The sequence below is a fragment of the Falco cherrug genome, chromosome 4 (assembly GCF_023634085.1).
Source record: "Falco cherrug isolate bFalChe1 chromosome 4, bFalChe1.pri, whole genome shotgun sequence".
Classification (NCBI taxonomy): domain Eukaryota; kingdom Metazoa; phylum Chordata; class Aves; order Falconiformes; family Falconidae; genus Falco; species Falco cherrug.
In genome coordinates, this window is record NC_073700.1 from 108,836,112 (window position 1) to 108,980,290 (window position 144,179).

General features: G+C 43.2%; 1 protein-coding gene across 1 annotated transcript; it reads right to left on the reverse strand.

Annotated features, from left to right (window-relative positions):
- Positions 1-18,320: 18,320 nt before the first annotated feature.
- Positions 18,321-118,825, reverse strand: CREB5 (cAMP responsive element binding protein 5). Its single transcript, XM_027814715.2, has 7 exons — positions 118,782-118,825; positions 89,897-90,023; positions 87,629-87,739; positions 30,153-30,476; positions 24,998-25,225; positions 23,901-24,009; positions 18,321-22,713 (listed from the first exon to the last, which is right to left on the reverse strand). The coding sequence occupies exons 1-7, from the start codon at positions 118,790-118,792 to the stop codon at positions 22,550-22,552; spliced, it is 1,074 nt and encodes a 357-aa protein (XP_027670516.1). The 5' UTR covers positions 118,793-118,825; the 3' UTR covers positions 18,321-22,549.
- Positions 118,826-144,179: the final 25,354 nt, after the last annotated feature.

Genomic DNA, 144,179 nt, shown 5'->3' on the forward strand with positions numbered 1-144,179 from the left:
TACTTCCCTGGCTTTGCTCTGGATTTCCCACATGCAGTTAACTCCTGGTGGATCTTCATCTTGTCAGTAAGATAGAAAGAGAAGTCCAATAAACACGATGGCATCATTTCTATGCATCTCTTGCTCACGTAAATCTACGCTAGAGTCACTACAACATAAACATACTCCGTCCAGCCTACTTGCTATCTACTTCTTCATAGAGATGCTATTTCCTCTCCTAGTTTACATCGACTTGTATTCTCTCCAACAACCACCAGTTTAACACCTGCCCTGCCAGCAGCTTCTATTCCTCTGTCTTCCTATGTCTCAACGTTCTTTCACAAGCAATTTAGTACATTCATCTTCTCAGAGTGCACATTAATGTCATCAAATACATCCCAGCTCAGTTACACCCTTTGCTTTGGTCAATCTGCTGTTCATCCATACTTTCAAAGGCTTAGGCTCTTGCAGCCTTTAAAGAAGCACCTGTTGGTCACTTAATCATCAGTGTTACATACTATACAGTACTGGGGAAAAAAACATCAGAGCAGGTGAATATTATCTGATGTTGTATAAGACTACCTGCCTGCATTAAAAGATGCAGTCTTTGAATTTGTGACAAATTACTGAGAATAACATTGCTATAGTAATTACTTTTTAATGTGGTATTACAAAAGACACCCCAGCCTACACCAGAACTTACTTCGTGGTGAGAGACAGAGTAGGATATTATAATAAGCCAGAAGAAGTGCATGCTCTCTTGTGTTTCTAGAATCACAAGAGAATTGAATCTAGAATCAGAAGAATTTCAAACCTATGCAGGAATAAATGACAATAGTTCATAGTAATTCCAGTGCCAAAGCAATGGTGACCAGTGTCATTTTAGACACCCTGCCTGCCCTTCACCTGCCTTTCCAGACGTTGCAGATGTGCTATGTCACATTTGCCAGCCTTAAGCAAGTGTCTTGGAACCATAGGACATCGACAGCTACTTTGCATCTATTGCATTAAGTGCCTGTGCTTTGGCACTTGAATTGTTCTGTATGTGCCCTGAGTCCCAGTTAAATGCCTTGGCCATGAACATGTTTTTTCTTAAGAAGATGAAAATTTTCCTATCATTACAACTACCATGGAATTTAATTCTTCATTTCAAAAGGTATTGCAATAGAAGTAAATTCTCCTGAGTGTTTCTCAATGACAATTAAAGACATAACAGGAACATGAAAATTGCATGTCTGCAAGACAAATTGAAAACTTTCTCTCCTCCCATCCCTTCAAAAGAAAACATGGAGTTAAACATGAAAGTTCTCAACAATCCCTGTTCTGTAAGATTGCAAACATCTTAAATGATTTATTATCACACCAGGTATTTTCTTTACCACACTTGGCTTTGAAACAGTCCTTTAAATACAAACATACCCTCTATTACTTGCATGGTGTAATACTGTAAGCACCAGGGTGCAGCAATGGTGGGTGGGCTCCTTTCGTTGCTGAACACAGGAATTCTCTAATGTTGTACCAGCACACATGGACGATCCGTGTGGGATGGTCCCATTCTCCCACTCCTCTGCTGCCTCCCTTTCCCTTCAGTTAATCCAGTAAAGTCTCATGAGCGCTGGAAGGTGGAAGATGAAGTCATGCAAATCAACACACCTTAAATCACTGGGCAACAAAGGAACCCTGTTAATCTCCCCAGACTTTTCCGCCCAGGAATGAAATCCCATGTGAGGTGTACGAAATGCTTCTGCTTATAACAGAAGTGCCGATTCCTCTTTTTGGGCCAAACACTACTCCTAGGTGCACACATGAGGCCCAGCTGAGGGAAACAGAAGACAAATGGAGCATCCACTAGCAAAATTTGACCCAGATACCAGGGAAATTTCTAGTCCTGATAATTGACTGCAATGGTGACACGGAAGTTGTTACTTATATCAAAGAGTGATGTCCCCCACCTCGGTAATTTTGCTGTGAAGATCTCCCCTATGGCACAGGCAGAGACCTCTCCTGTATTTCGCCTTATTCCCACCTCAAGCAACCTAAGCTGACGTGGCTGACGTGCAACAATTTTTCCCCAAAAAATATCTGTATGAACATGTCTGACTGTGTTGATGTACTCTCGACAAAATGGGATGAGCCACACATTTTTCTTGCTGAACCGTATGAGAAGCTGGGAGAGATGCGAAAAGCCAGATTCTCTGCTGCACTGAGACATTTCGTACTGTTAGAACAATGGGGCCAGAAAAAGATGGATCTTCCCACCGGGCGATTTATTCCATTGTTGGGAAATCTTTAGCCCCAGTGACTTCTGCAGCTGGTGGCAGGCAGAACTCTGGAGATGACAGGCACAGTGTTGCTGTTCCCTGCCCTTGCGAGCTCTTGATAAACAGATGGTTTAGCTTAGAGCAGCCGCAAGGCTTTTTTTTATTTTTTTTTTTTTCAACTGCTCACGATCTGCTTTAGATAAAACTAGAGCTAGGAAGCAACAGCCAGCTCCATTGTCATCCTTCTACCTTACAGCTGCAACTGGCAGCCGTAGGGTACTGCTAAAAATGCTGAGGGACTTGCTGCTTCTCCCCATCAGACACAGGGGACTGCCCCGTGCCTGCTGCCATCCCTGCAGACAGCTTCCTACAGGGGTGCTCCCTCCCTGCTGACGTAAAAATGAACTCTGCTCCTAAAAAATCCTAATTGCACGTGGCGCTTCAGAGTCTTGGGGGCAGAGAAACACCCTGGGTGCTTGTCTGCAATGGTCAGTGTGTGGGGAAGCAGAGCGGGTGTCTCCAAACCCACCAGACTACATGCTCAGTCCGTGCTGCCCCGGAGCAGTGGGACCGTGGCTTCGTGCCTCGTGTGTGGATGGGGGGGCAGTGCACACTTCTCCCTCGATGGTGGGGCGAGAGTCCTCTCCTTTATCCAGCCCCTTCCTTTCATGAAACTGGTTGGAGCTTTCTGGCTGCTGCCCATCTGACCTTTTGAAATTGTCCGACGGTTTCAGAAGTTACCAGGAGGGAGATAAAGATGTATGCTCACTCCCCTGCATACAGCACATGTGCATTGTTTCCTTAGGCAACTAGATCTAACATAAAACCAAGAAATGTAGCTATTTTTTTTGTCATGTTCTTAATGCTGGATTTAAATTAGTGTGATACCATTAATGCCACTCATTCACAGAGATAAGACAATCCCAATGGTTTACTGCTTTTTGGCACCCCTGTAACCAATTACACCAGGGAAAGGTGGGTTTAAACTGCTATCAGTTGAAAATAGAAGCATTTTAAAATCACTTTGTGGGGTATGTATCATTTCAGAAGGTTCTGAGTAACCATGAATCAAGCTTCAAACCTCTTACCACATGTTAGGAGACCATCTAAATCTTCCCATCCTCTCAGTGCAGAATAGCTTTCACTCGAAGAGACACTATTAATGGCAAAATGGATTTAAAAAAAAAAAAAAAAAAAAAAGAAGGGAAAAGGAATAATAATAAAAACCCCTTCAATCACTCGACTTACAGATGCAACTAATTGATTTGAGGGTTGGCAGGGGAGTGCCATGGCAGCTAGTTTGATGTAGTAATTAATGCAATCATCCTCCTTTGTTATTACTTTAATAAGGTAAACACCCTGTTAAAATAAACTGAAACAGTTGTCTCTGGCCAAGAGTTTGCAGTTGTGGTGAGCAGTGTAATAACCCCACAATGTAAAACTTGGACAGGAAAGAATGAATTACATTAATCCCTGAAGGTTCTTACTGCAGACTTTTGAAGTTTTAACTTTAAAGTTAGAGTGGAAAAGGAGATCTGAAACTTGGAGGCTATTCACCCTGTGGCTCCTGAGAGAAGGCAGCATGTGTCTGCTCCAGTACCCTGAATTCTGCTCATACAGCTGGAGGTAAGCTCGGTTTCTGCAAACACTCGTGCTTGTACTTATCTACACTAACACAAACAGTCCCATGGTACTAAAAGTTAGGCACAGGCATAAAAATCAGCACTTGCACAGGTAGTTTTTGTACTGCACTGGAGTACCAGTAAGAAGAAGGAAGGTTTCAGTTTTGCTTTTAACCTAATGACTGTTTTTTCAGAAGTGGTTTCCAGCAAAACCCACTTGATTCAAAGGGCTGCTTTATTTGGTTGGGTTGTCTGCTTCAGACGTTCATTCTGCCCATTGGCATGAAGAAGGATAGCTGCACCACGTTGTTAAGGATCCCTTCAATAAAAGGGAGTTGCTGGAACAACCAGCAAAATGGGGAAAACCAATTTACCAGTGAATAATAAAAATATTTTTCTCCCTATTTACTTACAATGTTTTAACCGTAAGATGTGTGCAACTCAGAATTTTATTCAGATACTTGAGATTTCTCTTAGTTTCTAAACGTCTTGTCTCAGTGGCTTTACCTAAAATACATGAGCACTCCTTTGGACTGAAATCTTTGCACTGGAAACTTTCAATTATTTTTATGCAAAGCCTATGTGGCTTCTTTGAGAAGTCCCATGTGACCAAAATATTTGGATTTCTTCTCAGTTCCTCTCTTCCCATTGACGCTTCAAGCATCAATAACCTAAATGATAATTTGCCAGATTCCCATAAGGTATGGGTCCAAAGATGAATGATATCATTGGAAATGCATGAGTAACTTCTGTGATGAATAACGTATTTTTCAGGATGGTGAGTGCAGAGTATGTTGTATTAGGGTAGATTTACGGTGTGAACAGGTAATAAGGGGTTATGGCCTCCTTATTCATGTCAGCCAGCATAACGAGCTCAGGGCGTCATGGGCAACATAGTCTCAGTTTGTGGAATTTTTGCTTTATTATTTATTGCCAATTAACATAAATTTCTGATTACTGGTTAGGGTACTGAGAAAAACAAAATGCCAACATTTAAACACTGAAGTAAACAGCTTTCCTCTTCTTTCTCAATGCTCAGCTTGGGTCAAACCCCTCTCCTAGCCCTGCCTCATCGCAGCTTCTCTGATTTCCCATGCAGGTTACACTTGGTCTGTCCCAACGCCTTTGCTGAGGCAGCTGGTGTCTGCCTGCCATGCCGGCTGTATTCGTTTCTTTTGGTTTATGCCTACTTTTTGCTGGTTTCACTCTGCTGCTTTAACTTGGGTTACCCTTGGCTGTAGTCCCCCAGGGTTATCCCTGCCCCAGTGTGGGTCCCTCGGAGGTGTCCCTGCCATAGGCAGGGAGCGCCTCCAGCCAACAGCCCCTCTCTCTCCAGCTGCCTCCTCCACAGCATCTCCAGCCCCACGTCTCCAAGAGCATCACTTGCCCCTGAAGCCTGCTACTTGCTTTCTTAAATACGTCTGAGCCAGGGTACCACGTGCTCCTCAGATGGGCAGAAGTTCTGGCAAGTAATGGGGTGTTTTCACGTGTTCCTGAGATGGCTGTGCTTGGCACTTGACTCCTCATAACCTCTTCCATACTGGTCATCCCCGGCTATCAACTCTCTGCTGTTTATGCCCAATGCAGAGTCCCTCTGCAGGCTGTGCTGTCCCCTCTACAGGGCCCTCCATGCCGCTCACTTAATTTTTTTCAGGATCAGCATTTTAACGCGAAAACCTTCAGAAAGCTGAAGACTGTCCTCGCTGTCCAGAAGAGAGGCGTTACTCACAGCTCATGGCTGCGTATGCTCTTCAACGAAGCATCTTCTTGTCAAATTTTCAATTTGTCATTTCTACAGCAGTTGAAGTTGATAACAGAAGTAGCACAATCCACAGAGAAAGCAGCTGATACATGTACAAAAATATATATCGAAGATATACGTACAAGAAGAGTAAGGACGCTGCTTATGATGACAACTCTTAATTCCCTTCTTTTCATTCTTTGGCTGGAATTCTTCATTCACATTCCTACAGCTGCATCTTCGTTGCTGGCTTCTGGCTGAAAAATAAAGTAGATGGTGAGTGCAGGTGTGTAGTAAGGGACCTGAGAGGACAGTGAAAACTGTCAGCTCTGAAATAGGAAAGAGAGAAGGCCACCAGCGCAGTCCCCTTCCCTTCTCTTTGGGTGGCATGGCAGGAAGAGCGAGCTGCCAGCCTGCAGGACCCGTGGTGTTTTTCAGTGCCCTCCCCCAGATGGAAGGGTGCCCCTGAGAAAGGATGGCGGCGCCGGGAACCAGAGCAGCGTGTCCCCGTCGCTGCTGGCCCGGGGTACCGCGGCATTGCCACCAGACGGGTGTTGCACCCACTTTTCCATGTGTCAGACCTAGTAGTGGCCGTGCGGCCGCGGTGGCTGTGGGCAGGAGGTGACCCCAGACCTTGGGTGGCAGCTCTGGCTTGGCGGGGGTCGGCGAGTTGATGGTTCATCGGCCCAGCTCACGGGGGCAGTTTGCCCTGTGGCCACCTGTGTTAGGGCAGGAGGGAAACACAGCACCGCCGCTTCGTGGCGGGCACCGGCACCGGGAGCGGGCACCGGCACCCGGCTGCCCCGCACGTGGGTGCTGCACCGCCGAGCCGCAGGCACAGCCGGGCCCGGGGCCGAGCGGCGGCGGCCGCCTGAGCTTCCCGGGCGCGCCACAGGGGGGCACGGCCGCACTGGGAACCACCGGGCCGGGCCCAGCAAACCCAGCCGTGCCGTGCCGAGCCGGGCCGAGCCGGGCCCAGCAAACCCAGCCGTGCCGTGCCGAGCCGGGCCGAGCCGGGCCCAGCAAACCCAGCCGTGCCGTGCCGAGCCGGGCCGAGCCGGGCCCAGCAAACCCAGCCGTGCCGTGCCGAGCCGGGCCGAGCCGGGCCCAGCAAACCCAACCGTGCCGTGCCGAGCCGGGCCGAGCCGGGCCCAGCAAACCCAGCCGTGCCGTGCCGAGCCGGGCCGAGCTGGGCCCAGCAAACCCAGCCGTGCCGTGCCGGGCCGAGCCGGGCCCAGCAAACCCAGCCGTGCCGTGCCGAGCCGGGCCGAGCCGGGCCCAGCAAACCCAGCCGTGCCGTGCCGAGCCGGGCCGAGCCGGGCCCAGCAAACCCAGCCGTGCCGTGCCGAGCCGGGCCGAGCCGGGCCCAGCAAACCCAGCCGTGCCGTGCCGAGCCGGGCCGAGCCGGGCCCAGCAAACCCAGCCGTGCCGTGCCGAGCCGGGCCGAGCCAGGCCCAGCAAACCCAGCCGTGCCATGCCGAGCCAGGCCGAGCAAACCCAGCCCTGCTGTGCCGAGCTGGGCCCAGCAAACACAGCTGTGCCATGCCACGCCAAGCCGAGCAAACCCAGCCGTGCCGTGCCAAGCTGAGCCGGGCCCAGCAAACCCAGCCGTGCCATGCCAAGCTGAGCCGGGCCCAGCAAACCCAGCTGTGCCGTGCCGAGCCGAGCCAAGCAAACCCAGCTGTGCCGGGCCAGGCCGAGCAAACCCAGCCGTGCCGAGCCGTGCCGTGCCAAGCCAAGCAAACCCAGCCATGCTGTGCTGAGCCAGGCCGAGCAAACCCAGCCATGCCATGCCGAGTTGGGCCCAGCAAACGCAGCCATGCCGTGCTGTGCCGTGCCTAGCCGAGCCTCACCACAACGACACCCCGTCGTGCCCAGCGACGCCCGCCCCGCCGTGCCGCAGCTGCTGCGGCCCATCCCAGTTAGCGCGGGTTTGGCCCCGTGTCCGCCGGCGAGTCCCGGTGTGCCCGGCCCGGCCCGGGGAGATGCCCCGTCTGTGCGGGCCGCGGTGCCGGTGCTGCCTAGCCGAGCAAAGGCACCTGCCGGAGGCCTGGCAATCCCCGGGGCCTCCCCCGGTCTGTCCTTGGCCACCTGCCCGTTGGGCCGGGGCGGGAGTGGGGCTTGTGCCTGCCGGGGCTGGCGGCAGGTGGGGGCCTGGCACTGCCCGCCCTCAGCGCCAGCAGATTTGGGGCAGGGGCGGGGGGCTGTGCTGTGTCCCTGGGGGAGCTGGAAGTGGGGGGGAAGGCAGAGAAGTGCCCCCTCCCCGCCCTGCCACCCCGAAGGTGCATGAATGCGGGGGAGACTGTCCCCAGCCGCTGCCCCGCAGGAGTGGGGATCTGGCCTGTGCCACAGAGCTGCGGCTGATGGCCGGGGGGGGGGGGCAGGGGGGTCTGGTAACCGTTACCGTAAGGCTGCTCCTGTGCGTGGGCCCTGACCCTCTCCACACACAGAGTCTGGCCGGTTGCAGGAGGAGCTGTGGCTTTTTCACCCCCCGGGAAGCACCAGCAGAAGCGAACACGCAGGTGTCGGGCCGCCGTGGGGTTTCCCGCACCCACCGTGCTGTGCCCACCGCGGCCCCTCGCACACGCGTCGCCCGACGCCTCGGCCAGCCCTGGCTGTGCAGGGGGAAGCAAGGTCTGCCCCCCACCCTGCTGCCCCAAAGGTGGGCGAACACGGGGAAGACCTGCCGTGCAGACCTTGCTCGGCTGCCCAAGGCAAGTGCAGAGGCATCTTCTTCCCCCTCAAAACCTCCTGCGCTTACTCTACTCGTCGGCCACGGTTGTGCGTGTGTGGATGTGCCTACAGGTGTAACCCACGGCAGATGTCGGTGGGATGGTCCCTCCGAACGTGCATGCGTTTGCGGGACGAGGGGTTTGCACGTTCCCCGTTCCCCTCCCGTTATTCCAGGTGAAGTTGAGGCAGAAGGGGGCCCTTCCAAAACCAGGGGATTTTATAGCAGAGTGAATGGGAGTCAGAGAGCAAACATACCTCTGAGGAGCGAACGTGGAGAGGACCTTGTGCCAACTATAATAATCAGTGTGACTAATAGGGAACACCGAGAACTGTTCCATTACATCATGAGACATTACATCGTGCTTGAAAAAACAGTCTTTGATGGCATGCGAAGGATTGGCAAGTGCATTTCAGGGAATCCTCCTTTATTTCTTCAAGGATTTCAACCCGTGTTCACCATGTTGTGCATAATTTAACTTTCTCAGCGGTTAGATTGAACATGTTGGTATGGGTTTTACGTATTCATCATTTAAATTTGGGTGAACAGAAGGCGTATGAATTATTTTAAAAGTTACTCATTTATAGTTCCTCGGAGGAATTAGAAACTGGGACTTTACGGTAATTTCACCATGTATTTCTAGACCTCGCCCAACGTGCTATGGTTTTGCAAAAAGCCAGATAGTAGCAAAACTTCGTTTGCATTTAGTCTCATAGAGCGTACAGAGTAATACTTCTATGTAAAGTATTGTGATATTGAGTCTCATATTTTTTGTAATTTTAATATCACAAGTGTCAATCAGGAAGGAGATTGTTGCCTTTATTACAACTAATATAGTAGAGCAAAACAAAGAACTTTTTAGAAAATGAATATGCTCTGGGGAAATTCAATAAATCTTTGTTAGAAGAAAAAAGGTCTTACATATAAATATATAAAGGCTTGCTGTGTATTGTGCAAAAGTTGCTTACTGCTAAAGGAGTAATGCATTGTAAATCAACAGTGGGTCCCATAGCACATTATGGCATATTTTATTGGGTTTTTACCTTAAGGTAAGGTCTTTTATTAAGAGTATATAAGAGCACATGCTGCTGAATACCTTGTTTTTCACAGTGCTCTATACATAATGGTTTTTTTTTTTTAATTTGCTTCATTAAACATTCCTGTAATTAATGCATTTAATGGGAATCCAGCAGTAACAAATATAAAATTTACTGTGGTTTAAAAAAAAAACCCACTTTGGTTACTAGATTTTCCATTAGCAAATGGCAATGACCAAATTCCTCAAAATATTTCTGCATTCACCCTAGAAATCTCCTGGTAAAACAGGTGATGTTTCTAACTGTGTAATAGGAAAGAAATGCCACATAAATAATCCTTGTGAAGGACTCGGTATAAAAGTGGAGGGAGGGAGGGAGCATCAAAAAGTGTCTTTAAAATAATCCCCCAAACCCCCTGTTTCGGGCTTGATAAGAAGACGTCTGTATTAGCACTGGAGCTTGCCGGGTGAGTTATTAGGTGTTGAAAGACACCGTCTAGGAAGTCTGACCCATCAGAATTTGAATGCAAAAGGCAAGTGACAACTGAATACATGAAAAGCCTTAGACCCCAGTCCCAAAGCCCTCTTTCCCCGCCTGAAAAGCCCGTTTATCTTCGGATGAATAAGAGTTACAGAATTGGAACCTAAGGAAAAAATCGGTGGTATCCGTGGCCAAGGGAATGTCTCCCTCCCACCCGTTTGATTAGAACCATGTGCAAGTTTGGCTAATGAGACTGCAGGGCTTTCCCCTCGCCTCTGTGGATGATTGTGGCATTTTATTTGAATGCTGATATGGTTTCCCATTCCTGTTCTTTGCAAGCTTTTGGTCTGGGCAAATAAAAAAAGAGATGTCAGAACCAGGGAATCTTTTTACAGTGTATAAAAATCTTCCCATCTAATCCAAGAGGAAATCGTAATGTGGAGAACATCGGTGTTTTAATGGCCTCCTAATGAGGACGAGCTTGGCCAGAGCTTTGAAGAAGACAAATGGAAAGCAAACCAGCTCATTTCTCCTGGAGGGCAAGGATTATGAGAGGGCTGCATGGATGTGCCTTCAGCAGGTAAAGCTTCGCCTGCCTGAGGTCTCCTGGCAGGGCCCTGATGTACGGGCTGTTGGCAAGAGCAGGAAGGGGGTAGGCGAGTGGGGGGTGTGCTCACATTTTCTGGTTTCTCTGTCAGTCTATTCCTCTCTGTGTGCTGCTGGGAAAAAACAAATACAATTATATTTACCTAAACCCCTGGGTAATTAAGGCACTGAATTAAAGCCTGAGGAGCACTTGAAACTCTCTGATGAAAGAGCCTGTACACAGACAGCACGCTTGCAAACTTACATGTCTGAGGTTCTCCCTAAGGTACGGGGGATACACAGCAAACACTCTGTACAGCCCCAGATAGGTGATCACATCTAATTTAAAAGCCCTCATTACTCCCTCCTGACAGGCTTGGATGTTTGCCTGCCTAGTTCCAAAGCCAGCGTCTATCCATTTAAAATTAATATTTTTCATTCCTGTCTCCGCCGTGTGCATTTCAAAGCCGTCCTTGGCTTCCCCTCCCAGCTGCTGGCTCCGGTTAGCCCAGCAGCGGCTGATGGAGCTCCGCTCCGCGGCACTGATGGGATCCTACTGTGCTCATACCACGTTAGAAGCAGAGCTTTCCTGGAAAAGGGGCTGCCTTGCTCCCGAGGTCTTCTGGGGCTTCAGCAAGCCAAGGGGGCTTCATTTCCAATCGGGAAAAATGGGCTTTTCTCATCCCCTCCCAGAAATGAGCCGTGAGTGCCAGGGCCTCGTGGCTCCTCCTGTGGCACTGTCCCTCAGCAGGGCTCAGCCATGCGCTCCCTGCGCTCGGTAGGGGCTTGCAAGGGAAGGAGAAACGTTTTTGTGAGGCATCAAAATGGTACCTGGTTTTGCTGCTGCAAAAATAATTTTGTAGAATTCTCCTCAACGGACAACACGGCACAACAGGGCAGAGGAGATTGTCCTTGTGAAGATACACTTGAAGGTTGTCTTAAGCGATTGAAAATGTGGGTTCTGCTCTGGTAAGCAACTGTAAAAAGAAGTGAAAACCAAACAAACAACATTGTTTTAATCAGCAGCTTGGGTTTCCTTCTATCTGCCGAGTGAGGCCTGCCGACTCTTTAAGGGCAGAGAGCAGGTCATGTTTTAAAGCTGCTTTTGGCTTCATGGGCTTTGGAGGGGAAGGACAACTCTGGGTGGAGCCTTGCTGGTGGGTCAGCACCAGAAGTACAACCAGGTGGGTAAACCTCATGGGGGCAACGGGGCAGCACCACCACCACTGACGGCACAGGCTGTGGATACCATCTCCTGCAAGTTTCCATCTGGTGCCCTGGGCACAGCCTGGAGATACAGCATCATCCCGCAGCAGCTCACAGACGTCTTGGCCATCTTCACCCCACCGACTTCCCTGTGCTCTGCTTGCTCCCTGCCCACCCAGGGCTCTGCACACAGTGAGCTGCATGGTTTGCTACACTGGCAATGCCATAAATACCTTTCTGCTGCGTTTTTGCCTGGTTTTATTCAGTCAGATTGGCTTTCGCCTGAATGACAGGACCTTGGTGTAGCTCAGCTCTTGCAGTGCCGGAGCCAAGCGGGGTCAGTCCAGTGGGACTCCAGCAAACCTCGCTGCCAGCACGGCCAGGATGTTGCCAGTCAGTGTGGGGCTGTGGGTGGCCCTGCAGGCTTTCCACCTCATCCCACGGGAGTACTAGCACAAAGAGGCAGCAGGAACACCTTCACAGAGGGCTGATTGTCCCTCAGCTATTTTAGGGGATGAGCTTAATGTTGCAGCGCAGCTCCTAAAGGCAAGCCACCACTGCAGCAGGACAAAAGCAAAGCCACCGCTCCCTCATCCTCCCAGTTCAGCTTGTGAAAACTGCCTGGCTTTAACCTCAGTTCTGACAATTTGGCTTCTAGATCAAAGTGCAGGGAATAGCTACAGAAAAACACCAACAACAAAAACCTCAAGCCAGAACAATGGTCGGTGTTGTGATACCAAACACAATTCTGCGTAACTGGAATCTGCAGCCATGTCCCACTGTGGATGGTTCCTTTTTCTCATCCATGGCTATATGTTGTCTTTGCAGCACAGCTTCTTGAAGCTAAGAAAAACTTTTGCTAAGCTGGAATTGGCTCAGCCGCCTTAGAACACAGAATGAAAACGATTAGTGAAACAAAAGAGAAAGTGTGAGGAGGATATAGAGTCCTTCCATACAAAGCCTCCTGTCTTCCTGTGAGATCCATTATAATCCAGAGGGCCCCAAATTTAAACTAATCCATTTCTGCCTTTATTTATTTTTTCTCAACTCAATTTCCTACATGAACTGGCCGGTTATGTCAAGTATTTTTCTTTCTTTTGGCATGACTTGCCGTCAGCTGGATGTAATGCCCTGTGAAAACACCTGCTGACCTGCTGTATATACACATACATGCAGACACATCTCTACCATCCACATCTATACATCTATATCGTCTATATGTACCTATATAATCTGTCTGCCTACCTATACCATCTACTTATATCTATATAATCTGTGCCTGCCAATCGATCTATCTCATCTGTAAATGTATAGAATTTGCTTTTAGTGTAGGGCACACAGGTTGAAAATTCCTTAAGCCTCTGCAAAATACATCTTCAGGCTCCCCTCTCTTTTGGGAAAGGCAGCTGCCCCATTGCTTCTAGTTCAGGCTGCTCCGGCTTGCTTTGCCGGCAAGTCCTGGGGGAATGGGCTGATCAGGTTCACTAATGGTGGGGCTCTCGTGGTATTTGCTTACCTAACACAATCAGAACACGTCTTAAATATTTTATCAGCTTTGCAGGGTCATTCTCATACCGTGGCGTGGTGTTGCACTGAAGAATAGAGCAGGCTGGAGGAGAAATGGTGCTCAAGAGTGCTGTAGAAAGAGAGTTTTAAGTAAATGGCCAGCACTAATGCCCTGCTTAGAGCTGCTAAAGCAAATGCCCCCTTTGCAGCAGAGCAGACTGGAGGCAAAAAAGAGGTTAGGGCAGGTGCAATAACACAGCAAACCAAAGAATTGAGCAAATGGCCCAACCCCCTTAGTTGCTGGCTCTGATCTGAAGGGTGGTGGTAGTCCTTGTTTAACTTCGATCCCTCTTTCTGACCCTTGAGTAATTTTTTTGCTTCCTTTAGACTAATCCTCAGGAAGTTTTGTGTTTAATCTTGTGCTTATTCCCTGTGGGCCAACCTCATGAATGAATGTGAGTAAAACCTTTCTCTAAAGAAAGTGGGTGCAAGAGGGTAGGTCTGGGGGGTAGCCCCAAGAGCTGGAGTCTCCTGTAGCGGGGCCTCAGCAACCAGTAGCTATTGCAGAGGGAAAAACTGGTTTTCCCTCTAAACTGGCCCATTGTCTGCCTCCAGCTGGGCAGCACTGAGTGCAGGGTGAGCCCGGAGAGCCGAGGTCGGTCTGCGCTGCGTGCCTTTGCTTGGGCCGTGGGTGGCAGGGCTGCTGGGGTGGGGAGCGTAACCAGCCCCCCCATTTCTGAGACTGCCCCCATGTGCTGGGGGGGGATTCCCCAGCAGACGGTCAGGCTCGCTTTCGTTCTTCTATGCAGAGAGCCAGTGTGATGTTGGAAAGCTTTGCGTTCTTGCGTGTTCAACGTTCCCTCTGTCCCAGTATATTCTATGAATCACCCCAAGACTAACAAGAAACCACTCATGTCCGCGTGCTTCTCCATCCTCCTGCTGAAAGGTTTCCTTAGCCCCACCCCGCTTCCAGTTTCTCCGCTCTTGCCCCCGTTTACATCTGGGCCTCTTTGGGTTCACCCCCCTCCCCTAGCCCCGCACCCCTTTTTGGGGGGAGGTGTCTGCTTTCTCTAGATTGCTGTGGCTGATCTGTTATGCTGCCTGCTTTGTGCCAACGCCTTTAGGTACAGACGGTGCCCTCTGTGCTGGCTCATCGTCCCTGCCCAAACCCTGCTGCGCTGCCGTTAGCTCTGGGTGCCCTTACAGCAAGTTTAGCCGAGGCTGCAACCTGGGTTCGGGAGAAAGCTGGGGGCAGACTGGGAGGCACAGTAGGTCCAGCCAAAGTACGAGGGGCTGGTGTGGCAGGGGGAAGGAGTCTTTGCACCACTGCTTCAACTGTGGTAAGCTGGGGCAAGCCTCTCACTGGTGTGGAGCGTCCTCAGCTCAGTCTAGTTCTGCCTCCATCCCTGCAAAGGAGAAGGGAAAGAGCGTGTGCTCACACTGATTAATTTTTTCTCTGCTAATAACTTTGTTATGATGTCCAGAGCAGCCCAGAGAGAGCAATAGTAACAGTGGACTGCTTGGAAGGGGAACAAATACTGCAGGAATGGTTTGGGAAACCATGAATCAGCTGCAAAGGGCAGTATTACCTCAGCCTGAGTACATTTTGCTTAGCTCATGCTGTCAGGTGTAAATATAACTGTGTGGACAATAAAATAGTCCTGTGATATGTCTTCATGAGAAGCATCTATTTTTACAGATATGATGATCTTTTTTCAGTATTTGGCCCCAGAGCAAAGGCCCTGCTGTATAAATACAGGATAAGCTGTGGCACAACCACCCTGCTTTAAAGGTGATGCAGGAGAATGTGGCCTCAGAAATGGCCCCAGCTAATGCCATGCCTTGATGTTTGGAGAAAAGAGGGAGCCATGTGCGCCCACTGCCCCATCTTCCAGCTTTTACAAAGGGAGAATAGGAACAGGGGCACGGTTCTGCCTTTTTCCTACCCATTTTAGGAGGGTGACTGCTCTCAGCCAGATTTAGCCTTTGGAAAACCAGGGGCGGAGCAGCAGAACCTGTGCCCGTGCCAGGGCCTCCAAGGGAGCAGCACGGTCATGCTGTGTGGGGCCAGTGTCCTGCAGTGTGACACCAGGACCTCTCAGCCCTCAGCCCCCCCCCCCCCAGGTCAGGCCATCGCACTGGGACTGCCGGCAAGGTCACCAGGTTGCATTGATCTAAAGCGGCTTTCCCACTGGGGAGATGGGTTCGTCCTGACTAACTTTAGATCACGGTTTACGCATTATTGTGCCAAGGTCTGTATTGGACCAATTCATAGTGAGAAGTGAGGTTGGCAAGATAACAGGGGCATCACAATTAGAGCTAATTAGCCCAGCAGGAAATCCATTTCCAGGCAGCTTTTGGCAAGAGGCAAGGTTGGCGGGATAACAAGCATAGAGTGTATTTTGATATAAGCACACTCCAGCTGCAAGAAGAAGTAAAATAACAGCTTGTCTCATCCTTATGTGGAGGCCTCACGTCAGGGTCCACCACCTAAGTATTTTTGTTTGAGGCTTTGCAGCCTCCCTGCTTGGAAAAGGTTCACAGAGCTTGTTCTTGCAAAGCCACCTGGGCTGCTGGAGGGACATGGCGGGCTGCAGGGTCTGCACGGCCCCTTGCTCCTGCTGCCAGGCAGGAGGATGCCCAGCACTGTGGTCCCCCTCTGACTTCGGGGGAGATGAGGGACTGCAGCTCAAAACAGAAATCACTGAAGAGTAGCTCGGTTTAATTGCAGGAGTCATCTGTATCGTAACATCTCTGGGGTATAGACACAGCCAAACTACTGTTACTATTTGTATTTGAGTGCTTTATTATATTGGAATTGCGGTGATATTATTAACATTTGTACAAATGCACAAAATTCTTGTCTCTTCTAGCTAGAAAGAGATGTAAAAATCTGACCTAGTTGAACAGTCTCAATGAACTCATTGTCCATTTGTAACAATAATGGGTTCACAATGCAAAAAAAAAAAAAAAGCTTAACATAAAATTAAACATATTAAATGCTGCAGCAAGTATTTACACTTATGTACCAAAAAAAAAAAAAAAAATTTCTCCCTCCATTAAGGAAGGTGGTTGCTTTACAGAATAAAACAAACAGACAAACAAACACAAAACCTTTGCATACAATACAAACAACCTCAAGCCCAAAACTTACTGTGACAGCACCTTTTTTTTTAATATAATATACATATATATTTATATATAAACTTCCATAGTTTAGGCTTACTCCAAGCAGTGCTAAAAGTTCCTTAAAACCAGGACAATGGCAATAGTTCGAAGAAGCGACGTTCACCGATGAGTGCTACCCAGTGCTTGAATGGAGCTGTTAGAGAGGGGGGCGCAGAGCTCACAGCCACGGGCTGGGAAACACTTGGGTCCCTGCGATAAAGTCCTTGGCAAACCTCTCAGTGGCAATTCTTCTTGTTCAGAAGAGTGAAAATACCTTTTGTGCAAAATAGTTTGTCATCTGGAAGCATGGTAAAGGTTGTCTCTGACCGGGACCTCTGCAATCTCAGCTTTGAGGGGTGGGGGAATAAAATTCTCTGGAATGTCCTAAATTCCAGCAAGGAAAACATTTCCCTTGAAATGGCCTACCAGCCCTCCCACCTCCCTCACGTCCTGACACTGCTGCAGTTTCTGCAAAGCCAGAAGGAGCTTTCAGGCTTCATTCAGAGGGCTGCTGCACAGATTTTTAGCCAAGAAAGAGATTTGGGTCTGAGTCTCACGGCATCAGATGGCAAGTTCTTACTACGGGCTTCAGGAACAGTTCTACCAGGTGAAACTCAACATCACCAACACTTAATGTGCATAAATACAGAACTGGAGAGCCTGAATCCCAGGTATTACACATTGGTCTAAATATAGCAAGTTGCAGTTATTGATTCCAGTCCAAGGAGAGCCTGGGAAAGGATCAGATTTCCACTTAGAATAAATCTTGTCGGTGAGTGTGTGTGAATGCTGACATATTTTGGCCTCATACAGTTTAGGATTTACTATAAAGTCATTTTGAAGGCTATGGAAAACCAATAATGGTAAGCAATTTAGCTCTTAAATGTAAAGCCACTGATAAAAGTGAGGTAACTGTAAGCTCTGGGAAAAAAAATGGAGTTGTAAACGGATGTAAACAGTCTCATCTGTCTTTGCAGTAAGATTATTTCAAATGTTGAAAAATAGATTTTTTTCTTTTGGTGTTCAGATCACTTGAGATTTTATTGCTTTTGTTTGTACTTAGAAGTTTTTCAGTTTTTTGTCTCTTTTCTTAATTATTTTTTTTTAAAAGGTGCTGTCCCTAGTCAAGTTATAAGGCAACATATTTTATTGATTCAGAACTCTAATACATAGTATGGCCACTGTTATCACCGCAGCTTCACAGCTACCGTGAGTTGGACAACAGTCAAAGTGCATGGCAATGCACAACAGAGCCAGTCTCCTGACTTCACGATATACAGGACACTTTGGTTCTTGGGATGAGAGATTATAAATGTAGCTTAGATGCTGCCTCACACACTTTGCATAATAAAACATTTATATGCTGTCATGAAGAGGGTGTAAAGTCTAAGTCACACTGCAGGTTGGCTGTTCTCAGCTTCTCCGTTGGGCAGGTGTGAGAGACAAGTTGTAGATATGCCACCAGTGAAAGCATATAAATGTATCTGGTGCAAACGTTTTACAAGAGTTATTTATAAATGATTCAACAAGGGAGACCAAGAAAGAGAGTGAGAGCTAAAGTGCAATTTTAAAATAATATAAATAATTGAAACGTAGAAATAAGATACTGATTAGTTGTAACCGGTTTTGTTTTATAGGCACAGTTTAGTTTTTATGTCTACAGATCAATCTTTTTCTCCTCTTCCCCCTCCAGTCATTTTCTCTGATGTATAATGGAGTTTCAATGGTCTAAATCTAAGGAACACTGCTCAGTAAGAGGACAGAAGAGGCAATGATAAGGCAGTATAGTGCAACTCACTATGAGATATTAGAAAAGAAACAAGGATGGGGTTAGATCTTCTGTGGTGATGTATAAAATCAGCCTTAAAAAAAAGGAGAGAAAAAAAAAAGACAGGCTTTCCAGTTATATGTTGACCCATGCTTTATAAAATGAGAGCACATTTTCCAATACAAAGGAAATAACTGAAGGTTTATAATTTGTTTTGTTGTTACCAAAAAAAAAAAAAAAAAGAAGAAAGAAAAAAAAAAAGAAAAAAGCAGATGCTGCTTTAAGGAAAACATTTAATTCTAGGAATTTCTGTACAACTGACCTCAGCAAGCTTTTCCATCTTAGATGGATGGCTTCTGCTTGAGACCCTGAAAGATTAAGATGCACACACACCTAGAGTAGTTTATTGCAAAACTAATATTGTAACTTAAAAAAAACAAACAAACAGATTCTGTACAAGAATACTGTTCAAATGGAATGTGTTAAAATAACATTTATTAATAAATACTTTATAAAATTCTATGTGAATACTAAATTAATAGATTCCTGTTTTAAAATTGCTTTGGTCCTCATGAATTTTCATAAATTCACTCTATACGCTTTTTTTTTAAAAAAGGTATTAGCTGCTAAAAAGCACATTTTGCCTAAACTAAAAGACTAGTTTTCAACACTAAATATTGTTGCTTAAAAAAATATGAATCCTCAAAAGTTGGGCATTTAACAACAGTTATAGCTGGCTTGTTAGTTAACAGGACAGAGTCAGTTAACACACTAAATCCACACGCACTGAGGCACTGAACCATTGACTTTCCACTATTCAGAAGATGGGCAGCAGACATTTAGCTTCGTAGCAGGAATTAACTCCCAACAGCGTGAAATTCTCCATAAATCATCATCATCATCGTCATCGTCGTCTTTATAAAACACACCATGATAGCACACAAACTACTTGTCTCCCACAGGCAGCGTTATGAATATGGCTTGCATAAATTGCCTCGGGCAAGGGGGGCTGGGGGCGAGCGCACCGCATCACAGCATCATTTCTTTTGGATCAAAGTATTGCAGTTGTCTGTGGCTGAGATTTCCAATGTGCTTCTGATGTTGCGCAATGAGAGATGCTGTCCACCGAAACACCTCCTTCGAGCAAGGTACCGGCTGAGGCTCGCGGCCCCGCTGGTGCCCGGCAGAGCGGGCAAGGGAAGGGTCCGAGTCACCCGCTGGCAGCGGGATGGGGCACGGAGCCCGATGAGCCCGACGGGCTGGCTTGGCAGCGCAGGAGGCAAGTGGAGCATCTCCAGCAGTAGCTCATGGAAAAGCAGGATTTCTCCTCAATGGAAGGAGCCCGGGAAGTGCATTTCGAGTGACATGCTTAGGAAGAGGCCACAGCCACTGACCGCTCAACAGGGGGACAGCCTGGGGACAGAGGGGCAGGGGCTGCTCCCACAGCCCTTGCTCAGGCAGCCTCCGGTGCCTGGCCAGACCGGCAGCTTGAGGAAAGGCTGCAGGATCACTCCCCTGGAAAACAAGAGCGTTTTAATGTGGAAGTGAATCTGATGAATAGTATAAGGTGCCTGGTACAGTTGGTCCTTTTACCGATGATATAGCCGATATAAATATGCTGCGTGTTGTCTTGGCCTGTGAACCTGCGACAGAGTTACAAGAAGCAATAGCAAATAGCTTTTCATCCTTTACTTATTTCCACATCACTAGCAAGGATTATACCTAAAGGCCAACAGTATAGAGAGGAGACATTTCATTGTAATTACACATTTAGGCCAACATGTGTGGTTGGCTTGCCTAGTTAGCATTAAAAAAAGAAATAATTGAGCTATATATAATACACATCAGTCAAACTGTCAAGCTGCTGAATTTAACAAAACTTAGGCAAGGTTTTTGCATTTTTCCTTTTTTTTTTTTTTTTTTTCTTTTTAATGTAGAAGCTTTCAGTTTAACAGCTAAATATTTTAATTGAGGAGACTGAATAAAATGAAGCTAAACCGTAATTCTAGTGCAGTGTAGTTCAACTGGGTATTCTAATATTACCAACAGCTTTGATTTTTATTTTGTAATGTATTTAAGTGCTACCTATATAGAGGGAAAGTTTTTTAAATAAACCTGCGATGGCATTTTCTTTTTCATAGTGAATGATGAAATTCAGACACAGGGGAAATGCTTATTTGTTTTGTTTTTTTTTACATAGTGGATACTCAGCTGGAACATTTTGCTTGACTGCATATTTGAAAAGAGTTCCCTTGGGAGCCGTGATGAAGCAAAACCATTTAGCTATTACAACTGGAGGTTTAAAAAAAATTATAGATTCAGTATTTAAAACACTTTAAAAGTATATGTTTGTCTAAAATATAATAGAAAATCCTTTACATTTGTATTTTTTCATGGTTTTTTTTTTGGTTCTTAGACTATATAATCAAGTCAAGATTTACACTGTACATTAAAAATCTTCTTCTTCTGAATGTATTTGCATAAATGGAAAGCACGATGTTAAAGAAAAGAATACTGATAAAAAGTTAGTTACCAAGATAAGAACTAATTTGGAAATGCATGATTCTCAGAACTTTGCTTTCCTTTCCAGGCAGGCCCTACGCCTCACGCTTCAGTTGTTTCACTCTCCTTCCTGCACGGAGAAGAGCCACCCTTTTAAAATCCACGACTCCTTTAAAAACCAAAGACAGCGTCTTTGAGGAGGAGAACTTTGCTTCAGAACAAAGCATGTCCAGGGCTAGAGGATTTGCTGGGAATAATGTGAATTAGCTTTTGCTATTAGGGATGCAGCTCAAAATGTTTGAACATTTATCACCGGCTTGGAGCCCGCTTCCTGGGTAAGCAGTGGGAGGTTTTTGCCGCTGACAGATTTGAGAGCAAAATCAGGTCCCAATATACAGCAAGGCAGCATAATTAACTGGCATCATCTCTGTCTGATTTTCCCATCAATCACTGGTACCACTCGGGGATGCAAATCAGTCCCGCTGAGGGGCAGGCCCAGAGTCCAAACAAAAACCTTAATTGTGGCATAAGGCTCTTTTCCAGACCCTCTTTGCAGGACTGAATTTTATCCGGAGTGCAGTGGGATTTGCCATTCTTGCAGTGCTTTTTAATGGCTGCATGCCTTCTAAAAATTATTTAGCGTCCTAATGAGACAACTCCTCGCCTGCGGTAAACAGGCGTTAAGTGCCATTAAAGTCAGTGAAGCTACGCTGCTGTCTGCCAGCTTGGGATCGGTCTGTGGATGCTTAAAGGAACGCCAGCAGAGAGCAGGTCTTTCCCTGGGAATTAAAAATGGCATTTCTTCAACTGGTCAGAACCGTTTTGCTGATTTATTCCTCATTTATAGCCTGTGAAACCTGAAGCTGTTAGCTTTCGCTGCTAGAACAATGCAACCGGGTTAGGGAACAGAACTTTTCCAAATTATTATATAGTACATGGATTTTTCTATGTTAATGACCAGCAGTGCAAAAGAATTGCTGTGATTCTCAGATGTACCTCACCACAGAAGCTTACAGGGCTGCTAGCACCAACACAGCTGGCTCGCAATCCTGCTTCACCTGGGGCTGCACTGCTTTCACCTTTTGCTGTTTATTAAAAACACTAAATCAGGAGCATTTCTACTTTTTAAAAGCCAAATGCTTGGCACAGCGCAGCCGCGGGTGAAGAGCTAGTGAAAGTAGCAGCCGTGCTGACAGTTTTCAGGTGGGCTTGAAGTTTTTGCTTGTTCATCACCGTTCTTTGACAAAGAGAGGGAAGTCAGAAAGCCTTGGAATGAAAAAAAGCAGGAAAAAAAGGCGGGGGGTGAAAAGGGTTTGGGAAGGGAAGAGGAAGGTGTAAGAATAACTGGAGGAGAAAAAGGCCAGGGCAGGGGAGAGAGGAGAAGAGGAAGGGCTAGATAAAAGAGTACGTTATTTGGGCTTGATTTTGTCCTGACGGCCACATCCCATAAAACCACTTTGAAAGAGGTTCTGAATGCAAGATGGGTCTGCTGAGAGCACAACGCTCGCTTGTTTTTATTATGCTGTCAGCAGATGCCCTCTCTCTATATTTGTAGCCTAATTACTCCTAGTTAACTACGTACGACTCTCTAATACTTTTCATGCCTCACATCGGCTAACGGCTGCGATTTAACACAACTCTGTATTTCTGAGGCTTCAGGCTAGATTGGTGAGAAGGAAACATGACTATGTACAGGAACAGTTAGGTTTATAAACAAGTAACTGGTACCAAAAAAACTGGAGAAAGCACCAAAGCATTTCTCAAGCTGATAGCATATTAATTGCATAACTCCCTTTTATGTAACTAAGTATAAAAGACTTTTTAATAACTATAAAAATGAAAGCCAGAGTCTTTCAAGAACTGAGGAATCTTCCAGGCTTGAGTTACGGTTGCAAATGTCCTTAGCACAGAGGACACTTTGATACGCTACCACACTCCCCTAGCAGTTTCTGATCAACCACTTTTAAAGGATGGGGTTGATATCTGTTCTGTGGCTGGCGAGCTGGGTGAGAGTGGAGCTTCCCACGACGTCACTGACAGAGGAGGAGGTCGTGATGGTGTTGTGCTGGATGACTTGCTGCTGGGAGCAAGCTGGGACCGGGCTCGCGGGAGGACTGCTCTCGGGACCTGGGAAGGGGGTGAGGGCACAGAGACAACACATGTTCATTTTTCCATCTGAGTAACAAGCCCAGGCTGGATGATGCCCCTGGAAAAGGGATATACTACTATGGCAGCAATACTAACGACCTGAGGCATGCACAAGTCCCAGGATTTCAAAATACACAGTTATCCAACACTGCCTGACTTTTCTGATCTTTTGCAGTTTGGGGTTTGTGGTTTTTTTAAGCCAGCTTCTCTGATATCAACCTGACTTCAGGAGTTGGGACCTTGAAAAAAGTCCAAGATCCTAATGCTTATGAGACCAATATTGGGATAAAACATCCGATATCTTAAGGTCTATAAAATCAGTTGGCATGCTTAAACACTTTATTTGCTCCAGCAGGAATCAAAATTAGAGTGCAGTGCACTGCAGCACAGAAAATCTAATTCAAGCAAAACCTGATAGGCATGTAATTCAATTATGTATTTTTTTCTTTGAGTACTGTTAAAGAGCCAGATGCATAGTGATGCAGAGGAGACAGAAATGGCTCTATTTTAAGAGAATGCCGCAATCTAGCAAATATTAACCCTGAGGCTCTTCTGAGCCATCGTAGAGCCAAGCAAAGAATTCATCCCTAAATTACCACAGTCATAAAATGCATCAACTAGACAGAATCAATTCAATGTCTCCATCAGATGAGAAGTTTTTGAAAAAAAAAAAATAAATATCAAAGATAAGAGTTAAAAAAGAGTTAACAAACCTTGAAAACCTGCGCCACTCCTGGTCTGTGCGACTGTCACAGCACAGTACCATTTTTGCTGGAGGGGGACTGTAATGTTTTCCTTTTTAACTTTCCTTTTGAGAGTTATTTTAAGGTTCTGGCAGCACTGCACCCGGGAGGACTCTTGCAGGTTTGGAGCTGTGAGTTCAAGCAGGATCCTCCACAGGGGAGCGAGCGTCCATCCGTGTGCATCTCCTTGCCGAAGGGAGGGGGTGGGGAAGGCTAGCTCTGCTGTGTGGGATGCAAACCAGGGCTGTTCTGGTTTTGAGTGGGGCTGGATAAATAAGGGCAGAAGACTGGATGGCTCGGATGATGTTTGAGAAGTCAGGTTCAAGTGATAATACGACCAGCAAGGGGTTCTGGAGGGAAGAACTGGAAACTTTGCTATCCTGTGAGGAGTATGGAGACAGTGCAAACATACCAGCTACTTACTTAGATATCCTTGTGATTCTTTCTGCATAGCTGTTATCGGACAGTCTTTATGTGTTAACAATAACTGTTTCAGCTGTGCTACCTCATTTTTCAGCATGGAAACCTCATTCTGGAAAAGAAAGAGAGGGTTTGGTTTGCCCCAAAGCTTAAACCAGGCTCTTCTGCAAAGCTTAAACCTAAGAACACACAAACTGCTCCACAGCTTCGGAAGGACTGAGCAAAAATGGCACTCGGAGCTTGTCTGCTGGGTTTATGTTAAACATTTGTCCGTAACATTATTTTATAACTTCTTCTGAAGGCAATTTGTCTTCCAGATTTAGTGACATAAACAGACAACTGAACTAACCTCACAGCACCAGAGATACTTGAGGCAATGTTTTAACCCACTCGGGAAATAACACTGGCTCTGTGCATCGGGACAGGGAGGGCAGACCCGTGCGGGCAAACGGCACCCCGCCACCTGCTTTTATACTGTTGAAATACTGTTGTATTGTTGTAACAGTACTGTTGTGCTACAGCCGGTGCCTGTGTGCTGCCAAGAGCAGAAAGACCATTTCTGTCATGGCACTCCCCTAAAACACAGAGGCGTGAGCAGCACACCTCTGGATGGGGCAGAAGTACCGTGCCCACCCTAAGAAGGGCAGCACAGTAACAAAGGCTTTTGTTATCATATTCAGGGTATTTTCATCTATCCATTTCATTTTCCTTATTGGGAGATTGAGCTATTTATGCTCCTATCTTGTTGGCTTTGAATGAGGGTTTAGCTACATGCCCTGCTTTGAAGAAGTCCTTTACAGCCAAGTTAATGGCACTTCCAAAAAAAATCCCCACAAAAAGCAGCGACAAGAAAAGAAAATAAATACAAATCCATCTAGCGAAGGCTTCTAAATCCCAAGACAGCTTTTTCCTGGCTTATCCCACTAAAATGTAATTATTCCTTTAATTGAAGCACACACATCTTGATTAATCAACTTTGATTATGCCCCACGCTCCCACAGGGGCAGCCCCAAGGGTGGTGAGGTCCTGCCGGCACCGCCAGCCCCTCCGAGCACAAAGAGCCCCTCTGTGCCCTCGGGGGTGCAGACAGTGGCTCGTACCTGAAGTTGCATGTTTGTCTGGGTGAGCTCTTCTGCTTTCTTTTCCAGTGACATCACCCAGACCTTCCTCTTCTGTCTGCAGCGCGTGGCGGCGGCTCGGTTCCTTTCCAGAAATTTCCGCCTCCTCTCATCCGGGTCTTCATCCACCACCCTCCTCCGGCGACCTCCGGTCGGCTGTGGCGGCTGTATCGTCTGCGTGGGCTGCATCTGCTGCGCTGCTGGCGAAACCTGGAGGGGAGGAAGAGGTTTGGCAGGGGGTGGTGAGGGGGGAAAGTCACGGAGGGGGATGCTGAAATGGGAAGGGAAGTCTCGTACGCTCGTCCTGCTCCCTGACGAGGTCTGCACCAGGCCCAAGTCTGGCTGCGCCAGATGCCACTGAAATTAGCTGCTGGCACATCCTTGCCATGGTCAAAGGGGAGATTTTTTTTTTTAAATAATCCTCTGAATATTAGTAGGGAAAATATTTTTCCCCTTACAGTAAGTTATTAAAAACATTCACTTAGGTACTTTCTTTGCCACCACCTATTTCAAACCTGAAATGTCAAGTTTCTCTCGGCAACTGTTCTAATCAAAGCAAGGACTGTAGTGGCCTTACTTCTGTCTCTCTCTCTTTTTTTTTCTCCAATGACCTCCAAAATTTTAGGACATTTCTGTTTCACAGGCTCCCCCACCCCCGTCTCACGCTCCACCACCTCTGCAGACAGGCGCTGCCGCGCTCCGGGCGCTTGGCGGGGGAGCCACGGGCAGGGACCACGCAAGGCCAGCAAACCTCGGGGGGCAAAAGAAAGGATTTAGTTACCTGAACTTGAACCTGCATTTTGGTATCCCTGCACTGCGTGGAGAAGGGGTATTCCCCTTAGCAGACATTTCCATTTAACCCAACATGGTTATTACGGTCTGTTTTATTCAGCAGCCTGGCTTTGACAGTAGAGACATGCCACATCCAGCCTGGCTGCTACAAAACTATGGAAAAATATGTATTTATGCTTTCCAGGTGCAGGAGAGTGTTGATCCTGCTCCTGAGAGTACCTGGCCCATGCCGTAACAGAAAAGGCGCGTGGTGGGGGCAGCCCCACATAGCCCATGCTCCAGCTGCTGGGCAGATGAAACAAACGCCCCCGTCCCTGTCAGGAACCAGCATCAGACTTAACGACCAGCTACCTGGGAATAGCCAGCTTTTGGACTGCTTTCCTGCCTCTCCGTGGTGCCTAGTTCAGGGGCTCTGGACTGTGCTGGGGGCTCAGGAACTCGAGCCAGGGGTCCCATTGCTTGCGCACAGCCCAGCGGGAACCACTGCCAGGGCTCACATTGCTGCTGCTGCTCCGACACTGTCTGGAACAGTCTGGAAACCTGAATTGTCGACTCAAAATTAACCCTCTTGTTCTGGCAAAGGCCCAAACCTCCAAGGTGCTTCCTTTTGACTCCAGGGAGTGGACATACTCAGCGCTTTGTCAGACTGAGCCCTGGATTTCAATTGCGGCAATTAACATGTGTTTGCCTAACACCTCTGTCTGTCTCAATTAAAATGATACTATCATCTTGCGAGGTCGCTTTTCTGTCTAGTCTCGCCACAAACTCTGAAGAAGAGTTTGCTCCCTCCCCCAGCTGACTTGTGTCAATTAAAGTGGCAATTTTATGTGTAATTATTCTGTGCATCTGATAACGCTTTTTGCATAAAGCTGAATTTATTCCCAGCTTTATGTTGCACAGTCAGGGAATATCTCTCCCAGGAGCAGAAGAATGTTTTAAAAAAAAAACCTTCCAAAAATAAATAAGCCACCCTGCACTTTCCTGACTGATTTGTTAAATTTCAGCTTGTATGAACTCCGTATGTTTGCTGGTAAAATTCTCCAACCCCCTGTCCACACCGGGGCTTGAAGTCCCAGGGCTACGGCAGCTGCAGTGGCTGCAGCCACCAGCGCAGCACAGGACCACCAGCCAGCATCACACAGGACCACCAGCCGTGGCCCCCGTTCTTGCCAGCATCCCTGGGCTGCTGCTGGGACATCACTGCCAAGGGATGCCAGCTGCTTGCCCTCCACTGGGGCTTGGCACGCCACCTATTTAGCAGTACGTCTGAGCACAGAGGCCTCAGAGATCCCTTTTAACTCAACATCTCATCAAAGGTTTTTCATGTTCTCACATACACCACCTTTCCAGACTTCAGAGATCTGTTATTTATGTTTCTGGACACCAAAAGCTTTCCTTATCTCATTTCTCTCCTGTTTCATTCAGCTTTAAAAATTCTTGTTTCTTAACTCTCCCAGTGGGGTCTGTGACATAGGCAGAAAAAGGTAACTATACAATTCTTTTTTTTTTTTTTTTTCTCCTTATATGTTCATTTTCTCCTGAATAACTAGCCAAGCCATTTTGTTTTCAGAATGTACCCGTCAGTCTTTGGGCACTCAGAGAGCATTTTCAGAACAACAAAATCTCTGGCAGATATTAATTATAAAGGTTGCCATTACATCACTAATCATGTCACGTGGCATAATTAACTGACTCTTACTAGATTGCTCTTAACCCTGAAATCTGTTAGGCTATATCTTAGTAACTGTCTAAGCATCATTCTCTCGCAGGATTTCTCTGCCCTGCCTAGGGATGTAAGAAAGAAAATGAATATATATTAACATTGAAGTTAGTATTTTTTTTTAGAGGATGCTAATCATAATGAAGACAAATGCAGGACAGCTAAGAGAATGAAACAACATCCAAACCCCTACTTTGCTTAAGCTATCACTCTGTCAAGTTTGATAAGAAAAAACCTTGATGGGACCAACACAAGAAAGATAGCATCATTGTTGTAGTAGTTGAGGCGACACAGCTACAACTTGGTAAAATATCTCTCTTTTCTCAGAAAGGTGCCCATCAGAAGGTGATTTCTACTTTTAGGTTTGATCCAGTATTTCTCTCTGTTCTTTGCAGCTTACCGCAAAACTAATACCCATTCACTCGTTCTACAAAAGCATAATTCATTGGGCTCCTGTGTATCAAAATGGTAGCTGAAAAGCATGAAATTAGTTCTGACATTACAGGAGGGTGTGGTGTAGAATAACAATGGTGTCGGCATGGGAGCGCACAGTTTACAGCAGCATGGACCATGCTGTCATTTGGCAGGTGGTTTGGAAAGGAAAAATCTGGCTCAGAAGAATGAGGAGGTTAATAATTAGTAAAACACACCATAAAATTAATGTCTGCCGGAGCAATCTGACCCCTAAAGATGCTATTACCATGGGGACTACAGATAAGCTTACAAATAACATGTGGTTATTAGTCAGCAAAGCCTTCTTTTCTCCCCACTAAGGCACCTGTTGAGGAATCACTGTTGCCTTCACGCCGTGGGAGCCGCTGCACAGCAAGAGCTCTGCTGCCTAGGGAAGCTGCTCGCCCTAGGATTCCTACTCCATCACCCTCCATTCCCGTCCTCTTGGTGACACTTACACCTACGGACAAGGTGAAGACCTCCTTGATCCCTGATGGGGCCTGTTGCTTCCAGCGACATGTGCATGGCAAAGCTCAGCTGACTCCACAGGCTCAGCTCCGGAGACGGTGCAGTGCTGGGCACAGGGTGAATCTGACGTAGCTTTGTGGCTGCCGGTCAGCGCACCTGGCGCCTGCATCTCTTCTTGCCTGCCTGGGAGTCTTTTGAGGTGCTTAGCTATCAGGGAATGCAGAGCACAAGAGGTCTAGGCTGTCCTAAGTGGAATGGGTGTAAGAAAGACACAGACCTGCTTGAGCGGGTCGAGAGGAGGGCCACAGGCTCACCGATCTTATCCTTCAAACTGGGACGTTTGTTTTCTCTGGTAACTGTTCCCTTCTCACCCGTTAGAAGTGGTAATACGGAGGCTTTGCAGCAGTGCTCCATACGTGGTGTCTGACTCCCTCGCCTGCACTAACATGTTCGTCCTCCCAAGCCCTCGGTGCGGTACCAGTACTATTACCCTTGGTTTTAACAGCCTCAGAGAGGTTGAGTGACTTCTTCCATCTCATCCATGGAGTCCTCAGTCTGCTAAGCACAACTTTACTCCTACTCTCTCATGGATCTCCAAGACAGCCATCAGGTTGCTTTTGGTTTCTCTGTTATGAGATAATGTGTTTTTATTGCAGTTTTTAAACAACTACAAGGAAAATAACTCATTAACAGATGGGAAAATAATTGAATTCACAAAGTAAAAACTGAACTAAACTTAGGAAAGCTCTGGACATCTTCTCACAGGGGAGTCTGCTGCTCTCTTATTTAGGCTGTTTCTCTAAAGCTGACAATTCATTTTACATTAGCAAATGCTTTAGGGAAATCCCATGTGCTTGCAGCCTCCGCAATAATAAAGCTAGATGTTAGTAAATAGTTAATGTTGTGGGACACTGGGATGTCAGCCAAATCCTCTCATTTTCTTTAATGTTTTCTAAGAGCTTGTCTGAAAGGTATTTGCAAGCAACACAATACTTCACAGATTGAACTTCTTATGGCTGGCACTCCTTTTTGTCCTCATTCTATGCACTGCCCACTTGTCTTCCTTAAATTTGCTCCCCAGACATGACATGTTACAGTCACTGCCCTCAGAGCTTTATTTTTCTTGTGTGATCCTGATGCAGAAGCCTATCATCTTAAGACATTAATAGAATTCCTCTTAAAAATTACTCTGCTCAGTTCTTTAGTTCAAGAAACATTTAGTGCGGATACACACTCACACACCCCACACCCCCCCAACACCCCACACCCCCAGTGCCATTTTACTTCCCTAAAGATTCTGCTATGTATTTCTGCAGGTAGAACACACACAGCTCTTTAAATCTTGGCCTCAAAATTCAGGTTCAAGCACATTAAGCAACCTATATAACATGCTAATCTCCATAATAAACCTCATCCATAAAAGGGTATGTGGCAATTTGCAGAGCTCAGAGCACTGAAAAACCTTGGAACTCCTTATAAAGTAAGATATTACAAGTGTCTAGCAAATTAAGCAGCAAAACAAGTTGTTGCTTCACTCTGTTTTCTGAATAAACTTTGCGCTTCCCCACCACTGGTAGCAGACATTTATGAGTAGCCTGAGGGGCTTGTATCTAACAAGGCGTGTGTGAAGAAACAATACAGGGATCAGGCTTTTGCTTCACGTAACAGCAAAACTCAGCAATGCAGCGTGGCATGAAGGTCTACCTGTGCTTGTCCGCCTGAGTGCAGCGGGGGGTGCGGCGAGGTCTGGTGATGTGCCGGGTGTGCGTGAAGGTGCGAGTGAGAGTGGTGGTGGGGATGGTTCTGCTGGTGATGAGGCTGAGGATGAGGATGGTGCGCCGGATGCTGGTGCTGATGTGGGTACGAGTGATGAGGGGGCAGTGTCTGGTGCTGATGAGGATGTGAGTGCATATGATGGTGTGGCGTCTGGTCCTGCCGCGAGCTCATCATTTCCATCATGTGGCCCATGGTGTTCATATTCCCGTTCGACATGGCGGCAGGATGATGGGTCAGCGCTGCCTTCAGTCTCTGGAACAGAACAAGGCAGAAAATTCAACATTCATACACGATGACCTGAGCAATCAGAATAAGATTTCTGCTGTTGTAGAAACGGTGCCTTGTCTTGTGTATTTAGTTTTTTTTCTTGCTGTTCCCTTGATAAAAGGCATCTTATTTCAGGTTGAGAAAGAACACATTCTTGGGCTTTCATCTAGTTTTCCACTGTAAATATGTAAAGATATAAACATCTGAACTGAAGTTTAACAGTTACACATTTCCTACTGTGCTCTGAGGAAAAACAACTGGCTCTCATCCTTTTCTACTTGGCCAGCGCAGTAGCATTAGCTTCGTGAAGCTTGTACTCTTGCAACTTTTAAAAATGAAAGTCTGATTAAAATAAAGGTAAAACAAAGTTCCCCTCTTGTTTTTACTACACGTATTATTAAAAAGACTCATTGGTAAATAAATTGCATTGATGTGTTTTTCAAATTCTGGCTCAAATATATCCTCCAGTTGTGCTAGCACCCAACCTGTTCTTTCATCAGGAAGACAGGAAAATAATGAGGGCGGCCTCAATCTGATCCCTTTTCCTTGCTGAAAGGTTCAAATGTCTGATGGTGTTATCATATGCTAATCCCTCTCTCTGTTTTGTACTCTTCATGTTTTCTTCTGTCACTGGGCTGGGCCCTGGAGTCTTGACCAGGGCAAAACTCTCCTTAATGTCAATGGGATTTGTTGACTTTCACCTGACCACCACCGAAGGGAAATGGGAAGAGCGGCCAAATTTTGGACCGCAGGATAGAGCACTTGTGTACTAAGGCTATAGCTGAAATAACACAGGAAAAAAGGTTCTCTGTCGGCACAGGTACAGGGTCATCCCAAACCCGTGGGCTGCTCTGGCATACAGGCACCTCACTGGTGTCACCCTGCCCTTGGAGTACTGGGTGAAATCACCAGCGTCCTAGGAGAGTGTGCCAAAGAGCCTGACGGACGTCAGCTAGGAGAAGGGCTCCTTCCAAACCCATAGAAACCTCCTTCATATCCACGGTTCTGCCTCTGGCTCAACGTAGAACATTCTTTACAGGCAGCCACCCAAGACCTCTTTACCTCTACATTTCTGAAGCAGTAGGCGTAAGCTTCGTTTACTCTCACTAATGCAAGTAGTTAGTCAGGAGAAAATAGACAAAAATGGAAGGAAGGAGGTCCACGGTATTACTTCATACCAGACTGGTATGATCTGAGTAACCCACCAACTGGCTCATAATTCATTATCCAGCCAGGGTTTATAACGAATAACAGAGAGCTCATGAGTAAGAGTTGCCGCCTATAGGACAGACAGCAAGAAACAGCAATGGTACGAGGAGCAGAGATGTGCCTTTCCCCATAGCAATATCTGAGTCACAGATGACAATCAAAAGATCCTACGAGCCAGCGTGGCTGAAATCTGCCAGTGAAGGAGCAATGACCGGTTTGAACTGCATTTTTGGTTTTGTCTTTAAAGCAAAGAAAGTGACTGCCACGACACTCAGAACCTATAGATGGGAATTTCAATCTACTTTATATTGAAATAACATCTGTCTGTGCAACTCCATTGCAAGGCCACAGATAAAGGCTCCTATGCCCAAAGCTGCTACCCTTTCGTGTTCGTGCACCTGGGAGTGAGGAAGAAAGAAATTCTTTCTTAAGGAGGGAAAAAAAAAAAAAAAGAGGGAATAAAAAAAAAAAGGAGAGAAAAAAAGCAGGTTGTGGAAGGCATAAAGAAGTAACAACATCAATTCAAAGTGTCATCTTCAAATTTTTGTATCCTACAGGTTTCTGCAGGCTTCATGGAGGTCACTCCACTGAGGTATTCTAATTATCTATTAATCCAGATTTAGTGGCTTATTTCACTAACAATCAATTGGTCGAACAAGACAAAAAAAAAAAAAAAAGAAGATACATTTGCAAAACATGTCAGTGCCTCAGTTTGCTTGAAGGAAAACGAGACTGGTGACTTTTAAGAAGTTTCCTTAAGAAAGCCTACTGAACCATACCAGCATTACGACATGTCGCAACCTGACCATCTTCTCAAAAAGAGATGGAGGCAACTATGGCAGTGAAGTTAAATACCTCCTTCCCTATCTCTACAGTCAAAACCGAGCTCAATCAAATATAAATTGCAGTAACACATCCTGGCTATAAAATGGAGGATTTGAACAGCTGTTGTTCTTAACTTTCCAAATTCAAATGGTACCCTGATTACTGCAAGAAGATCTTCACAATGCTCAGGATAACTGGTGTTACCCAGGAGGGTATTACGAGAATCATGGAAAACAGCACATGAATAAGTCAAGTCATTCTGCACACCATTCTTCTTCAAAACTCACTGAGACCTTTTTCATGGGGCTAAGCAACCATGCAGATCTAAGCCAAAGCACCGACAAAAGCTGTTGTAACTTTGTTTTCTGAATCAAAATGCAAAATAACCAAGCTCTCATTAGCCAGCAGTTTTACGTGACAAATGCATAACAAAATCTATAAATGCCAAATTTGTTAAAGACCTCTGAAACTGAACTACAGCATGTCTTATTCTAAACTGCAGACTTTCAAAGCCACAAAAAAAAAAAAAAAAAAAAGAGAAGGAAAAACTTAATCTGCGAATAAACATTTTTTTCGGCTGTAAAAACTGTGGCTTATTAGTGTGGCACGACTTCAAGGAGAATAAATTATTTTGTTTTCTTTCCATAGCCCCTTCTACCACATCCATTTATTTGAGATAGCAAATCAAGAGAGACAGTGAGAGGTCTGACATGCAGCTGGTTTCAGTCAATAGGGGTCATTTCCATTTGGTCTGTGTATTTTACAAGCTCCTTGTTCACTGTTCCCAATGGGAGGGTGGGCCAGCTGCCCTGGATCCCAGTGCTGGTAAGAAACCAGCTCTCTACCTCATCCTGTCCCAGCGCAGCATCAGCCATCGCCCAGCCCTCACCTCCCTTTAACTTCATGCTTAGATCAGCTCCGCAGCAAGAGTCCTGCCTGCACACGCACCCTGAGCAACATTTATCTTCCATTAACCAGGCGCTGCTGCCCATCAGAAACATTTGGGGAACGATAAACATTTTTTTGTTGTTTGGCCTTCTGCGAGATCAATTGTTTTAGCTGTTTTACTTAGACCACAGGGAGGGAAAATCACCAGCACTTGGTGAACTCTTTGCATTGAGTATGTGTAGAGTTGGAAGGGCAGGCTGCATTTTTGTTATTGTTCTTTTTATGTGTGCTAATTGCAAACAGCTGTTTTAGTTTAGTGTCAAATAAAATGTGACGGCATCAAAACTGAGCAAATTGGACAGACTACATTAGCAAACCTCCTCTAGAATGAAACAGTAACTCGGGACCCAAACCTGCGGCCAGTCAGTTTTCCAGTGCCTTCACTAGAGCCTGCAGGTACCTGGCAGTTCGAAAACTGGGGCTGAAACAGAGGACTCACTACGCAGATCTGCTCTCACCAAAATCCAGGATTTCTGCTAACCTCAGTGGTAACATCTTTTAGGGCACAATCCCTCTTCTCTCCCTTTCGGACTGCAATTTTCCAAAAAAACCTCAGCAACCTCCAGCGAAGAGGAAATGCAGGCACTCACCTGGCTTTTGGCCCTTATTCATTATTTTTATCATTTCATAAAAGTAACACTGTGACCAACATTGGTTACAGATGATTTCCACTCAGTTATGCTACTTCCATTAACGGCTGTCAGTGACACGGACAACGTGATAAATCTTTCACAGGGAACAGCACACTTCGCCTCTGATCAAGTGAATAAAGAAAACTCCATTTTGATCCTACAGGAAGCTAGAAGCACATAAACTCTCACCTTTGATGCTTAGGAGGAAATAGAAACAGTGAAAATTAGTGCTCCACAGGTATTAGTGTTGTTCCCTGTACTATGGTGATGCCCCTGACGCATTTACTCCGAAGTTATCCCATCGAATGTCATACGAAGATAAAACCTGAAAGAACTTATTGTATCTGGAATACTCGGTGGTTGGTTTTTTTAAAACAGTTTTCACAGTGCTTCCTCCATCTAAAGCCTAACATCATGGTAGACTGAACTGCTGGATGTTTCCTTTTATCAACATAGATCATAATTTATTTGCTGAACGTCTTTGGGAAACCCTAAGTCTACCAAAAATGGGCTACAAGCCTTTGAGATCACGAATAAAAACCACCAGCTTCCCCAGCACTTCTGCAGTTGAGGATCTTGCTGCTTTTTAATCTTTGTCGTATCATTACATGTATTTCATGGTTGCCTGGGTTTTTACCCCACCTTCCTTTGTCCAAAATTGCTAGTGAAAAACAGACAGCATTTTTTTTCCAATTTCTCAGAAGAAGAAGGAAAAAAAAAAGATAAATAAACCTGTAAATTTGGACACAACTAAAAACTCAAATAATTTTGGGGCTTTCATATGTATATAAATATGTAAAATATTTATAGCATGTTCTATTTACAGTATAGCAGATCATAAAAATTATATTATATGCCATATTCTGTATATAACTATGAACGACAACTTTCTCCCATTTATTACTCAGTGGAGAAAGAACAAATATCTCCTTCAATTTTACAGATGTTATTACCTGAGTGGCCTGTGTTTGCATCAAACAATAAGCTATTATATCATCCAGCTGAATTTTAGGTTGGGACAGACATGGAATGCTGGTTTTGAACAGGATTGAATTGTTCTGAATAAGTATGCATTGCTGCACTCAGAAAAAATCTCTCTCCCACTTCTGGTCTGCATGCCCAAATCCCACGAAATTACAGAAGAGACAAGACCAGCTGTAGTATCAGCTTAACGTCTGGTATATTCTCATCAGGAGGTTATATCAGACCCCTGTAGGCAGATGGAATATGATCTCAAAGATATTTTCTTGTGCTAGTGACTGTGATTCTAGTCCCTGTTATGCAGGGTTGTAACAAGTTCCCCACAGGGGACAGAAGAGACTACAGAGGGGTGGGAAATCAGAAAAAAATACAGACATCAAGCATCCCCACGCACCTGCAAATCAGGTAGCGACCTCAGGGTAAAAATCTTGATTAGCCAAACTTCATGGCAAGCGTAACGTTGACTTCAGTGGCAATAACACTGTTTTCTCAACCAATGGTCAAGTTTTCTTTTTTACTCATGCTCCTCTAAGCATCATACCCAAGATGAATAAATGGAGTTAAGCCAGTGGCAGCTAAAGCTGCAAACAGAACTTTACCCTGCGCGTTCCAGAGCATCACACTGAATTTTATCCTTTCCTCCAACTATGACTGCGATGAGAGAACTTAAGCATAAATGTCACTCAGGTCTTTTATAGTTGGCTGCTTACAAGCATTTCACAGTGTAAATAACAGAAACCACTCTTTGCAAATGTTCCACTCACATTCATAAAAGCAAATTGGAAGTGATTCATCTCCACCCAATAAGTGAACTGCAGATACTTATGAGCACATTTCAGAGACTGGTGATTAGAAAGTCCCTGATGCTACATTAAATGCTTGCTCCTACATTTCTTGTGCAATAAAATACAGTCCTGCGTATTGACTGAAGGAGGAGTGAGAGGTGTGTGAAGGACATGAAATCGAGAACCAAAGTGACGCATTACACTAATGTAAAGAGAAAAGGGGGATGCATTTAATTCACAGCTTGCCAGTAAACAGCGCCAAGCTGCTAATCTTCTAATTATTCTCAGGCTGTTTGGCAAATCTGAATTATACTTTTCCCTTCCTTTGTGCTTTCTTCCCTACTTAGCTGGATTTTGTAACAACACGAACAATGGATCGTCATCCAGCCTTCAGTGCAGCTTAGCCTCTAATAAAAACAACAAATTTGCTCCCTTGTCCTTCCAAATGCAAACTGAATTAAACTTCAGCAGAAAGCAGCAAGAATCAACTGCAAACAATCAAAGCAGCAATAAAACTAATAGACACCATGCTGCTCAAGGACGGGTCAGCTGCAAGAGCTGTGTTGGTGTCCCTGAACTCGGAGCACGGAGGAGCTCTGAGCAGCCACGTTGCCCGGTGACATCAGTCCCAGTGACACCTATCCAGATGACTGCCAGTTTTAAGTAATGCAATGCAGGCTGCAGCCAGGGTGGCCCAAGGGTACTCCGCCAGAACTGCCGTCTTCTGGTGACAGCATTTCATTGAGAACAGCCACGGCTCCAGGGATAGCAGAAAACACAAGGGAGTTTGCATCCCATCTCCACCCATCAATTTCCTTCTCTTCATCTTAGAGCACCTTGCAAAGGAGATAAGCATCGTTATGCTTGTGCAACGCAACACCTTTTTAAGGATTAGAAATAGAAAAATACGAGATTCTCCATTCCTATTCTACATGCGTTTTTAAAGAGCAAGTAAATTATAATCAAGACAGAAAATATCCTGAAAGTACGGTTTGTGCTTCTCACTATATATTATTTCTTGCGTGAATCATTTCTCAATGCAGTGTTAAACAACTGGATTTGATTTGCACAGGAGTCAGGAAATATAAAGTTCAAAAAAATCAAACCCCTAATTCCCACCAAGTCTAAGTCAATCCCTCCATATGTATCCATGACAAGGGATATTTAATTCTGTAATCACACAACAGACAGCAACGTGATTTATTACTGGCAAATGGTGTCATATAATTTCAACATACAATACCAAAGGAAGGATCCAAAAAATACAACCAGCTTCTGCCTGATTTCCCCTCTGTGCGCCAGAGCGCAAAAGGAAAGCTGCTACTTAGCTGCTACCTACCCCTGGAGAGGCAGGTTTCTGACAGCAAAACGCCTGACATATTGGGGATTAATTGCCTGTGCCTGCAATCAGTGGGCAGGCACACAACTAATCGTCATCCTAATTCTCCAAATAGACAGTCTTTTGCTTAGTTACTCTGCCAGATTCACCTGTGGGATATCCTCATGCATGCTAGGTTGTCACCTGTGGAAAACACAGGAAAAGGAGGTGGCAATAAAATCACTCAGTGTTAATAGCAAGGCAGCAGGAAAACTTGGGTTTGAGGGGACCTGAGTCTGCACTGCTCATCTTCCAGATCTGTTCTCTAATGCCCATATTACAGCTCATTCCCAAGTCGAGAGACCATGGACTCTTTCTTCACACTGGACATAAAACACTTTGGCAAATCCTCTGGCAAAGGGGCTGGAGCTCAGTCCCACAAGTAAAGGCTGTAATTAGGCTTCTTAAGTCATGTTCCCATCTTCTAGTACAAAGCAAGTGGGCAGTGCTTGTGCAATGCTTGCATTGCTATGTGTATATCTCACCTGAGCACACAATGAACATTTTTGGAGGTATTAAATGAGAAAAGTGGGAATTGGTTTCAGAGGAAGTTTGGGAAATTTCCTATACAAGGCAGATACGGAGCAAATCCTCAAATCAGAGCACTCTAACACTGGAAGGAACACTGTGGGTTTGGGTACTCAAGATCAGGTGGGATTAGCACCACAAAAATCCCCCTGCAGAACACTGGTCTGAAGTCTCAAGACCCCTTCAGGAGTGACTTCAGTTTCCTGCCAAAGGATGCAAGTTGCCTGCTTTCCTTTTCCTTCTTATAAGCATAATATACAAACCAAGGACATGAGAAAGGCAGGTTCAAAGTGCTTCTCCATCAGAAGATTTCTGAACTTTCATCACCCACCTCTCACTAAGGCTGATTATGATGAAGTCATCCATATTCAAAGAAAAATGCCATACAAGTATATAAAACTTGGGTGGTGTTTCTTTTTCTTTTTTTTTTCCCTTCACTGCTGTGATTTTTGAATACTCGTTTTTCCTGGATTAAACCCAGCACATTTAAAGGGCTACTACCAAGCCAGAAACGTGATACGTGTGCACTTACAAGTGCTTTGATTTCATCCCAGATGTGCAGTGCTCAAGGGTGTCCACATACACACACATGCATGGTGCACACGCGCGCACACACACACACACACTGACTGCGTAGAGGATACAATCTGACCCGTAGATTTTATTTCAAGATTATACCAACCAGCCTCTGAAATGTAAAACCGAAGCCCTGACCACTTACAGCCATTAGGGATCCCAGGGTTCTTTGTGAAAGAGTATTGATGTTCATTAGCCTGTTGGCTGGACGGCAGAATCCAGTGCAGGTAATTAGATGTTGTCTCATTACCACGTCGCTTCAGGTGAAGTTATTTTTCCCCTTAGTCTCTAAAGTTAAGTGATTTGTGAAAGATTTTTGAAGCATTCATGAATTTTTATTTTTTTTTTCTGAAGACATTTCTAGATTTTGACATACAGTTCAGGATCATATAAAATGAGAATGTTTTTAGGGATTTATTTACATTTTCTAAAAGCAGAATTCCAGAACCTGACACAAAAAAAGGTAAATAACATTTTAATTCAGCAGACAGATTTTGATTATCTGCTGATGAAAACCTAGTGACTAGTGATATTTTAAATACATGCACTCAGGTATGGCATGAATTATATAGACAGAAACTGTAAAATGTATGAACAGGTTCATTTACTGTTATAAAATAAATATAATCTATGCTGAGAGTTATCTGCATGGATATCATGAATATGCAGCATTCAACAGATGAGTGTTGGTATGTTCTGTCCGTTTACACCCGCATGCAAGGTCTCCTATGCCCTCCCACCTTCCCCACACTCACCCCCTGACTTCATCCCTCAGGCTGCTGACCTCCACTGTACCCCTTTTGTTCTTCACCTGCAATGCCACCCCCCCTCATTCATACACAGCTCAAGTTGCTGCCCTGTTTTTCACCACTCGCGTCTATCAGCTGCTTTTAAACAGCAGTATCTTGGGTCAGACGCATTAAATTTCAAAGCCACTTGAGGCTCCATGAACAGCAACATCTCAACCCTCTACCAGATCCCAGCTAGCTACTCTACCAGTGCCACGAGCTACCATGTGAAATGATAAAAAGTAGCAAACTCCCAACTATTCTTTTTTATTGGCGATTTACACTAATAGGCTTTACTTTGCATTTGAAGGGGCTGGGCGTGCATCCCCACACACTTCCCATGGCTCATCTGACAAGCAATAACCTACTAAAATGCAATGTATCAGCTGCTCGCTCTGTCGCACGTGGTATGCTTACTCTTTGGCAATACTGCTTTTCAGAGCAACGTGTCAGAGCAAACCAAAAAAACCCAGCATTCCCCACGGAAGGGAAGGATGCTGCCTGCTTGGTAAGCCATTAACTCATCCTGCCATTTCTGGACAGCTGGATTTGGCTTTCCTATGGCACGTACCACAGGACGCAGAACAAATTTGGACAGGTCAGGGACCTGGGCTAGACCCACAGTTGTGGTGGCTGTCACTTGAGCAGGATTTCCTTGCCAGCACCAAGTGACAGGTACAAAGTATCCTGCCTTGGTTGGCTGTGCACTCGTCCCTGTCCCTCCTGCCCAAGGGAAAGAGGGCAGAAATAACCACTTGCAGGCAAACCTTTGGCTGAGGTGCCCTGCCTGGGGACAGGCAGGCAGAGGGTCCCTACAGCACCCTGCACCCTGAGGGAGGCAGAACAGGTTGTGTGGCAGGTGAGCATCCCCCATGGGGACAGGGTGATGCTAGACCCAGACACCTTCCCACAGATCAGAAGCAGCTGCCAGGATCACAGGAACAGACAATTTCTGCAAACCGGTTCTCTCTCCATGCTCACTGTCCTTCACAGCACGGATGAGCCTTCCAAAATGCACATCGGGGATTTGTCTGCTCCTGACATTGCTCTACCTTCCTTTTTTTAATATTTCTTGTGTACTTTTACTGAGTGTGAGAGAAAGGCATAAATACCATCTTGTTTTGGTGCTTAACACATCTTCCTGTCTCCTCTCCCAGCCTTGCCGACAGCATTATCCATCTTCCTGACACCACCATTGTCTGATTCATTTGACATATGCACCAGAAAAAAATGTCATGTTCTGAACAAGAACATAACACTGTGATCTCATTCCCATCTCAGACTCCTCAGTGACTCCGCAGCACCTCCCGTTTCTTGCTGCTTTAGAAAGAGAGGGACTTTTCCAGCTTACTTGCTAGGAAGCTTATAGAGGAGATGCGGTAAGAGAAACCAGGTCAGCAAAGGCACACAAGCACTTACACGAGTACGTTGGAGGTCATGCTAATGCCATAGAAACATCAGCTATTTAGCTCCTACCCAGAGCAGCAAAATCTTTCTCATCGCCTGTTACTTAGGGCTGTTGAGGGACTCTACACAGATACGTGTTATTTCCAAAAGGGAACAGCACTTTGAGAGGTGATGGCAGGGACATTTTGACTGTATTATGGAAATCACTGAGCTCTTGCGGTCGTTTTCCTCTCTTCTGAAACAAAAAAGCCTCAGGCACTACCCACCTATTCAGGACTGCCTTAGATGAAGTTCCCCCTTTCAGCTGGCACATCAGCAAGTCAATGTAAGGCTTCCTGATGCCTTGTCTCATAGAATCATAGAACCACAGAACAGTATGGGTCAGAAGGGACCTTTAAAGGTCATCTAGTCCAACCCCCTGTAATAAGAAGGGCCATCTTCAACTAGATCAGGTTGCTCAGAGCCCCAGAGTCCAACCTGACCTTGAATGTTTCCAGGGATGGGGCATCTACCACATCTTGGGGCAAGCTGTTCCACTGTTTCACCACCCTTGTAAAAAATTTCTTCCTTATATCTAGTCTAAATCTACTCTCTTTTAGTTTAAAACCATTACCGCTTGTCCTATTGCAACAGGTCCTGCTTAAGAGTTTGTCCCTGTCTTTCTTGTAAACCATCTTGAAGTATTGTAAAGCTGCAATAAGGCCTCCCTGGAGCCTTCTCTTCTCCAGGCTAAACAATCCCAACTCTCTCAGCCTTTCCTCATAGGAGAGGTGCTCCATCCCTCTGATTGTCTTTGTGACTGCCCTCCTGACTCGCTCCAACAGGTCCATGTCTTTCCTGTGCTGAGGGCTTCAGAACTGGACACAGAACTCCAGGTGGAGTGCCACCAGCGCAGAGTAGAGGGGCAGAACCACCTCCCTCAACCTGCTGGCCATGCTTCTTTTGAAGCTTTTCATCCACTTGTACCCGCAAGTAAGTCCTTCTCGGCAGGGCTGCTCTCAACCCCTTCATCCCCCAGCCTGTGTTGATACTGGGGGCTGCTCCAACCCAGGTGCAGGACCTTGCGCTTGGCCTTGTTGAACCTCATGAGGTTCACACGGGCCCACTTCTTGAGCTTGTCCAGGTCCCTCTGGATGGCATCATCTCCCCTAGGGCATCAACTACACTGCTCAGCTTGGTGTCATCTGCAAACTTGCTGAGGTTGCATTCAATCCCACTGTCTATGCTACTGATAAAGATATTAAACAGTGACTCCTCCTGTTCGGTTGCACCCCTTGTTGGACCTTGTGTGCGGCTTCTGCCTCAGCACGGGCAGTCTCACCCCAAACACATGCCCAGCGCTCCCAAAGCCTCCAACCCTCTTTCCCAGCGAGCAGCGGGAACGTCAGCATCCCACCACCACCTACAGCCTTGGTAACCCATTAGCGGCCTGGCCAAATGAGCTACTCTCTCACAGCTCCTTCTCTTTGGAGATCTGCCGAAGGAGAAAAGACAAGGGGTGAGGAGGGTGGAGGCAAACCAAATCAGGAGCTTGGGTAGACAGGGGAAGGGGAAAGAGGGGAGAAGTGTTGGAGAGGAAAGGTTGAGGCAGCTAATTTTTTCATATTTTCCCTGCGGTTAAAGCTTTGACAGATAATTTATCACACATTTTGATGGTGCTCCAGCTGGCAGGGAAAAGAGCTATCTGTTTATTAATTCAATTAGCCTGCTTATTTATCAGCGGAGGGCGAGAAGGTGCAGTCACAGGCCAAACTGTGCCAGTCTCAGCCCGCCCACTGCTGGGCTGGGAGGGTGACCAGGAGTGGGAACATCCTGCCCCAGCCGCCCTGGCCAGTGCACTCATCACCACGTTATCTAAGGCCTTCTGAGATAAGAAAAGAAAAAAATAAAATACAAAATTTAACAGCATACATCGTACACACCCGTGAATGTGGAAGGCAGGCTTACAACCAGAGCCACACGGCTCTGCTGACACTAGTTCAGTGCCCTGAAAGTATTTATGTTTGACATTCTGCCCAGAACTGATTTTTTTACTTCATTAAAATGGATGAATACACTTTGAATTTCCAGTTCAATGGGGATAGTGTTCAAACCAACACATCAATAGAGCACCAAGCTGCTGGAGGGAGTAGGAGAGGGCCAGAAGGGTGCTGCCCAGGTACCCGCCAACATCTGTCATCTTTAAAAAGGGGACGTTTGTGAGAGAGGACGAAAACAGAGGAAAGAAAGGCTGGCCTTGGAACATCAGAGAAATGCCCTGACCTAGGAAAGCATTTCAGAGACTGGGAAGAGTGGTGAGACGTACCACTTTTCTGCCTATCTAGGACTACCAGGTTTCTTTCCCATTTGTTAAGAAGTCCAAGACTTCTGACTGTTGAAGCTTCAACTTCAGAAAATGTGCAAAATGCTGCCTTGAGCTACCTGAGCTGAGGCGTCTCTAAAACCACAAAATATGTGGAAAATCCATGATGCTGGAGTGCAGTTTCCCAACAGGCAAGCAACCTTCTCAGCCTTACAACCTGAAGACCATCACTTCTACCCGATTTCAACGCAATGATAAACGGTGTTTATTTTTCTCTCGCTGCTTCTATAAACTCTCCAGCTCCCTTGTCTATCACACATAAACCACAGTTACAATATAGATACTGGCTTCCAGTTTAGCCCTTGAAATACATTGTGGCTTCCCATTCATACAAGTCAGTCCTGCGGATGCTTTGACTTAAAAATGAGCCTGCTGACAAGGGTAGAGGGGTCTCCTTGAGATAAGACTAGGACGCACATGTTCTCAAACGCTGCTGCTGTTACTCTTCTCATTTTGTTCCTCCACCAAGAGATGCTTAAAGAAAATTTGCATTTTTAAGCATTTTTTTTCCTAAAGTTTCTTCAGAGGCATTCTTTCACTTTCTGAAATCTTGAAGGATGTTTCAAGGCAGGACACTATCAGACTAGGATGGCAGCAAATGTTTCCACTGCAGATGAGCTCACAGGAGCCTTTGACAAAAGGTTTGCTAGAAATACACCCCCTCTGCCCCCCAGCTCCATGGCCAAGTTTGCCTTTCAGCCTGTCCTGGCTGATGATTAGTTTAATATTCTGAACCAAGATCCTGCTTGACAGATGATTCCACTACCACCGATAGTTTAGGCCACATATCAACATTTTATAAATTCTTAATTTTCTCACTGCAGCCATATTGAACAGTTTTGTGCAAATGAGGCTTATAATTACCCAGATAAATCAGTCCAATGCAGTATTTCTTAGGATCTTTCTCAATTTTCTCCCTGGAGGATGGGATCCCATCTGCTTCGCTACATTCAGGCTAATTGAAGGGCACTGACTTCTCCAAATGGATTCATTAATTACTCTAGCCAGATTCTCTGTGGGGTTCTTCGTTCAATGGATGACACTTGGGCTGTACTATACCATCCACCCATGTTTAGCAATGTTGCTCTGATTTTCAGCTATGAGCTAAAACATTTGCAGATGCGTTGGCAGGAATGGTTCTGGCCTTAACTGTTCAGCGTTACAAAACAAATGTAATTCCGCCTCTTTGCTTCTAATTTAATATGTATTCAGAATCTATAAATATTGTAACCATGACTGTTTCAATATGTTTTACTCCTTGCCATCATAAATATAAGCAACCGCCCCAAAGAAGAAACCGTAAGTTTACAGGTATTGCATTGCCAAAAGCAGAAAGAGAAACAAGCATTCACTGTCACATTGCAGAAAATCTGGTATGTGTGGAAGCATAAAGTGAAATTAAATTATTAAACTTAAATGCAAAGCTGTCCTATATAATTCTGGGCCTGCGCTGATTTTATTTAGTGCAGCAGCAGCCTGGGCTTTCAATAAATTCACATGTAATCATATTGCTCACTGAAATGCCAGGCAGACACCAAAGAAAAATAAAGACCCTTCTAGCACAGACCTAGCCTAGGTGAGGAAGGTGGTGGTGGCAATCTTCAGGTCAGAGCAGGCAGAAGGGAACCTGCCAGCAGTCGCAGAGTCTGGCTCTGCTGGAAGGTTTATCAGCTTTCCCCAATAGCAGGCATAATTTCATGCTCCTTCAAATATTTTATGGGGGTTTTTTTTGGTTAATTCAGGTCTGTGAGGCAACTGGTCTGGGAATCGGTGACACCATCTGCTCTGAGCGAACAACAAGCCTTCCCGCTTTCCAGGAATCCCACAGCATTTTGCAAACAGCAGACCCAACTGTGGAAGTCGCCTAGCCTCTTTGCATGGGTCCACGTTGCTGCACCGCGCACAGCTTTAAAGGTGAACGTGACACCACTCCATGTGGTGGGACACCCACTTTACAGATCAGTGAACTAAAAATCTGAGATTGCCCCGATATCATAGAAACTCTTAGTGGGGGGGCCAGAAACACAGCCCAGGCGCCGACTTGCTTACAGACGGAACCAGTCCTGCTCCCTTTGAACTTGCCTGCCGATGGTATTGCAAGTCCCCAGGATGCAGTAAGTGTCTAGCCTCTTGTGCCTTATTAGAGGCAATAACTCTACTTGAGTTACGAACAGACAATAAACCCCCCTGTATATATATATTTTAGCTTTAATTATGTGGTTGCTTTGGGCAGTTAATGCCACGCAAACAAAAGTCTAATGATACAACTCATCTAACAAATCCGTGAACGTACAATTCTTCTCATGTAACGCACCACAGACCTAAACAAATTTCTCAGGTGAGTAGATCATGTACATTGGGATGTACATAGGGCCATGGGGTGTATGTAGGGATGTACTTTCCCCTCTGCAATTCAAGAAAGAATTTCTCTTCTCCGCTATCCTTTCCTTCTTAGCTCAGCAATTGCGCTTCCTCAAAGTTCTTACAAAGGTGGACTTGCAAAGGAGCTTCTCTTTTGGGACAGAAAAGATGTCTCTCACATTCACGTTCGTTTCCCTCTGATTGCCAGCTTATCTCTTCTAAACGACGTACCCCTGCTCTCTCAGCAGCTAGTAAGTTCACTCCTTCACTGGCCAGTATAGCAAGCTATGCACCTTCTGTATCTTTTGCTTCTTATTTGTTTTTCTCTCTAGAGCCAGTGCGGGCAGACGAAGCGTGGCAGGCAGGCAGGCAGGCAGCCCCCCTCCCCTGCCCTCCCCTCCCCTCTCAGCTGGCTGGTGGCTGGCCCGGCGGCTGCAGGGAAGCTATGCTGATATATGTCAGCTGAGAGCCTGGACCTCTCCACCCAAGTCCATGCCAGCGCTGCCGGTTAGCACCGCATCTGGTTGTGTTTGAGCTCTCAGAAGCCAGCCAGAGACATTTTTGTTTAGGTTAATACATTTTATCACCTTTATGACGGTGAAAATCTATAGCTCCTGTGCTCCAGTTCTTAAGGGGGGTGTCCAGGACCTATGAATCACAGGGAACATTTTGCAGTGAGAAGGACACTCTGTGTTTTGCAATGCAAGAAATCAGTCTAGACATTACCAACTTTTAAAAAACAATGTTGAAAGCAGCCCGCTAGAACTTTTCAGAATTTTTTTTTTTAAATTCAAAAACAGCTCCACATGCTCAAACGAACTTGATCATGAGCCAAAGACAGTAAGCTGGTCTCAGCCCTAACTGCAGCAGTGCTACACCTTTTTATTCAGGAGCTGAGGCATATGACATATTATATACACCAGTGAATTGCAAAGCAGTTAATTTTCTGTGCAGCTGATCGGAGTGATCGATTGGGCTCACTCCTGACAACAGCCTCACCTTCTCCCTCTCACCTCCTCCCTCCCCGCCCCAGAAATGACTTACACCACAACTTCCATCAAGTCACAGGTGCAATTTTAGCAAAGAGCTTCACAGGACAGCAAGCAGGACTTCGTGTTCCCTCTGTATTTAAGTACCACAGCCAGTTTCGCCCTGCACAGCTCTGAACCAGACCGTAAGATTATTTCCTATCTCTAGCCCGTTTCTGTTGCAGTTCCTTGAAGAGCTGCGTTACTGTTTTATTTCACATTATATTTGAGGTGGAGGGGAAAATATAATGGGACTCCATAGCAGCTAAAACTGCCTGCAAGTTGTTCAAAATTCTCCCTAATTCTTTCCTGTCAATTTTATCGGCATCTTTCTCCCATTATAGTAGCACTCTGAAATATTTTAGTAAGATTCAGAGAAAACCTCACTCATTTAACATCTTTATTATTTTAAAGGAATTTTTTAATTCCACCAATCCTCAAAGTCTGTACTTCCAAAAGGCTATTCTTCCCACTGTTTTCTGACTGAAACCCATGGAGGCACAGATGACTGTGTCTTTTTGACCTTAAAATCACCGTATTTTGAGTAAGGAGTAATGTTATCAAAAGCAACATGCATCTGACAAGATCTGCCCACAAAAGGAATAATAATGATTTATTTTAGAAGTGTTTCTTAAACTGGTACATGCTTGGGTGGACCACATTATACCTACTTAAGCTAGGCATACAGTAGTTTCAACTAGAATTAGACAAATCTCAGTAGCTACTTCCAGAGAGTATTATTATTCTTTGCCATGTTGATTGAAAAATGAAACTCATCTTTGTCCATATTCTAGACGTACTGTGGTTTATTTTCCTTTGGTCTTTTCCTCCTTTTGATTCTGGAGGTTTAAATACACTTTGAAGTAACAGTATCTTTGCCCATGATGTCAAACTACGCAGCTAATGTCACAGTCTATCTGCAGTGTAGCATCTCACATGAATCCTACTTTCTTCAAAATTTGTTTCTCTCACACTGTGGCAAAGTAGGATAAATTAAATATACCACAGCAGACGTATTGGAAGAATTCACTTCACGTATGCAGTTGTTGCCCTGGGACAGCTGAGTAAACAGCTTGCAAAAGTCTGTTTGAAGACTGCCAGCTAGTTACACCCATAATTTCATCTCTATTAACAAAAACAACTCAAACTGCTGCAATGCCCCGAGTTGATTACCGAGCATCTAAATTATAGAGTGTTGCTTGAGTAACCCTCTGCAGCAGCAGGGGCTGTGTTTTGATGCCCATTCAATACTTCCCACCTTGCTGATTAGTGGAGTATCCATCAAAACCAGCAAATACATAGGAAAAGATACACAGAGGTTTTGGCAATATTATCCCATGACTGACAGAAAAATAGTTGTGTAATACTGTTAAACTCAGTGAGTCAGAACAACAAGTTTTATAAATATGTCCTTCTGAACTGGACATAGAACAATCTAGGGAACGAGAGAGTGATCGGGGGGTGGGGGATGGGGGTGGGGTGGGGAACCCACATTAACTGTTTTTGCAAATAATGCTAAAAAAAAAAAATCATGTTCAAATAGCTGGTGTTTCTGATGAAGTGCTCAGCAGCAGATCATCAACATGGCTACCTGCACAGGCTTACTGAACTTCAAAGTGATGTGTTGACAAAACCCAGAAGACTGCTTGGGCTGTGACACCATAACTGGAATGGAAAACAACAGCTTGCTGGCGACCCTCTTACTGGAAATCTGAGAGTCCCTCACTGAGACTACCCAAGAGAGTTATTCCACACTAACATAAGGGTCAAAATATGGCCAGAAATCAGTATCAGCAGCTCTGCTTGGTGACTGAAATGCACAAAGCCCAGAAAGCAATGACCAAAGCCTTCACCAGTACAGAAGTGATCTCCATTATACATGCCATTCTGCCACCAGAAATAACCTGGAGTGGGGTTAAATACAAAAGAAATACCTTGGAATTACCAAAGAGCGGCTTGACTAACTTTCCAAATTAAAGTGATGTCTTTGCAGGCTTTTTATACTTCAGATTACTTTCTATTATTCCTTCTAATCCTCATTAATCAAGCCAAGCTAAAAAGCTTGTATGAGGACACCACGGATTCACATCATACTTCAAACTTAGATCTGTTGATGCTACTTGATGAAAAAAGGCATCACTAACACAACATCATGCTAAATTATAAAATCAGAAATTCAGGCCAAGGGAACCCAAATTGTTGTTTGTGGAAACAATTTGATGGCTATCACGCAATGCAGCAAAACATACATGCACTGCAATGCTTTTAGGCATGGTACGACATTTAAGGACATGTCGCACTACAATACACTGACATTCACTACTGTGAATGTATCAAGTCCTTTGCAACAAATAAAAAAAATTGGGGAACTGCAATTATCAAGTGAGCCGCGTGTTGGGAATCCCCAATGTCAGTGTTAGTTAACACAGCTACACCATAAGTAATCTACACTTCAGCAAAATCTGAACGACCATCAGTCTCAATATTTGTAGCAACTTCCAGTTCTTTTTGATGAATCGCCCTTGTAAAAATACATATTTTTCATCATACTGGTTTGATTAAGTTTTTAACTGCAAAAAGCCTGGCAAGACGAATGAAGACTTCAGACAAAGATTTAAAAATTATGCATTCAAAGAAACATGCTCCCTCCTGTTCAAATTTGTCTTTCCACATTGTCTTAACATATTAAGAAATCTTAACACATTAAACAGAAATTGTGCAATAATTTTAAAGATTAATGACAAGAGTGGGAGAAGACAATGACTTTTCTTTGAGAAATTATCTGGAGGCACTTTGCCTCCAGTCTCCAATTAAAAAGAAACCACAGAACACCTTTTATCTTCCCCTATTTCAATTTCTTCCTCAAAATACTGTGCTAAAGCAGTATCCCGGACCAAAAAACAGGAATGAACTAGATAACATGAGCAATCTGGGTAATAGGCTTTACGTAGTCCACAGAATTCAAGCACGATTGTGCTTATTTCACAAAAGCTATGTCTGCGTTCATTACACTCTGAATTGTACAGGCTATACACGAGAGGTGTGGCAAACTACAGAATTATGTACTCCTCCGTGGGTATCATTCCCACCAAAACCAACTTTTTCAGCTAGCTTTTGGTTCTCCAGTACAGATGTCCCATGCAAGCCCAAGCTCAGCCCAACGTGCCGGCAAGCATCCCAGGAATCCAACCGTTCGTACTAATGGAGTGACACAGAGTTTATACACCTTTTGCAGGGCACATTGCTCTGATGCCGTTTTGCATTAGTGTTGGAAGGACAGTGGGATAGAATATTAGATTGCAAATGATTGCAGCACTTAGGACAGCAAAGGAGAATGGGTGATTTGCTGTCGGTGGTTGCACATAGAGATTACAGAGGTGAACCGCTGCATTTGTGACTGACAGTAGCTGAACTGAGCCTCTCCATCTTTCCCTTCACGCTTTTACTGACTGGACTCAAGACAGTACGGCTGTGCACACCCCCACATGTGTGTGCCTTATTCGTGGTACCCCCTCTGACCTGCCTGCCTGTGAAACCCTCCTGCGCATCCCTGTTCAGCCCCTGGCAGGTCCCTGGGCAGGGCTCCCGCCATCTCAGCATCTCACTCTGCAGCCGCTGCAAAGCAGTTCAAGGTCACTAGGTGGACAGCAGGCTGCAAGCACAGTGTGTTATTGCTACCATGGCAGTTCAAGTGGAAATATCTGCGAGGTCCTTCACAAGCCCAAAATTTCCATAAGGTTCACTTCCAAGCGAGTATAGAGTATACGGATGGAGTATGAAAACAACGGGGGCGCTTGGTAACGTTTATAGTTGTGAAGGCAGCAGCTGAGTGAGAGCTCAAAGAGTTGGCACAGGATCTCCTCCTCCTCCAGCCTAGCAAGGAAAAGACATTACAGGAATGGGGGTGGGAGGAGAAGGCGGCAATCCACCACTACAGAGGAGCTCAGTGCTTGAGGAGTTACAAACAGGCCGCCCATCAAGGGTGGACTCTGCAGTTGGACACAGTGACTGCAGCGAGGGAAATGATTAACTGAGTTACAAAATAAGGAAAATAAGGCACCAAAAAGCTGTGACCCACCCACTCAAACTCATATGTGAAACTATAAATCAACCACTAACCGCCCAGCAAATTGGCAGCTGGCACTATAACGTTAAATGCAGTGCCAGCTGAAGGCTTCCTTATATGTTTTGGGTTAACTTTATTTTTTAAGGTCTTTGCCACAAAATAAAAGCCTTAAAGATATATGTGCGTGCCGCTGAATTTAGGAGAGAAGAATAAGGATAAAGAAACTCTTCAGAGAGCAGCACTGCTGCCGACCGTCTATCGGCTCCCGCTGCTCCCTTCGGTAGAACCCCTGTGAAGAAACTGAACAAATTGGGCTCAGCATCGCTGACAATCTGTCATTTCAACAGGCAGCACTTTCTGCCATGCTGTAACAAATGTTTCATGCTGGCAAATTCACTTTTTTACCACCTCTAGTGTCTCGCTAGGACTGGCGGCAGACAACTTCACCAAACCTCAAAGCCAGCCTTTTATAACATCTTCACAGCGTCTTCTATTGTAACAGCAGTTAAACAAAAAACCAACGCAAACCCCCAAACAAAACCAGCAAACCTTTTAAGTTCTCTCTTTTCCAGTGCCATTGGTGAACCTTAATGAGATTCATGGTCCAAAAGGCGAGTTTTGTTCTAAATTTCCTACTGAATATACTGGCAAAACAACAGCTGTTGTACAGTGCTAAGGCTGTCTCCTACCCACCCCCTGCCCTGGCACTGCTCCCTTGGATGTGTTGATTCATACGTAGGAAAAGGGGAAAGCACTGGACCCACTGGCTGTGGAGCGTAGGAAGGAGGTGCGTCTGCCAGCACATCTCTAGACTTTGATCACTCCTACTTATTTGCCTCTGTCTCCCTGCTGCACTCATTTTGCCTACAGTCATCCCACCTTGGCAAGGACGTTTGCAAAAGCTCATAAGCCAAGCAGAGTCAAGCCTAGTTAGTATAGAGATGGGAAACCTCCAAGGAAAACCTAGCTACCGCAGGAAGATATCCAGCTGGCATGCTGCTTTCTGTTTTAGCAAGAAACAGTCGCCTAGCATTGCGTGGTGGGTGAATGGGTAGGAATTTGGTGGTGGAAAGCACTTTTTCCTTTCTTCCTTCAAACCAAAGCCTGGGTCGCTTATAATCACTGAAGAACCTTAAGAATTTACCTCAAACAGTCACATGAAAAGAGATATCCAGGTGAAAATCTAACCTGATTCATCTACCTCCTTAAAATTATGCCTGCAAATCTAAAACACATGTCCCCCTTTCTCATTTTAAGGTATGGAATGGATTTGATTCTCTAAGAAGCTACAACATTTCACCTCAAAGGGGTTTAGCATAAAAAGTCATTCAAGCTTGCTAAAGGTTTTGGCATGAAATACAACACATCTAACTATCTTTGCATCTTGTGTAGTCATTTGGACCCATATAAAATGCAACACCCCACCATCTGAGCAATGAAGATCGCATTTTACGTAAGTGTGAAAAGTCAATGCCTGTAGAGTGAGACCCAGTATGTCCTGGAGCAGCCTTACTCAACTGGTGGTCTACCAGACATCAGAAGGTGGTCCCTCTAATGCGCAGAAAAACATACATTCCTGTGCAGCTGGGACGTCAGTGTCTATAGGCACAGCTCTAGCTGGGAGTCAGTGCTGGATTCATGTTAGTGTCTAACTAACATGCTTGTAATTAGAGAAGCAAATTTATAATTTTAGAAAATAATACCAGTTTACAAGTGCTGCATATCTCATCTACCATACCACTGCCCACCACTGCCTTCCCTGCCCCAACAGGTAAGCAACGGTGGGATGCAACATTTTATCTACGGAGTTTGCTCTTAACAGTGAGATGCCCTTCCAGTTTAAAAATGTGAAGAATCACTGCTCTACAGAAACATTCGGGGGATGCTTTAGTAAAGGTTTGTGGTCCTGGTTCATCTTGCCAATATAAGCGCCTCCCATTTTATGGGACTTGCACCTCTGGGTTTCTGCTCTACCACCCACAGTCACTGTAATTTCCTATTACTTCAGCATCCACCCACAGGTTCTCCAAACAATATATGGGGCTCTTCAGGCACTATGACAATACTGATACATAATAATTACATTATTATACATTTGCATACCCACCTTCCTTCTCCAGCAACCCCTGAGCTGAGGCAGCAACAGATTTGAGCTTTACCAAGAGAGCTGCACTGTGACCAGCTGAGGATGCTACTTTGGTCCTGGTGGCGCACAGCGGGCACGTGTACAGAAAAGCCCAGCACCGTTATCACGGCATACATTTTCATTTCCATCAAAATGGGAAACATTTCCCCTTCAGCAGAGCGTGACTCAGAAGCCTGCTTCTTGGTAGAAAGGAGTCCTTCATTTTGTTTTTGTCTAATCAAAACCATGAAACAGCCACATTTCACCCAATTTGCTCAACATCATGTGAAAGTGTTTGCAACTGTAAGCAAAACATTAAAAATATCATGAAGATTAGCAAGGGGAAGATGGGAACCGCCTGGCAGGATGGTGGCTGACAGCTGATGTTTATTAGGACTGGATGGAGCAGCAAGTTAACAAAACCTGCCACTTCAAAACAACCAAAACCAAACATGTCCCGAGGATCAGAATCCAAACCGGGAAGGGGAGGGGGTGACAGAGCAGGCAGCCCCTCCCTGCAACAGCTCTGACAGCTTTTGCTTTGGGATATAGCAAATTTTAGCACACAATGTACCAGAGCCTCATTATTGAAAACATCACAGCTTGCTGAGCGTGCTAGTATATATGAAGTTTATAGTAACTCCATATTCCTGAAGAGTTCTCAAAGAATTTGACTACAGGGCTTGAATTGCAGACCTATTGTCAATAAAATACTTACAGGATATGCCAAGGCACCTAAGACAACCCAGTCCCCTTCAGCCTAATACAGAGAAATGCTAAGCCTGGGAATTACAACGATATTATCACTGTTGCTGTGTAGTAACAGAGGAAAATACTGACTTTCAGTGATCTCAGATTGTTAAAAATCTGTGAGTAATTAAAATTAATGTGGAAATTTCTGCTAGACCGCTGAAGAAATAAAGAAGCTAACACTGCTGACTCTGATGATAAGTTAAAGATTTGCTGAGGACATCAGACTATGAGAAAAAGAAAAAAATTGAAGATACAGCCTTTTTTTTTTCCAGTGGCACATGCATAGTCTGTCATGGGCTGGCACACTCTCATATGCAATATCATCTTTCAGACATGACAATTTTTACTTATCTTTTAAAAAGAATTATAGCTAGAATCTCAGTTGGGGGAAAAACACTGATCACAGCATGCAGAAATGAACAGTAACAGAACTTTTACTGAGTGCTATTGCAAGGTTGTTTTAAAAAAATTTTTACTGGCAAATGTTCATTATAGCAAAATATTCCCTTTTGTAGAAACTAAGAATAAAATTAGAGGTAATATGTTAATCTAATCACTCCACATGAACCAGAACCACCACCAAAAAAAAAAAAAATCTAGCATTTCTTGGTAAGATTTACCCTCGCAAAAATTATTTGATCCAATTTTTAGATTTGGGCTAATTCATTTGGTAACAGTGATCTGTTTCTACTTCCATCCAATCAAGGAAAAAAAATTCCCAGTAGGGCAAGGGTTGAACCATTTTACTTTTAAGTTTATTTTTCCTTGTTGTATTTAACGTTCTAACCAGACGTCCTACAAAATAAACTACAACAAGCTTGTCTGGACATTTAATAAGGGCCAGATTCAGCAAACACCAGCTAGTAAATTTAGCATTTAATGGGCACAATTTTCTGGCCCTATTTTGTAAAAAGAAAGACACATATTCAGGGAAGGATATTACATGCAGAGATGTCTCAGAGAGATACAGCTAAACTGTACATCAGTTTGCATTTATATGGTTTAATTCTTGGATGTGATATCTTTATTGTGTAAAGACTTGTGCCATTTCACATAACTTACCAACTATTTTTTAATATTTCCAAATAGATAGTTCAGCAGTAGACTTATTTCAGTACAGCATTTTCAAACCCTGATAGAGTTCACCTGGAGCCTTTTTGATTTTTGGCAACAGAGGTCAAAGCAGGACAGGAGATGGTAAAGACCCAAAGTACCCGTTTCCCTTCTGAATGTCATTATTTTTGTACTTTGTAATACTTAAAACAATCAGAACGCTATGAGGATACACAACTTTGTTATTAGTAATATTAATCTATCTCCATTGGTCAAAAGAGCCGAGCTAAAGAAGTTAAAAAGAACCTAGCTCATATTAAGAGATGAGTTTCCAGTATTTTTGTTTCAGGCTGTGTGGAACAACAGCTTTACAACTGGCCATGAAAGCACCCAGCTAATGTGGCGCTGAGGACCTGATCCCACTCCCAGTAAAGTCAGTGGAAAGAGTTCAGCAGCGCTTGGACCAAGCCTGTTACACAAGGTGAGTGAGTAATAAGAATAATACACAGAATGATTCACATTTAATAGGACTATTGTCAAAATACAATGCAAGCAGGAGTGTCAAATCCCTTGAATGTCTGTCAGTGCACGTCTTTTCACCCGATTGTCTGTCTTTATTTCTTACTGCAAACTAGATGGCAAAGTAAGAGCAAGAAGCTGGCTCAAACCACTGCTGACCACCAACAAATGCCCAAACACACAGAGTTAAGGGTGATGCTCCTTTCTTAGCCCAAGCTGGGTTTTGCAGACTTTGGGGTAAGGGGAATGTAGGGGTGTTGAACAAAGCTAGGACACAAGATCAGACTTAGGTCTTGTGGTCAGATGCTCTGGTCAATATTTCGCACATATGCTACCCCCACTGCCCCTGGCGCAGCCTGGCCCTCTTGGGCAAACCTTTAGTCTAGTGTTGGGAACACGAAGGCAGTGATAAAGCTTGCTCAAACCAGGGAACACTGCAGAACTGGACTGGGGAGCTAGTACTTTCTCATCTCTCCTGCTAGAAAATGTGTTTGTTTGTGTGAGTCTACATTGCCCCAATCAAAATTAGTGCCCTTATGTGCCACAGCATCTGGGCAAATGGTAGCAAAGCACAGCTCAGCTAGAAATGAGATCCCAGGCAAGAAGGGAAACCGCATAAAATAAAACTGGTGTATGAATCAACCTGTTTACCCACTTGCTTTACTAGGATCAGAGTTATAAAAGAGATGGTAAGGAGCTTAAAAGGGACTTTCTGAATTCCTTTGGGTAGGAAAAAAAGTAGGAAAAGAGAGATTTTCATCACTTACATTTGAAGGAGAAAAGAGAAATTAAAAAGGAAGCACATAATCAAGTGCATTGCAATGAATATTTAACAAAGACATTCAGGGAATGACCACGCACACTGCAATTTATTATATTGTTTTGATTTTTAAAATGCAATTTTGACAATGGAATTGCTTTGACTGTCTCTAGTGATAGCAACTACTTATAACCATTGCTTGTATTACAGCAAGAGTCCTTCTAACATCTGAAAACAATAAACAGAATGCTGAAAGGCAACCTATGCTTTCAGCTTTTTGATTTACCAGCCCCAAACAGCACTCCAATGAGTAATACTGAAATAGCCCAAACCTGACATTATCTCATGTTGTTGCCATTGTTTAAATGAATAGTATATGCTGAATTTTCTACAAGAGAATATGAACAGTAACAGACTGTATAAAGTATTTATCTACGATAGAAAAGGTAAAAGCCACATGATACACAAATGGGTAATGGTGATTTATATAATGCTCACTGAGTGTAAATGACCCCACTAAATCTCATTATCCTAAGTATAGATATAAATTCCTAGGTGACAACTGAAATGTGGAAATAGCAAGAGCATTATAGATCTCCACTCTCCAATTACTCTAGGTAAAATATGAAAGATATTTTTATTAAATGACAAAAGCATCAGAGAAAATAGCAAGTAATATGGTAGGTAAAGACTTTATAATCTACTGCCTTGAACTTCTTTTCATATTAACAGGAAGTGAAATTTGGGTCTGAACTCCATATAATAAACTTGACTTTGTTCCCACTGACATCAGCTCCAATTTTGCTTCCAACCTTCACAGGAATGGACTAAGTGAAATAACACATGAAACAGATTACCCTAACTATGTATTTACCAGTCTTTTTTTAACACGGCCTTTCTGAGGTGCTGAGAAATAACAGAGTTACTGCTACGGCGCTTAACAGTGACAGTGACTCTTAAGGATGCATATTCTCCTACATACATGTGCATGCATAGACAAAAAAAACAGGTAAAAATTTTCACATAAATGTACAGCATTCACTCTGTCTAAACTCAGAGACAGATGAAACACCTAGAAATAAAAATGAATGTGTAATCAACACAATACCCCAAAAGCACACTCCAGCAGGAATCATCACCTGCACAGGCAACTTCCACATTAACAGCCAGGTTGCACAGATGTAAAATGTACAAGTTTGGCCTATTTTATTCAGCAGCAGTCCCATAAAAACAGGATTTATCTCACTCCACTTCCACAACAAGAAAATTTGCCTAACCCTGTCTCTTAAGCATCCTTTATAGCCTGTGGAAGGGACAGGCACTTCCAGAGAGTGATTAATCCCACCTAATTCCTGAATTTCTTCCATCCCATCATGCTTGGGACATCTGCATTTGAAATGCAGCAAATCAGAAGGTGTGCCCAGCTCTAGAGCAGAGAGGACTAAGGAGGAGGACCTGGCAGCTACTTTGGTCGGTTATAATTTGCCTACATTTGCAAACACACAAATTTGTACAGCCCTTCTGCATTGCTGTCTAGCCTGATTCATTTTGTCTGCTCTTGTAAGTATCAAAACTTCGCCTGCAGATGACAAATTAAAAGAAAAGGGAAACATGACCCTTTTTATACAAAGATAGTTACAGGCATGTTTTTTGTATTTCTTTCACATAAATCAGAGGAACAACATCACCGGGTTTCAGTCTGTATCAAGCCCGATACGCATCAGCCTTGCCTCTCCTCTCCTCCCCCTCAAAGTAAAGCAAGCAGTGATATTTTCATCTCGGTTCATATCACAAATATGATCTGAATTTTATGTATGGTAGAACAAATCCAGAAGAACTGCAGCAAGGCTGCAAGCACGTAAACCCAGGATGAAACCAAATTTTGTCTCCACGGATGCAAGCAGGGTGTAATCAACTCCTATAGACCTGAGAAGTTCAAATACAAGACGCTGCTGTCTCGCAGATGCACTCGGCAACCTCAACCTATATGCCATGTGCCACTGAGTTAATCTGTCAAGATCAGGATAAATACCCATGAGATGGTTGCTTTCAATTAAAGTGCTCAACAAGCTCTACCAGGTAGTTTTGAAGCAGACACAAGAGTAATTCTTAAATTGAATTCCCTTCCTGGGTTAATTGCATTCTCCTGGATTAGCCTGGGGCTATCTGTATCTACACCATACAAAGTTTGTGAAATAAACATCCAAACTCTCCAGCTATCATTCGGGTTTTTATATAAACAAAGCCCTCTTCATTTATTCACACAGATTGTTTTGGTTGAAGAAGTCAAACCAATAATCTGCAGAGGTTTATTCAGCTCTAGCCATTACTATCAATTTGCAAAGAAGTTTGGGGATGGGAAAGGGGGATTGGGTATGTAAACAGATACCAGGGCTCTTCTCTCAGTTCCAAAGGAAATTTGGGATTGCAAAGCAGAGCAGAGGTCCAGCCCCTGGCAGGGGCATGGTAGGGACCTGCTGCTCGGGTGAGGGACGGCTCAAGCCGAGCAGCTTCACCTTGATTTCACCAACCTGCACCTCCGTGGCTCTGCAGAGGTACGAGGCGGTGCTGGCTGCCTGCGAGCTGGCTGTGAGTCAGGGCACAGCCGTCTGTCAGGCGCTGAGGAGCCCGCCATGCTCCAGCCAGGGCTTGCAGTCAGCTCTCAGAATATGATTTCAGGGACCTGCCAACTGGAGCCAGAAGCCAAGTCCCGTTTGCCTGACGCCCCATTACTTGCAGACTTTTGCCTCCCTCATTTAATTCTCCCTCAAATCCTCCCGGGGGGGTCTTAGGTATGAACAACCCTGCGTGAGCAGATCTGAAGGGGAGGGCCATGACAGATTTATCCCTTGTCAAGTCTTTTAGCGGCTCGCTCCCCAAAAGCGTACTGACCTTGGCACGGTCCCCATCATGACCACACAGCAGCAGATAAAGGAGACATTCACTGCTTCGTGACCCATCCAAGTACCCCCAAAACCACCAGCGGGGTCCCAAGGACAGGAACACCCCTCTCTACCTCCACACTGCCCCACCACTGCCCTCAAACCAGTGCCCAGCACCAACCTCACAGAGGTCCCATGCTCCAGCAAGGGGAAGGGGCAGACACGGGGCTGCCGAACCTCCCACCATGTGTGCACCCCCCAGAAGGAGAGTTAGCGATCAGGGAAAGGCAAGGGATGACCACAGTCTCTGTTTTTAATAAGGCAGAACTCTTGCTTTAAGAGGAAATCGTTTTATGGACCATCTAGGCCTGGTCTTGAAACCTTGGCAGCACAGCATTATAGACCAACTTTCCTAACTTAAACCTTTTGCCAACAACAGAGATGTTTCCATGAAACAAAAGGAAAAAACACACCTCATGCATAGTTTAAAGACACTTGTAAAGGGAATGTTTTTGGCTTCTCTCCCAGTTTACTCAATATGTGAGCTCTACCACTTGATCAGAAAGAAAAAAATAAGGGAAAAAAGGGCAATGTATTGTAGCTACATTCTTGCTTTTGCCTTTTGGGGCTGTAAGAAAGAACAATTAATAATTGTTCCAAATAACTGTTGTCAAAATGCTTTCCTTTTTTTGGCAATGTAGACATTAATTAATTACATCTGTGTGATTCGCGGGGGATCTCTCACTTGCCTGTAATACCTCTGTACTTGAACTAGCATTGTTAGAAAGACATCAGCCCCCGTATTCCTGTGCTGGTATTGTATACGTATTCAGTAGCTTTTCAAATTGACTTAAGCTCCCTTGCGCTGGTAATATTATTTACAGAATACCTTATAAGGGGACAGTTTGCACTGATGTATGCAGAACTGTATGAAGTTAAGAGACCCAGAGACCTCTGGTTGAAAACCAAATTAAACTGCTGGTGACATCTGCATAATATTGCCCATTTCCCACCTTGTCTAAGCTCTCCTCTGGAAAAACCTGATGCAGGCTAAACCCAAGAGTCATGAAGAACTCCCAAGTCCCACTCTCAGTCTCCTCACTGAAAAGCACTAACGCAGTGTCCTTTAGGGGCAGGGGCCCGCACAGAGATACCACTAAAAAGGAAGCTGGAATGAAATGGTTTGTAAATGGCAGTGAACACCATATACACCGTATCTAGATTATTTCCGCACAGGGCAAACCATCCCATGTCTCAGGGATGAATTAACCTCTGGAAGTGATTACAGCTTACGGGAGGAGTTTAGTCCAGGCTGAACGAGACAGCTAATGCTGGGTGACAAGAGGCACACCATTCATAGCTCAGCTGGCTTCAACCCTTAGACCTGGCAGTGACAAATTCCATGTCCCAGTACCCCAAATTACACAGTCTGGAGGCCCGTGCCATTTCAAGCAGACATACGTGCTGTAAAATCTAACCTGATGTTAGCCTGCACGATATGACCTGATGTGCTGCTGTGCCTTAGCATACTGCCGGCTGACATGCTTTCATGCTTCACACGGCCAAAACAATACAGTAGCTTTTATGAACAAATTTAACGCCAATTCACGACAAGGAATGCTGGAAGTATTACCCACACTTTGTTGAATCCCTTGGGAAAATACCTGAACTGTTTTAGCAATGAACAGCTCACCATAATGCAAAATGATATCAAAGACAAGGAAAGGTTGCATAGGAAATCACCAGTGAAATAAACTTCTCCTGAGAAGGTGTGTTTGTTGTTTAAAACACATTTTCCACAAATAAAATCAAAACAAACACAGAAGTTCTGCGTGGGAGGGGAGGAAAAGGGAGGGGGAACATATCTGGAATTTATGCATTGAAGCCCATCAAATCATGGATGAGGAATCAGAGCTGACATCATGGCATAAGCAACAGTCTGGGACCCATTTGCATGTGGTTAGGAACTAAATTCTCCTCTGCTGCTGATGTCATTTGACAAACTTGCATTAGAGATGTAGATTGGCAGGATTTCCTTTTTTTCCACATAATAAACACCCATGGCATACCACAGGCCTACGGGAACCTGGGCATGTCAGGAACACTGCGAAGATGCGAGGTATTGGAGAGGAAAACAATGCCTGCTCCGGGGCTGCACACGCCGGGGCAGGGAGCGATGACACCCACTGCCATCTTCTGCATCCACTCCTTCAGCCTGCGGTCCGCAACACCAAACAGCGCAGCATTAATCGTGTCAACGTATTTCATAAGCAAATACTGTAGTTAGTACGCCAAAGAAACAAACAAGGTGATTCCTCTTTCACCCCTCCAGGCAAAATAGCTCAAGCCGCATGAATGCGTACAGTGTGTAAACCAATTAGGCAGTCGTGCAAAAGCAGTGGTATCCAAACAACCCGTGCATGACACAGGAGCAACCAATGCCGATTTACGGTCACATCTGCTTTCCTAAGCAATTAAATGAAACAGTCTCTTAAGTAAAAATTCAGCTAAAAGTAGAATTGAAGTTCACTGTGTTTCTTGTTTATTTATAGCTTTCTTTTATACATAGGTACACAGTGTCTATATTCATTTTTTTCTAATATATACTAGAATTATATGCTGAATGCTCTAAACCATCCTGACTTTCGGTTCCAGTGTACTGTGACAAGGAAAAGCTATGTAATTAATCATGCTAATTCAAATGAGAACTACTTTTTGGGTGAACTAGTGTTTTTACAATTGCCTCCAGATTTTGTGCTTTTCATTAATACTATTAGTGTTATGGAATTACTTACTCCGCATTTTAGATATGCTTTTCTGTGAGTCAACTAACAAAACTAATTAGTAGCTGTGAAAGAACATATTGATAGAATAAAAATGCATAAAATAGATCTGAGAATTCTCAGACTGAACCCTATATACCATGGGGTTTTGCTTAGTACTCCAGGCCCTTTTTCCTAATATAAATAAACTTATGTAAAATTGAAGGTTTTTAAACTTGCTTTTAAGGGACCATACACTTCCTGAATGAACCATTTTTAAATTACACATTAACACATGTAATCAATCTTTACTATGCAGCCAGGAATTCAGCATATGGTGGGGGGTTATGTTTTTATTTTTTTAAAGGAGGCACTTGGCACTTGTAGATGAAAATGTACAATTAGCAACAATAACCTAGACTAAGACAAAAAAGCAAATTTTACAGTATCCTGCAATGACAACACCACTGTAAGAGTTAAATAATTCAACAGCAGCAGCTGTACCCAGTGAGGCCCAGGCAGAATTTGGATTAACAGCTTCACAAAAGCAGAGCAAAGGTGAGGAACATTTTTCGAGTTTGTTTTTACTGTTTTAAAGATTATGGGGCAGAACTGCACCTGGAGTGAGCGGACAAAAGCGTGCTGAAGTCAACTGAACAGTGGTAACTTACATTTGCCTTGGGAATATAAACCCACGTATGGGTTGCAAGAGCAGCTGAAGTGTATCGTGCGCGACGTTTCCGAGCGCTCCCCCCGTCTGTAACGCTCGTACACGGCTCTTCCCAGGCCACGGGCTGCTCGACCTCGTCTGTAACAGGGCTCTGAGCTGCAGCAGGCAAAGCTGCGGGGCATACAGGCTGAACAAGGTGTGAGCTCTCCAGGTACCCCCAAGATGAGCCGGCAATGAGGAGTTCACGGGGATTTATTTACAGCTCATCCTGATCACCTGGAGGTGGGCTAGGTGACAGAGACCCGCACGTGAGGGCCATGTAACCCACCTGCTCTGCTCTGTGAGCAGGCAGACTCGCCAGCTCCCACGTGCCTCAGGTTATGCATCAACCAGGCACCACCAAAAGACACTGGATTCTTCAGCAACAGCCTAGTACCTTCTCCCACCACGGGATCACTGCGTTTGGAGCATGCAATCGCCCAGGTCTGCACCCACATGCCTGCTCTTGTCATAGACCAGCATAACATAACCTCATGCAACAGATTTCCAGGGACTTGAGAGGTTTGTGTAAATACAAAAGCGAATAAAAAAGGGGAAGCTGAAGGACGCAAGTACACGTATTTAAATTAAGATTTCTAAAAGCTTCCAGAGATGCATGTAAAAATCCTAAAGAGCTTTATTTTTTGGAAGCTGCTATCACACAGGTAGAAACAGAGAGATGGTGTAGGAACATCAATGACCAAGACATAATCCTACTCCAAATTACATTCGCTGACCCTGTATAAGCCTAAGGGTGATTACACCAAGGACAGGCAGGCACCTTAGCTGGGACTGTTTGGTAAATGAAAATAATGTGAATTGCCCTAACAGAGGCTGATCCCAGTAACAACAGTTTATCCATCTCAACTGCATCTTTGTAAATTTAGTTCTATATTCCTAATCCATTAGTTTCCTCAAAGTTTAATTACTTCAAGCATAAAAAATAAAAATAAAAAAAATCAGTGCAAAAAGGAGAAAGAGAACCTTCTTAAAAGTGAAATCAAAGCTGCAGGAACAGCACTCAAAGCTGAATATCCCTGTTTATTTACAGAGCGGGTACAACACAAACAACAGCAGTTTGAGCCCTCCCTGGCTACCTTGCCAGCTTGCTTTAACGCCGACTTAGAAGGACCACCCAGGCGAGGGTATCACGGGCTCAGTGCCCATGCAGATTTTGGCCCCGCTTCTGAAGCTGCCAGCAAAGATGCCAATTAGGGCCAGCAGTGATTTGGACACCTGTCTGCTCCGATCCCGAATGAGACCACCAACTAATGCTTTACATGTGGGTTCCAAAGCAGCTATCGCTTTCCAGCTCAGCTTCTGTGGGCTGGATTTGAACTACTGACCTGGAAGCAAAAGGCTCATTTATGCTCTGGCTGCAAGAGCCTGAATTCCTCCCGCTCCACTCTCTGACTCCCAGCCTTTCCACAGTCAGACAAAACCAGGACACAGACATTTGGGAAAGAAGCAGCGGCCACCAGAAAATACAATTAAAGCATAACAAGACCGGGCTTTACAAATGCATGTTAAGACAAAGGGAGGTTTTGGCGGGAGTGAGGATGATGGGGGAGGAGGCGAGGAGACGCTGACAGGTGGCCAAGGGCAGGAGGAGGAGGAAGGAGAGGGAGGGGAAGCAGAGCACCCGCTCCTTCCGGCAGCCCTGCAAGTTTCCTTTTGCTTCTGTCCCATGTTTCCTTTCCTAGAATAGAGTCAGATGCAAGTTACACCAAAGGACAGAATTGGAAAGAAGCACAAGCATTTACTCTTTTGTGTTACATTTACTGTGTTCTCCCAATAAAAGCAACTTGTGCTGCACGTCCAGCTTCCAGAGACTGAATGTGGCTGTTTGAAGTGCTACCCGGATACTTGCTTTTTGCCCACATCCCTCTGGACACACTTGTCCTTTGGCAGGGTCTTTATACAATTACACTTTTTTTCTGCTCTAGTTTCTGCTTCATTTATTCCCTTACTTCTGTGTAATTTTTCATCCCACCATCACTCTCTCACCCCATCTGGTATCTCTCCCTCCTTCTCTCCTTGCGCTGCCACAATCCCAAACTCACAGCTGGGGCAGAGAGGCCATGGAGAAGTGCAGATGTTAGTGTGGCCAGACCAGGGCAAGCCAGCAGCAGCTCTCAGCCTCCCATTTGCAGGTCCAATGTTTATCAGTAACTCAGACGCTGTGGGGGCAGGAAAATCAGAAATTGTTTTGGTGTTTAGGGATGCGTGCAGCAGAGATAAAAGAGCCTCTGAGCTCCTGTTTCTACAGGGAGGACACACACATGCTGTCCTGCCTGGCACCCCAGGGTGAACAAGGTCTTTGCTCAAAAGGTAACTCAGAAATGGCTAGTTTTCCCAGAGGAAAGGCTCTTCAAACTTCTGCATCTGCCTTATGAGCTCCTACCTGGTCTTCCTGTACTGTGCAAAGATGAGGGTAAGCCAAATGAGCCACAAAGTCCTTCTAAAACTTCCAACTTTAATCTGATAACACTTGTATCTCAACCCACTGCCTGTGAGGTGAGGAAAAAAAAGAAAAAAAAAAAGCCAAAAGGGGTGAATAAACCCTGATGTTGGCTTGATCAGAAGACTTCTGCAGCAGAAATGTAGTGCTGAGTGTCCTGCTTCCCGAAACACCCGATGGCATACTGGTCTGACCTCAGGGTTATCAGCAGCTGCCTCGGCTGCCTAAGGGCAAGAGTTTGATAGGTGAGACAGAAACCGGCTACTCAGGTAAGTCTGGGGCAAGACGAGTGGTGGGTTCAGTGTGACACGACGTGGCAAAGGCAATCATGAGCAAGAAGGTGTTTGTATTTTGGACCAGTTTGTTGGGAACGCATGGAACCGCACTGGGAAGCCCAAGCAGCAAGAGGCTGTGTGGGATGAAAACAGAGCCCCTTTGGCTCCTGCACTGGGTGGTGAGGCTGGGATGGACAGTCTTGTTTGAAATAGCAGCTGCTCCAAGTCTACCCAGGTTTGTGAGCTTGGAGAGCTTTGTGGAAAAAGGGCAAGAAGCGCTTGCTCGCTAGGCAGGTTTTTCCAAGTTCTCAGAGCTCTAATTATGATGGTGGGTGAGCAGAGGAGATTTGCCAGTGTACCCTTGGCATCCTGTTTATATGGCCTTTAAAGTTAATACAAGGAATAGGTAAAATATGAACCGACATACAGATTTAGCAAGTCTCGCACTCCTTCAAATGCTGCCTTGCTATGTCACCCTTCCACTGCCCAGCTCTCAGACACGCACACCAGCACGTGCCATCCTGTATATTTGTAAGAGTTCCCACTAGGTACAAAGGTGATGCCAATCGGAAGCCATCAGTCTTCATAAGGTTGAGTCATTTCTTTTTAAAAGAATGAGGGGGGAAAAAAGCTCTTTGATGGGCCAAACGCTGCTCCCCTGATGCTGGCATAAATCCTGAACATCAGTGAGTATTACAAAGGGACTGCTCAGGATTTACGCCACATAAGTCAGAGCAGAATGAGGCCTGATAACTGTTTATTTTTTTTTAAGATGAAGGCTTTAAAATAAACCATATGGATTTTCACTTATATTAGATGTGTAAAGAGGTCTCTGAAGAGCAGTTTGTAAAAGCAGAGGAAACCGTATACTGTGCATCAGACCGTATAGTAGAGCCAGGAATGTATCTAGAGCCCTGCGAGGGACGTTCAGCTCCGCAGGCAGTGCCCACTGTGACTCCGGCTCGGGCAAAAGCACTGTACTCCTTTAAGCACAAGCTGGTGCACCGTGTAGCAGAGAGGCTGTAGATTCAGCTGTGTTCTTACCTCACTTTCCCTGCTGCAGTGACCTCATCCTGTTACAATGCTGCTATTCATCAAGATGGGGTGGAAGACTGCATACAAAAGTTTCATTTAGGCACATAAACATGAATATTTAGCCTTTTTGATTAGAAATGAAAGCCAAATACTTCTACTTTTTGCAATCTGCGAGGGACTTTTTCATTTTTTAGTAATCTTGATTTTACAGGACAGCACTGAAGAACAACGTAATGAAAGACATGTAATAATTTCTCTAATAACCATGTCAATATCTTTGTCCTCAGTGATCCCACAGCAGCTTCTTTTGCTTAAAAATATTAGTGAGAGAGGGAAGGAGAGCACATGCAAGGATGCACCAAGAGAAGACTGAAACAAGAAGAAAACAACCCTGAGTCTGATTCTCAGCAAATGTAAACTGATGTTGCTGAAGTCAACACAGCTCTATAGATACTAGACCAGTTAGAAACTCTAACCCCAAACTGCTAGTAATATATCTGCTATTTCACTAAGTGGTTACTATGTCTCTCCCTGACTCGTACAGTTTTTAACCATGCACAACTATAGTGATGAACACTAAAGAATATTCCACTGTTGAACTTTCTGAAGCTTGGAGTGTGAATTCTTACTCATAGGACTTGAAATTTGTCACCAGGCTGGGGAGCCTTGGCTACCCCCAGTCCTGTGGTGCCACCAGAGAGACATCCAGAGAACCCCATGTAATTAGCTCCAGAGAACCTCACGTAATTAGCTCTTAACCTAAGTGCTCCATTAACTCTGTTAGGAGCTTTGACTCCTGCTTTAGACAGGTGTCTCAAATTGAGCTATGTAAATAAATCCCAGATAGTTTCCACAGCTAGACTTGACACTCCACCAATTTCAAATGAAGAAGATAAGCAATTAAATCATTTTGCACCCTGTTTCCTCTGCTCAGCAGTTCCCAGCCTCAGCTACCTCCCTGCCATGTCAACATCCCAGTGTTGATCCTGAAGAAATCCATGGGGTATAGTAATTTTTGTTGACTACATCTCATGTACTTGGGCAATCACTACTACAGAGCTCAGGTGGTCTTACTGAATTCTGCTACCCATGTTTTTTGCTGTATCTCTTTATGTGAGGATTTCTATCACATGTTGCTCTATATAAGCAATTACACAACACAGCTGATGGGAAATTGCAGCAAAATAGGTCTATTTACAGAAATTGTGAGCCTTTTCACTGCTCCAGAGTAAGAGCACTCCAGTTTTACATGGGTGTCCAGTAGTACTTTAAAGTCTAAGTTCAAAGAAACAGATCACAATTTACACACATGGTGCATCCACCATGACAGCTACTCATGTGTCTAATCATAACCATGTTACAAGTAAAAGGAACCATTTGATCTGGCTTGGGTAGTCCTAGGGGTTGTTCCCATCACTGATAGATAACTTTCTTTGGCCCTCTTCAAGTGAGCCCTGATGCCTTTCTGTGTTCACCTCGCCTTGTTGCACCGTACACATCTTGGCAAATTCCTGTCCTCCTTCAAAGGCCACATCTCTGCCAGCTGCTGAGATTGCACTCAAGTTTAGTCCCTCCCCTTCGAAAGTTTCCTTGTTTTACATCCTCCTTTGATGGTCTTTTACCTTCATCCTCCCCAGCTTCTTAATAAAAACAGAAGAGTGACTGAGTTGAATTTCTGTCCTGTGAGCAGTTTGGGAAGGGACAGAACTGTCCGCCACAGCTGAGGAACTGAGGTCTGTCAACACTTTAGGCGTTGCTGGCCAATACCGGCTAGGGAACCAGCAAAATATTTTGCCACTTCTCCCTGCTCTCCATCCATGGTAACCTTTTAATCCCTTCCTAACCACAGTCTTGCATCTCTGGACAGCCCCATCGACATCTGGGATCTACCCCATCCTTTGCAGCCAAATCCAAATCTGCTGAACTGCCTCACGTTCATGAGAATATTGCCCATATCAAGACAACAATAATGATACCACCAAGATAACGGTTAGCTCCCAAACGGGACCTTGATGTCCATGGAGACTAGTACCCAAAGCAGACTGAGACTGATAATGGGTAAGCACCAATATAAAATACACTGGGAAAATTATCTCCTGTGATTCACCTGCTAAATTACAGCTCTTGGACCTTGTGCTTCCTGCATTTGCAGTTTTCCCACTTACTGTCACGGAGGGATGGGGTTATGATGAGAAAAGGGAACAGCAGACTTGGCCTCTGAAAAGCAGATCTGAGAGGAGATTTTTGCTATAAATTTGCTAGCCAGTTAATTAAACACATCTTTACAGGGATCTGAGCAGCTATTAATCTCAAACCAATGATGTTTAGAATTTTACAAGCATTTTGGTTTGATAATTTACATGGGCTCTCCTTCAGCTGTCTTGCTGAGGCAAATCCACCTATAGCATTTATGAAATCATGCTTCTGGATGGATTTCTGGATCGCTCTTATTCCAGAAGAGCGAAAAGTAATTTCTGTGGTCTCATTTTGCTGCAATTTGCTCTCACCAGCCGTGTTGTGTGACTGCTCGTACTGTACACGTACAGTAACTTTTCTATTGCAGAGAGAGACGGAGTCACAAACCCCTCTTCCTTTCACGTTTGTTAGTGCACGCTGAGGTGCTGAGGGACACCTAACCATGTGGCGTGCATTGCAAAGCTGCTCTCCTTCTTCACTGGCTAGTGGGAAACCTTCACTGGGTCCCTACACACATTTTGGCATCTGGTAAAGGTTTATGAACTCCTCATCTTCCACCCGGAGAATCATCTTTCAAATCGAGATGAACTCTCAAAAGATGACAGCTCTGACCCAAAAAGCATCGAAAATGCTGCACTTGCAGAAAACTGATTGTTGCAAGATTCCACTGTGGTGACTAAGTGAATGTTTGGGAAGACCCTGAAAACTGCAGAAAAGAAAAATTTGGCGTTCTTATTCCATGTAAATTCATCCCTGACAGATTAGGTTTTACCCAGTGGCACTTTCAATTACATGCCTCAAATAAGGTTTTAATTTAGATTTAATAAGACAGTTATTGCATGCTAATTAAATACTAATGGATTATTAAAAACATATTTTCTGCAGGTTTAACAATCCCATAGTAAGCACATCTATCTAAACCTGAATACACATGGTTTTAATCAGTCATTGGAATTAAGTTAAAACATAATTGCTGAAAGTTGAAGTATGTGATTGGATTCGAGAAGACAATTACTGTATGTCTATTACACAAACATGGATTTGATGGAAGAATTAATAGGCAATAATTATATTTATCTGCTAAATAATGGTATTGATTTAAAAGTATTCATATGTCATACATATTAACTGTATTTAAATAAAAAAATACATAAAAGAACAAATAAATTGCATTAAGCAGACTCACACAGGACTGGTTAGTAAATTGCATTTCGTTTAAAAACGATTCTCAACTAAAAGACATTTCATTATTCTTAGACACAGATTTTTGCTTAGAAGTAGTATAGTGTGCTTTTTATATAGTGTCTGTTAACAAAAATATATCTTTATCACTTGCCAAGAATGATGTCACATTTTTAGTCTTTGGCCAATTCCTTAGCCAATTGGAGTCTACTTCTGAAGCATGTAAAACTATTTATCTTTCAAAAAATCTGGCAATCTCATTGAACACTTCTACACATATTGATGTACTAGGTACCCCTAGCAACTAAGTAAACAGAAAATAATCTGGAGGATTATTTTAACTAATGAGATAATTTAGTAATTACAGGTATTTTAATAAACATTGGTAAAGACATCCTTAAAAAAAATTGATTGTTTAATGAGCAACCATCTTCTGTTGCCCCAGATCACAGAAGCCACCATAACAGGCTGCCCCACTGAAGTCCTTACCATGCCTTGAGCCCATGCTGAAAGGATATGGGCACCCCAGGAAGCCCTCATCATCATACCTTTAATTAATACTTGGAACTGTAGAACGACAGTTGCTGAAGCAAACTACACACACTGAAACTATTACCCGCTTTTTTAGGACATTCTCACATTTCTCTGCACCATTGACACAAGCCTGTAAACAGAAAGCAATCAAGCCCATCCTTCTGCAGTGCAGGGATTACCGGCAATTGTTCATCTATTCATACCTCCTGCTCTTGGCAGATCCCTCTCAAATATTCCATAGAACGGTCAGCTTGGGAAAGGAGTAATATCCCTTTGGTTGCATCAGCACAAAAGTGGAAACGGGGACTTTCACAGCAGGAACCCCCTGTTAAATACCTTGGCACGAGAGATGCCAACCTAGCAGTCAAAAACTAATCACATCAAAAGGAAAATTAAATCGGTGGTCTCACTGCATATGCCAGTTGTGAGCATTTTGAAGCTGCTCACTGGGTCTGTGCTACGGCAGCAGGACAACCGCTGGAAAAAAAAAGGTGTTACAAGCCAGACTAGAGGTACCTTGGCAGGCTGCATGGGTGAGCTTGCATCGCTCCTGCCAGCACTACGATTATTAGATGCTATCATCCCCTTGCATTCACCAGTACATGCAAACTTTTAAAACAAACAAGCAAATCAACCACACAATGAAGTAATGGGCTGTTTTGCATCTCTCCTGGCAGGGATACAACCTCATTCATCTGAGATAGCCATGCTACTGAAACCCAAGCACAGAAAACTCAAAAGTCAAACAAATGAAAATGCATAGACTTATTCTTGTACTCACTCTCCCAGACAGCGCAGGAAAGGAGAGACAGTACAGAACATTTGCAGCAGTATCTATGGGATGACAAGCACTTAAAACCATTCCTCAGCACAAGCTCAGAGCTAGCGCTTGTGCCAAGTTTCAGTGACATGCTTCAGTAACACGAATTGCTTACTGTTGGGCTTCATTTAACCATCCTGTTTCTAGTAGTTCTCTCAACTATGGATTCTTCTCCCCGAGAATACAAAAGCCGAAGGTATGAGTTCATTGCTAAAGAACGAAAGCATCTTAGCAGCCCAGGCTGCCTGGTGATTTGCTGAGCTCATCTGCGCCAGTTATGAGTTTTCCTCTAATTTAACTGTTAAGGTTTAAGCTAAAAAGAATCCACTCAGTGAAGCACTGTATCTGCACAAGCATGATCCTAATCCAAGCCAGGAACAACTCTCCAGTAAGACTTTTTGTTGTTGTTGTTTAATTAAGGAAAAGTAGTACTCCTAAAACACTACAGTGTTTGCAGTAAAGACTGAGGTTATTTAATTTTTGAAGAAACGCTGTGGTTTCGCCTCACCTTTAAAAGAGATGTAGCTAAAGCACCCTTTTTTGCTTTTTATGAATCACTAGACAGGAGAAGGCTTTTTCCCACAGAAAGCCACATTTGCCTCAGTGCTCCAAAGCAATCTGTAAAACTTGCCTCTATTGCTGACTAATTATTACTGTTAGGCAAATGTTTGTCTAATGCTTATATCTGAAGCCATCAGACAAACTATAATTTGTGACCAGCCTTTGTATTTGGTAATAGCCTAATGTGGCGGAGTCAGAATCCATTCATTAGCTCTGGCAGGCAGCTCCAGCCTTCTGTGCAAGGAGCAAAGCTTAATGCGGACATTGTACTCGGGGTGGCCCTCGTACTGCGAACCCCGTGGTTTCAGCTTCATTTACAAATCCAGAAATCTTTTTTTCTTTGCTCAGAAGAAACACTGTTAGTGAGTGAAAGCAGTGATATTAATAAAGAAACTTAACCATGTAAGACATCCCTGATTTTTACATTATTTACACATCGACTAGGATATTCATCCTACTTAGTTTAAATGATATGCCACTAGCTGTTCCCCATCCCCAAAAATGCACTGGGACAAATTTTTGACTGGAATGTGACTGATAGGGCTGGGAAATGAAATGTTCCAACTTATTACTGAGATAAATGCCTAAATACGAAATAGTAGCATATTCCCAGAAAACAATTCAGAACTGATGAAATTCAAGCATATCCTTTGCTCTGTCTTCTTCAAAACAGGCAACTCTGTAGTAAGATACACTGTACTTTCCTACATTTCCAGTTTGTGCTTTGTGTTGTTAACTGTTTATTTCTGACTTTTTGAGGTGGTTTAATTTATGTCATACTCTTTGTCCTAAATATTTATTCCTTATTGTAAATTTATCTTTTGACACTGAAGCTCATGCTGATAGGGAAAAGTAATTTAATTGAGCATTTTAAGGCTTGATTCCCCAAACTGTTTGAGCATCTGCTTAATTAGATTCTGAAATCACACTATAAAGAAGCACAAAGAATCATAGTCTAACTGTGAACTGGGATGTTTGTCTGGGTTCTCTGTGTTTTAATTTCACTCTATATCTGCCATCTATTAGCCAGGCACAATATGTAAACATAAGCAAGTATTATCTAAATTGAACTGTAAATACAACACACAATTATTCTGAATTAAAGTTTAGGATGTTGTAAGAAAATTAAGAAAATACTGATAATAAGACACTTAAATTATCCATGCCTTTTGAATGTATTCATTTAGCTTAAAAGCAAATGGAGATAGCGTATCTCTTGCAGAACTCATCAATGACACCAGACAGACTACCCAACATGTCTTCAATAGCATCTTCTTTTACTGAAACAAAAAGACTGAAGAAGGCATTCAGCTCCACTCATTCTATATAGAAAATATATATTCTCAAACTGCACATAATTTGGGAGGAAATTGTCAGGAAATTATGAGTTTGTCCGTAATTTCTTAAATTACGCATTTGTTCTTAATTCCTTTATGTGTGGAATTGACAGGAGTTACACTAGTGTAATACATTTACTTTTTCTCTCCATTCGTCAAAGCAAAAGAAGTTAAATTCCAGTCACAGTTACGGCCTCAGGGAATCTAGGGTTTCACTAAGACAATAGAAGTGAGTTTATACAGCCCAAGACACCACAGGAAAGCCACGAATAAATGTCAAAATATCCTATTTCTCTACCGTGTATGTTTCTCTATCGCATAGTGCCTTTATTTCAAGTAAACTTCATTCACAGGTTCCTGTTCCTTTGAACTCAAGTTTGCATCGCTACAAGTGGATCTGTAAGGTCCAGAGCCCTCTCTGCCTGTCCCACTGCATGCACGCCCCCAGCAGCCCCCTGCCCCTGCACATTAAGGCTCCCCCCCATCCTAAACAGCCTACCCTGAGGGTGGGGAATCTTTCCATTGCTCAGGGCAGAATTAATGTGGTTTGGAGGCCAAAAAAACCCACACACCTTAGTGCTATCCAAGAATAATGCCTAAAGAAGTAATAGCTGCATCCCCCTGGCCACATGAGATGACATCATGGGTCCTTCCAGACCCGGAGCTGCCGGTTCCCCTGGGCACCGCCAATTCAGAGGTCTTCCTGAATTGAACATACAAGTGATTTCTGCCCTCCAAACATCACCAAAGCCATTAATCATGACCTCATGGTACACACAAGGAGAAGAAAGAAATAGAAAGTGTCAAACTTATCTTTTAAGGCCCTTTTGCTCTTTCCAAGTATTTCTTATAGAGGCAAGACATTTCTTCAGTGCCTGCTTCTCCACTGTTCTTTTAGAAATCACCAAAAAGACTATATATATGTGTGTGTGTGTGTTGTTTATGATACGTGTTATTACAGAATGAAAGGTAGGACTGATCTAAACGCATCAGAAGCTGAGAACGCTGAGCTTTTAAGGCAATGAGGTGTCAAAGCTTGCTCAGCGTTTACACACTGCCAGCGCAGAGCTCAGAGCACGGACTTGCTCGTGAGCAGTGACATGGAGCAAAATGAATCTGGGAAGAGCACATGTCCAGCGACGTTCATAGAAAGGCTTTGTGCATGCCATAGTGCATCAATAATATACCTTTTGTTAGATGTAATAAAGTCTTGGCAGAGACAGGTGATGACTCAGGAGGCACAAACAAACAAAGTCTCTGAAAAACTGAGCAAAACAACTCCAGCCCGTTTCAAGTTTAAAAGAAATAGTACCAAAATCAAAAGCAACATCTAGCAACTGGTCTCCTACCACCTCGATGTAATTCTGACTGTGCTCCATTAGTGTTCAGAGATGGTTTTAGTGCAGTCCAAAGGCCAGCAGAGACAGACAGTTCGGAGCTCCTACGCTCAGACAGCCCACGGATCATTTCTCCCCTACAGAAGCTTCTGAATACAGAGCAGAAACATCTTCTATGAAGTTTCCAGAATGGAAACCAAAATATTTCTCTAAGGATATTTTTCCTCTGCTCTTGGGCTGGTAACCTGATGTGCACCTTCTCACTTGAACTTTCTTCTCCGGGCACTGGAGTGGGCGCAGCCCGTTGGGCTGCTGACCGTGCAGAGGGTCTCAGAGCAGCTGGGGTGGCTGGCTCACCTCGGCAGGCAACGCACGCAAATCTGACTTATTTTGCACTTTACACAGACAACGAACATCGACACAAGAAGCTACCACATCTCAACTGAGGGAACACATTAGGCTGCTCAGCCTCCATCCTAAGAGTGTGTCTGACTATGCCTTAACGAGAGGGCTCCACCACACCGCACGGGTTAGCACCGAAACCCTGAGACTCTGCAGGTGCTCTTAGGAGCTGACATAGGAGGCGTTCGCTATGCCTTTGCTGTTGGGCCTCATGTTGCAAAAGGGTGTGGAGATGGCAAGCAGTGTGGAAAGCAGTGGTCAGCACTGGGTGTTCTTCAGCTCCTAAGCATTGCTAATGCATGGTATCACAAGCAAGGTCAAATACATGACGTCAAAGGACACCATTTATGTTCTGGAGGGGACTTCTAAAGTTACCCTAACTGAAAATGTAGCTTTTCATACCTATTTGAAGAAAACAGCACACATACTACTACTAACTTAAGAGTCATCAAAAAGGACTAGGTTATTAATATATCACAGTGATAGGACTCAGTAAAGCTTTGGAGACAGAGAGAGAAATACCAGTGGAAGACAGTCAGGTTTTATGGTGGTGGTGTCCTCAGGCCAAATCCATCCTTCGTGAAACTGTGCTGACACCATTAAAGACACCCCAAGGATGAATTAGGCTCATTACATCTTACATTACATAATGAGATCTGTACAGGGGAATTTCTTACAGTTTCACTGCTACAGCTCCTAATGTTAAATAGGGTTTGTACATCCCTAACTTAAAATGAAGTTTCCGAAGTATTTTAAGGCCTACATCACCTATACTCCATAAACCTAATTTATGAAACAGGTTTCCAAAACATACATGCTTCAGTCTCTGGCCCGAGTTGTTTCACAGCATTGCTATCTGCTGTTAAATTGTGGGTCCAAGTCCCACTCAGGACAAGAATGCACTTCCCAGCTGCAAGAAGTGAGCCCTAACACGTGAGGACATAAAAATGTTGATACCTTGCGACCTCCAGAGAACAAAAAGCAAGTATGGTCCCCATGGCCAGTGATAAAATGAGCCATTCATACACTGAAAAACCTCTTCCCAACAAAGCTGTCTGCCACATCTTCTTTTCAGCAGCAGAGAAATAAAATGCAAGGCACAGGACCTGTCCTTCCCGCTACGGGTTAAACCTGGGTAAAATGAGGTACGTCCAATGAACCTGAAGGAGGAGGTGAAGTAAGACTGCCTGCATGCTCGCAAGCTCCGTGCTGCGTTTGAGCCTTCAGTATAGAGCTCAGCTTGACATTGAAAAGCTTTGTAGAGGTTGGTCGTTCTCTCAAACTTGACACAGTCATAAATCCGAGGCACTGTGCAGCCAGGCACAGAGTTATTTTTTTTTCCAGGATGAGAACACATCTGAAACAACATGCTCAGACAGTATGGTATTATTTACTTACAGCTGAGCTTCGAGGATCGGGTAGCAGCCTCAGAAATTATCCCAATTATTCAAAATTGCAGTACAGTTTAAGAATTCTGTCAGGAGAGAGGAGTGCAAGAGGCAGAGCAGTGGGAAAAATTAAAATGGCTTTTTTTTTTTTTAATAAAGCAAAATGAACCAAGGCAAGTGTTCAAAAATAAGTTACTAAAAACCATTTTATAAACTAGCTTTAAAATCTCTTAATAGCATTAGCTTACCTTCTGTTCTGTCTGAAGAAATATATATGAACCAATAATGTTCTCATGAGATTTCATTACTGAAAAGGCTCATTAGAAAAGGCATTAAAATACTAATTACCTCATAAACTATTTAGTTGTGTACCCACTGGGATAGTACTTACGAGTGCTCAAGCTCTTCATAGATCCAGCTAATCAATTAATGCTCATTACAACCAGAAAGAGTATGCAGACTGCAGCATGCAGGAGAAATAAATAAGTCAGAGGTTAGCAAAGAAAGTGACTTGGCTGTAATTGAGCCTTCCTTTGTAACACAACTGTTGTCTGCTACGATTTAATTTTAATCAGCCTTTTTGGTACTTCTGGTAACGTGACTCTTCTCGTCTCAAGAATCTCAACTATTGTTATTGCTCCTTGAAGTACATAATTTATTACGGGAGATACATTAAATGCTGCGTGGAGATTCAAGTGTACAGGTACAGCGTTCACTGATACCATGCTAACGTTACCTGCTGGGTGTGGAAACGAAGAGGAGAGGGACTTGGGGGAGTGTCTTGGGTGGTCTTCTCCTTCAAAGAGGAGCAGCCACAGAGACACAGAGGCACTGCCAGCTGTCCTGCATGTGCTCCCACAGAACGCAAAGCCCAACACCAGCACCTGCCTACCCTCTGCCAAGGCTCAGGAAGGGGCAGGAGATGTCTGCTGGCGAGAAAAGGGCTCTCAGGGTGCTTTAGAAACACCAAGGGAAAGGGGTCCTGCTTTACGCCCTGCAGAGACAGCACATACGCACGCCCCCTCACTTCAGGAGCATTAGGACTGCGGACCCTCTCTCCTCACCGGACATGGCAGCCCAGCATCAACGCTGGAAGTGTGTGGAGCCTGGATGGGGGCTGCCAGCCTCCTCTCCTTGCCTTTCGCCTGGGCTGCTGCAGGGAGGCTGCTGGCGTACCTGCTGTCACCATCAGCCTTGCCTGGATACCGGCCCATCACCTGTGATGCTGACGGCCCACTGAGAAACAAAGGATGGAGAGGGACCTGCAGGCAGCCCACAGCTGCAGGCAAATGCCATCTTCCAGCCATGTGCACATCATTTCTCCTGCCAGGAGGCTGGCAGTGCTCTTCTGAAAGACAGACACCTTAGGAAACGTAGCCCTCAGCATCTCTGGTTAAAGACATCCAGGACTTAATCCTGGTTGCTTATCATCCCCTTCACACATGCAACTCAAGAGCTTCGCACCTTAAAAATCTCTGCAGAAAGGTCTCACATGCTCCAGAGAAATGCATGTGCATGGTCTCTGTTGTTTGCACTGTGGAGGGGACAAACCAAAGACGGGAGCAAGCGAGGAAATTCAGAGCTACTTCTTCCAGCTGGTCATTGCCCAGGTTGTGGTGGTCAGGAGCCCTAGGGGTACCCAAGCTACTCCTCTAGGAGGAAAGCACATGCTGGATGGATACTAGAAGTCACAGCCATGTTATCTGGATTTTCATGGGCGGTATTAAACTAGCATCATATGTATCAGTTTTACTAAGACTAGCATAAACACATGTTGAATTTTAAGTGTAGTAGAAAGGGAAGTTTTACTTTCTAAAATGTTTAAAATGGGATCAAGGTACCTTGTTTTCTGAAATGAAGGATTTGCATATCCTTGTACAATTCCAGTAACCACAAATTTCACCAAGGGCAATTCATTCCTATTTTGATTCTCAGTACTGATGCAGATCTATACCAGTTTTCGCATAAACCCTAGATTACCTCTGGGAACTCTTTATGCAACTAATTCAAACATTGCTTGGATCAAGTTTCCAATCAAACTAATCCACCGCTAACATAATTTAGAAGACTGACAACTCTCTGCAAATTGATGTAGCAGAACAAATTTCCCATTCTTTGTGCAAATGGTAGTCATCCTAAATGTTAGTAAGTACGGTTTGGGTAACACACATGGATTTTCAGATTCTTATTGTTCTTCACCATTCTAAAGTACTTCAGGAAAAGTGGTTTCTTAACAAAAGAGAAGGTAATGCACAAATAAACAGATGGACAAAGTTAGCCAAATAGGCGTCAATAACATTATGCTTACACACTAACAGTGCGTGGAATGAAGGAGGTAAAAATCCCACCAAAACCACGGAAGAGAAAAAAGGTTACACAAATGTACACGTGCACAAACAGGCACACCTGCAGACATCTGACAAACAAAGCTGGAGCTCTTCAGATTGTTAGCTGTTACTATCACCTACCACTGCCTCTTGTTTAAATGAAGTACCCAGAGAGGCCAGATTTTGTACACATCCAGATATGAATGTTTTGGCATGATTTTTTAATTTAAGAGGATCCCTAGAAGATAAAATTAGAGCAGTATCTGTTACAAAACCCCAAACACTTAGTTTTCTCTCTGACACACACACACACACACACAACTGCACCCCAGCACCAGCCTTCCGAGCAGCTGCACACGTCCATCAGATGGAAAGCAGATCAGGACTGCATCCACCCTTACCTGGGTATCTCCTGGCTGCTATGTTGGCAGCCAAAACAAAGTTCACGCTTAACCTCATGCTAAAGAACCTCTGTTAACAGTCGGGGAACACAGTCCATCCTCTTTACATATATTTCTCTTGAACCACAAGCAGCACATAAAGCAGACTCTAGTCATATTCAGTAATGATGCTAGGTATTTTGGGGAAAAAAAAAAAAAAGGCAAAAAGTTGGCACAGTAAGGCAAATGTCATACTTTGGTGTATAGTGGTGTTCTGTCAGAAGCCAGACATATTAAAAATATTTACATAATTTAAAATAATTTGTACAGGTCTAGTAAAGTCTATTTTGGGCTTTGGGCTTTAATAAAAGTTTAAACATTTGCTAGATCCCATCGGGCTTCATGTGTAACCTTGGCATTTGAGGGCAGTATTGAGGATATGCCATTACTAAACTTTTCATATTAGTATGAGTGTGAACTGAAATACCATAATAAAAATATAACAATATTTCTTGCGCCTTGAAAACAGCCCTGGACTTTATATGTATTTCCAGATGGGAAACTAAAAATGTACTCTATGTTTGCACATGTATACTCAGAGGTGGCTTTTAGTCTAATTTAAACATTCCAGAATAATGTGGCCTAAATGTAACAACATGAATCATCCATCAGTTTGAAAGAAATATCTGGCAGTTTTTCATTATGAACCATTAGGGACAGGTACCGATACCTGTGACTGACTGATATAGGAGAGTCAAAAAACTTCCGGTGATTGGTATGATGAATCAATTATAAAAATCTCCTGGCATTATTTTAGGGCTTAGAGAAAATAATTTATCTTTATTATGCAATGAACATCTATAGGAAGCAGAACTGAAAAATTTAATCGGAAAAAGTTCATATAAGATGCTGGCAGAGTTGGCAAAATTCCAGTGTGCAGAAAGAGGAGGCAAATATGTAGTGTATTCTAAATAAAAGCCTTAACATTCGAACTAAAAGTCAAAACCAACAAAATGCTTACCTGGCAGTATCAAACCGTGGAAGGGCCAGAGCCTGCCTAAAGGAAAATTTTGATATTCAGAAGTATAAACTACGTCCTCAGTTGATGCAAAAACCACACAGTTCCTTTAAGTCGGTGACTTTATACAGTTTTACAGCAGCTGAGGATCTGGGCTAAATCCTAAAAGTGATCTTTGACTATGTCAAAAATGTTGCTTCTGATATTTTAAAGCTAGAGGAGTGTGAAATTATCTCTTGAGCTGCTTATGGGGCTTGTTTTCTTTCTGAACACTTATTTTTGAAAATTGAGATGGAGAGGAGAGGAGGGGAGAGAGGAGCTGCAGTGAAAAGGTGGCTATTTTGTTTTAAATCATTTCCAGTATACTGAAAAACAAAGCTACAGCAATCCTGGCTGCTTTTTTTCTATTTTACAAAAGCTTTCTGTTTTTTTACAACATAATTTTAAGATCAAGCTTTCATGAATGAAAACCTAATATAATGAAGGTAACAATCCTAAATTAAAGTACTTTTACACTCATATTGCTACTAAATGAAGAATTTGATACTATCTTAAAATAAGATTTTTAGAACATTTTTCAATATGATAATGAGTTGGTTTCACTATGACTTTAATATACAAAATAGAAAAAATAGCACATCCATGATGTGATGAAGAGGGAGGTTTTGCATAAATTAAATTATATTCCTAAAAGATTGACAGTCTTTTAGTCAAATCTTTAAAGTTCATCTTTAGTTGGTAAAGTCCATCTTCCCCTTGCCTCTGCAATACCAATGGGAAATTATTCCATTTATAGCAAGTATTTTGCTCTCTTCTATGTAACATAAGTGACTTAAAATGAAGTAAACTATCTAAAGCACAGCAGTTTAGAGGTGCCTACATTGCCAGAGAAATTGCAATCAGTCCTTGGCATGTGAGGAACAACCTGTGAGCAAAGATTGCTCAGGTCCCCTCTGGGGTCCGGTAACGTGGGCTATGCAGTAGCTGTAGCGTAAGGAAGATACAGAGTGCAGAGGACACGACCAACTACACTACATCCCATGCAATGCGACTACAGAGCACATTTGGGAAGATTATTCATAGCATTTCGTACACTAAAATCTCTGATAAACATTACCGGCCAGCAGTTTGCTAGTAAAAACCGCAAGTGGAGCAAAGTTTGCTGCGTAAGTGTTTCCAGGGTGGGAGACTGAGCCTGTCCCAGTTTTTAAATCACCTCCTTGATAATTCTCTGAACATAAATAAGAGAAGTTGCACTAATGAACATCTGGAAGACAGTATATAACTCTCCCACCACTGAAAAGTGTCACTGGCCATATCTGACAGAAGAAACAACAAATGCTGTGAGCATTTCCTCAGACGGAACACAGCTTGTAGCAGTATTTCAAATATGCCTGTGATCTTAGAAGGAGCTCTGTAGGGGTATTCGTTAGTCCTGGTTTGGATATGGTTGACATTATGTGAAAGTAAGTGCTCTCCTGAGATTTCAGTGAAAGCCACGATGCCAGGGAAGCTGATCTCACAAGGCTTCCATCATCTCAGATGACAGAAGTTGCAGAAGATCAGTTAATTTTTGTCATTCTGAGCCAAAATCTCATCAGTAAAGTTCAGGAAATTTCAGGGGTATTAAATCCAAACACAAACTGTCACCTTCATTTGGAATGGAATCCTGAATTTGAGTGTGTACCCCCCTAAGTTTGAGGAGCCGAGTCCCCCCATTATTTCCCCAGTGCTGGGAAAACACTGTATTTCAACAATTATACTGATGTTACCATATCAGTACATTTCAACAATTATACTGATGTTAAAATAATCAATATTAACCTGAAAAAATACATATACATAAATTTTACTCGGATAGAAGTTGTGTTTTCTGGAAGTGACAGCCAGAAATTCTTCTGTGCTTGTTTCAGCTCTTCCACTGATAAATTGTGTGGCCTCTAGTGAGTCACTTCACTTTTCTCTCTCGGTTCAACAGTCTAAAATTATTTATCTCACAGGAATGCTATCATAATTAATAAACTGCTTCATTAGCTACTGCACAGTTTTCAGAAAATGCTTTTTAAGCCTGTCCATAACAAAGAGATTTATCACCATGAGAATTCTGCTTCCAGTTCTTGTGTCCTCAGTGGTTAAAATATGGAGCTGGTAAAGTGTGTAACGCCACCCCCGTTGCCCCAAAGCCCACGGTGTGTCACGAGAGACACGTGTACATCCCAAGCAAAGCCCAGGTTTAGTGTGCAACAGCCTGAAGTGCAAAACAACTTCCATTATTCATGGCTCTTGCAAAAATCTTGGAAAGTGAAAGCTGTACATATTCCAAGCAAAAGACTGAAATGTATCTATGCGAAGCAGAACTTCCCTGTAACACAACCTTGGTTTTATTTTTATAATTTCCTTTTTCCCTGGCTTCGCTACCATAAGGACTTGCTTTTACTTGCAGCAGCTCCTACTGACACACAACCTCACACAAACAAAACCTTTTCTGGAAGGGACAGTTTGGCACCAAAGAAGTCGCCCTCACATATACGGATGCATCTAACTCAGGTTTCAAAACTTTACAATACACAAAAGTCCGCAGTTCATGCGCCGGGCTACACGACAGCTACAGCAAGCAAATATTAGGATTGTATTTCAATTATTGCTATGGTTACAAAATCAGGGTGGACACTGAAGGGAAAAGGAGAAAAAGAAACAAATCTACAAAGACGGTAATTCCTCTGAGGAAAGAGAGGGTGGTGGAGAAACAGAGGGACAGAGAAAGGGTGAGGGCTGGTGGGTGGGGGAGAAAGCGAGGTCATTTTAACACCCAGCTGAATCAAGGCAAACAAAATAATAAAAATCCAAGTTCTGCTAGGGAAATAGTGCCGATAAGATCACCGCGGGATAAAGTGACACAAAGAAAGAAAAATGCAAGGAATTGTTACAACTTGTGTCTGCAACAGGCAACGCAATTTGTATGCACTCGGGAGAAGCAAGATCAAATATTCAGCACGTATTTGCAGCAGCTATGAGTAACCGAACCGCCTTGCTTCTCTGTTGCACTTATTGAGCCACTGGCAGCCTAAGAAGAATTAGTTCCTACCCAGTCTAGTTCATAATCCACGATTTAGGCATGACGGGTACAAGGTCCTGTTTCAGTAAACAAAAAATATGATTAGCTTCACCCATCATGATAATACCTTAATCCACAGTAAGGCATACTGTCTGCAGGCAAAGCTACTGCCCGGGGAGGATTTTAAAGCGTAGATCAGGAACACACTGAAAGGTTGGCTTTGGGGACTTTAAAACATAAGCACAAATGTTACAGGAGATACAATTTCAGAACAGCGAGTTTTGTCAACAGTTGCAGAAGTACCGTGTTTTTTAACTATTTAGCAGTCCCTTCCCTGAAAACACTTCTCAGTTACCAATACAGGAAATTTTACCACAGCTGTTTTTTTTTTATATTGGAAGGCTTTGCTTTGCACATTATTTTTTTTTTTTTATGTTGCTTTCATTGCTTTATTGTGAAGGACAAGATGAGCAATTGCTGTTGATAGCTCTGCAGAGATGTGACATATTTCTTTCTGCTCAGTAGTCCAGAACCCATGTGAAGAAAAGCCTTCTGGCCCCGAAGCAATGCATGCTGCTCTACTAAAGTGACTGCTTGCCCAGCCAGCTTATAGGAAGACACGGACTTCAAGACATTTATTATATTTAACAAAATACCTTCAGTCATGAAGTGTTACGTAGCTAAACCTAGAGCTTCGGTGGCTCTGATCCTGCCCGGACTGCCTGCACCAGGCTCCTACCTGAAATCAGTATGGAAATCTTGCAAACCTGAGCCCAGCGCTGGTACCCAGTGGGTGGGATGTCCTTAAGGCCCCCCGCTGTCCCAGGGTACCACTGCTGTTAGGGCAGCGTTCCTGTTTCTGCATCCAACGGCAGAGCTGAGTACCAGACCCAGAGCTAGGGGTAGGAGCTTACTCCAGCCATTTCTCCCTTTGCACTAGTTGCACCATCACAGCTCACGGGCGCCAAAACACACATTATTTGTAACACAAGCAGCAGCAGAAGACTCCACCCAAACACAGACCCCAATCTGCACCCAAGCAAAGCTGACCACCTTGGTGGCCGAGCCTTTCCCACTTGTCTGACGTGCTGTGTTTCTGGCAAAAGCGAGCAGTGCCTGTCCGACAGCCATACAACATGCACCCAGGTCCCTGCAGCCAGCCCTGTCTTTCTGCTGGGATGAAGAGCTGAGCGACGCTTGGACCAGGATTTTCACAGCCACCAGTAGGATCTGGACCCTTCACTCCCATAAGCTGAATAAAATTTCTGATTTTTTAATAAATAAATCAAAATATATCTATATAAAAAAATAATTAAAAAATGAGTGCTGATGACAACTGGCTAACGGCAGTTTCTTTCACCTCTCTCTTCCTCCTTCGCCAAAGCTGTCCAGTGTTCTTAGGTAAATTATGAGGTTCAGTTAATGTGGATATTTTACCATTATAATTAGGAACATGCTCATTACTGGTTTATTACTTTTCTTTTCTGGTTACGTTGTCACTCTTACATCTGATAGACACTTTCAAATTCATTTTCTTATTATTACTGTTCAACCTAATAACGCATACAAGGCAAAAACAATAGCCCACAACCCTGCATAGCTCTGATACGGAAATAATTTATTTTTTAAAGAACCATGCAGATTCTGTCAGGAAGGCAGGCATAGCCAAGTCACCCATATTACATTTTATTTAAATTTTATAAAACTACATACCCAGCAAGGGGCAGATGGAGAGGGTAAAAGAAAAAAATTAATAGGTCAAATGGAAAACCGTATTTTTAAGTTTGATTACTTTCGTTGCCAACCTGCTTTTTATACCTCCTTTCGGAGCTCATAAATCTCTACAGGTAAAGATCAATGCCTTGCAAAATTCAGATAAAGAGGCATCAGCTCCACCAAAAAGACCTGCTGTCACACAGCCTTCCAGTGGTTCAGTGCACACTATTTATCTTTCACTCCAGTAACCCACACGGTATTGCACTTCCGAGTTAGAAAACCTTGAATACTCTGAAACTGCAAAACCAAACTGCATGTAAGCAGGGCATTAAGGCAAAGGCACCACCAACAATTACGAGTTCATAATATTCTCAGCCTACTGAACCACATGTTAATATGCTACACATGCTGTTCTGCATATTTTTACCACGTACACTTAGAGCTATATGTTTTCTCCACTTTCCAATGCAATATATTTTAATACAAAATCAATGTGTGTTTTTGGTGGGCAGCATAAAGGTTTTATCCACTCAGCTCTGAATCTAAGAAGAAAGCAGTATTGATTTAGATGTTCACTCATTCATTTACTAGGACAGTTTTAAAGCATTAGGTGATAACCTGATTGAGAGGCACACTGTGAGGGAAACTTGAGATTGTTGTGATAAATTAAATCAGTTCCAGGATGTCATCTACAATACTTCAATATTTGAAGGAACATTCTCCTGAAAAAAAATTAAAGCAGGAAACAAGCACCTCGGGTGGCAGAGTGTGGCTTTCCATAAATGCCAGGTAATACAAGCTGATTAAAATTGTATAGATAAATAAATTGCTTATTATACAAACTTAACATTAATGCAACATATATTCTATATGCATCTGTAGATGTGTATATCAGACAATGCATGTATTTATCAGACTGGCTTTCATTTCCCACTACAAACTGATTATGAACCGATCAAGGGTGTCAAACTTTTCCCATCTGTCTGCTTTCTCTAAAACACTTGGCGTCACACAGCATCCCTACAGATATTATTTATTCCTATTGATTCTACAGAAGCAAATTAAGTCACCCATGTCACCAAATATTGTTAGGACTGCTGCATACCAAATCATGCTTGCATTGCTCATGTACATACTTTCATGAGGCCTGAATGATTTGGTCTCACATCTAGAGAAGCCTGTCCTGCATTCTCTCATGTACGCACAAATAAAATGCTGATCCACCTGCCATGGCTGATGAATCAGACCTGAAGTCCCCCAAACTTCTCCAGTTACTGCAGGCATTAGCTACAAGCAGCTTAGACAACCGTCTAGTGTTCAAGACATATAGTCTTCACAGAATGGGGCCAGCCAAAGAGAAAATAAGCAGTGCTGGATGCACCAGCAGTAACAGCATTAGCAGAATCCAGTGAAATCTGAAATTCCTTCCTAATGCAGGATGCAATCCAGAAAGCTACTAAGCACCCTCACTTTCAGCTTTCTAAAAAAAGTCAACAGAGTATGTGAAGTCTCACGCTTTGAGCACGAAGTAAAGTGAAAGAGTAAATAAGAACAAACACGCCTGTAATACAGATGATCCTGATTTAAAATTCATGAGCTTACGCATAAGAAATAATTTTTCTCTGAATATTTCCTACATTTCTTCCGCTTCGTCTTCAGGCAGAGTATTGTTGATAGCTTCGTATTCCTCAAAGCAGTGGCTAAACGAAGAGGCCTTTTGCATTACACGTGTGCTCACATAGAAACAAAGTATAAAACTAGAATATAGAATATTAAAAAAACCACAACACTTGTATTTCAAAAGAAGAAAGGTTCTGGAGCTCTGAATGATGCCTTTTACTCCTAAGAGTTAACGCATGTGGATTTTTTTCCACCTCTGGAGAGGGGCAGAAAGCCCCTGAGCAGCAAAGGCGCTGCTCGTTCCCCACACTGTGCTTTGGAACCAACAGCAATTTCTGTCTGAAAGAACCATGCCTTCACGCGTTAGGTTTAGGGACAAAACCTGCTTATCCAGATTAAAAAGTAATTTGTGTTGATGTACAGTTTCAGCCATTAAAGCAAAGAATTCTCACCATATGCACCAATAATTTAATCTTGTTCTTAAGTAGCCTCACACTTCCAGTAAAAAAAAGGCAGGGGGTGCAGGGGGAGCATAAACTCCAGAACCTTTAGCCCCCAAAACAGATGCCAGTTTTAGATTTATTCAGCCAAGGAGTATTTAGCTTGGCTCATCTATGCTTGCGTTGAAAAAAACACTTGCCTATTCCAAAAAGTTTTTAACAAGCTCTGCTGCAGATGCTGTTGCCATTTGGCATGTCACCGTCACTGTGTGGTACGGCAGAGAGAGAACCCTTGACCACAGGTTTTCCTTGGCTGGGGAAGCCAGCGTTTTTGGCGATCGCTTTTCTTCTGGCCAACTGGCTGCATGTTTACAGAGTGTGGTTTCAGACGGGGTGTTAACAGAGGTTGGGTTAACAGCCTAACCCAGACCAACAGTGAGGCGAAGGCCTGACCTATCCAGTCTAAGAAAACAGGGATAGAATAAACTTGTATACGTTGTTGCTCTTAATCCAGAATCTCTTGCACGCACCATACCTATAGACAAGATGATATTTTTCTTTGCCTCAGGATAGATGACAACAACTTTAAAAGCTGTACCAGCCATGCAAAGTAGAAATATATAAAAACATGTGGTTGCTTAATCTTCGTCGGCTTGATTTCATTCTCTCACTTATGACAATTTTACTTTGGCGAAATGCCACTGAAAGAAGTTCAGTGAAGTTACTCCTGTTTTCCACTAGGATGAGCTATCTGGAGAGGATAAAAATCCTACAGAGTTAAACTCCTATCCTTGTATTTCCACTAGCCAGCAAATGGCAGTTCTGAAACTGAAAAAGCCTAAGTGTTTCTACATTGATGAACTTGGTTCCAGGGGTTATTAGTGCCAAATGCCTTCATGACAGTGCATATAAAGCTGGGGAAAACTCACAAACGCCCACTTACAGTTTAGCTTACCTACATTAATCCTACACCAGTACATACGCCCGAGAAGCCTTGACTTTGTACATACAACAAGACATACAACAACTTTAAAAAACACTACGACATTTCACTTGTATAAACACATTATTTTTGTCCAAATTCTGACTCTTCTTTTTAATGCAACACCTCTGTTGCACTCAAGCAAAAGAAAATATCTCAGTTTTATATACATTGTTTGGTCTGCTTTTCTAACACTGCCATTACTCTGACAGACCATGCACCTCTCTGGAAAAAACAAAGACTATGTACACTCCACTGCTTTTTACTTCACTCTTTGTTAACTGTTAATTTTCTTCAAGCCAAGTTGTGGAGCACAGGCACCATCAGAGAACTAGCCGGACCATCTGCTTAAATTCCACTAATCTGCACCAAAAGTCTTATTTCACACAGTACGAATCAGATAACCCACCCTTCACTTCAGTTCCTTCTCACGAAGAGTTCAGCTAGGACTAGGAGCATGTTGAAAGTTCATAGACACAAAGGCAATTTACTGCAGCATATTAAAAAAGAGTATAACATATGACTAAGAATGAAGTAAGCAGTGTCTGGCTACATCCCCCACTGTCTGGGTAACCAGTATGCAAGAGCAATATAAGAAAAGAAAAGATTTTGTAAAAAAAAATTCTCTTTTTACCATTTTGGCTTCTGAATGCATTGGGGGGACTTGAGGTGAAGCACACGGGTTATTGAGGTTCGGTCCCTGCATCCCCATGATGTTAGAGTTCATTGACATTTGTCGCTCCATCTTATAAAACAAAAAGAAAAGCAAAAAAGAAAAAAAAAAGCTTTGAAAACATCTGGAGACATTTGCAAGAATTTACGCTCGGTTTCTATTTAAATGGACTCAGCTTTATTTCTTCAAGTCATGACTGGAAAAATAACAATCTGTGTCGTGAATTGCATGTGTGTATGCACACAGGCGTGTGTTTCATCAGAATCGGCCCTGAAAACTCACAGCCAATTATACAGAAAAAGGGTTCTTTACTAAACAAATGTACCAGCCACCCAGGTTTGTACTTTTTTGTAATGATTTTCTCCCTTCCAGTATAACAACACTCGGAGTTAAGTGGTTTTAAAAGCATCACTGTATAAAGTCGTAGCTTCCCCTGTCAGTGCAGCCCAACTTAGCTTGTTAAAAACATAAATAAAAATCTATAATCTTGAGTATATGGAAAACAAGTTGGCTCTTTTTCCTTCACTCAAACCGCTCAGCTAAGAAGAGTTTTCCGTACGTCTTGTAAAGGAAGCTTTCATGTACTGCTGAGATAGCAAAACACAAAGCAGAACTCTTCCCGGCTACTCAGAGCCCTTTCTGCAAGCTAATCTCACTAGGCTGGGGGCGGGGGGATATGATTTCCAAGACAAACTAATGGCAGTAAGGCCTAGGTGAAATAATTTCCTGGAGTGCCTTCCCCGAAAAGAGGCAAGCCCTGTTACCCTGCTAATTGGTAGGGGTCGTAAGTAGGGTTATGGTGCCGCTTTCGCGAGAGCTGCTCATCCTGCCTTGCTTTGGGCCATCCCTTGAATCGTTAGTTCATACAAGGAAGAAGCTTTTGGATCCCCCTGAGCAGTTCCGAGGAGGGGAGCTAGTTTTTGTGCTCTGTGGTGAGGTATTGACTCCTACCCTCCAGGATCCCAGCAAGAATGGATGGGTGCTGGGCCTGGGGGAGAGGACAAGAGGCCACTGCTCACTGGCAGGCAGAAGCTGCCTCTGCCAGGGACCCTCACCCTTCCCATGGGGCAGGATCAGCTCCCACTGCCACCTCCTCTGCAGACCTTTCAGGAGGGCTGTGGGGCAGGAGCTGGAGCCAGGGCAGCCAGCGCTGCCAGGGTCTGTCTCGCTTTCATGCTCACACCTCTGGGACCCTCAGACTGAGCACCCTGCTTGTCTGCAAGCAGAGCTGCCCAAAGGGCTCCCCCGCAGCAACCCAAAGCCCCTGAGCTTACAGTGAAGCAGGATGTTAGCTCCGTTTCAGGTCCCTTAGGAATCATGCTGGGAAAAAAATTGCCCACAGTGACATATGTTATTTTCATTGAACTTCCTGGTTCATATTCCAGGAGAGCCTTATTGACGAGTTATGAATTAATAACTTATTAATGACTGCTCAAAAAGCAGCCAACCCTGAATCTTTGTAGCCCGGTGGAGTGTCCTCCTTGCTCCAGCAAAGCCAGAACAAGCAGTGCTTTCCTCCCTCCCATGGTCAATTGCTCTCAGGTCGTCTTCCAAACCAAGCACCATGGAACGAAACAGAAACTTCTCCTTTCCCAATCCCCATTCCCCCGTGCTATCCTTACTCATCTCCACCCCTAATCTGCCTGAACCTTTTATATTGAAAGGGTTGTTAAGATAATTCAAAAATTTGAAGATACAATTGCAAAGCACCCCTTGGTCTCCCAGAAGATGGGAAATATTCCCACCTCTGCAGAAATGAGTGTAAGATGAGCGGCAATCATGAGTGAATTCTGTTTAAGTGCAAGTTACCGGGCCAGAAAAGTAAGTTACATTTCTTTCTTGTTAGCTGGTTATCTCCCACAGACAAGAGGATTACTTGGAGTTCACTGGCATAACTTATGTACATGGCTTTTCCAGTTTTGTCTGACTTCAGAAAAATCTTTTTGTTCCAGCGCAGACATACTGATCTCACCTACAAGACTAAGTGTGAGAACCAGAAACTGTAGTCTCATGTAAACCATTTCTAACCACTCTCATACTAATTAACATGCCATTAATTGCACCAGAAATGCTCCTGTGTAAGATGAAGCAGTGAAAGAAGTCCAGCTTCCTTAACTCGTTACACTTTGACGGTTTAGAAAATTCAGCACACTTTCACCTCTGCATAGGCTGAATCGAGCAAAAAACCAACCTTCCTCCCCCACGAAAAACCCAAACCAGAAAACTTACAGGCATGAGTACAGCAGAAGATCCAGGCATGGTAGGGTTGGGCAGGGTGCCAGGCATAGAGGCAGGCATAGGCTGTCTTTGTCGGTTGTGTAGATGCAGTAGTGAGGACAGAGAACCTGGGACAGGCCTAGGAGAAAAGGAAAGAAAGGTGTCATGGGCTATGGAGACCAAAACAAGCCTTACCGTGCCAGCCATTGCTATGCACAGGCAACTCTAGACAAGCAGGCACAGATAAGCCAATCCAGCATTTGTCCTCTCCTGCATAAATGAGTAGAACAGAAAGATTTCCAGAAAGAGATGAATCACCTTCCCTCTGCCATTTATCAGTTAAAGCACCAGGATAGTTGATCTGACAGAGCATGAATGTAATACTAACAGCCATCTCAGTCTATGCACCTCTGCATCTTACAGTGGCCAGCAAAAGGTTTCTACAGACAAAGCAGGAAAATCTCCTGGCATGCTGCACCAGTGCATTGCTGTAAATTCAGCCCTCAGGAACAAAAATATCTGGATAATAGTTTTGCAGACTATGACAGAAAATGTGACACTTAAAATTAATGTTGAAATTTTATCACCTGTAAATAAACTACTTTAAAATGAGTAATTCATCTCACTCTTTATATTCCTGCCTGGGAAACTGTTCCAAAGCGATTCCTGATTTTACAAGTTAGCATGTCACCAGGGCACAGAAAATGGAAAAAAAAAGAAAGAAAATTAGCCAAATTACGTTCAGATTAAGTAGGTTGTAAAGGCAAAAAGTACGGACTATAAAAAGGCAGAGTGAGTTATTTTGGCAAAATGAGTTCAAAAGATTTAGAAGGATTTTTCTAAGTACAGCACAGGGAAAAGAGTGCATGTGAGAAAGCAGGCCCACTCACAAAGGAGAAGAATCATAAAATAAATGGATTAAACAAAGCTGGGACTGCTCTTTGAAAATAGCCTTTAAGAGTGTGGTCTTGGGAGTTAGTTAAATTAATCAGCTTCTTTTGGTTTGGTTTGGTTTGTTTTGAAGAAGGTATGAGTTGCTTGAAGTTTGGGGTAAATACAACTTGTTACCATTTCAAAAAGCATGAAAATAAGAAAGCTTCCACATACAGTATCTCAACAAACATTGCTAGTACAAGTTAGTACTTTAAATTCTCACAGAGCAGGATGCTCTCTAGTATAGTATGTGGTTTACATTGTTTATTAGTCAGAAGAGATACCCCTAAAGTTATGAGAAGGACCGGAGAGAAGGGGCCATAGTCTGGGAGCTTGAATGGCCTCTGCAGGGGGGAGCATGGAAAGACGTTTGGAGCCTCTAAACATCAGGGTCGATTCTCAGCCTTGGCGGACGCACACTTTGATTCGGTGATGAATCCACAACTAGCCATAAAAGCCTCGAAATCGCGCTGGTCCAGTCAGGGAAGTAGAGTCATAACCTGAGAGCTGCAAGGGGGAAGACAGCCACTTCTTCCGTGTGGTCTGAACCACGTCACACCAAATGATGGGGCTTTACTTCTTGCCCCTCCAACCGTAAGTGATACTGGCAATCATGAACACATACACACCTCCTCTACCTTCAGCTGTCAGTTCCATTTATCTAACAGCGAGCAAAGAGGCCAACAGCTGTGAGCAATGGAATTCACAGACATCCCATATGGAGGACACCACATCCAGGTTCCCAAAGTGGAGGTGCTTGTTTCACGGCAAGCCCAACTTCTTCTAACCTACAAGTCTCATCCTCCTCTGCCCAGCACTCAAACCACTTAATCCCCTCTTCCCTAAAACTCCCCAGTACTCCCCATCCTTAGACCTTCAGTCCTTCCATCCTCCTCTCTTCAAGCCCGTTCCCCCCAGAAACATTTCTGTCCCAACAAATGCCACCTCAAAGTCCTTGCCCTGCCTACCCCCTTGTACCCAGACACCCCTGCTACTCCCATCCCTCTGCCCTCAGCTGCCTTCTTCTCTTTAGCAGCTGCACACAACTGAACCCGTCCTTTTGTCTTGGTTCTCCATGGAGAGAAAAGGGCTGTGTTTTGAAGGATGTTTTTAAAATCCTCCTCGACACATACAGTCCTCATTCAGAAGGGGGAGAAAAAAACCAAAACAACAAATGTATCTCAGACACAGACAAGAAGCTCTTCCTATGCCTCCCTGGCTATCTGCTGATGGAGTAATATGATGTACTTTACATCTCCACACCCCCCCAAAGAAACTCAAGACAATGTCTCCCAAATACATGGTGTACCATTGTGAGAGGGTGCAAGGAGTTCTGTGAGGGAGCATGAATCAGCTTCTGGGATAGGGGACTCTATGGTCAGCTCAGCACAAGGCTGCACCTGGGGAGCTCTGGAGGTGCTGTAAGTGGAATGGATGTAGGGCTGGAAAAATGAGCTCAGAAAACATACTTACAGTACACGGTCCCTGACCCATCCTACTCTCCACCTAAAACACAGCTGCTCCATGTACCGGCACTCGTCCACACAAGAGGACTGACAAGTCATTAGGGCAGGGTCAAAACAGCATGAAAAGCAAGATTCGGTGACCCTTTGAAAATAAAAAAGTGAGGAGGTACCAGGCAGGATGTGAGGAAGGGAATTATCTCGGTTTCGTTTCCAGAGGCTGTGGTGACCCCCACAAGCAGATTCCACTCCCCACCAGCCCATCCTCACTGCAGCTACAGCCCTGCAAAGCAACAGACAAGTTCAAACGGATCTTCCCTGTTTCATACTGGAAAGTCCTTGTGACGGTTGCCTGACAGAAGGGCCGAGACCCCCGTGCTGGGGCAGCTGAGGAGCAGAACAGAGTGTGCTACGGTCCCTGCTGGGGGTGCACCCTGGGTCCCCTCCCAGGAAAGCAGGCAGAGAAGAGTGGGCAGGAAAGGAGAAAGCACTGGTGCACTCACGCCTGTCCTGGGACAAGACTGAGGTGTGCACCCACCCACCCGCCTGCTGGGGCCCTGAAGCCCTCTGGGCCCACCAGCTCAGACACAGCCTGCGGGAACTGCGCTGGCTAACAGGAGCAATGCACTCAATAAAAACATCACCTGAGTTTTCACTGGGACCAAAGTAAAACAAGTACCATGACAACAGCCCCCACCGACCTTTTATTCATTCTGAGACTGTCCCACATACAGACCCTTTGTACAATTCACCAGTTTCATAATAAGCTTAGGTGTTAGGCTGTTTGACAGAAACTTATTCTGGCCTGACCTATGCAATTTCTGCAAGTGATTCTCAAGGGACTACATGGTTTGACTTTTGTTTATATGTCCCAGAGCCAAAAAAATTTCCAAAATTGCTTTAATGAGTTTGGGAATATGGGACTTGGGCAAAAGGGAATTATTGGTATTTATTAAAATGGCAAAGAAGCCTCCTTGTTGTCCCCGGTTTCACCTTTAATGCTGCTTCATTTTGGGGCTCTGCATGTGCTTGACACTTGGCTAGAGGAAAAAAAACCCTCAGTACTTCAGGTATTTTTTCTTGCTACGCTCCTGCTAGTCCGTTCCCAAGTGTGTTTTTGCAAAGAGGTGCAGAGCAGTCAGAGAAACCTTGCGCTTCAAGGTTGACCCTCTGTTGAAAAGTCTGCACCGCTCCTGCCACCAATAAAAGTGCTACATAATGCACACCAGATTCCGCTCCCCATCGGGGAAGCTGACATTGGCCAGTACTCATGGATACTTCTATTGCTTCCACATTGAATACAGGTCATCAATTAGCCCGTGCTCGTGCGCACTCACTTGTGCAGAGCTCGGGGAACGTGTATGGCACAGAACCGTACAGGCTGAGATACTCAATTTGTCTAAGACATTTATTCTCCTTCCAAGGACAACACAATCTCTTTTGTTGTTGCTTTCTATCCTGCAGCAAAGAAAGTCAGTGAGAGTTTATAATTGTTATTTTTAATGTTGGACACGTCAACTCTGCTCCTCTCTTTGTAAATGCTGAGGAGGTGCTGCCTGCAGCCTGTCAGTCAATATTGCTGACTGAGGGATTTTAATTCCTTGGCACCTGTGTTGCTAAATGAATAGGGTTGTTGGGCAAACAGCCCAAAAATGAAGGACAGATAAGATAGAGAACTGGCAGGTGCTCAACCTCACTGAAAATCTGGCCATCCCTAGGGTTTTTCCCCAGTTTTAGAATTTTCACTGTGTTCCAGCAGGAGCCCACTGTTGGGCAGGATGGGGTCTCAGTCAGCACTGGTACACTATCCCTTTGGGTGTGCGTGGCCTGGATGGGTAGGGTTACAGTGGCTTAGTGAACTACCACGTGTTAGCCAAGCTGCTGTAACTGAGCACGTTGGCTCCCCTCCCTCTGCACGGTCGTGCTAACACCATGAGTCATCCTCACTAACATTTAAACAGATGGGCGGAACCCCGCTAAGCTGTGGTGACTCGACCATGTTCCATCATATGACTCTGTCCAACGATTAAAGATAACTCCACTAATGTAATCAAATATCTATGATACGTATTTTGCTATGGGCTTTCTTGATTAATACCAAATATTCTGTCTGCTATGATGCAACACCTATATGACCCAGTCTTCTAGATTGTCTGATGACTAAATACTACATTCACCTATTAAAAGACTAGGGTTCTCTTAATTGGTAGTCTTCAAGAACAGTTTCTGCAGATGACTATTAGCTGCTGAGGTCTCAGGAGACTGGGTTCATACTCACTTAGATCATTTGGGGCTGCGTGCGGAAGGACTGACGCTATTTAAAGCACCACTGCAGCAAGTTTTCTATTATGGTAAAGCACTGCGGGTCAGTGGCTCTTACCATGACCTCTCTCCTGCTCCTTACTCTCCTGCATGTAGCGTTCATGCAAAGTCAGCAACAATACCTACAGCACAACCGAGTTTCTTCTACTTAGTTATCCCTGGTGTGGAAAAAGTAAAGCTGTAAGTATACGGAGTTGCACTGGAGCAAAGGAACTCATCTCTTGACTTTCTATGGCCTCCAGACCCAACCAGCTCACACAGGAGCAACCCACAGGTGGCTGGCTGTGGTGGCAATTTGCCATGTTGGGTCAGCACTGGCTCAGGGATTTCTGCACCACACTCCAGTTACGCAACACAGACTTGCCCAGACTTTCATCATTTTTATATATATATGCATGTATATATATGTATGTACACACACACACATATATATATATTTATTTATTCAAACACTGCCTAGAAGCCTTGGTTTAAAAACTACGGATGAGGTCCTGCCCCAAAAAGCTTATAGACCAAGGATAAAATGAGGGAGAGCAAGTGGAAGCAACAGGGAGACACAGGTGAATAAGGCAGCAATGACACTGTTAGGATCAATGTAATAAGGAGCAACCGCTGCATACCAGCAGCCAGGATCTTTTCAAGGTATGGCAGTATGTGCATGTGGTTTAGGTGGCTTTCAGGCTGAAGCACCCAAGTAGACCACCATGCCAAGAACGAGCGCAGTCGGCAACAGCCTACCTTCTGAATGTCTGATGGACAACCAGGTATTGTCACAATTGAAGTTTTCATTGCTAAAAAGTTCACTGGAGCACGTAGTGCTACAGACCAGCTGCAGACCCATTCCACAGAAGCTACTGAGGCCACAGTATGACCCAAGTGCTGGCCTGGGCCTTCAGTATTTCAAAAATCCAGTCAGAGAGGAAAGATTTGGAAAGGATGTTCTAAGCTGAGAAAAGTGTACTGACTGGAGAGGCTGCCTCACTTACTGCTGGTCGGCTGTTGTTTGATCCACAGTGCCATTATTTAAGCTCATCAATCCAATTATAGCTTTCTTCATTTGTGGCCCATTGTTTAAGGTGCGCCCTGGCCCTAAAAAGTATGGCAGTCCTGCCTAGTTTCAATTTATTCATTCGTCATTCAGAGGAGGAATGAGAAAACAAACAGAAAGGAAAGCAACAACAAAGCATCAGACAAGTACTTGGAATACCTCGCATAGTTGCAGGGACCTCACCTGACCTGCCATATCCCATGTTTAATGATCTTTTAATCACTACATCACCAGAGAGCCAAGCTTTCCAAGAAGTGGGAGGTTTGTGTCACCAGATTTTTCAGGGAGCCAAACTATATTCAGGAGAAAAGAAAACTGGCACCTAAAATTAATGGCTCTTTGCCAACCTAGTAAAGATCCTTGTTTGTATTTCTCAGACAATTCAGACATCTGCATGATGTGGGTAGATTATTATTATCAGTAGCAGACATTTATACTGTGGTGGTGCCCAAAGGTCCCAGTCGGGACCGGGACCCCATTGAGCCTGGCACTGTATAAACACAGATAAGAGACAATTCTTACACAGTGTGTTTACAATCTAGAGACACAAAACAGATGAAAAGTAGAAGATGGAGATAGAACACACAAGCAAATAAATATGCTAAAGAAGTGGAGACAGTTAGGTGGCAGTCCTCTCGTTGCTTTTTTGTTTCTTTGTATGTTTTTTAACTCGTATACTTAGAAATGCAGGATCGAGGAAGTTTGCAAGAGGAAGGGAGTAACTAAGATTGAGACACAGGAAGGGCAACACTCTAGAGAGGGAAAACTGTGGCTCGTAACTTAGAGGATTTGGGGAGCATCCAGACAAAGTTATGCTTTCTGTAGAGATTTTTAAACAGGCTGTGCATATATTTTCATATATGTGTTACCTTAAGGTATTTCCCCAGTGTTGGACAAGAAGAGATTTCAGTCTGTGAAAGAGAAACTAGCTGACGGTAAAGACACTGGCAAAGTTAAAGTGATGCTTGACACTGTAAAGAGACACTGGAGGACTGAGATAAGATAAAAGCTAAACTGCAAAAAGTCTTAAAGACAAGAAGCTTGATTCAGAAGTGAAGGGAAAGCCCATGTAAGTGTTTGAGGAGAGCTGGCACAATTAAGATAACAAGCTATATGTTGGCAAGAGGTAGAAGGAATTCAGCAACAAGCATCACAAAAGGAGCAAGATGCAGCATACAGATACAAAATGATACTGACAAAGTCAAAAGTTAGCAAAGAGATGTTAAGTCTCAATTCATAAACCCCTTGAGAAGCTGTTCACTGGGAACAAAGCAACTACATCAGAAATGCGTTCGTGCTCATTTCTTTTCAATTGCAGTGAGATAACATCTACCTAAAGGGAAAGAATAAGCCAAAACCCAAACAACAACAACAAAAAAAGGACAGGGAATGGGTATACCTACAGTAAAACACTAGAAACCTGTGGAAAGATGCCTCCAACATTTGTTAAGTATTCTGTACTTCTCACCCGAGCTTCTAGGAGAAAAGCCCCACAAATTGGCAGCCCCACTGCTATAATGTATTTAGTGTGCCAAACTATTTAAAGATATAGTCAATGAAAAATCTTGCCTTTAGAAACTCCAATTGTGCTAATGCCACCTGTATTTCCTGAACACGTTTAAGGAAACTCTGCAAATTCAGCATAAGTACAACGACCAGCAGGTCCTTGGAAGCCTCACAGAACCCATTAACATTTGCCTTTTGGCTCTTACAGGTCTTAGAAACTGCTGGTTTCAGTCTTCCCTTCCCTCTAAATATTTCACTGGGTCTTACTGCCTGACCCATTACAAGAAAAATAAGAAAAGCTAGAATGGTTTCTTAGACTCAGAGTTTATGTTCTGCACAGTGTTAGACACACAGCTGGAACTCACAAATGATACATGGAGGATAACAGCATAGTTAAAGCAAAACAAGGAAACACTGCAAAAGGCAGGTTCAAGGCATTGTAAAGAACTAGCTCATATAAAAACACATTCTTGTAATAATATAAAAAAGTGGGATAAAACCAAAACACTGCAGCATAAACATGATTTGATCATAAAAGCAAGCAATGTTGTCAAACTGATTCCACTGTTGTTGTGGCCTCCCAGCTCAGACAGCACAAAGCTTAATTCTTCAGGAAAACAAATTATTTTGCATCACCACAAATAAATGTGTATCAGTTTTCACTGAAGAAAGAAGGTAGCAATAATGCACAAATGTACCACATGGCAGCTGACTTAAAACCAGGAATAATAACAGCAATAAAGCTTACGCAAACGCTTTCTAACATGTCCACTCTTTGTAAGGGTCGAGCTTAAGGCTCCAGCCTGGCAAGCAAATTCAAGAAAACTTGAAAATTTAAGACTCACTGAGGAAAAATGTCAACAGGTTAAACAGCTGGAAAGGAACCTAATTCCAGCATCCAGACAAAAGTGACAACTGAACACCAACTAACATTTCTGCCGGGTTTGTGCTACCTAATGGTGCCGGAGCCTTCGTTTACTCAAGTGACTCCATTTGCAAACATGTTATAGCATTGCAAATAGCTTTTATTTGACCTTCATAACTTTGCATCTGAAAAGAATAGTAGGTTGCAGAAGAAAAAAAAAGCTCCTTTTACTCTTAAAGGGCTGAGAGGGTATTTGGAGAGCTCTCCGTGAGTACTCAATACCAACAGATCTTATACTGGAAATGTGGTAAACCAAATTTCTCAAAATTCTCTTTCTGTTTACCCTCATTATTTGGACCAGCGCAATTTAATAGAAGTATAAGATAAAAGAAGTTTGTAAACCTTCCTTTATAATGAAAATGAAAAAAAGAATGTTTTTGAAGTGATTTATTTTCCCTTTTTTTTTGTTCTTTTTTTTTTTTTTTAACTTCCCAAACAAAGCAGAAGTTTGTCTCTGAAAAAAAGACGGTGAATTACAGCAAAGTCATGAAAACAAAGAACCAACAGTTTCTCCAGTGCAGGCTTGTTACCATGAGCTAATAATTCCAGACTTTAAGCAAGCTGAGCCTCTTTTTTAATAACTGCATGCCTCTAGGCAAAGTATTTCTACTAAAAATTATTGAGGCATGGAACAAGGCAAGGTGTGTGAGCTAATGTTGGATTGTTCAGTTACTAAACCAACTCCTATAGCAATGAGCCTGCTCTGAACTGACAGATTATTTCTCTGTATACACTTGTATAAACACACTGCTTAAGGTCGAAATCTGTGTAAGCTTTCTTTTCAATTAAAATGTCAAAGATGACAGCACATGTTTTCACTGTCCTCCACAGGATGATGGATGCTGCGGCAGCAGTTTCATGTCCCTGTGTTTCAGAGAAGTTTGCCTGCCTGTGTGTCTCAGAAAGATGGACTTGCTGACCTTCTCGTACGCCTGCAGGCAGGCAGGACTGCTATGGAGACCTTACGCTCTGGAGGGCTTAACATCTCTCAACTCTTTCTTCCTCAGCATCCCCCCATCTGCCCCCACAACCAACACTGTAAAAGTTGGAGGGGGAAGGTTGTTGTGCTCAAAGTAGCTGGGAAAAGGGTCCTGACTTCAAACACCACATTCCTGCTTATCTGGACTCTGGTCATGGTCAGTCACTTCAGGCACCCAACTTAAGCGCCCACGGAAACACAACTGCTGTGGGTACTCAACAGAAAAACACAGTGCACCCCAGAAGGAGCTTCCAGCAATTAAAAAAAAAAAACAGTGGTGGTGGTGGTGGTGGGAATTAATCTGAATCTTTACATTCCTGCAGTTCCATACCCGTGACAATGAATAAAATGTCATCCATCAGCCTCTTACTCATTTTTGTCAGTCTAGAGCTCTCAAAGCTTGTACTCTAGACAGCGCTTCCAAACATCACTGGGTCTTAAGACCATGTAGCAATACAACTCATAGCACACGTAGCCACAATGCTATGGTTGGGCCTGGAGCACTGATTTGGTCACGATTTTGCTGGAAAAATATTGACTAATGAAAACACTCCAGCATCTGCACTGGCAGATTCAGTCTGTCTAACATTGACAAGACACAACTGTGTTGTATGCACTATGGAAAGCAGTATGCCCACAGTCACTAGTGAGGAAAACAAGTAGGTATATACGTGTGAGATGATTTATTTACTGACATTTAACCTCTACCCTCAACACCAAAAATACTATAAAAGTAACACATACCGTAGAAAGAAGTCTTTAAGAAAGACATTATATGAGAAAGCACAAACTTAAACAAAACATCAAATCAGTACAATAGTAGAAAACTGTAAGCTTGGAAAAGTCTCTGATGACATATGGCATCAGTGGCAGACCAAAACACATTCTTCAACAAGAATACTATAGAGATACTTTGTCTGGGCTTTTTAACGTACATTGCCTCCCTTGCACTTCTGCCCTCTGCACGTGCTCCTGTGGTGCCAAGCTCTCGACACCCCAGAGGAAAGTTAGCACTTGTGCGTAGCCCACCACGGTCACAGCCCCAAACATGCTCAGTGTCTCAAAGCTGCTGGTTGTTCCAGTGGGTGGCAGTGGGGGAGGAGGGAGAGGAGTACATACATGAGGATGTACTCGCAATTATCTGTTTAGCAAGTCACCTCCAGGTGTAAAAATATCTTACGAGCTGCCAAATAGCTATATATCTTCAGTGACCCTCTTCCCACCCCAAACCCACTTCACTGATTCCTTTCAAACTTTCATAGAGATCAAAATGAATGTATGCCATTTCCTGGGAGGAACTTTTGCACGTGCTTCATCTCTTAAACATGCTAAAAATCCCAATTGACAGCTGTATTAGCGCAAATGATGACAAGCACAGGGAAGAGGTGAATCTCAAGGCAGAAAGAACAAAGTCGTGGAGAACTGCTGCAGCTGTGCTTCGACAGAGATCAGCTCCAAGCTAGTGCTGTCTGCTCTCCTTATTTAAAGAGCTCACTTTGCCTTCTCTGCCTACACCTCAATGGGAGTTACTACTGACTGAGAGCATCAACTGAGTAAACAAGAATCCCAAACTCATCTACAGTATTTTTCACATAGCTAAGGCCAGTATCACTGAAGGATAGAACCGTGTTAGCTGCTATTTGTTAATAAAGTCCCCCAGAACAGTCTCCCTGAGCAGTATGCTCCAGAAATGCCCCATGGCAACGACAGAAGCACTACAGGTAGCAGCTGCTGAAGATGTCACTGACATTTAGATGCCAACACAGACCAGCAAAGATTTCCAGCAGCGTGCAAGGAGAAGAAGTGATAGCTAGTAAAAGCCACTGTCCACTCACGTGCAACCACAGATACATGGGAAAATTTCTCTCCCTACGCATGCATGCATGCTAAAAGAAAGAGCAAAAAAGAGCGGGCATTGAAAAAAGGTTATTTTACTCCTCCAACAAAGTGTATATTGTCATCATAATTTCCAGTCACTATTTGTGTCCGCTCCCTCCCTTTTAAGTACTGGTTGGAGCATGAACCTGCAGCTAATTTTGAGGTTGGAGTTCATTTGTTTTCACATCAATGCAATTAATCTCCACTGGAAAATGCATCTCAGGCATTCAATCAAAATAGGCCTAAAATAATTCTGAAAAGCTCATCTGTCTCCAATCTATATAATGTTTTAAAAATTGGATGCATGCCCTGCAATAACATTGCACTTCACAAAGCTTAAAGCTCTAAAATTGAGGGTATCAGTTACATTGAAACTGTAGTAAATTAAAACATCCAGTTTCTGGTTTGCATTGATTTATAAATATCGACAAAACTACTATTGCAGTCATTACCGCTTTGGGTGCTCTGAGTTGAATTTTCAACAGTTCAGGGTCATTTTCATTCTTATTGTGTCTACAGTAGCCTTTCAAGTTACAGATCAAATTCCAGATATCATGTAAATTTTAAATCTTAGTTTAAAAAATATGCATACAAATCTAACAATACTTTTAATAAAAAGCAGCAAGTCTAAGTGGTCAGTAATGTCAGGTACCAAGCGCATTTTTTTTAGACTCTCTAGCTTATAGCAGAAAGGATACTTACTATTAGGAGATGTTTTAAATAGAAGCAAGCTGAAATGTGATAAAATATGAAAAAGCAAATATTTTACTGCTTTTACCGGGATTTTGCTGTTGTCTTTTGAATTGTCCTTTGGAATGAGAGAATCAGAAGCGTATTCAAAACTTTCCTCCTAAAGAGCTTTGCACATTAGTCTACCTGGTGACCTTCAAAATGTGCTTGTTTATGAGCAAAATATCACTGAGGAAATATAAACCTGAAAAATAAAGAGACCTCACGAGCTGTAGCCCAGTTAGCACAGTAATTTGAGAAACAATAAGAAAAGCATGAAGATATCAACAGCAATAGAGCCAATTCTCAATGGTGTACAGCACGCAGCTTTGCCAAAGACAATGGATTTAAAGCAACTGGGAATCTCACTCATACGCACACATGCACGCACACTCCATAAACACACAGTATGAAACATGCATTACATCTAGCTGTAAAACAAGCTCTGACAGTGATCTATGTCTTACGCTTCAAAAGAAAACCAAAAATCCCCACCTTACACCTTGACATCTGTGGACTACTACTGAGTATTTTCTCCTGACCCCTGGTGGTGATTAGCTTATGAACTGAAGCAGGAGGATCACCACAATATTCACAGCATTTCTCCTGAAAGCATTGGCCAAATTCTACCCTCGCTGCTCTTCTTGATACTGTCACTGAAGCCAGCGTGCTGATCCGCAATCCAGCCTTCCACTGTTCCTTGCGTTCATCATATTTGCCTTGTGCAGCATGTACAGCACAGTTGAGAAAGCAAAGGGGAGGTTGAGCCTACTGTAGCAGATGTTCTTTTGGGCATGATGCTCTTGCCATTGAAATTCACAGGAGTGCTGCTAATACAATCATTTAGAACAGAATCAGACTCATAAAAACATATGACACCTACGAAGAAATTTTCCTAAATTATACCCCGAAATGCTGACTTACGCGTGTTAATAATACACTACATCGCACTAAGGAGAAGTTTATTTTACATATTTACCTTCCAATTTGTACCGATGCTTCTGGTTTAGTACTTCACAGCTGTTTGGGGGTTTTTAATTTTATTTTTGTCTTGAGAGACATATTGTCTTAAAGAAGAAACATTCTTCTCCCAAACCAGAACTTTATGTTCAAGATTAAGACAGCATCCACTGCATCAATTCAGAATAAAGACCATAATGGTCAATGGGAAGTCATGCAAAAGCTCGGGTCACCCTGTCCATTTCCAAAAGTCTGCAGTATGAATAACACACTGTTAATATTTTTTTTTCTGATTATTTATTTCATGTCTTTAACGTGAACCGTAAGCATACTCCATGCATAGTTTCGGTTTGCACTGTTTCTTTTTTTCCTCCACTTACCCCGTGAGAACTGCTGCTGAAACAGTGCTTTAACTAGAATAAGCTGCGATGCCAGGGGAAGTCGCGTAGCAGCATGAATTAGGTAAATTTTGAAATTCTGAGAGCACTGGACAACTTCAAGATTTTGCACCTCACATTTTCAGCATTACAATTCAGCAGGGAGGCATCATCTTTGCATAAAATAGTTTAAGAAAGGTTATGCTGACCAGGCTAGAAGGACCTCTCGAGCTGCATTTGCATGGCTGAAGTGATGCCGCTCGTCTAGACATGGCCCAAGTCTCCCGTAGACAGGCAGGTCTGGCAACAGCCCGTACAGGAACACAAGCTTGGTTTCAACTCATGCTGACTGCCCAATGCTGCAAAACCCAGCTCCAAAGCACCACTTTGCAGTCAAGCACCACTACAGCCATTGGAATCGACTGCAGCATTTGCATTAAGTGTTTCCAGATTTAAACTGTGGGAACTGGTACCCTGAAGTTGTCACTGGAAGGCCTCTGACAATGTGATTTGTCTCTCCTGCTGGCCTGACAAAGTCAAAGCATGCTGACATTCAAGAAACATTAGTTGGTTTTGTGGGGGTTTTTTTTCTCTCTCTCTCTTTTTTTTTTCAACTGTTTGCTTGGAGCTGTGGAGAGGGGCAGGGGAAAAGGACTGTCAGCTTAGGAAGGGGAAGAGGCAGAAGAAGGAGAATGGAAAGGAGAAGACATGCACTTTTCTAGATGTGTCCTGTAAAATAAGCAAGTGTTTGTCACACACTTACCCTTAGCCACGCCAATACAGCGCAGGTGAACATGTGAAAAAAGTTAACTTCAGCTAACAACAAAGTGTCAGCTCCACTCAGTTTACAATAACATCAGATCTATTTGATTTGGCCCACAGGGAGCCAGACATTTGACTGATCTGGTTAAAATATCTCAACAGTCACATAAAGAGGCCTAGCCAAAGCCTGTTGCATCACCTGCATTTATTTTTTACTGTTAATATTTAGCAGTGGAAGAAAGATACAGATCTGTGCTCTATACACTTGCCATCTCCAACAGCATGATCTCAGCTCAGAGAGCAGCAGGAATTTGCACAGCAGTGAGTATGGCCAGTTTCCAGGGGTCGGAAGCCATGGCTTACTCACTCTGCTCCGTGTTTTCTGTTGTCGTTCTTTTTCATCATTTTTTTTTTTAACAGGAAAGGCAAATATGATGAATGTAAAGAATAGTGGCAGTCAGATTGCAAGTCAGCATCTTTTTGTTTCCCCCCTGCCCACAGACTCTCTATTTTGTGAGGCACGGATTTAGCCCTGGTATAATATATCAACATCTACCAGATAACAAGTCCTTAAAATGGCTTAGACGTAAAATTTGATGAGAACTGAATGTTTAGGAATAATGATTCAGATATGTACCTTTTAGACCAACACGGTAATCTGCCTTTATCTCTTTCTCTATAGCAACAAGCCATCTGAATCGACAACATTACACCTCGTATAAATCTGGCCTGGTCTATGCAGGATATGGAACAAAGGTAATCTGTGGCTTAAGAGAAGAAAATGCAGCAGTATATATGCAAGACACTTTGCATTTGGCAGACACATATAACCAGCTGTTTGTTCTTTAGCTTGTGGCTATACATCTACTGGGACGTCCCCCACCCCTGTAAACTTTGCTTAGCTCCTGGTCTTATTTCCACTGTAGATTTAACCCTAAGCCATGGATAAGCATAGTGTTTGGGGTTTAAAGTTAAGTGTCATTTAGTATCATTTCTGACATCTCCATACATGAGAATGAGCTTCTTTTTCACAGGGGACTTGGGATCTGATTTTAATTTGTGGTAGGGTTATGGTCACAATAAATGTCTATTTCAGATATTCATGAGAAGCCTCTAATGCAAATGGAAATGGAAAGTGGCTGTTTTCTTGTAGTTTCAAAGCCATGTATGTAAAACACACAGGACAGATCCGTTCCACATGCAAACCCGTTGTCAAGCCACTGTTGTGCCCTGGCTTCTGCCCTGGCAGCAGGCACCCCCGTGCCGAACAGTCTCAGCAGGTTTTATAGCTTGCATAATTAAAAGAACAGGTTATGAAATCATTAGCACCTCAGCTGAGGCTGCCACAGGGATGCCCCTCTGTGTTCGTTGTGAAACGTTTCTTTGGCAGCTGCATTCTAGAAGTATACTTGGATGTTGTTGCTTCAGCACCAACACACAGAGTGGGAAGTAAATCACTATTTTCATGTTCTGAACTGAGGTGTGGGCGGTGGAAGCCACTCTGGTCCACCTCCAGGCTAATTCTCCCCATTTACACACATCTCATCCTAGGCACCAAGACCTCTAGGAAGCCCAGATGTCTGTAATCACAGTCCAGCCCTATGCAGCCAGCATTGCCAAGGACCTGGGCCATGCCTAGGGACGCTGGAAGAGACTTCAGCTTTGTCAAACACCACACGTTCCAGCTCCCCTTACCTTGCGGGCAGCCACTGCTAGTGGTGCTTCAGAGCAGCCCAAATGCAGCTGCGGGCTGCCCTCCCCTTGGCTGGAGTCCTGGTTTGGGGTACAACGCACAGCCCACAGGCACTTTCTCCTCTTGAGTAAATGCAAGCTCAGGTGAAACTGTTCATCATCAGTTCAAGCAGATGAAGCTGAACTCGCTTGCCTCTCCATAGGAGAATCCATGCCCCCAACAGAAAGAAATAAAATAAACTCTATTGCTGGTCACTGAGCAAAGCATCTAGGTCCCTTTGGATGTTCCTTGAGACCCTTCTTGGGAAGTTCAGAATATTCGTGAACCTTGCCCTTGCAAATGAGCAAGATAGCAAAACCACAATCTGGCCTGAGGACAACTGGGGCCCTAAATATCTAAGAATCCAAACCCAAGAAAAGGGGAAGCTGTGCAACTCAAAGGAAAGCCCTAACACCGGGTGGGGAGGGGAACTTGTTGGAGGCGGTGACATTTAACTGACTGGAGTCATCCACTTGTATTTGCAAGACTGAATTAAACCAGTTTTGCCAACTGCATGAGATAGAGCACCCAAAGACAGGACCTGTGTCAGGTTCCTGAGCATTAAGTAAAGCTGGGCTGTGTTGCTGTCTTTCTTAATCAATGCGCCAGGTCATGATTTAAGTAATTGAGGCGCTGGGGCTTTTTAAAGCAGCGTAAGTTAATAGCTAAGCTTGATGTGATATAAAAAGCACCACAACAGAAAGAAGAACTTAATGTTGTAATGAAAATCACTTACCCTTAATCATCCCTGAGACAGTCTTTTTACAACACTACTTGATTTATTCAACTAGCAAACATGCCTCCTTTGACTTTTCTAATAACAGGTCATCTTAGCCATGCTTGTTGGGATCTGAGTTTGGGGTTTTTTTTAATCTTCCCAGGTATGTTATTTAAATGTCTTTGATGCCTTTTCTTTAAAAGGATTTGCTAAGCAACCAATCATATTTATTTGCAAAGTAGACACCCCCACCCCCCCCAAATAAAAAAAATCCCAAACAACCCAAACTATTACTAGGAAACTTTGGAAGTTTGGTCACAGGTGGGTAACCAGCGTTGCACATTTCTAATTGCTTAAAGACTTACTGAAGCCCGCATTCATTGCTGCTGACAAGCGTGCCGCTTAGTGTACGAGGCTGTATGAAAGGCTGCTTGCTGTGGGATTTACGATGGTGCCCTTACACCAAGGAGGAAGGACTGCAAACTACCTGTGCTCTGCCGAGCAGCTCCACGCTTCCCCTCGCATGGAAGGGCCTCAGCTTTCGGAAAAGCTGGACAATTTCTCAAGTGAGTACACTCTTGTGACACTGAGGCTAGCCAGACCACAAACTATTTTATTATGTTGTGCAAAAACCTATGTGCAAAAAAAACCCTCTTTAATTAAGATAGAGCAACCAGCGCTGCGGTTGTAATTACCTTGGACTGCTTTACCCCCGGGCATAATGAAATAAAATTGGGCCCTCTGTATTTTTGTTTTTAAACTAAGTAAACCCAAATTAATTTATTCAACTCAAACCAGACAGGTTTCTCTTTAAAAGGAAGGCATATATGGTCGGAGGGGCTGGTGCAGGAGGCAGAGTGACATGCAATGATGACTGTGAACTGCAAACTGCTGGCAAAACATTTGGCTTGCCGTTGGTCTGTGGCCAGTATTTTCCTTTGTTAATGAATCCCACATCTTTTCTAAGTTAAGCATTTTTTCTTCTCTTATTTGAAACATATTTTAAATATTTTTGTTTTTATGACGTCGTGGAACACGATACAGCCCCCTCCTAACCCTGAATATGGGAAAATCAATTAAAATTCTGACATTAGGAGCTATGATATAAACATATGGTTCAACTGCTCAGACTTCTTTGGTTTTTTTTTTTTTTCCTTTTTTTTAAGCAACATATCTGTGCTTACAGAGAGAAATAACCAAACAAGAACTCCACGTTACTGGGTAAAAATGACACCAACTGAAAGTGTATCACAGTCAGAACCTTGCTGCAAATTTGGCAGGTTTTGACAGATTTCCTATTAGACTTAGGATTACATATTTTTCATCTGTGTTCTTTTCTGAGGAAAATGCCCATTAAAGAAAGAGCCATCCTGAATGCTGTGTTTAATATTTAATATATTTTGTCTCACCCAGAGTACCTTCATTTTATGACTTAAAGAATGCAACCTTAAAATGGAGTTTCACAGGCTTCCTCATTAACTTTTGACTCTTCCCTAAACAAAATAGAAGAAAAAATAATTGAGACATTTCCCATCAGAACAGGAACATGATTTTCAAACGAAATGATAATTTTGGGCATCCAGTCACACCTGCCCTACTGACCACCAGTCCTCAGGTCTATGTGACAGTGAAAATCCTTCCAACTCCTTTTGGTATTTCAAATCGTCAAAACCCGAGACAGGCAAAATCAGTCGCTGCAACTCCAGGGAATACAGGCAGCAAACAGAAGATTTAACTCTCTAGGTCACTGCGCACGAGGTTCCTGCTGAAGCAAAAAGAACATTTTTCCCAGAGGTCTTGTAAGATTGGAACCAGTGTTACAGGCAGCTTAAAGTGAAGAGTTATTTTTAATCTGTCACTGGCGAGGAAACAAGTTTTTTCAATCATCTTCTATGGACATCTAGTCTCCAATCCTGCAAGCACCTAGCGACATGAATTTACATGCCCTCCTTTAATATTCTCGAGTTTTACAAACCTTGCAAAATTTCTTCAGCCACTGTAATTCATAGCTAGTTCTACTGATGGCAGAGATGACGAAAGTATAGCACAGTGTATCGCTGGCCCTGCAGCCCACACCGCCTGAGGACGAAAATACACTGGAAAAAATAAAGTTGCAAAAGCCTCTTCTGCAGCAACCTCCTTACTTTCATAGCATGAACGGTGCCATGCTCATGTTAGAAATGACAAAAAGCTTTTTCGACAGGTTCCTAATGTCATCTCAAACTCTAAAGTTATGTGAGGAGACTTCAATTATCTATAGAGTATGTGCAAATTAAATATACTTTGTTGCAGTGAATTCACTTGCATTGTAACCGACGTGATTTACGCAGGAAACTGAAGCCAAGCTCAAAAGCTAGAGCTGGACTTTTTTTTCCCCCAGTAAAATAGATAATTTACCAAAAGCAGCACTTTCAGGTTGACCAAAATTATTAAATTCACTAATAAATTATATATTAAAAGTATTACAGGTGAGGAAGAATAGATATTTTGAAAAGCAGAGTTTTCAACATTTGTAAATGTTCCAATCTGAAATACCGTATTAATTAGGAGGTTTACCTAGCTAATTTTAAAGAGTTAATTTTCTTGTAAACCAGAAAATGTCTTTGCTCTTTTTTATTTGCACAGAATTATTAAGAAATTAAGTCATATCAAGTTAACCTAAATTATTATTTTTAATTTCAGTCACTAAGTCATCAAGTTATTCATGTATAACTAGTTAGTTACAGCTCACCTGCAATAAGCAAACCAATGACTCAAAAGAAACCTTAAATCTGTTTTTCTTCAGTTCCTGTCCTAGAAACAACCTAATATTCCAACTCATTCCTCTCTTTCATGTCTTCTCTCCAAGATTTTTCCTAACTGATTTTAACAGCTAGTTACAAAAGTGAGCATCAATATCGATGTATTAATGAAAAACAGAACCAACACTGATATTTTCAAAACCACCTTACTTACAGACTGATTAGGTTCATTAATAAATTAACTAGATAATAATGCCGTTTTCAAGGCAAAAGGAAAACAGTATATTCTACAGGAAGGTGCAGGACTTTTTGTTTTGTTTTCAGAGGGGATTAGCTCTTCCAGCCAGGAAGTTTTTACCACAAGTCCAGATTCAGACGGATTTGCTCTCCATCGGACAGTGGTGCAAAATCATCTTTGACATTTACTGAAGCATCAGGCACAGCACTTTAAAAGGACAAAGCTTGTCTTGATTACAGGAAAAGAGGATGCAAACAAGGTGAATACGTGACAGTAAGGAATGTGCCAGCTGTATGCTCCAGGACTGCACTTTTGGAACCCTCTGAAATAGGAAAAACATCCTTCTCTAAACCTTTTAGCTCAAGACGAATATGAGATTCAGTCAGTGTCACTGCACAGGCTTTTGTCAGTGAAAACTCGTGACTGTTCCTCAGTCTTTACGTTATGCTCCATCATAAATTATTAATTTTGCAATAATAAAATAACTGAGCATGCAGAAGGGCAAAGTATGATTTTACATGTGATATCAGTGACAGCATATTGGATAGTCATTAGTTAATGGACAAATACAAACGCAGGATAAGGTAGACAAGGAGTTCATTGCAAAAAGGCATTAATGTGCCATTAGTTTTATAGTGGGAACAGCTTTTACTAGCTAAGTTCCTGTAAAACATACTTGGAGCTTACAGGGATATTAGCAAATGGATCCCTCGCATGGTGATGGACAAAGCTTTTCTCCTAGTTTTGCAAAACATGCTGAAAAACACCACAGAGGCCCAGAAGTTTTATTTGTTATGGGTTAATCCCCACCCCCACCCCTTTTTTTTTTTTTTTGTATAACGAAAAAGGAGGGGGCAAAGAGTGGTGTTTAAACAGCTGACTGGTTTAGAAATACCTCAGAGATGGATTTTCTCATAGCATTTTATCGTTCTCCTGCAATTCTTGACTATAAGCAGAAAATACTTAGTCAAGCAGAGAACGAGACTTAATTCAGCTGTTTACGAAATGAAAAGATCCTTGGCTTCATTTTGGCTGATTTCAGACAAAAATGGCTGGTTGTCAGGATTCCTATTTTATCTTTGCATGCTTATCAGGCATCTCCTAAAACTTTGGTGACCCTCGCTTACAGCACGGTGGGACAGCCAGGAAATGAAGCACCTTGAAGTGTAATTTACTCTCTCCTCAGTCACAGCAACTCAAGAGTCCCCAGTTACACCTTCCACATGAGCGCATACACTTCTTACTTCTCAAAACAAAGTGGACACAAGCAGGTATGGGATATGCTTTAGATGACATTATGCTCTTGCCATTTGCTTCTTGCTTTTTCATCATCAAAATTCTTCCTGCTTCCTCTCCCCGTACAGCCAGCCAGCGCTGCCACCAGTGCAGGACCAGAGAACCGTTTCAGCCAGAAGGCACCTCTGAAGATCACCTTGTCCAGCCTCCTGCTCCAAGCAGGGCTAAATGCAGCATCACAGCGGGCTGCTGGGGGACTTTTCTAAACAAAGTGTGAAAAGCTCCAGCAACAGAGACTGCACCATCTCTCTAGCCTGTTGCTGTGCCTCGCCACGCTCCTCCTGCGGGAGCCTTTCTGTCTTTAGGTCCCACGGGAATTTCTCTTGCTGAAACTTGTGACTGTTGTCTTTTGCGGGAGCCTTTCTGTCTTTAGGTCCCATGGGAATTTCTCTTGCTGAAACCTGTGACTGTTGTCTTTTGCCTTCAGGCTGCAAAGTGGGGCAGACCCTGCCCGGTCTGTAACTAGCCTGTAAGTAGCTGAAGGCTGCAGTTAGACCCCCTGTTAGGCATCTCTTCCTAGGCTAAATAAACCGAGTTCCCCGATCTCCGCTTCTCCTGATGCTCTCTCCCTGTGACCTAGGGACTATGTCTGTAATGGCATCCGTCCACCGTGCAACTCGCCCACCGCGTGGGTGCCACTCACTATAAGTCTTTGCAGGCTCACCCAGGAACACGTGCGCAGTCTTGGGGTGCCCATTTTGGGGTTATCCAACAGTCCAAACAGATTTCACCTTGAACTGCTCAAGACTTTGGGCACAGAAGGGTTTTTATTCTCCCCGCAATAGAGAAGTTCTTTCTAAGTCCTCTGGGGATTGTTTGGGTGAACCCAAACATCTGACCCTGAGCCAATCAGTTACTTATTATATCTAATGTTTGTCCTATTTGATAATTGCTGTGCACACGAGACACATGCCAATGTAGATCTGCTGCCGAAATCCAGCGCTCCGTTGCTCAGTGCCGCATGGGGAAGCAGCAGACTCATACCCTTCCTACATACAGCTCAGCCCTATCTACACTCCAAATAGTTCTCTTATGGAGCATTGCTTCTTTAAAACAAGTCTCACCAAGATAAAGAACTATTTTTTTAATTTTTTTTTTTTTTTTGGGGGGGGGGGGGGCAGGGGTAGGGGAAGGAGACTGAGATGGAGTTGCTGCTGGCTGTACTGTCAGTCAAGAACTTGTCCAGGGCACCAGGTGAGACCGAAGTTTAAAAACTCTGGAATGTAACACATGCAATTGCCACAGTATTATTGCCTTTCTTATCATCTGCAACTCTTCACACTTTGGGGCATTTTCCCACAGAAACAAATCACAAGTAACAGAACCATCAGAAGAGACACGGGCCATCAAAAAGAAAATAAAATGTACAAAGCTTAATAATTTTTCAGTGTACAGCAAGTGAGAAAGCTGCTCATTTTTAAGACCTTTTTAAAATAACAAAAAAAAAAAATCTCAGCAAACACAATTACCAATTTGGAAGGGAAAGCATTTTCCCTTGAAACAATTCCCAATTTCCCTTGAAACAAATGTTATTTGCCAAAAGCCTGAATTTTAACAATTATTGAACCTTGTTGGAAACTTTTCAATCAACCACATTTCACTTTTCTAAATAGATCTTTATAAATCCATGCTTTTTGAACTAACTCTATACTCAATTTTTCTCTGTAATATTCGTTTATTTTCTCATTATATTTTTATAAATGTTGCTGGTAAGATTTTGTACTTTTCCTGAAGTATGCGGCAGCTCTCAGAGGGCACTACAGAGTCTTGTCAAAACAGTTTAAACTAAAAAATGGCTAGATTAATTGCTGAAAGGGAATTTGCTACATATTCTTGGTTCATTCAACATATTACAGTATCTACTGAATTGCAGTAGCTGCATCAGGTTTTGCTCTGAATGGAAAAAGTTCCATAATGCACAAGACTAGTAAGTAAAAAGCAAAACAAAACACCTACTGATGCACAGCAATGTCCCTTATTAATTGTTGTTTAATTTTTTGCCCAAGATGCGATTTCTCTTTCTGAAAAAACTTGAAATCGGAGGTAGAGCTGAGGAGTGCTAATACAGTTTCAATTAAAAAAAAAAAGAAAAAGAAAAGAAACTGTCATTCCAATGTATATACCTACATCACCACCTTAAGTCATGCAACTTGGGATCTTATTTATGTGATAAATTCTTTCTGACAGGATTGCTTAGGAATAACAGGTTAATTTTGCCTTGCAGCCTCAAGTATATTTGGGGGGATGACACTATATACACATACAGATCCATGCATACAGAGATTTCTGTACTAATCTGTACTCTGTGCAACACATCCCTGTTTCATACTCTAGATTCCAACGGCAAGGAGCTTTGGTTCAGGCAATCCTTAAACCAAACCTTAATTTAGTCTTTTAGTTTGATTTTTCAGCCAATCTTACTTCTATGTGAATTTACAAAAGAAACTCACTTATTCGAAGGATGTCAGAAAACTAAAAAGTATTCAGAGCAATGGGAATTCCTGCAGTCCTGTGAGTGACAGTACAGGAGAAACACAGCTCACATCCTTAGCTGCAGCGAAAGAAAAGTTCACTTCTATCTGGAAACCAAATGACAACCGAGAACACAGTACTGGAACATTTTTTACATGATACTGAGTGCCCTTAAACTGAGGTCAAGGGAGGATCTGGTCTAGTAAGTTTTTTCTGTTGTGGTTTTTAAGACTCAGTTTGGAAAAAACTAGCTCATGTTAAAACTGACATATAAAATTACTGGTGCGGATGGGCTTTTCCAGTGTGGCAAAACATTCTAACCGTATTATTTTTGACAGGGCTTGTGATAACTAGTTGACATTTAGAGAAAGCATAATGAACTTTTATTATTATTATTTTGCTGCTACTAACGAGCACAGATTTATTGATCTCCAGAAAATAGTGCCCATCTGAACGACATTGCCCATATTCTTTATGGTCATGGAGCAGCACAAGAGCTGTAGATATCTGTAGTAAACTCCTCCATCTTATTATTTATATGAATATATCTTGTATTCATAGTAATAAATAGCTTTAATATGTTTGACTAATGGCTTCAATTTGCAAAATGTCCTGTGATGCTCTTGAATGAAAGATATTATGTTAAAATAATGACCACCACACAAATACAGCTTGTGCTGATCTGAGAGACCACAATTCTCACTGTCAACTAGTAGTTTTACTACAATGTGCAGAAATCTTTCAGCAAATTAAAAAATAGATGTTTTCAGTACAGTTACTCATTTAAACATAGGAAGCTGATGCTACAAGGAAACATCAGAACATAAAATAAAGAATGGAAGTGGGGATGGAATAAACAGTGTTCCGTTAAGTAAATGATACTTTCCTGGCTCTGTCAGGATCCAAAAGCCCTAAAAAGCAAAATGTGTGTCACTGGGGCTGAAAAATAATTCTTTTTTTTTTTTTTTACAATCAAGGCCTTGAAAATGTGTTTGAAGGAAGTGGAAGGGAAGATGGCAAGCACCACAACACAGAAATTCCACGCCACATTTAAAAACAAACACAAGTACCCCTGTAGAAGGGAAATCAGCCATAAACAGGGATCCAGGGTTCATAGGGCTGGGATCACTGTGGCTGAACAAGTAGTTTTTCAGGAGGGCACGTCCCAAAGGTAGAGATGTTGCAAACACATAGGTGCTCAAAGGAATGAAAAGAGGATAGCTTTACAGATTTTATCCAGACCCCATCAAGGCAGCACTCACATTCACTGCAGCAAGCTTTGGACCAGGTTCAACATCCAAACGTAGTCCTCCCTCACTGGAATTGGCTGGTCACGTCAGAAACTGTTTGGGCAAGGTACCCCACCCATGAACAGAGCGCTCAGGGAGAGTATGGTAGCGAGCAACAAACAATTTGTCTCTCTGCCAAGATTCGGAGTTGTGTCTCCTACTCGTTCACCCACTGAGACAATAAAATGAGGGCTATAGTAAGGTTCTATCTCTGAAGCCATCTAAGAAGGAATGCCACATGAATGAGAAGCAAGAGGACCAGGGTTCCTTCGATTTTTATATAGAAAGTGGAAGAAGTGAGTAAGCGATGGGGTACAGAAAGCCACTAGCAGATGGATGCAGTGTTTCCATCAGCTCTTTTCTCTGGGATATGTAAGGAGGAAGAGGAACAGAAAGGAAATACAAACCTGAGTGTGGAAAGACAGTTCCACTACAGGAATTGCCACATCAGCTAGGTGGAAGACAGAGATATGCAAGTCCATTTGCAGGAGAAAGAGAGCATAAACACAGTTAAGTGGATATTAATGAACACTAAACAAGGATGGCAAGCCTGCTCTGAACTTACAAATCACATCCGCATTAATACCAAATGAGTTCATTAAGATTAACATTATTATGATGAGTATCAAAGGGATTAAAAGAGATTATGGCAAATAAGAGAGTCAGATAGGAATGAGATGTAATTACCTTCATATCTGGTTTATCTATAGCTGCAGAGAAAGACCCAGCATTCACTTCACACCGAAGGAACCTAACTCACAGTTTGATCTGAAGTGTAATTTTCGGCAAAGCTGATCTCAACAGTTTGGGCTGAACGCGGCCCAGGCATGTGCAGGACGAACAAAAGAAGGGTGGGAAGGTGAGGAGAGAGAGACGGGAAGGGTGGAGAACGCCCGCTCCTGCCCCAGCACCCTCACCCAAGCGCAGGAGACAACTTGGTCTCGTGCCCGCCGGGTCCAAAAGGTGATGCGAGGCCAGCCCTGCCACCACCTCTGCCCAACATCGGGCCTGCCATGACCGCAGCACTCAGTATGCCGACTCTGAAAACTTCACTGGGCTTCACAAATATCAGCCAAGCCTTCCAAAAATGTTTGAGGGAAATAGTCTCACTGTAAAGCTAGGAAAATCGAGGAATACAGGGGCAGAGGTGTCATAGTCAGTGAAACAAAAAGAAACTCTGATTTTTACCTCTTGCTTTTGTATGGCAACTGCAGAGCCCATTCTATTATGCATGCAGAGACCAGCTAAGGAGCACCAAATTATGGCTTAAAATCACACACAGCTTATAGAGTGGATATTCTGCCAATGCACACATTCAACGATGCAGGCGGAAATGTTACTTGGGATGTTGGTGGGGAAAATTTGCTGGGACTCTTCCAGCTGGGCTCTGCTCTGAGCAGATTGCCTTTCTTCACCGGCCGGCTGCGCACAGTCAGCTCTCCAGTGCAAACAGCACTTCCCAGCTCTGGTGTGTTTGGCCTCTGGTTTGTTTGACAGGTTACATGTGCTTCTGACTGTATCTTCTGATGCTCTTTTTCAGAATGCCGTTAACATTTCTCTTGGCTGCTGTTTAAAAATGAGGTCTCTAAAGATATCATCCTTCAATATGAAAATCCTCTTGCCAGAAGGGCTGGCTTCAAACATGTTGAGGCTGACTGTCAGAATTGTTGACTTCTGACGATGGAGCTGCAAGTCCACAGCCTTACCTGCACGTCGGCTTCAAGGCAGCAGCTAGCACTGGAGGAATCCAAAATGGGCAGCTACTTTCATTTTTTTGTTGTCCAAGATGAATGTGCATTTCAAGAGCACCTGTCAAGCACAACCAGAGTTGTCTGGCTCTCGTCAGGGCAGTTATACCTCATTAATTATAAGCTTTGTTGCTTCAATAGGCAATACACACACACAAACACGTGTGTGTGCATGTGTGTGTATGCACATGGAATTTACAACTGCAACTTTTTGAAAGAAGCCTTTAAAACTGGTTGTTTGGGTTTTTTTTTTTCTGTGGTGCTGTGTTGAGATCAGTTAAGTAGCAAAAGTGAACTGTAACTTGGAGTTACAATGCACTTCTGGAAGGGAAGCAGGATTCACATTTTTACACCCTCTACCTAACTTCGCCAAGCACAAATCAGCAGGGTGGAGAAGATGAAGTTGCTTTGCGGAAGTTGCGAGCACAAGGCAGGGTCACCGGTCAGTCCACAAAGACTAAAGCACCAAGATGTTCTCCTTTGTGGCTAGACAAGTGACACTCCGATCCCCCATGGAAGGCAACCCGATGCCCAAAGATGTCCAGGCCACACCACACCAAGTATTTATCTGTGTTTTTATAAAAGAAATAGTAAGGATGCATTTCTGCATAGGCAAAGATGAAGCACGACAGTCTGTCATCCTCTGCCCAGTGTCTTGCCAACATGGCTGGACACTACACTGATGGACTTTCCTGCACAAAGTCTCCAGCCAGAAAAGGCAGGAAGGGAAAGAGTGAAGGCAAGTCCACCTCAGCATCAGAAGCAGGCAGGCAAAGGGAAGAATCTACTCTGCTTTACTCTGATGGTCTGCAGAGCTGCACTTCCCAACGTTTCTAGGAGAAAATATGAGTCAGAAATCCTACGGGAACTCCTGCAGCAGCTCAGCTCCCTCCACAACCCACACATCCTCAACAGAGCACTGCGCAATCTAATCCATATGGTATATCTGCACTGCAACGTGGGCCAGAGCCGGGTGCGGCCTTACGTTAGGCTCTCAAATGATAAAAGTTTGGCACATGAGCAACTGTTTGTGCTTGAGCAGTCGGCTGAGGAGCTTGGAAATCAGGGCATTTAGGAAAAACCTGTGAGTAAAGTGCGCGGACGAAACAGCTAGGCACAAGATGGCTTTGCGGAGGGCTGCCAGGGGGAAGGGAAGGCAGGAGCTGGGCAGGGGCTCTTGTTCAGATGGAGATGGGGAGGGTTTCCCATCACTGCAGAACTGTTTGGTATCTCCCTCAGTCAGGCCCCAGTACAGGTTGCAAAAAAACCCCTCCAAACCCTCAAGAGTGTTTTTAAGGCTTTCTTTAGCCAAGCAAATCTGTGGTCCGCTGCTGATCCAGTGCTTCCCTCCAAGACAGAAACTCCCTGAAGAGGGCACTTCCGAGAGCAGCATCTTAAGAGCAGACAGCTCTTGACACAGAAACCTGATACAGAGCTCCTCCAGCAGAGTGGGTATCCTGAGGACACCAACACACACCTGGTATCTCACGTTCATCCCACATCTAAACACACGCAATGCCCGAGCAGGGGCTTAGTCGGTGTCAAACTGTGTGGCCCAGCCTACAGGTGATGTACTCAGAGCGCCCTTGGGGAAGAGGTACCTTTTCTCCCTCCCACCCAGACCTAGAGGCTGTTAGCTCTGTGGAAAAAGGAGTAAAACTCGTGTAAGGAGGCAGGCAGGCTTTGTAACACCAGCACAGTGCTCTGTCCTGCAAAGGCAACGCACGTGGGTAAGATGCCCCAACTCCTCGGGAGTTTTAGAGAGCAGGACCGTGACACGGGGGGATCTGCCGTGCAGGGTCGGGACCTCGGCAGGTCCAGCAAGGGGTGGAGAGCAGCCCACGGAACAGCAACGAGCCCAGGGTGAGCTACGGATCAGAATGCTGCTGACAGGTGCTAGGGATGAAACGCCGAGGTTCCTCGGGATGAGCTCTGCAAACCGCCTCCCTTAAATGCTTTATTTTCTCCAGCGGATCTCCAGCAGTAGGAGCTTTCACTCGCTCTGCTAGGCAGAGGCTGAACTGCTCTCTTCGTACAGTTTCAAATTCGCCAGCTACGCTCGAAGAACCACCCCTTTCTGCCTTTGCCTTTCTCTTTTCACTCTCTCCGGGCTTTTTTTGAAAGCGACACCCAGTTTCAAGCCATGTAAAAAAATATCAAAAAACCCTGGTGGAAAATAATTTGCAGCTGTGATAATATCACATTTTTTAGAATACCGTAATATAGTTTTACTTTTAATAATAAAAGATAAAAAAGGAGAGTCTGCGAATAATTAGAGAGTGCAGTCTGAAGCCAGTTACAGTCACTGCAATTGATAATAAACTTAAAGCCCCTTGACAGCAGGTAAATGCTGTGCAACCCTGACCCCCTTCCTCTCACATTACTTAACAACCCTGCAGTTCCAGCATTACATCACCGTCCAAGCCATTGGTTCCTGCATTTTAACTCTCTCCCTGTCTCCTCCGATTAGGAGCAACACATTGATGGGGGGGTGGGGGGTGGGGGGGTAGGGGGGGTGGGGAGGGAAAGAACCAAAACACAACAAACCACCCAACTTCTCTCAAGTTTGCTGTGCTCCTTGTTTGGGTTTGGTTTGGTCCAAAAAAACACTGTTTCTGCTGCTAAGAGTAGAGGTTGCACGCACCAGAAAACAAACTCTGTCGAAGTGGAAGAAAGAGTGGGAAAGGGGGACTAGGGAGGGGAGGAGGAGAGGAGGAGGAAGGCAAGAGGGGGGGAAAAGTATATAAAAATCAGAAAAGGAAAAGAAAATTAAAAACAAACCTCATGGACATCACTGAGCCTGAATTCCCTGCTGAGGTGCAGAACATGAGAGCCCTGGAATGAGTGTATGTAGAACTTGAGCCAAAGCTTAACTAGCCCGAGTGAGTCATATCCTTCCCATTTGATTCCCGTCCAACTGATGATGTAATGCCCTGGCCCTCTCCCTCGCTCGCTCCCGCTCGCTACACTACCTCCCTCCTCCCCTTTTCTCCTTTTTAGCTCAGCGCTGGTGAAGTCACCATTTAAATCTGGCAGAGCTGAAGCAAAAACTTCAATGTAACCAAAACAGCCCCAGGCCAAGTTCCAGACGTACTGAGACTCGGTGGTGCAATTGCCATTGGAAACGAGTAAACAGAGAAAGAAACAGTGCTGCCTCTGAAGGGCCTGCGCAGCTGCCTGCCGGATCGCAGGAAAACCCAGGGATGGGGCTGACATGATTGACGGGGGCTGATCAGAAGCCCTTGCACACAAACGCGCTGGCTCCCAAATGCCCGCATGGTCCGGGCTTCAGGAAGATCCTGCGATGGGAAAAGGAGGAGAGCGAGCCGGAGACGAGGAGGGAAGCAGAGAAGCCCGTGAAGCGGATGCAGCGTGATTGTGTGGGTCTGGGGAGGATGAATAGCGCTGCTTTTATGGTTTACGCTGACGGACTGGGATTTCTCAGCCCTAGCCTGCGCAGGGCTGGAATCAAGCCCCGCGTCTTTGAAGGATAACTACGGGGCTGTTTCTTGGTGTGCCTGCAAACGTACAGGTGACAGGCACTTTCTTTCTCCGCTACTTAAAAAGTACCAGAACAGCCCCAAGCCGTACAGCACTGCAAGCTTACGAACTAACTCACTGTGGTGCTGCTGCTATTGCCTACGCTGCATTTAAAACGATGCCCTTCTGGCTTTTCTCTCCCAAGTCTGACATTCGTCATATTTTTAGGGATTAGAGGACGTTTCTAAGTGGAACTTCCAATAATTTTTCAGCTATGCAAGCATAAGCTATTGTGGTGCAAAGCACTCTGCTGCATCGTATTTCAGTTTCTAAGTCCTCCTGATGTTAAAAGCTACAGTGACTGGGGCTGAAATACTCCCCGTGTCCTCTCACACACAAGGTTTTTTCACTGTTCATCACCCACAATCAGTTGTAGTCAACACAGCACAAAACAGTTGCTCCACATAAGAATGCAAAGCCTAAGTGATAACAATATGTGAAAATACTTAAGCACACTTAACATCCCTCATCGATCCAAAGACTAACAGTTTCAACATCAGACTGCAGAGATTTAAGCATTAAGGGCACCTGAAACACGGGACAGGTATGTAAAAGTGACTCCTTTCTTTATAGGTCAAGACCTATTTTACAAAGTCACTTCATCCTATGACTCAGAGTGAAATTCAGTTTTCCAACAGTCAATGGACACACCTACCACCCAAAAATCAGAAAACAATAGGAAAACATCAAAGCCAATGTGCTCGCTTTTCTTCCTTATAACGATGTGAGTTTATGGAAAAGCAATTTCTATTGCCTAGCAGCATTTTACCGAACAGGGTTTTTTTGGGGTGGCAGATTCATCAATTGATCAAAGCAGCAATGCAAGAGATTACTGAAAAGTACCGAAGTCTTCTCCTGAGGATACTCTTATGGTTAAAAATTATCTTTAGAATATATTTCTATGAATCAGCACGGTTAGCTTCAGTCATCGTTTAGCCTTGAATTCAAGTAGTTTTAGTCATGAATCCAAATGATTTTTGTTTAAGTTAGATATGATTTTTACAGACAGAATGAGAGGAGGCGAAAACCAAGGGTTTACCCTATTCAATTAAAAAAACCACAGTTCTCTGCAGCAGGCTGACCTGCTGGATGACATCCTCAATTGATATTGATGCTGCAGCCACTCAGAGTGACACCTTTATCAACCAAGGCAGCTCTGAATTAGAGGTGATCAGCCATAATTATTACTGGCGCCACTGAAGCCTGTGGCTTGACAGCATCAGATGTGGTTGTTATAAAGTTTGGTCCATTGTGTCAATGGCCTGTATAACTCATTTATGTCTGAATTACCAGCTATTGATTTTTTGTCTTCTGTAATGTAATAAAATAAAAGTTAGATCATTCCTAAAGCTTTCTTTTAATTCCAGCCTTGCTGATAGTTTCATTTTAAGCTCAGCCCACTTCTCCCTTGCCACTTAAAAAGATGTGACTTCCAACCCTTTTTCTGTGCATGTCTAAGAGGTCATCTTCCCTTCCTCCTTCTTCTTATTTTGCCCTCTTCCATTTACACTTCTGGATTACATAGCTTCTCATCCAGTTTTGCTACTGGCATTGCTATAGTTTTTCATGGGCCCAGGACAGATGCTGGGCTCAGAACAGCTTCAAACTGAAGGGGAGTGTGGCTACAACCGAGGCACAAACTTAAATCCCAGGGCCCACCTTTGGAAGGAAGGAAGGAAGGAAGCTGCCACCAAAGAGAAAAAGGATTACCCTGAGGAACCCAGCTTACCCTGGGGCTGTTTGTGCATATGCATCCATTCCTGCAGTGCTGTCAGTGAACCGGCCTCTTCTCACTATTCTGAAAGACCCACACTTCCACCACCCTGCTGTATTCAGAGCAAAATGCAACCAAAAAGATGATGCAGGAGCTGCAGTGTAGTTCATTGTCCTCCTGAGGCTTCAAGCACTTGCCTGGCAACTGTGCTCTTTCCAAAAGAAAACTTTGTTTACCAGAAGCCAGAGCAGATCCATTGTCCATCTGTGAGCATCTTACTCAAAATACTAGAGGAGTGACTGTGTTTGCATGGCAAATGGCCATTTTAATTATTATTACCTTCGTAGACACAAATTAATTTAGAAGAATTAAACTGCCCTGAAAACAGCCTTTGTCTTACAGAAGGAATTTCCAGGAGTTAGAGCATTTTCTGAAACAAACAAGAAAGAACCAAGCAGCCCGAACTGCCAATCATTTTTAAATTACATGTTTACACTCAATTCCCATTTCAAGAAGCAAACTGCTTTAAAACAGAGCTCACGCTCCAAAGGAGTTAAAAACTTATTTGTTCTTGCTGGTGGGAATACAAAAAGTTCTTTCCAGGCAGGTATTTCCAAGGCCTATTGATTTTTTTCTTCCCCTTAACAGGAAACACTGTTTTCCCATTTTCCTTCCTGTGACAGACCAGTTAATGATAAAGAATGTCCTGTGCTCAGAGGAAATTCCACTTGCATGCAAGAGCTCCCTCTTTATCTGTTTACTTGTCTGTCTTCTCTTTCTCCCCCCCCCCCCCACTCCACCCCCAGCCTTAAATTTCCATGTTCAGCCACACTCAAGAATAGGGCCGTTGTGATGAGAGTTGTGGGATGTTTTAATTCTAATGGGAGCCTTCTTCAAAGCAGTGCCCTGGCCAGCGCAGTTATGACTCCAGCTTAGCTGTCTCGTTCAGGAATGTTTGCAACACCCTCCCTCCAGCATGTTTCATCCTCAGGGAAAGGGTGGTGGGGCACACCACAGATGTTTGGTGTAACAGAAACTTGACAAAAAATCACTGCTCCTGCTGAACGTTTCCAGTCTGAACAACCCCAAAGCTCTGAATTTCCAGAGCCCAAATGTCAGAGCGCACGGGGATTATCTCAAAAGTGTATCGTAGCAAGGAACTGGGTGTACTGCAGTTGAGATGGCGGATGGACAAATCATCAGTCCTACACGTATTTTAGGTGAGTGTACCACATACAGCCTTTGGGACTGACTTGTACCTATTGAGATCAGTGGCCCAAAGCATCGGCAAAGACCCTGTGGATGAAAGCACTATAGACCGATCATTTTCTTCTCCGCTACTTGGCTCTTAAAGAGGCTTGATTAAGAAAATATTCTGTAATAATGGTCCTGCACTCAGGAAAGTCTCATTTTCATTCTGACATTATTTTTCATTTCTGACCCAAGAGCCTTGCAGTCCCTGCGGAGTTAAAGAGGCCAGATAATTTCAGGGTTAAATAAGCTTTAATGACTATCACATGTATGGAACCTTAAACCTAGTATTAAAAATTATTTTTTTAAAGTGGCATCTCTTCCTTTTTTAATTTAAAATAACCATCCAGGTGGTTTCCTAAGGATTTCTTTGCAAATTGCTTCCAGTGAACCTCTTCAGTTACAGACCAGTGCAAACCCATGTGGTGGTATTCAGCATTCAGTTCAACTTGGGTGTCCTGTGTTTTCATAGTGGACAGAGGGACCGTCTGCACGGGGAGACTGAGGTCTAGGCAGGCTAGCTGTCACTAGCAAGGACATAAGAATGTATGGCCCCACCAACTTCAGCAGAACTAAAGTAAGGCAGAGCCAAGAGTGGATTTTTCAACTTGCTCCTAAGATAAGGGGACGCATGTTCCCAAGTCACCTGGGTGCTTCAGAAAAAGCCATTCTCCTTTAAGGAGGCACAGATCAAAGTGGTCAGTGTTGAGCTGTATCAGAGCTAGAGCTGGTGTTTTCTATGTGCTCTCCAATTTGTTATGAAACAGAATATGTGGAAATATCCTTTCTGAGAACTGCCCCAGATTTCTTGAACATAAGCACTGTGAGAAACTGGATTGGACCAAGTCTAAATGAATCCTAGAACAATGATCTCCCTCCCTCACACATATGCATAAACGTGCTGCTTAGTAGAAACACTCTGCTGAAAATACTTGAGGGAGAAGAAATAGGAAAAGTTCAGCTCTGGAGACAGAGACGTGCAGTGGGCATGATGGCCAGTAGACTTCCTCACAACAGTCTGGCAATGAATCTTAACCTAAATCTTCAAGAACGGTTTCAAGATAAAAAACCCTTCCCCAGTGACAGTCCTAGGCATGCTAACGCCACTTGGGATCATGGCTTTTGTGCCGGGGACACTCAGCTACTAGGGAATGGAGTTGCCTGCTTAGTATATACTTGCCAAATAGCCACGGGCCAGTGACTGGCGGCTGACCTGGAAGAGAAGAGCTCTGTACCCAATTACGTATCACTGAGTCGTCCAGCCGAGTAGCCAGCTATTTCGTTACAGCTGTAATCCACAAATACCTAAGACAAACAGGGTAGCATTTTATGCAAAAAAAAAAAATAAAAAAAATAATGCTTTACATTTCAGTAGAACCTTTCACCCTGAAAGATCCCAAAGCACCACACAGGCCAGCCACAAAACCTCATGCGATGCAATCACCCCTGACATGGGAGATGGCAGGCAGCCAGCAAACGGCACAGGAGTGCAGAGGGGAGATCTTGACTAAGGACAGAAGTAAAGAGCTGTGATTATTCTAAAAATGCCATGTAATCTTTAACGTTCATGCATAATGAACAGGAGGTTTCCTTCCCCCAGTGTGAATCTAATTACTCTAATGGATAATTAGAACACGCTGGTTGAAAAGTGGATCCACTGCTATATTTAGAGTTGCTTGAAGAACCTTTGCCATCCATGTACCATGTACCCTAAATATTTTGACCTCAGATCTCAGATATTTTAATCTTTAGTGTGAAACTCTACAGGCTTTATCTTGGATGCAGTTTAAAACTTGAATCACATACGGTCACGTCTCAACTTTTATAACAGAAAAAAGGATCTGGTTTTGGTGTTCTTTCACCATTGTGCTTCTAACGGACAGAAAAGTAAACTTAAATTGTAAAATCTGGATTAGAAGAGCCAACTCTTGTGTTGTGAAGCACAGTATGGTAAGCACTGAATAATAGTAGAGATTAGTTCTAAAACAAAATTTAGTCTTTTTCATGCATTTCTGTTAGCCCTCATCTTTATTTTTCAGCATGATAACAATAATTAATATTCTAAAAATCTTTTTTTAAAAATAGGCAAAGATCTGGAACTCAGTTCCAATTGGAAAAGGAGAGTGTTGGGACTCCGATCACCTTCATTACAGAAGCATAGATTTACAGTGCTTTCTGGTAAAAACATATACAAGATAACTTGCTTTTAAAGATACATCCTCTTTTTTTGTTAGTAATCCAGCTGATAGTACAATATTTACTCCATGAAAATGAACACCTACAGCCAACCACCAGGAAATGTTTGCTGGACTCTTGCTGGACAAAGTGACTTAAGCTTTGAAATTCCACGAATTACAGGTAGCCAAGGAACGCTGCTGGTCCTGGCCACCCCTCAGGCACAGGGTTTACACCACTCAATCACTACCACGACAATGAGAATTCATGATCCAAGTGGTGCCATTTTTAACTTGGCTTTATCCCAAGACCTGGAATTACATCGAGCATCTTGACACCTAAACTCCAGCCTCTTTCAGAACAGATTAGGGTTTCTCAATGCTTCTTCAAAACCAAAGAAGTCTGCAGCACAGAAACTGAGATACGGCCACAACTAAAGGGCAGCCTGCAATTCCCCATTTGCAGTGACTCCCATTGAAACATAATGTAGAATTTCCAACATAACAACTCAGCGACAAGAATTAAAACTCTGTTGTTGATAACATAAAGTTATTATATGATTAGACATTTTATTTTAAAAAGGAAAATCTATTGCCTTTTTCCTTTTTTTTTTTTTTTTCCGTAATGGGAGTTAAACAGGAAATCCTAGTTCAGTTTCCCTCACAGTAACTTCTCCAGTCACAGATTCATCATCTCAGAGATCCTTTCTGAAATCAAGTGAGGTCCATGTGTACCCATTTATGTTTTTAGGATTTACATACTATATTTAATTCTCCAATGCTTTTCTTCTGGAAATTATGTCTATCTATTATCTCTAAATGTATTAAAAACAAACAGATCTCTCGCAGACACTCACACAAATCCTTTCAGGACTCTGACAAGAAAACATCTGCATTTTACTGACATCAGAGTCAAGAGTTACACCACCAGTTCTACTGTAATGATAAATGAAAGAGCAATTATTTCTAACGTCAGTTCCACATTCTATGGTGCAGGATGCTGCTTTACTTTTAACACCAGTTTCTATGAATCAAAACATACAGCTTTCCTACTCTGGCATAAATAAGACCCAAGCTCCAGAATAAAAATATCTAGCTATAAAACATGCATGTACTCTGAAATATAGAGTGGGTAAGTACCTATTCTGTACAAACTGTGCCTACTAGGTTTACACGTGGAGCAGTCGTCTGCTTGGATCCTCTCTGACGTTAGCCCGTTCCTGCCACTCTACAAACCCAAATGGTCCTGCTTGTCCTTAGGGACTGTAGCCCATGTCAGTGAGGCACTTCTGTAAATTCTGTATTGGAAAAAATGTACTTTGTTGAAAAATTAACCACAGTCAGAGAGCTTAATTTAAAAAAAACCAAACAACAAACTAGACTTTTAAGCTGTTCAAATAATAATAAAAAAATATTATGGAAACAGGATAAACAGATTAAAACAATGATGTCTAACTCATCTTGAGAACCTGCAGAGTTCCCTTACAGCCCAAGATTCCTTCTAACACAAGCAGACACTTCTGTGAATATAGCTAAATAGTTTTGATACAAATGAAGCAGCACCTAGATCAGTGTCCCCACTTAACTGGGATGTGTCCCTTCAGCTTTTAAGCTTCCAAACCCTGAGCCTTTACTGTTTCTCTCTTGTCTCCTCCAAACTTTCCTTTTTTTTTTCCCCTCCTTCCACGTAACATGGCTTTAATTTCTTAGGGTTCAGAAATTTTCTGCTGTCTTCAGCCCCCATGCTCAAGCTTTTGTGTGTTAATTATTCTGCATGGAGATGCCAATCTGAATTTAGCTTGAAACCACTTCAGGGCTTATATATTCTTGTAATTGCTTCATAACCGGAACATATGTCTCACCACCCTTCACGTCAATAGTTGCAACATCGTTTTCTCTGCCTTTTACCAATGCAATTTTACCTCTTTCATATCTGTCCAGACTCCTTCTGCAAAGACCTTTTTCCCAACCCTTTGTGTTGAACTGTGTATCCCTTCATCAGCGAAGTCTTTCCTTCTGAAGTTACTTTCTTTCAAGACCCTTGGCAGCAGACCTCCTCCCACCTTCCCTAGCATGTTTTAATCAGTATTACCAGTCAGCTCCAGATCAGTCCGCCGTGCCTGTCTAATACCTCCCAATGCCTCTGGAAAGCCATGTCTCATTATTTAAGAGCGCTTGTGCCTAGGAAATGAGCAGACCACCACAGAAGTTTGCTGCCACTCCATGACCATTTACTACTATCCATGAGCCCTCCCTCCTACATATCTGTTTCCAGACGATGAGCTCCCAGCTTCTTCTAGAAATTTTTTCTTATTCCCCCCAGGCACAGCCTTGCATTTTTTAATATTGTATTTCATTCCATTTTCATTACTTCAGTACTCAAAGCTCATCCAGGTTTTTTTGAGTTGTTTTTTCTTTTTCTTCTGTTTTCTTTTTCTCTCTCTCTCTTTTTTTTTTTTTTTTTTTTTTTAAGGATATCCAGGTCTTTCCCTCTATTGCCAGCACCTCCAAATCCTGCGTCACCAGCAGTACTTGTTATACTTGCATTACCATTGTTAATGAAAACGCTAAACAAAATCAGGGCTGTGCTGAACATTGTGTAGCTCCACAACAGCCTCCTCCAACCCGACACTTTCCTCTTCAACAACACCCAGTTCTTTCCTCTCCAGTAAACCCCATTAAATTGCAGCATGCTGAACCAAACCTACCTGCCCTGTTTCCTAGAGCACGTTCCTCGTTAGCTAGCCGTAGTTGCGGAGCAGTCCACAGCTGTCGGCAGCTTTTACTGAGCGGGAATTTGTCAGCATGAAGAACAGCGCAGGACAAGGTTTACACTTACTGATTCACTCCCAGCCCTGCCTGAAATTTCTTTTCGCTGAAAGAGTGGGATAAGCAACCTTTGGGAAAGTTTTGAAGAGGAGAAAGGTTTTCATTACAATGGAGATAAGAAGTATTAATGCTATGAAATATTTAAGCAACATTTCAGATGTCTGCTGACTCTCAGGACTATTATCAGAGGAATTTTGCATCTGTGCCCCACAGACCTGAGAAGCCCCCTGTGTCAGTCTGCCGTTCTGCTCCAGATCTGCTCATTATGAGCCAGTACCATTATACAGAATTTCTGGTGTTCCTAAAAGGGGTTTTAGGAATGCCACAGCAAAAAAATGGATGGTTTGTTTACTTGATTAATGCCGTGATCTATGATTGCAAATCTGTCTACTGTTGCTTTCACAGGAAATTATTTCAAGAACCTCACTTCTGGGTGTTGCTTAACATCCAGCACTGACTCCACTGTAAACTCATGCGCATGATTTATCTGGTGGCCAGCATGTGTGGGAGGAAAGATCTAGGAGTCTGACAAAACTCTTCACTCCCTCTAACTTTCAGGCCATCAGATGTAGAAATCTAGACCGTTACACTCCTAAGCCTGTTTGTAAATCCTCAGCCAATGCAAACTATTAATATTGAGCTAAGTGAGTGCAAAATGAAAGTGATTAGGCACATCCTTTTTTAAAAAAAAATATGCACACATGTTTTACTAGCTCAAAAAGTTAAACCAGGCGATTACGTCATACCAACACAGTAAAAATGACTCCAAGGTAACCTAGGAAACTGTTTTTACTAAATAATAACTGAGTCCCTTCATTTAATCTCAATTCACACAAAACACAAGTTTAGCTTAATCTCCCTTCAGAGCAGTCTCACGCTGTAATTCCACGCTGTCTGTCCAGACCGGCTGCGATGCTCTTGCCGTCAGTTCACAGGGCAAAGCTCTCAGGGGACGGTGGCAAGGCTTTCTCAGATGAGGGGGCCTTGTCTGTTGTATTTGCTATTCTTGGTGGCCTGCCAGCAGCCCCAAATTTGGCAAGGTTCAGAGCACAAGCTACAATCCGGTTGCTTGATTATCATGAATATTATTATGTTCATTGATCAGTTAATATGCTTCACTTTGTTTTGATTTTGCTTTGATTGTCCATGTTGGCTATGCTGTGCCTCCAGCCTAAAGAGACAAAAGGATGGGCAGCCATCACAATCATCACCTAACTCTTACCTAACGTATGGCTCATATGTTTCTTTTTCCTCTATATTTTGGAGGCCGTGTCATGAAATCTCTATCCGGTTGCATGTGATTCCTTAGTTGGTCAGCACTTCCACAGAGTGCTTAAACAAAAAGGTATTAAATACGTGCAAGTACTGTTAGAAGAAATGGAAGCTGCATGTGCCCAAAAGCAGCTTCAAGGACTGAGTCAAACGGGAGCTGGTCAGGTAAACACAAAGCAAAACGAGAACTAATTCTAGGATGTGTCTGGTGTGATTTCACCTGCCTCACTGCCGTCCTCATAATATGCATATGTAGGGGCATATATCTCACAAACACACACCTAGATAATAGTTATTATCATATAGGAAGCATTCTGCATATATAGTAAATGTGCCTACGTAAAAAGATACAGCTGACTTAAAAGAGTATTGCAGGATTAATGACATTAAAACTTATGTCTACAATTGCATCTTCATTTTCATTCTATCATCTCCCTTTTTAGATACTTTTAAAACCTTCCAAAACTTTCCCTTTTTAGGCTGAAATACTGCAGGCCTGGTCTTTGCCAGATAATGAATATTTTAAAAAACATTTCCTTAAACCATTTTGTCTGTTTTTTAGATGGACAGTGAAAAGTGTAAAGAGTTGTAAAGTCAGAAATCCTGGGAACTGAGAGTTGAACTTTGCCATGAAAACAGTCCTCTCAAAAAAAAGCTTTAAAGGGCATTGATAAAAAATTAGATTTTATTTGGTGAAGCCCTTCAAAGTTTTGTTTTGTTTAGGCCAATTATGTTTTCCACAAGTTTTCTTGCTAAGCTTTAAATCATGCACCTAAGAAAAACAACTCTATTTTTCACTTCAGCTAACCTGGCTTCCATAAAAAATTTATAGAGACTAAGAAAAAGGTCTGTAAAGTGCAGAGTGCTAGTGAATTTAGAAAGAAGCACATATGAGAGACAGGCTGATATACTGTCTGCAACTCAGCTCAGCTCGTTTGCAAAAAATGTTTTCATATAAGAGCTTTCTGTTTTGTCTTCTTCACACATATATTTGATCAAATCTGTTGGCTCTCCTAGTCTACGATACCAATTTTATTCTTCCTGTTCTCACTTACTCAGCCTATTCCAGGCTACATCTGTGACCTCTCTAGTCCTTCTGCTCCCTTCCACCCCATCTCTTCCTCTGTAATAAAAATACCAGCCCCTTGAAGTCTCATTCTTCTTTTTCCCCAGCAAAAACTCCCAACTCAGTTCACCAAACCACTGCTCTTTTTTTTTTTCCAAACCCCATCCAACTCACACCCTTCATACTGCCTATTGTATTGAGCTAATAAGCAGCAAAACCAGCACAGGGGACCCCCCTGAGTTACCTTCTCTGCCTAAACACATTTCCATCGTGCTAAGCTTTCTTTCCTGCGTATGAATCTGCTCTTGCTCAGTAGTCTTGCTGCTCACTCAGTAGTCTTGCAAACAAAATTATCTCATTTGGAAACAGCCAGGCCCACTGTACCTTTACAAACTGTTTTAAAAAAACACGGTTTTAGCATGTGCCAGGTAACGTTGTAGGCAGCAGGCAGAAAACGGACTGAAGGGTCACAGAAGGGATATAAATGGAATAAAAAAAATAAGGCTCCTTTTTTCATCAGAATAGTCTTAATGACTGAGAAAATCCAGAATTCATATGTTTAGCAGTCCAAAGTGTTGCTAAAAATGTTTTTCAAACATTTACCACAAGGTGCCAGCAGTTCTTTAATGCTTTTTTATTTTCAATTCCTGCTGTATACACTTAAAGCAGGGGTACAATGAGGCAAAGACTTCAGACAAGGAAGTTATAAGGGGTATTAATGCCAGGATCAGAGACCATTCATAGAGAACAAGATCCCAAGCATATACTAGTACCTTCAAAAGAAAAAAAAAACAACAACCAAACAACCGAAGGTCAGGTTTAGTAATTTGTACAGAGGTATGAAGCATGCTAGTTTGTGGTTGTTTGGGGTTTATTCATACTTTTGAAACCAGACAAACCATACCAGTACTGCCTATAGTGAGGATACTTAGCTACCAACGTCTGTTTTGCCGAGAGCTTATCCCCTACAAAAATTAGAAAGAGGGAGTAAATACCTTATACAATATAGCAAATCACTCTGTTCAGATTATAACTCCTCGTTATATTGGGACACTTACAAATTCTGCTGTAAACTGCCTAATGGAGGGGGGGGGGTTCTTAATTAGAATGAGAATATGAGCTGTGTTATGCAAAGCCAATATCTACCATTTGTAAATATATAAATAATGAAGTATCAATAAGGACGTACTGCAGTCAAGTGGAATTGTTCCAATTAATGTTAGCTGGATAGCGTTGATCCTAGTACTCACTACTGTTAGATTTAAACAACCATGTTGGTGAAGATTTACCAGTGTTTAACTACCAGACTTTCAATAGTGAAATCAGAATAATTCAGTACTAAAACAGCAGAACTGAAAAAGAGGCTGCCTTTCCAGTCTGCTTTATTACATTTTCAATCATATAGCTAGAACATGAAAGGTTGCTGTAAAAATTACCTGAAAGTATCTATACATGTTATATACACTCCATTAAGTCTTAATATTTTATACATGTGTGGCTCTTCCCACTCAGAAATGGGCACAAAGCAATTTACAAACAATATACGCAGCACTAACGAGACATTTAATGCAATATGGTCTCCCTTCATCGAGATACATGACTAAACATCCCCAATGAGTAATATGGCGAGCAGCCACAACAGCCTCAGGCTGTGATCTGGTCTGCTCTCATCAGCTAAACAGGGTTGGTCTTGGCAAGATGTATTTGGGAGCCCTCCAAGGAAATCCCAGGGTGCTTCAGGAAGCAGGGCTGGTGATTCAGTAGGTGGCACAATTCCCCTGGAATCAGCACTCAACCCACCGCTCCCAGGGAAACCTTGGTAGGTGCAACACAATTAACCAAATGGCATTTCAGGCAGGATCCCTCAGCTGAGACTGGTCATTTGTCACACTGTCATGATTTATTAGTGATGCTATGGATTCTGCAATTAAAAACAAAGAAGTCCTTGCTGCTGAGCAGTCCTCTCTCTGCAGAGCTCCTTTAGTTTGGAGAAGCTGAAAGAATCTAACTTTTTCAGTTGCAAATGTGCTGTTTCAAATGGGAACCATCTGTAAGTGCTGCTGTGCTTGGTCCTCACTGCTACCAAGCGATTTTTTTACCTCCTACCCACATTTTTAAACATAGGTGTGGGAATCCTTTCCTTTGCATCAGAAGGTTCCACCTGAAGTACCACATTCACTTTTAGGTACTTCTTCCCAGCTAAAGGTGGGTCAGCCAGTGAGAACCCTTTGGGCAGCTAGAGGAACACCGTGAAGTCTAGAAGAGGACTGAGAACAGACGGAGCAAGGTGGTTAGTCTACAGAAGACAGACATTATCAAATACACGAGACCGCTGAAAACAGAAAGAAGAAATAATATCTACATTGAGTAGAAGCAAAAATAAAAGGATCAAGCATCAAAAATAAAAAGCAGCAAGGAGGGTTCAGGTTAGACCAAAAGAAAAAATTGTCTCCAAGTACATACAGTTAAGCACAGCAATAGGATGTGTGCTCTGCATTTCTGGAGGTTGTCAAAAGCACATTAGAGATATTTCTGTCAGAAATGATGCAGATGTTACTTAATCCTGCTCTGGGCAGAGGATTGGATGAACACTTGAAGTCCCCTCCAGCTATATAGCTCAATGATTCCATAATTTTTATGAAATAAAAAGATTTATAGCTTTGGCATTACAGATTTCTTCCTATTTATATTAAGTTTAAAATAATAATAATTCCACCCCACCAGGGGAAAAAAAAAAAAAAAAAAAAGGTGCCTAAAACACATTACACTTGATAAGTCTTAAAAAACTATGCCATGATTATCAGGGGATGGCAGCAAAAATTACACATTCTTAAAAATTTTATGCAAAATTAATCTTGTGGTCTTTCTTTTCTTTTATATAGACATAACCAGAGTCTTCTACTGTTCTTTCCTTGAAAAGTCACAGAGAAGAGCTGAGATTCACATCTGAGTCAATAAGCAATGCCATGAACAATGAAGAATTTACTAATGCTTGGGGAAGTGTCAGACCGTTTTTTATTTAAAGAAGAAAAGTGGGGAAACAGGGGAAAAGGAAGACATTCTCAGAAGCGTAAGTATGACCTCAGCAGACACGGCAACTTTTCCTGGAGGCTTCCTCATCAATTGGGCAGCTGTTCAGCTGCTGAGTTTGGGTCTCCCCACAGAGCATGTTACGGTGCTGGTATTAACTGGTAACCCTTTTAGCTGATGGGGCCTCTTGCGCCCTGGATTAAAAAAGCTAAGGGTGAACATAATCCCAGAGAATATATTGCTAAAGTTCAGCTTAAACATCCTTGAAACTTCTCTTCCTTTCCCTGTTGTGTTTTTTGGTTTTTTTTTTTCCCTCTCTTGAAAAAAGGCAAAAAAGTACAGTTACCCATTAATTTCAGTGATGTGGGGGGAAACGTTTTTGCCAATTTATTTTTTAGGGAAGGCCATGTGGGTAGATCGTCGTCACATTGGAAAGAGATGAAGAGGCAGCATATAAATATAGGAAGAATAAAGGTGTAACGCAGCCTGAGCAGCACTGGCATGTGGCCCTGAGAAGCCATCCTTGCTCCTTTGATTGCTCCCCATGCTCATGAGAAAAGGACCTAATTTCCTGCAGTAAATACATATATACTCCAAAATATTCCTGATCCCTTCAACAATTCCTTTTCTAGTTCAGAACTACAATACAGCCCCTCAGGTTTTGTTTGGCAACCTGTGTCAAAGCAGAAAGAAATCCTGAATGTCAGTAAATTACATTTCTTGTAAACCTTAGAATGTGTTTCTCCTACTATTTAGGAAAACATTTTCACAGTGTAGATAGGACAACATGTATCTCCTAATTGCCTTTGTTAGTTTGCAAGCACATAATCAGATTTGTTAGAAAAATAGCCTCACAGGAGAAGGCATAGTTCATTCTTCAATGAATGGCTCTTAACGGAGATTTACAGTACAGACAGATTACAAGCTTTACTTTCTCCACAGAAAGAAACAAAGAATGGAACCCTTCTAAACAAAATATTCAAACAATTCAAGAGCCTAAAGAAAGAAAAGTCTCTCTTCTTGGCTAGACAGTTTTGATACCTTAATGACTGTAACATTTTAACAGCTGTGGGAAAACTGACATTAAAAAAAAAATACCCAGCCCAGAAACATGGTCTGCGTACAACATCTTTGAGCTCTTACATTTTATTAGCAATTTGGATTCATTACTGTTTAAGGAGGAAGGAAGGGAGGTAGATGTTCCTGAGAGCTGTTTCTCTAAATGTATTAACCAGAGATTTCCAAGCACGATTTCATATAACACAACCCAAGCCTTAAAAACTGGCTAACGGGTGAGATGTCACAATTTATCCCCTCATTGAAATTCATGCTCCGACACAAGAGGTCAAAGCAGGTATCTGAGCGATCTTCCTTATGAAAATGAGATAACCTCCTTTCATCCCAAAGTCTGATCTGCTCCTGCTCCCCCCTCCTCCCTTCCAAGCCGATGCTAGGCGGCAGCTCACAGTTACCACACTGTCACCTTCCTTTTGAATTACGATGCTCTGAAAGAGCGCTGTAGTATTTAATAGCCTGAGATCACAGGCTCTCCTGACACAATACTTTACCAGGTTCTGCCTGCCTTTCAGTGTGCTCATTATTTGCACATGGTCTATGACATCCAGGGAGAATATGTTATCACACAAGTTCTCTTTTCTCCCACTGTTTGCTCTTCCATTGTATTTATCTCCCTTACCTGACAGGGTCTTGAATGTGCTGTCAGTTTTGTCAGGAAAAAAAAAGAGCGTTAGCATAGATTTGGGAGGCCCTTTTCGCTAATCTTTTAGGAATCCTAAGGTGCCCTTTAGGATTTAAAACAAACACTGAAGCCTCAAAATGACTTATGTTCCGAAGCTCAACAGCCACCTCCTGATTATCCCATTAGAAATCCCTCGAAGTCTGTGTTCAGACTTCATCAGTCTCAACTAGTCAGACCTCAGGGTGGAGAAATGGACATGATGAGTGTCCAGAAATACTGCACAGGGAGACATCTTGTAGTAAGAGAGTTTTAGGGGAGTAGTTCTGCTTAATTACAGCCATATTGAAGCTGTGCTTTTGGGAGGGATATAAATAAGGTAGTTAACAAGCTGAAACACAAAATGCACTTCTTTTGCCCTTATAGACTCTGACATCCCAATTTTGTTACACTTCAAAGGGTTTGTTGTTACATTTTTAATACCTAGCTTCCTCTCCCAGCTCCCTCCGGCTAGGACAGGACTGCGTAGCAAAATGAGACTTTATTATTTGAATAGGTTATATTTTTTTTTTCCCCTAAGAGGAAGGCCAGCAATCATTCTTTTAAGTAAGCCATACAGCTGACAGAAAAAATTCTCTCCTTCTAATAATAGTTTACATCCAGACCATTGGTATTATATCCTCTTGTGCTGATCAGAGAGCGCTTCAGGGAAGACCACAGCTCTGGATCAAGCAATGTTGGTGATGTCTTGAGAAGGATAGTCCTAAAAACACCTAACAAGCTTAGAAGATAGTCCACATCCAGAGGAACAAACCCCTAACAAGCTTAGAAGATGGTCCACATCCAGAGGAACATCCTCCCAGTGCAGCAACCCATGTATCAGTTAACAAACTCAGTTTATTTTTCCAGAACACAAAGGCGAGCTCCTCTGTCAATGATAGTTTAGGTTGTTACATTCAGCTTCTTACATAACTATTTTGCAGTCTCACTGTATACAGTGTTAATATTCTAACATATGCCTGATGCTTAAATACTGAAATGATGATATCTTTATAGCAGGGGGAAGTTCTGCAACTAAAGTAGTCAATAAAACAGCTCTTCCTACATTTATCCACATTATCTTTGTTGTGTGTGTATGCCCACACTCCCTCAATTGAACACAATTTTGTACATGAGAAATATTTGCTCCTCTGGCTTCAACAACTATCTGTAAATCAGGCAAAGGATATAAGGTCTGACATATGGAATGTTATTTTAAATCTTCCGCCTCAGCTTCGAATCAGCAGGAAAGAGTGCTCCACAGCAATCTTCCCCACGAACCTCCCCACGCACCTGACTAGCATCTGCTTCAGTTCCTTACAGAGCGAGGAAACCGATGACTTCAATAGGACACCAAATTTGCAGCCCCTCACGGAAACCTCTCTCAGCGTCAGCCCAGCTGAGTGACATTACAAAGTCTGTTTCCCCTCCTTTGATACTAAAAAATTTTCTCCTTCACTAATAACTAGAGAGACCTTAAGTATCATGCTCAAATTGCCCTAATCTCACTCTGCTCTCACCCTTTAAAATCACTGTTAGTGGCTGGCCCCTGGCAACACAACAGCGTTTTAACTCGAACTTCCATGCAATAAATAGCTCAGATTTCCTTTAAAAGGAACACATACACACAACAGACTGGGGGTGCACAGAAGTTTTATGCATCTAGCAGTTTTTACATATTCTACTGTTATTCATTTAAGGCTGACCAAGTGGTCCTCAGGGGATGGCATGCACAAGCATAACATTATAAGTGTTAATAGGAAACGGATCTGAACAAAGAACCGCATTTCCCCATTATATTGTGTTTCTGCTTTAGTACATCATGTTAGTTTCCTTCGCAGCTGGCTGTTTTGCCTGTTGTTTCACGGGCAACTATCATTTTGCTCATAACTTTGCTTTTTTCAATATATTTTATATACATGTACAGGCATGTGGGATTCTTGCTTTGGTTTTAATATAAATGACTTATCTTACATGCTTTGGAGAGCTCATAACATAAAACAAGTAGCAATTCAAAAATGACAACAGAAAAATATGACTTATGCTGCCATGCTAGAGAGAAAATTAGAGTCCAGTCGTCATAACATGTGATCAGAGATATAAATCAATTAGCCGGTTATTAATATAAATAAAATAAACAGAAAGGTGCAAGGCAAATTCTTGCTTTTTTAAAAACCCCTCAAACTAACTTCAGTAATATTCTGTTGTTTATGAGCCCCTGAACTAACTTCCTCCCTCTCAACATGTATGCAATCTGTGCTGCAGAATAGCTTTACCCTTCCGGTGGTGGGGGAAAAAAGTCCTTAAACCAGGCAGAAAGCGTACCAGAACATGCACTGCGGGAGCCACCTCAGAGCAAGTCAGGCTCACTCTCCTGCGGACATATTTTTCAAGACACCAAAGCAGACAGGTGAGCATGCATCCCCCTGGTGCTCCTGCGGGTTTGTGTACAGTCACGTGGGCAGGCAGTGATGGCGTACCTGCACGGTACCACCGCTGCCCGTTCCTTCTGCAGAAGTGAAGAGGGCAGCGCGCCTGAATTGCTTGCACATGTACGAAATGGCTAACGCAGACATACCAGACCAATTATATTCTGATAAATCAATGACTACGCTTCCACACTTTAATATATGAAGTCTCCGTTAAAACAAGCGTACTTTTTTTTAAAACTCCAACGCTCTTGTACTTGCTGGGTTTTCAAGAAATAGTACCACCCTTTCCAATTGCACTCTGCAGTGAAGTTACACCCAGAGCATGACGTGACCGCAATTACTTTCTCCCAAATGTACACCACGTCAATGTACAGCTTGGAAAAGAGAAAGGTCTTCCTTATTCTCAAAGATTTGTTAACTAAATTACACCACGTTTGTAGCAGCACACTTTCATTGGAGAAGGATTTATTTCAGCCTCCAGAAAAGTTCCACTGGTGACAAAAAACTCCCAAGCTCTTCAGAGCAATGTTCAATCTCTCAGCTCCGTTTCAGCTTCTTTAATATTCTGTAAAGTCTAAGGTCTATACTTTCCCCCCACGTTCCTTGCTTTTAAAGATCTATTTCCTAAATGAGGCATGACTCCTTTCAGGATGACAGCTTGTAAAAATCACTTTAGGGTACACTTTCCCTTTTAAGGAAGCAGCTTAGCCACTCCTTTATCCCCAGAATATATGTACATCCCATCCCTGCGAGCAACAGTTCCCATCAGCAGCGTTTCCCATTCCCCACATCTGCTTCTGAGAGAAATCCCAGCCACATCAATCAGCCTCATACATGCACAGACTAGGCAAATGTGTTTGTTGTGCTTTCAGAGCACAGTATCAGGAAAGATACTAAGTTATCAGAAAAGATATTAAGCTAGGTAAAAAGCATTTAATCTACATTGTCCACCGCACACCACGGAATCTCCCTCTGATCTCTAAAGAACCCACGCCAATATTAGTAACAGTGTGGGTAAGGGATGGTTAAAAACATTTTACTAAATCTGGGGAGAGGAAGGGACCTTTGAAAAACTAGAATTTTTGTATTTTCTCATTTTCATAGAAAAGATTTGCTTTCCACAAGAATATCCCGATTTATTTCCCCCACCCAGCAGACAATTGACACTGCAATACTGTTGGGTGTTGAATGAGAAGTCAGATATTTCCCACTAAAATTTTTGGCTTTATTTTATTTCTGAGAAAAAGAAATATTTCATAGAAATAGACCCCATGGTTACACCATTCTGCTGAGAGAGCCTGGTTGATACCACAGCTCAGATCCAGCTCAGGAAACTACACCCTCTGGCAAAAGTTCTCCTAAAATTTCTAATAGTTATTACTTAAGTACACTATTACCTGTCATGTATGCTACTTTGGAGCATTAATGATGCTAATAGTGATCCTATTACAGGGTTTGCAGCACCAAATTGCTCATATTTCAGTGTCAAAGGGATCTTAAATTAAGCATGCAAAGCTCAGCTGCAGTTTGAAAAGTGTTGGAACCTGAAGTATGTAATAGAAGTGCATGGAAAGTACAGTAGAAATTTGCACTCAAATCAGCCAAAATAATTTTCTTTTTTTTCTTCAATATCAACAATACATTACACTAGCAACTATTCTTTAGATCCAGTGGTTTGATTATGGATTTTTTAAAAAATATATTTCTTTTTAGAAGAGATAACATAAGGCTTGCTTAATTACTGGTGGAATGATTCTAGAGTTCACTATGATTTCAGTGAACTATAGAATGGAGAAATAAATGTTTTATGGACCTTTCTAAGTCCCTATAACCTGACAGAGCAACTACTGATCTGCCTGCTACAAAGACATTCAAGCTGTTGTGTTAATTTTCAGCAGCTCAAGGCACATCATTTTATAAAGAATAAGTAGCCAAGGAGCAAGAGGTTAGTGGAAAGAGGTGGCAGTCAATACTCTTCCTCTTTTCCATTATGTAGTCAGCTAAAGGACCAGGTAAGATAATTAAGGAGATGATATGGTATGCAATGCATTGCTTAATTTTCTGGCAGTTAAAGTTAAGCCTAAGACTACAGCCCAAGTGACTTCAGCCCATCCGTAACTGCAAACTGTACAATAATCTCACTGCAGGCACATGATCTTGAATTTACCTATAAAAACAACCTTCAGAACAGAAAATTTAAAGGATACTGGCAAACCATTTAGGAAAGAAAACTTGAAAATGAGCAAGTCTTTGGCAAGCTGTCTAGTTATCACTACAGTTAATTTATTGCACTTTTTGGAGGAGCTATATAATATGGTCTACCTTAAGAAAGTAAGTTAGGCACCAACTTTTTAAGAAACAAAAAAGCAAGGGATCACATTCAGAGATGCTTAACTTTCTGTGTAAGTCTTACCGACTGAAGTCACTGATGAGACTTTTAGAAAGTACATAATTGCGATACTGGACAAAAGGAATTTTGTATTTTCACATCTTAGGCATTCATTACAGAATCAAAATCCTTTCTGAAGGTCCTCTGAACTTCATACATTCCTTAGATTCAGCATTACAAATTCTCAAAAAGATTCTCACCTTTCAGGATGTAACATGAGCTAAACTGAGCATAAAATCTCATTCATACATTTTCATCAGGCCTCAATACCTGCTTTAAAATTCTGCCCTGAGCTTTGGTAACTGCTGTCGAACACTTTGCTACGTAACAATGAAATTTTAGGAGAAGTGCTGTAGGGAAGAAATGTGATTATAAAACCCCCATGTCATACTCCGTAAATTTTCAGATTTGAGTTTTTATGACTTGTACGTTTTTAAGGCAAAAAGACCTAAACAAATCTCATATATGAATTTTGAAAACTTAAGAAATGAATGAGATCTAGATTTTAGTGTAACGCTGTGCCTGTGTCTCTAGTTTTATGATAAGCCAACAGTACCGATATCCAAACCTACCTTCCCTACAAGCATCTCTGTAGTTCCCCAAACCAGTAGCTGCTTTCCACCCCCTAACACTCTGCCTCTTTTTACCCACACCCCTCAGAAAGAAGCGACACTTTCACATGATGCACAAGGACAAACCGCGCTGATTGCATTTTTTTTTTCAGAAGGATCTCCTGCAACAATCCTGATCACAACACCACGTGTTAAGAATGTATCCTAATTTATTCCCAGTGAGTTCTGTTTGTGTCAGACACTGCTTGTGTTACCGGGTCTTTAGAACAGGGGCTGTCTATATGATGTGTTTTCTACAACACTATGCATTCATGGTGTGCAGTCTGTTGGTATTATTTACACTTGAAATTTGCTAATTGGAACTCCCCCATTTTAAGAGACAGTAAGCACAGCGCCCTGGTGCCTAATTTTGACCTTCTAAGTCTACTCAGAAATGGAATAACTGTTTTGTGCATATATGCATACCGTGAAGTAAAAAGAAAACAAAACAGGCATACTATAATTTAATTTGTTCTTGACTGTCAGTCGCTAAAGTTGAATTTCCCATACTTGCGGCTGCTGTCTGTGTCCCTTTTACCTCCAGTTGCAAGACAGCTGTCAGCTTCTTCCCCTAACCCCAGGATCGAGACTCGATATGGCCTTAACACTACCTCTTGTTTTAATCAGCTTGGAGCCTGAGAAACCCAACATTAAGTCCTCCTGGGAGCACTATGAGCTGCTTATGGGCCAGTGGGCTAGACCTCATCTAGCTGTCTATCTGATACCGTCTTCTACATTTCTGTGTGAATCAGTGCAGACGTGCTCTTTCTGGTGCATGCCAGAGCCCTCCAGCACAGCTGTGAGAGCTGAATGATCTTTTATAAAGACGATAGAGAGCGGGTAAAAAAGAAAAGAAACATTAAAAGATACACACGCACGCGCTAGGTGCAGAGCAAAAAGCAACCAGGGTCAGGCACGACAAGGGAGCACATTTGAGAAGTATTTCCAAAATCCTTATCTGTAGAAATTGGCAGCCACTGTTATCCATGGCTGCAAAATGTTCTGATGCAGTTTTTGAAACCGGACTTACTTTTGGACTCCCGGTACATGAGCTAATCAATATATCTCCATACAGGGAAGCATGCGGTTGGACAACTGCCTACAGAGGTGGTGGCACGCCAGAAGAGTGGCATTACCTTGTATTATCTCACTAACAGTAACTAACAGCAGCGCACAAGCTGCACATGACACCGTATTGTCCACGTATGTTATTTTGTGCCTATTCATTAAAGAGGTGATAGGTGCAGAGTGAACGATGTCAGCAGCAGCTGATTTATAAGCATGAGAGAGTCATAAACCAGGCTGTTATACCTGCTCAGTAAACAGCCCGGAAATTATAACTAGCAGTTGATCATTCTGCTCAATCAGTGTTCAGTGTGCACAAACAAAGAGATTTACAAACACAATAAAGCAATAAAAACATCTCCCAGAACATTTCTGTGAATAAGCGTGTGACTGCGCTAACAGCTATGCCAGCGTATATACCTAACCAGCCAGTTTAAGATGGCTGATTGGTTCCACTGTATTACACATGAGACAACCAGCTAGAATTTTCCAAAATTAATTATTCAAGCAAAAAGTCAGAGCCTCAAATGACAACGAACTATCCCAACATCACCATAATATGAGACAGAAGCACAGTCCGAACCAGACCTCCAGATGCTGAGGGTAAAATAGTAGGAGGTATGAATTGAGGCTCTATTTTAGATCATTTACGTATTAATCTGGCAAGCTGTATTTGAAGGTCAGTGTTCCACTGATCCTTCATACTAGTCATTTATTCTGCAGGGTATGGAAAAAAGTCTAAGCTGCCAAACAGATTGCACTGCAATGATGGGGAATCCTTATAAAGAAAGAGATATTGACTATACGTCAGTACCAGTACCCAAAACACAAACATGAGTTTCACCTGCAGTGACAGATGAAAAGCCATGTCATAAAAGGACAGTAAAGAAATAGCTCAGACAAGGCAAAGAACTTGGTTTTAAAAGTAAATATTTCAAGGTAAAAAGCTACGCTCATGCCAGACTTTGATCCCTTTGGGACTGGGATTGATCCAAGCAGTTCTCACCACGGTCTTGGGTTAAGTCTTTACTGCAGTGACTGCAGCTCGCAGTGTACGCCGAGTCGGTTTGATGCTATGTAGGTCAGGCTCTGTAAGCAACACGGTCGTGACAGTAAAGAGGTTACTATGGACTACTTGCTCAATCTCCATGTGGCACAGCCTGCAGAGATGACAGGAGTGCAACCAGCCTGTTGAAAGTAACACGAACCACAGACTGGATGTTCCCAGGCCGCAGATAACAGTCATAGCTGGACAACAGCTGCAAATAGTGGAAATGCAAATCTTGCAGTTATCACAATTCATAGCATAGAAAGTCTAGTTAATTAGCCCAGACCTGATGGCCAAGTAAGCCCTAACAGTTACCAACCTCAAGGAAAACCCATCATATGAAATTGTGATTTCATCGTGTTTCATTAAGTACTGTTATTGCTGTGCAAGATCACAGTTTTGGCTTAGTGGCTTCCTAGGAAAACCCAACTGCTCAGTGTTAACAATTCAGTCAGTAGCACTCTACCCTCTGAGTCAAAACTGGCTGAATGTCAATTGACTGCAAGTCAAATCCTTGTATTGGTATTAGAAGCTATTTGGCAGGGCTCTCTGCAAGATTACATTTGATGTCCACACCACTTAGAGCAGCAATTATGCTCTTCCACCATCGTTTTTCAGAACACTTTTCATAACAACATTTTCATAACACAGATTAGCACTTTATTGTCGATCTTAAGTACCAGTTCAGATAACTTTTTCTCTTCACAGAATCCTCCTGTAGATAAACTAGATAATATTCCCCTTAATCCAAGATTTTAAACGGTTGATGTCGACTGGCCTACAATGTGCTTCTGCCAGTGTAGTGACACAAGGCTTGCTCTGTGTAATACCGAATAATTGAAAGGACTGAAGGTCCGTGGTGGGGAGCAAAGCAAGTCCTGCACATCAGGTAGAGAGGACAGCCAAAAGGTACACATAAAACCTCCTGCTGCTCTGTGGTGTTTGGCTGCTTTTCTGCAAGGCTCCTTTGCTATTAAGCAAAGCTTATCTTGATCCAAACCCAGGGCAAAGTGCTGGGAAAAAGGAGAAATACTATTCCTTTCAGCCTCACACCCCATGCTAGATGCTCAGCCATCAACAAAGCATCAACTTTTACCTGTGCAGCTGAAAAAAGGAACAGGCAAAGTAGCAGGGCCCTGGAGTGCCAAAGGAAGAAGTCTGACACACAATAAAAAGCAAAGAATCCTAGGCAGGATCCACGCCATAATTCATCCTAAAATACATCTTTGTCAGAAGTATATATCTCCTACTCCTGGAAGGAGTTCAGTGCACAGCCCAACTTGTATTAATATCACATGTGTAATTGATTGGGTCAAACCTCCACCTGTTGCACGTGCACTAATACATACCGGTCACTAATTCCCCATTTCTCTGCACGCACAGATGGAGCCCTGTAGGCAGGGTTGAGCCACATATACCTAAGGGTACATGTAAATTATTTGTGCATTTACACATACATTTACTCTGTATGCAGCTGCAAACTTTTTTTATTTTAACACAATCCAACAATAAGAATTTTTCAGGAATTCAGTAAAACATCCCATCAAAAATGTACATTGCTCAATAAAAATGCTTTTGTCTCCACAGCTTATTTTTTGGATATTGAACAGCGCTTGCTGTTGCATAACTTTCTAAATAACCACATTTTTTTCAGGTCATAAATAATGTGAAGGGGCATGACGGCTCAAAGCCTTTTAAATGCATGTGTCCGTAAGAGGAGCAGAACAAGGAAGTATTTTTTTTTCTTTCTTATACATTAAATGAATTTGAATCATGGACTAAAGCACAGTAAAAGAAAAGGGATGCGTAAAGACGTCAACTAAATGCAAAACTTAAATTCTTATTCTCTTCTAGATTCAAATGAAATATCCCTTCACTCTGTAACTCCATAGCTGTGATGATCTGATTAGCATAATTTACAGTGACTGAATGAAGAAAACAGCTACAAGAAAAACCTAATCGGAAGAAGCAACCCAAACATTTGAGTAAAACCACTGTCAAGTAAAATAAAAGATTGCAGTCA

Excerpts from the sequence above, each read along its gene's own strand:
- CREB5 (XM_027814715.2), bottom strand. Across the intron at positions 30,477-87,628 it reads TGCATTCAGAAGCCAAAATG|AGACTGAAGGCAGCGCTGAC; the intron begins GTAAAAAGAGAA and ends GTTCTGTTCCAG. Across the intron at positions 24,010-24,997 it reads AGACAAACATGCAACTTCAG|AATGAGGTTTCCATGCTGAA; the intron begins GTACGAGCCACT and ends TTTCTTTTCCAG.